The sequence below is a fragment of the Microtus oregoni genome, unplaced genomic scaffold (assembly GCF_018167655.1).
Source record: "Microtus oregoni isolate MIOR12 unplaced genomic scaffold, Mior012 000029F_ref0000214, whole genome shotgun sequence".
NCBI lineage: Eukaryota > Metazoa > Chordata > Mammalia > Rodentia > Cricetidae > Microtus > Microtus oregoni.
In genome coordinates, this window is record NW_024543088.1 from 15,395,940 (window position 1) to 15,518,451 (window position 122,512).

At 49.2% G+C, this 122,512-nt stretch overlaps 9 protein-coding genes across 26 annotated transcripts; 6 read left to right on the plus strand and 3 right to left on the minus strand.

Annotated features, from left to right (window-relative positions):
• The first annotated feature begins 11,931 nt into the window (after nucleotides 1–11,931).
• On the plus strand, nucleotides 11,932–32,639 carry Camsap3 (calmodulin regulated spectrin associated protein family member 3). Of its 5 annotated transcripts, none has more exons than XM_041678002.1 (19): nucleotides 11,932–12,234; nucleotides 21,075–21,328; nucleotides 21,928–22,050; nucleotides 22,133–22,228; nucleotides 22,443–22,475; nucleotides 23,730–23,777; nucleotides 24,049–24,187; nucleotides 25,726–25,865; nucleotides 25,962–26,055; nucleotides 26,147–26,201; nucleotides 26,327–26,400; nucleotides 27,183–27,252; nucleotides 27,358–28,831; nucleotides 29,965–30,104; nucleotides 30,209–30,507; nucleotides 31,285–31,384; nucleotides 31,712–31,824; nucleotides 31,902–32,020; nucleotides 32,114–32,639. In XM_041678002.1, the coding sequence occupies exons 1-19, from the start codon at nucleotides 12,087–12,089 to the stop codon at nucleotides 32,417–32,419; spliced, it is 3,825 nt and encodes a 1,274-aa protein (XP_041533936.1). In that variant the 5' UTR covers nucleotides 11,932–12,086; the 3' UTR covers nucleotides 32,420–32,639. The 5 variants fall into 5 exon arrangements, with proteins under 5 accessions (XP_041533936.1, XP_041533939.1, XP_041533938.1 ...); XM_041678005.1 differs by having other exon boundaries at nucleotides 27,409–28,831; XM_041678004.1 differs by lacking the exon at nucleotides 23,730–23,777.
• Nucleotides 32,640–33,704: 1,065 nt separating this feature from the next.
• On the minus strand, nucleotides 33,705–44,863 carry Xab2 (XPA binding protein 2). Its single transcript, XM_041678051.1, has 19 exons — nucleotides 44,749–44,863; nucleotides 41,404–41,552; nucleotides 41,037–41,160; nucleotides 40,559–40,756; nucleotides 39,036–39,170; nucleotides 38,782–38,946; nucleotides 37,777–37,921; nucleotides 37,402–37,553; nucleotides 37,191–37,310; nucleotides 36,952–37,083; nucleotides 36,731–36,862; nucleotides 36,533–36,646; nucleotides 35,211–35,373; nucleotides 34,932–35,122; nucleotides 34,666–34,788; nucleotides 34,401–34,572; nucleotides 34,138–34,267; nucleotides 33,937–34,046; nucleotides 33,705–33,839 (listed from the first exon to the last, which is right to left on the minus strand). Exons 1-19 carry the CDS (start codon nucleotides 44,797–44,799, stop codon nucleotides 33,778–33,780), a joined length of 2,568 nt encoding a protein of 855 aa, XP_041533985.1. The 5' UTR covers nucleotides 44,800–44,863; the 3' UTR covers nucleotides 33,705–33,777.
• A 128-nt stretch (nucleotides 44,864–44,991) lies between these two features.
• On the plus strand, nucleotides 44,992–46,819 carry LOC121464973 (protein PET100 homolog, mitochondrial). Of its 2 annotated transcripts, none has more exons than XM_041678114.1 (4): nucleotides 44,992–45,130; nucleotides 45,812–45,898; nucleotides 46,068–46,100; nucleotides 46,676–46,819. In XM_041678114.1, the coding sequence occupies exons 1-4, from the start codon at nucleotides 45,104–45,106 to the stop codon at nucleotides 46,757–46,759; spliced, it is 231 nt and encodes a 76-aa protein (XP_041534048.1). In that variant the 5' UTR covers nucleotides 44,992–45,103; the 3' UTR covers nucleotides 46,760–46,819. The 2 variants fall into 2 exon arrangements, with proteins under 2 accessions (XP_041534048.1, XP_041534047.1); XM_041678113.1 differs by lacking the exon at nucleotides 44,992–45,130 and adding an exon at nucleotides 45,137–45,474.
• Nucleotides 46,820–46,829: 10 nt separating this feature from the next.
• Pcp2 (Purkinje cell protein 2) lies at nucleotides 46,830–49,513 on the minus strand. Of its 6 annotated transcripts, none has more exons than XM_041678108.1 (4): nucleotides 49,437–49,513; nucleotides 48,421–48,535; nucleotides 48,123–48,247; nucleotides 46,830–47,008 (listed from the first exon to the last, which is right to left on the minus strand). In XM_041678108.1, the coding sequence occupies exons 2-4, from the start codon at nucleotides 48,473–48,475 to the stop codon at nucleotides 46,889–46,891; spliced, it is 300 nt and encodes a 99-aa protein (XP_041534042.1). In that variant the 5' UTR covers nucleotides 48,476–48,535; nucleotides 49,437–49,513; the 3' UTR covers nucleotides 46,830–46,888. The 6 variants fall into 6 exon arrangements, with proteins under 6 accessions (XP_041534042.1, XP_041534043.1, XP_041534041.1 ...); XM_041678109.1 differs by lacking the exon at nucleotides 49,437–49,513 and adding an exon at nucleotides 49,115–49,182; XM_041678107.1 differs by lacking the exon at nucleotides 49,437–49,513 and adding an exon at nucleotides 48,848–48,946.
• A 7,618-nt stretch (nucleotides 49,514–57,131) lies between these two features.
• Nucleotides 57,132–69,472, plus strand: Stxbp2 (syntaxin binding protein 2). 3 transcript variants are annotated; one of them, XM_041677952.1, is made up of 20 exons: nucleotides 57,177–57,200; nucleotides 58,044–58,101; nucleotides 58,248–58,297; nucleotides 58,497–58,578; nucleotides 59,491–59,567; nucleotides 60,187–60,265; nucleotides 60,359–60,462; nucleotides 60,817–60,965; nucleotides 61,808–61,892; nucleotides 61,972–62,102; nucleotides 62,187–62,294; nucleotides 62,536–62,593; nucleotides 62,719–62,784; nucleotides 62,866–62,946; nucleotides 63,454–63,592; nucleotides 65,472–65,581; nucleotides 66,907–67,002; nucleotides 67,476–67,561; nucleotides 67,635–67,792; nucleotides 68,307–69,472. In XM_041677952.1, exons 4-20 carry the CDS (start codon nucleotides 58,506–58,508, stop codon nucleotides 68,390–68,392), a joined length of 1,686 nt encoding a protein of 561 aa, XP_041533886.1. In that variant the 5' UTR covers nucleotides 57,177–57,200; nucleotides 58,044–58,101; nucleotides 58,248–58,297; nucleotides 58,497–58,505; the 3' UTR covers nucleotides 68,393–69,472. The 3 variants fall into 3 exon arrangements, with proteins under 3 accessions (XP_041533884.1, XP_041533885.1, XP_041533886.1); XM_041677950.1 differs by lacking the exon at nucleotides 58,044–58,101 and having other exon boundaries at nucleotides 57,132–57,200; nucleotides 68,307–69,471; XM_041677951.1 differs by lacking the exon at nucleotides 58,044–58,101 and having other exon boundaries at nucleotides 57,132–57,200; nucleotides 67,638–67,792; nucleotides 68,307–69,471.
• A 623-nt stretch (nucleotides 69,473–70,095) lies between these two features.
• On the plus strand, nucleotides 70,096–78,790 carry Retn (resistin). The gene is made up of 4 exons (XM_041678302.1): nucleotides 70,096–70,224; nucleotides 77,302–77,441; nucleotides 78,240–78,317; nucleotides 78,581–78,790. Exons 2-4 carry the CDS (start codon nucleotides 77,312–77,314, stop codon nucleotides 78,715–78,717), a joined length of 345 nt encoding a protein of 114 aa, XP_041534236.1. The 5' UTR covers nucleotides 70,096–70,224; nucleotides 77,302–77,311; the 3' UTR covers nucleotides 78,718–78,790.
• A 5,903-nt stretch (nucleotides 78,791–84,693) lies between these two features.
• On the plus strand, nucleotides 84,694–87,198 carry Mcemp1 (mast cell expressed membrane protein 1). The gene is made up of 7 exons (XM_041677716.1): nucleotides 84,694–84,757; nucleotides 84,987–85,076; nucleotides 85,943–86,074; nucleotides 86,215–86,265; nucleotides 86,356–86,502; nucleotides 87,046–87,118; nucleotides 87,186–87,198. Exons 1-7 carry the CDS (start codon nucleotides 84,703–84,705, stop codon nucleotides 87,196–87,198), a joined length of 561 nt encoding a protein of 186 aa, XP_041533650.1. The 5' UTR covers nucleotides 84,694–84,702.
• A 7,309-nt stretch (nucleotides 87,199–94,507) lies between these two features.
• On the plus strand, nucleotides 94,508–98,990 carry Trappc5 (trafficking protein particle complex subunit 5). Its single transcript, XM_041678252.1, has 2 exons — nucleotides 94,508–94,632; nucleotides 96,941–98,990. The coding sequence occupies exon 2, from the start codon at nucleotides 96,950–96,952 to the stop codon at nucleotides 97,514–97,516; it is 567 nt and encodes a 188-aa protein (XP_041534186.1). The 5' UTR covers nucleotides 94,508–94,632; nucleotides 96,941–96,949; the 3' UTR covers nucleotides 97,517–98,990.
• A 734-nt stretch (nucleotides 98,991–99,724) lies between these two features.
• Nucleotides 99,725–108,102, minus strand: Fcer2 (Fc fragment of IgE receptor II). Of its 6 annotated transcripts, none has more exons than XM_041678250.1 (11): nucleotides 108,081–108,102; nucleotides 107,049–107,087; nucleotides 106,773–106,826; nucleotides 105,784–105,846; nucleotides 105,530–105,592; nucleotides 105,286–105,348; nucleotides 105,121–105,183; nucleotides 104,923–105,012; nucleotides 100,996–101,147; nucleotides 100,779–100,882; nucleotides 99,725–100,384 (listed from the first exon to the last, which is right to left on the minus strand). In XM_041678250.1, exons 1-11 carry the CDS (start codon nucleotides 108,100–108,102, stop codon nucleotides 100,183–100,185), a joined length of 915 nt encoding a protein of 304 aa, XP_041534184.1. In that variant the 3' UTR covers nucleotides 99,725–100,182. The 6 variants fall into 6 exon arrangements, with proteins under 6 accessions (XP_041534184.1, XP_041534180.1, XP_041534181.1 ...); XM_041678246.1 differs by having other exon boundaries at nucleotides 107,049–107,168; XM_041678247.1 differs by lacking the exon at nucleotides 108,081–108,102 and adding an exon at nucleotides 107,804–107,822 and having other exon boundaries at nucleotides 107,049–107,168.
• Nucleotides 108,103–122,512: the final 14,410 nt, after the last annotated feature.

Genomic DNA, 122,512 nt, shown 5'->3' on the forward strand with positions numbered 1-122,512 from the left:
TGGAACTCTGTATATAGCTCTGGTGGTGGAACCCAGGGCTTCGTGTGGGGCTAGACAGTGCTCCTCTAACTGAGCCGCATCCACGGCCCTTGACCTTGCTTTTCATAGTTGCTAAATCACTGCTTGCTTCGGTGTGCCCAGGCACCTCCTCCCACCAGAGGAATGGAGAAAGCGATGGAGTGGACAAAATGTTTCTTCTCATCAAGGACATACAAAGGACCAAGGACACACCAGGGGAGTGCTGTACCCTGAGCTGCTCCAATGCTGACAGTGTATACGAGCATGACACATGACGTACAGTATACATGTGTGTGAGTGTGATTGTGTGCAAGCATATGTGTGTGCCCGGGGGCACATAGGTATATATACCCATGAAAGAAACCAAGTGAAATTATTGGGCATATTGATAAATAAGGATGTGTTGATAGACAGTATTTCAATAGTATGCCCACAGCATGCATGCTTATTTTGTGTATTTGTGTATGTAAGTGTGTGTGTGTGCATACACACGTGGATGAAGGCAACTTTGTCAGCACTCCATCTTCCTTGTTTTTAATCTTTGTATTACAATTTATTGATTTATATGTGTACATGTCTGGAGGTTGGACTACAAGTTGCAAAGGTCGGTTTTCTCCTTCTACCATGTGAGTCCCAGGATCAAACTCAGATTGGCAGTCTTGGTGGCAAGCACCTTTACCCCCCGAGCCACGTTGCCCACCCTGTCTTGTGTTTTGAGATGCTCTCCTACTGGCCTGGAACTTGCCAGTTAGGTTACACAGGCTGACCAACAAGCCCTACCCATCTGCTTGTTTCTGTCTCTGAATACTGAGGTTAGAAGCATATATCATCACACCTGCCTTCTTCATGTGGGCTCTGGGACTCAAACTGAGGTCCTCATGCTTCTATAGCAAGCACTTTTCCCACAAGGCCATCTCTCCAGGTCTTATTATGTCGAGATAGAGTCTTGCATAGCCCCGACTGTTCTAGAATTTCCTGTGTATCTGAGAATGACGTTGAACTCCTAATTCTTCTGCCTCCACTTACTGAGTTTTAGGATGACACACATGCAGCCACCATGCCCTTGTTATATGGTGTTGGACACAGAATCTGGTTCTTTGGGCATGCAGGACAAGGAGTCTGCCAGCTGGGCTCATCCCAACCAGAGAAAGCAGCCCTTTCTACTGCCTTCTTCCCCTTTATGGATGACCCCTGTGTCCATGGATTCCACTGATGCTGTCCTGAGCATGTGCAGATTTTTCTCCTTGTTACCTCTCCTTTCCAAACACAGCTGAACATCCCATTAAAAAATCATCTACAGGGCTGGAGAGATGGCTCAGTGGTTAAGAGCATTGCCTGCTCTTCCAAAGGTCCTGAGTTCAATTCCCAGCAACCACATGGTGGCTCACAACCATCTGTAATGAGGTCTGGTGCCCTCTTCTGGCCTGCAGGCATATACACAGACAGAATATTGTATACATAATAAATAAATAAATATTTTTAAAAAATCATCTACAGCCAGGCAGTAGTGGCACACGCCTTTAATCCTAGCACTTGGAAGGCAGAGCAGGTGGATCTCTGTGAGTTCAAGGCCAGCCTGGTCTACAGAGTTTCAGGACAGACAGGGCTACACAGAGAAACCCTGTCCAAAGAAAGAAATCACCTAGAGTAAGCAGCATCCTTCCGTGGCCTCTGCATCAGCTCAGGCCTCCAGGTCCCTGCCCTGTTTGTGTTCCTGTCCTGGCTTCCTCCAATGATGGACAATGATGTGGAAGTGTAAGGCAGATAAACCCTTTCCTTCCCAACTTGCTTTTTGGTTGGGGTGTTTCATTGCCCAATAGAAACCCTAAGACAAACAGCAAGAGGGAAGAGGGGGCTGGAGAGATGGTTCAACAATTAAGAGCACTGACTGGGAAGCTTACAATCATGCATGTGTAACTCTAGATTCAGGGGATTCAACATCGTCTTCTCACCTCCATAGGCACTGCATGCAAGTGGTGTACAGACATACAGACAAAGCACTCATACACCTAAAAAATTATAATAAATTTTGCTGGGCATGGTGGCACATCCCAGCACCTGGGCAGCAGAAGCAGATGTATCTCTATACATCTGAGGCCAGCCTGCTCTACACAGTGAGTTCTAGGCCAGCAAGAGCTACATTGTAAAACCCTGTCTCAAAAATATATAAATGAGGGGGCTGGAGAGATGGCTCAGAGGTTAAGAGCACTGATTGCTCTTCCAGAGGTCCTGAGTTCAATTCCCAGCAACCACATGGTGGCTCACAACCATCTATAATGAGATCTGGTGCCCTCTTCTGACATACAAACATACATTGCAGGAATGTTGTATACATAATAAATAAATCTTTAAAAAAAAATATAAATGAGCTGAGTGGTAGTGGTACATGCCTTTAATCTCAGCACTCTGGAGGCAGAAGCAGGCAGATCTCTGAGTTCAAGGCCTGTCTGATCTACAGAGAGTGCCAGGATGGCAGGGCTATGTAGAGGGACCCTGTCTTTAAAACACAAACAAACAAATAACAGCAACAAAACAATCCGAACAGGACCCAGCCTCTGGTGGTTTACCAGTCACTGTATCTGTACGTTACAAAATTCTGGCCTCCTTGATATCCCTTGGGGACCTGAAACTGAATCCACGCAAAGCAACACTAGCCATTCTCACCCAGCCCCTCATCAAATGTCCCCATCTTTGTACCTGGGAGCATCAGCTTCCAGGCTGAGAAAGACAGAGAGATCTGAGCATTTTCAAGGCCCCACCCCTACCTTTCCACTCCTGCCCTCCTGTGTAGGATTCCTTGGCAAGTTCTGTCAATTCTATCTCCAAAACATGTTCTGCGTCCCTACATTCTTCCCGGCCCTGAAACCACACCCAAAGGTTGGCCTCCTTAACGGAGCTTGTGTGGTCCACTGGGTACCAGTAGGAATGTCTTAGAGATGGTGGGTCCCTCAGGGCCAATTTGAAGCTCACGTATGTATATGAGCACTCCTGGACTAGATGTTCAGTTAGGCTCTGTTACTTGCATACATACTTCGTCAATCCCCCTCCTGTTCCCTGTCCTCCTCCCTTGTACTAAAGGATTGAACCAAGGGCCTCCTACGTGCTAGGCCAGCTTTCCACCACTGAGGCCCACCTCCGGTATCTCACTGGTGGATTCTGAACTCCTCCCCAGTTCCTCACTGACAGTTTCGAGTATCTCCCAACAAAGCACACCCCTTGCACTATAGACTACCTTTTTTAAGATTTTTATTTCTTGTTAGAGTACTTGTATTCATGAGTGCAGGTGGGTGTGTAAGCTGCCACATAGGTGTGTAGGTCAGAGGAGGTAAGAGGACAGCTTGCAGGACTTGTCCCCAATCCTGATGACTTCTGTTTGATCCCCAGAAAACACATATTGGAAGGAGAGAAGTGACTTCTCCAAGTTGTCCTTTGAGACAGACACATGCTAAACAAATAAAAACAAACATCTTAAAAATTAAGGAAGCAGGGTGCTGGAGAGATGGCTCAGAGGTTAAGAGCATTGCCTGCTCTTCCAAAGGTCCTGAGTTCAATTCCCAGCAACCACATGGTGGCTCACAACCATCTGTAAAGGGGTCTGGTGCCCTCTTCTGGCCTGCAGGCATACACACAAGCAGAATATTGTATACATAATAAATAAATAAATGTTTTAAAAAAACAAAAAAACACAAAAAATAAAAATTAAGGAAGCATTTTAATTTTTAACTCAAGTCCCCTCATTGCTTTGATCTCCTCAATTTTCCCAAAATGGCCCCTTTCTACTTCAGTGCCCACCTTGGATGACACTGGTTTTTGTGTTGTTTGGGTGAAACCCAGGGCCACAACAGGCTAGGCCAGTTCTCTGAGCCACACTCACAGGCCCACACGTCACGTAGTTACCCAGTTTCCTCCATTCCTTTCGACTGGGACAGTTTCTCAGACACTTCTTGTGTCTAGTGCTCTCAGTGGTGGATTGGAGGAAGGCTAGGGTGTGTTGCAGAACCCTTCTGTCGTCTTTCTCTCTCTCTCTCTTGCCTCTTTTTCCTCTTCCTCCTTCCTCTTGACAGGATATTATTTCTCAAAAGTTGCCCTCCAGTCTACTATGTAACCAAGGATGCCCTTGAACTCCAGACCTTCTTGCCTCTATTCCACCACCACACCCCAGGTTTGGTGGTGGCTGGGATGGGATCCAGGGATTCCCTAATGGCAGGCAAATTCTCTCTCCTCTTCCTCTTTCTTCCATATATATCATCCTTTACATCTCTCTCTTTCTCCCCACCTCTCTCTTTTTCTTGAGACAGAATATCAGTATGCTCCTCAGACTAGTTTCCAATTCTTAGCAATCCTCCTGCCTCAACTACCCTAGGTTGGAATTACTGGTGTATACCACACCTAGTCACCTAGATTTTTTTTTTTACTTTTTTTTTTTTCAGACAGGTGTCATTCTGTTGCCCAAGCTTGTCTGGAACTCTTGCCTCAAATGATCCCCTACCGTCCCTGGCAGACATTTTATGGGTTGGAGAGAGACTGAGTCAGGCACCAAGACAGTGAGATTATCACAGAGAGAGAGCGCGAGCAAATGCAGGATCCCCTGTTTGGGGAAGGGGGAGTTTGAATCAGGCTTACTCTGCGTAGCCCCTGGCTGTCCTGGAACTCACTCTGTAGACCAGGTTGGTCTCAGTCTCAGAGATCCACCTACCTCTCCCTCCCAAGTTCTGGGATTAGAGGCAAGCACCTGGTGTTGGAGCGCCTTTCAAATTCCTTATTCCACAGGGCGCTTGCCTCTCTGCTCATTCCTGCCCCGGGGCTCGGCCCTTATAGGTCCCTCTGTTTGGAATGTCTTTGTGAAGAGATCTCCTACCATCCTACATTCCAACATCGACTCTACCCCCATTCCTCCAGGAAGCCTTCCCCTGACAGTGTCCCAGCAGAGGTAGCCTTCTCCAGTCAGTATATACCCTTTCTTCCAGAGGACCTGTGTTCTAGTCCTGTAGGCACCTGCATGCGTGCACATATACATAATTAAAAATAAAGAAAACAAGAAGTGTTTTAAACTACATTTTGTTTACTGGTTGTGTTACACACTTGTGCCATTTCGTGTATAGAGATGGGAAGACAGCTTTACTATGTGGGTTCTGGGTACCAAGCCCAAGCTGTCAGACTTGGTGACAACCTCATTCTAGGCACTGGGTCACCTTAGCAGCTCCACGTTTAGTTTAGTTTAGTTTTGATTTGGAGATAGGGTCTTGTTATTGACTGGTCTGGAACTCTCTGTTTTGTTGACCAGGCTAGCCTGGAACTCACAGAAATCTATCTGCCTTTGCCTGCAGAGCCTGAGTACTGGGATTAAAGGTATGCACCACCACCTGGCGTGGTTTTGTTTGTGAGGCAGGGTTTCACAGGGTTTCACAGAGTCCAAGCTGGCTATATTTATTAATTTTTTTTAATGTACTTTCGTGTTCTGCCCGCATGTATGGCTGTGTAAGGGTGTCAGATCCCCTGGAACTGGAATTACAGACAATTGTGAACTGCCTCAAGGGTACTGGGAATCGAATCAGGTCCTTTTGTAAGACCGGCCAATGCTCTCAACTGCTGAGCCATCTCTCTAGCTCCCCACAAATTTATATAGCCAAAGATGACCTTGAACTTGTGACCCTCCTGTCTCTACCTCCCAAGATCTGGGATGACAGGTGTGCCCCACCAGGCCCAGTTTATGGGGTACTGAGGAGAGAATGCAGGGCTTCCTGCATGCTAGGCAAGTCCTCCACCCACTGAGCTATATTCCTCGGCCAGAGACCCTGCATCTCAAGGGGGGAAATCTTCCCAGTAGCTTGATTCAAGGGTTAAATTATTTTTTTTAAATACTTATTTATTTATTATGTATACAATATCCTGTCTGTGTGTATGTCTGCAAGCCAGAAGAAGGCACCAGACCTCATTACAGATGGTTGTGAGTCACCATGTGGTTGCCGGGAATTGAACTCAGGACCTTTGGAAGTGCAGGCAATGCTCTTAACCACTGAGCCATCTCTCCAGCCCCAAGGGTTAAATTATTATGCTAAGATTTTGAGGGAGGATTAAATGAGAAAAAAATACACACTCTAGCAAAAACCTTGCAGATGACTTTTATGGGAATTTTCTGGCACCCCCAAACTTAATCCTGAACACCCCTGACCTATAAACCTTCTAAGTCATCTCCACCCCCAAGCTTAATAACCAGGGCCTTTCTGTCTCATGAGACAGGAGGCGTGAGAGAGAATAAGGATGCAGGTGAGGGAGGAGGAAGGAGGCAGGAATTTGCTGGGAGCGGGAGGGAGGCTGCGAGTTGGGGGCTGCCTGCTTACACAGAAGAACCAGTGTGTCTGAGGCTGCCCTGGCTGCAGGAACAGGCCCCCAGGGGCAGGTGGGCCCTCCATTCCAGCCTGCCTGGCCAGTGTGTGGGTGGGGCAGTCTAGCCCAGCCAGGCTTACAGGTCTGCCAGGTGTGGGGGCTGGGCCCCATGAGGGCCCCCAAGGCCCTGGGGTTAGGGCATTTAGCCTGGCTTCTGTTAGGACATTTTTAGATGCCCCCTGCCCTTCCAGACCAGTGTGAATGAGAGCCTGCAGCTTTCTCCTGGGATGGAAAACAAGTGCCTCCACGTTCACCCGGTGTCTCTCGAGTATTTGCAGCAGGCTGTAGGTTCTCTGGCTCACCTGAGCTTGTCCTTAGAGGTCCACAGAGGTCATGAGAACCGTCTCAGGGAAAGCAAACAAGTGGGTGGCATGTTCTACCCGGCTCATAGTAGTGTAGGGTAGTAAAGGGAACACCCTTCCTTGCCGGGGAGTCTCTTCCAGTGTTCCCAACCCCGCGAATACAGCAGATAAGGAAACCGAGGCTCAGTGCAGAAGTCACCTGGTATGCATGCTTTAAGAGCCTGGGCCGGGAGCCAAGGCGGGAGACGTAGTGACGCAAAGGTGCACGTGCGTGCCAACACACTACGCACACTGGCCGCTTTGTGTACCCACACCCACTCCTGCTTAGGCACATCCAGACAGGAGGACACATGCCCCAGCTCCCCTCCCTCGGGCACACCCATCCCCCTGCCCAGTCACATGCTCTGCTCTCCACCGTGAGACCTATGCCTAAGTAGGTGTGTGTGATGTGCATTAGGACACTGAACTTTTAACAAAGAGTCAGCCCTGGGGTTGGGGAGCTTGAGGACCTGCATATAATAATAATAAGAAGAAGAACAAGAATATTCCAGATCCAGGTGATTCAATGCCCCTTTTCAGTTTCTACTGGCTCCAGGCAAGAATGTGGTGCACACACATACATGCAGTTAAAACACTCATACACATGCAAATAAAAATAAATAAATCTAACTGGGCAGTAGTAGCATATGCCTTTAATTCCAGCACTTGGGAGGCAGAGTTCGGAGTTTGAGGCCAGCTTAGTCTACAGAGTCAGTTCCAAGACAGCCAGAGCTGTTACACAGAGAAACCCTGTCTCAAAAAACCAACCAACCAACCAAACAAACAAACAAAACAAACAAACAGACAAATAAATTGTCTTAAAATAAAAAAATAGCAGAATATTTGTATTAAACTTACACAATATTTTCACAAACTCTATTGTATGCATGTGTGCACACGAGTGTGTGGTGCATGCACATGGATATGTGTGTGTTCCAGCATTTGGAAGATGTTGGATGTCTTTCCCCACCAAGGATGTCTTTTCTTTGTCTTGTTCCCTTAAGACATGATCGCTTGTCTAAATGGAAAGTTCACCATTTCAGCTAGGCTGGACAGCTAAGGGGCTCCCTGGATCTGCCTGGCTCTGACTCTTGATGCTGGGATTATAGGTACACAAAGTCATACCTGTCTTTTCAGGAGGGCTCTGGGGATTTGAACTCAGATCTTACTGCATGCACAGCAAAATTTTTATTTATTTATTTATTGTGGCTAGAGAGATAGCCATGGGTGCTGGGAACCGAACTCTTATATTTTTGGTTGTGAGCCTAGCCTTTAATGGCTGAGCCATCTCTCCAGCCCACAGCAAATGTTTTTATCCTACTGAACCATCTCTCCAGAGACAGAGAGAGACACAGAGACATAGAGAGGGTTCCATCATGAAGTCCAAATAGGCTTTGCCTTAAACTCGAAGCAATTCTCCTGTTTCAGATTTCTGAGTATGAGGATTTCAAGTCTACATGTACTGTCTCTTTTTTTTTAATGAAGCAGAGTTGGTGTTTAATAAGGATATTTTAGTATAGGCTTAAGCAAAGAGTTAAGAGAAAGAAAGGAGTTCAGAAGAAGACACACATGAGGGCATGGGTGTGGACTTCTTGAAGAGTTGTAGAAAGTAAGGCATGCCCAAGTGCCAAGTGTGGGCACAGACTCTTCAGATGAGTTCCATGTAGCTCAGGCTGGCTCTAAACTACTGATCCTCCTATCACCGCCTCCTAAGTACTGGGATTAGAAGTGTGTACCAGCATGTATGATGCTAAGGATTAAACTCACGTCTCTGTACATGATAGGAAAGAGCTCAGTCAACAGAGCTACAACCCTAGCCCTCATATACTTCCAATTATCTCTACATGACATGATTCATACTCATTATATATATGCTATGTATATTGTCATGTTATTGTTTGTTTTGCTTATTTATTTGTTAGCTTATTTATTTTGAGATAGGATCTCACTGTGTCACCCAGGCTGGCCTGGAACTTGATATGTAGATCAGGCTAGACCTTGAACTTACAGAGATCTGCCTGACTCTTCCTTTTTGAGTGATGGCATTAAATGCTCCACTGCCAAGCCCAGTTCTGTCAGCATATTGTATTACTTGGAGAATAATTTTTTTAAAGTTTATATTTATTGTTTAGTTATGACTCTAATCTGAGAGCTTGAGAGATGACTCAGAAGAGTTTGTGTTGCTCTTGTAGAGGACTGAAATTCAATTCCCATCGTTCATATTGAAAAGCTCACAAACACCAAAGATTCAAGATCCAGAGGATTTGATGCCGTCTTCTGGCTTCCCTGTGCACACGCACACATGTGTGCACACACAATTCAAACTCAAACACACAAACTCAAACTCACATGCAAACACACACACACACACACACACACACACAAAATAAATTGTTAAAAAACACTTTTGTATGCCGGGCAGTGGTGGCACATGCCTTTAATCCTAGCACTCAGAGGAAAGAGGCAGGTGGATCTCTGTGAGTTCGAGGTCAGCCTGGTCTACAGAGCAAGTCCAGGACAGACTCCAAAGCTACACAGAGAAACCCTGTCTCAAAAAACAAAAAAAGGAAAAGAAAAAAAAGGAAAGAAAAAAACAAACAGGGGCTGGAGAGATGGCTCAGAGGGTAAGAGCATTGCCTGCTCTTCCAAAGGTCCTGAGTTCAATTCCCAGCAACCACATGATGGCTCACAACCGTCTGTAATGAGGTCTGGTGCCCTCTTCTAGCCTGAAGGCATACACAGAGACAGAATATTGTATATATAATAAATAAATATAAAAAAGAAAAAACAAACAAAAAACAAAAACCCAAAACCAAAAAGCCTTTTGTAACCTTAAATTCCTGGTCCTCCGGACTCCACTCCTGAGTGGTGACAGGGTGTGATGCAACACCTGGGTTTTAGACATCACCTGTTTTGTTTTTTGTTGGTTGGTTGGTCTTTTGATGTTATTTTGAGACAGTTTCACAGTATAGCACTGGCTGGCTTAGAACTCACCTGCCTCTACCTCCAGAGCACTGGGATTCAAGGCATACACGACCACACCCATCTGTTGCTTTATTTTTGAGACAGAGACTTATTCTATAATCAAGGCTGGTCTTGAACTCATGGGCTATACTTCTGCCTCAGCTTCCTGAATGCTGAAACGATAGAAGGAAGCCACCATACACAGCTGGACTCCATGACTTTTCTAAATACTTTATCTTTTATTCTTTCTTTTGAATCATTTATTCTTTGACAAGTTCATACATATATGAAATGTGTTTGATCATGTCCCCTCCAGTGCCTCCACCATTCACCTGGAACGCCCCCAAAAACATGTCCCCCTTTCATTCCACTTTTTTTTTTTTCAGCCCACTGAGTTTAATTAGTCCTGCCTGCTGGAATACTGACTGACCGTGATGCCTTGGTCTTGCGCAGGTCTAATGTGAGTAACCACAGCTGCCGTGAGTTCCTGAGTCCATCAGCCATGTCCTGTCCAGAGACTGTTTTCATGGTGCTCCTTCCCACCCTCCAGCTCTTACTGTCTTTCCGTCTCTTATTCCATGATGGTCCCCAAATTTTGGTGCATGTGTGTGAGACACAGACAGATGGATGGTCTATTATTTAGGGCTGAGCACTTAACAGTCACCGATCCTCAGCGTGCTGACCAGTTATTTCCAATCTGCAATTAATTGCAACCACAGCTGCTGAAACTGAAAGCACAAAAGACAGACTGTGTGTGCAAAAATTATACACCGAGGAATCATTACTCATATGTACAAAGCCCCATGTATACAACCACACCCACAGACTCACATACGAACCCATTCAGACCCAGCCTATCCTTACCTACGTCCAGTAGAGCCCTCTCTCAACAAATACTGCAGATATCAAAAGTATACATTAGGACATTGCAAAAACACCCAGTAACAAACACAGAACCACTCTTACACACGCAGCCTTTCTCCTGCCTAAATACACCCACTCACTATCTCCACCATCTTCCTGCCTTGACAGAATCAATAATCACACCCTTTTATGATAGATAAACATGTTTGGAATCTCTCTCTCTCTCTCTCTCTCTCTCTCTCTCCACACACACACACACACACCAGTTTCAATCTTTGAAAACAGAAATGTGAATCTTTGATATTACTCATTTACTGATCTCACGCAGCCCAGGCTGACCTTGAACTCACAAAAATTCTCTTCTCTTCACCTCCCAAGTGCGTTGACTACCATGCCTAGTTTATGTGGTGCTGGGGAAGAATCCAGGGCTTTGTGCATGCTAGGCAAGCACTGGAGTATAGACGCAGCCCTGTATTACATATCTTGAATATACAACATGTGTGCAACAGGCACCTTTACACACAGATGACATCACATAGCTAGATACCTATGAACGGAGACTGTCGCTTGAATCCATTCACAGGTGCTCTCAGGCACATGGAGACAAAGACATTCTTTTTCTTTTTAAACGGAGACAGGGTCTTGCTCTGTAGCCCTGGTTGGCCTAGAGCTCACTATATAGACCAGGGAAGGCTCAGACTCATGGAGACCCACCTGCTTATGTGAGGGATCAACAACACGTGGCACCATTATTTTTCTTATACGGTCTTTAATATCAAATTTTATTCAGTTTAAAAATCATTATTAACGGAAGAGGTGGTGTGGAGGTCATAGGACAACTTACTGGAGCCGGTTTTTGCGTCCCACCACGAGGGCACCAGGGATTGAATTCAAGTCTTCAGACTTGTTAGCAAGTTTATTTACCTACTGAACCATGCCTTCATCACTCCCAATCACCATTCCTATACCCACACAATGAGAAACAGAACAGGTGCATACACACACTGGGTTCCTGACTGGGTCAAGAAGAATAAATCCACATAGGTGCTCACTCAGCGACCTGAATGTGGACACAAGCCTGCATGGACATCCACAATAAAGGCTACCTAAGCCCTCCAGGGTCCAGGCGTGAGCAAAACACACACACACACACACGCACATGCGTTCTTCTGCAGCCCTTCCCTCCTCCGCCATCACCGCAGCCCTTTGCAGCAGGACGATACACAGTAGTGTTGGTGGTGTCCGTGGGCACCCTTGGGGACCTAGGGTACCCGAGAGGACTGAGTCCAACCCAGGAGGCGGGGTGCACCTGGGCTCCGCCCCGGGGCGGGGTCGACGCAGCGTCGCCAGCGCGATCGGCCGCACCTGGTTCAGCGGCGCCTCAGCAGCGTTAGCAGCAACAGCACCAGCAGCCGCCGCGGCAGCGGGGACCGTAGCGGCGGCGGCCCCGCAGCAGCGCAGCCCAGCCCATCGGAGCGCGCCGACCCGGGCGGCTGTAGCCCCGGCCTCGCCATGGTGGAAGCGGCGCCCGCGGGGTCCGGGCCACTGCGGAGGACTTTCCTCGTCCCCGAGATCAAGTCATTGGACCAGTACGATTTCTCTCGGGCCAAGGCGGCGGCGAGTCTGGCGTGGGTGCTGCGGGCCGCATTCGGGGGAGCAGGTAACCCGAAGGCCTTTGGGGAAGGGACAGGGGCGCCAGGCTGGGGCGCGGCAGGTGCGGGGGGCGGGGCGCCAAGCCGGGGCCGTGGGAACAATAGCATCGGGGCTGCTCAGGGTCCCCCGAGCTCTCGGTCTCTGCTAAGCTGGGCCTCCAAGCTTCCTGCTCGGCCCGGGCCCTTGGACTTTGCCCGCCCGGGTCGCTGGAACGCAGTGGGGGGTGGGGCCCGCCAAGCAGCTGTGCGCAGGGGGAGCCTGGGATTAGAGCCCCCAGGTGAGCAGGGGCGGGGTCTGCAGACAAATTTTGGGTGTGTGGGGGAAGGGGCTCCTGCTACAGTCCTCTGCTTCCCGCCTCCACCCCACTTCTCAGACCCCAGGGCCTGACTGCATGGCCAACTCCCCTTTTACACACATCAGAAACATATAAGGATTTCCCCTACCCCACCCTAATACCCACCCCACAACACACACCGTGGCTTGGACTCCCCAAGGAGCGTTTTAAGAGCTCAGATCTACAGATCTACAGCTCTGTGACTGGGACACACACCCTGCATTAGCTCTGTCTGCGTTGCGGGTGGCCAGTGTTGGGGGACTCTGGGAAATCCCCCCCTTTCGTCTCGATGACTCTTGCCACAGGATGGCAGCTGTGACTTATGGCCCCATTTTCCTGAGGATTCAGGCGGGCATAAATGGCTTATCCACCAGGTGTCCTGGGGTGGCAGCCCCAGCTGGCAGTCCTTCTCTTATTGAAGCTGACCCTTCTCTGCCCTCTTCTTCATGCTCACAGACCTGAGGGACTAGGGCATCCTACTGGGGAGAATGAGGGTGGATTGTTAGACCTGGGAAGGCTCTCCAAGTCCTGGCTTTGGGCACCTTCAGCCACCGCAGGCCAGAGCTGGGAGGCCAAGCCTGCTCTTAGGAAAAACAGGGGTTAATTAAGGTCTAGGCCTTCCTGGGAGCAGCAACAACTCTGTGTGTGTGTGTGGTGGGTGATGCCCTGCCCTCCTACTGATTTTGGCACCAACTGGGTGCAGCCCCTCCCCCGACTCTGTTGCCTTCCCAGATCAACCTGTTCTGGGTGTGGGTCTCCTGTGACAGTTGTCAGTCAGTTGCTTCTGCCCAGTCCTGTCTTTCCCACTTTCTCTTAGTCTCTCTTTCTGCACCCTTCCCTGTGTGGCCAGCTAGCTCCGACACCTGCCCACCGCCAGGGATTTGCTAGATAAAGAAAAGATTTGGGAGTTGGGACCTGTGTCCCAGTCAGTCCCTCACATGCTGAAATAATTAGATTAGAAAGACTCGCTTTGTAGGCTTTTCATTTTGATTTTTTACTATGTGTGTCTAGAAGTGTGGGTGTGCACCCCAGTGTGTAGTTCTGGACACCTGACTGAGGTCAGCTGGCTTTGGCACTAGGCATCTCTCCCCACTGAGCAGTTCTGCCAGCCCAAGAGCACAGCTTGGCTAAGTTGTAATTGAGTTTGAGTCCCAGCCCTTCTACAATGTGGAGAAATAATTCAGATTCTTTGAACTTTGGTTTTTCTTTTTTCTTTTCTTTTTTTTTTTTAAAGGTGTTTGTCCACTTATGTATCCATGCCTGAGAACACATAGAAGCTCCTTCCGTGTAAGGCATGCCATGGTTTTCCACCCCAGTACTTTTTTTTTCTTCTCAAGACAGGGTTTCTTTGTGTATTCCTGGCTGTCTTGGAGCTCACTCTATAGACCAAACTGGCCTTGAGCTCACAGTGATCCTCCTGCCTCTGCCTCCCTAGTGCTGGGATTAAAAGCACGCACCACCACAGCCCATTGACCCCAGTCCTTTTTTTTTTTAAATTACATTTATTATTTGTGTGTGGGGGGCACATATGTTGTCAGAGAATAACATGGGTCCTGGGGATCAAACCCAGATCGTCAGACTTGGTGGCAAGAACCTTTATGTGCTGAGCTGTCTTGCTAGCTTAAGACTCCCAATACTTTTGGGGCCAATTTGCTGAGAGGTGAATTCCTTGTCTTATGTGACACCCAGCTTGATGGGTGCTCCCAGTGGCTACTGCTGTGACTGGTGAGAATACTGTCCCTTAGCCAGAGGATAGTGCAAAAATTACTGTATCATTTTACACAAGGGAAGAAAAGCCCCTTGAGGGAAACCCTCAAGCTCAGATTAACCATCTCTTCCTGTTGATCCAGCCCCTTCCATGGCTGCAGCTGCCCTGGGGATCAAATTCAAGTTGTCATCTACCTGTCTCCCAAACAAGAAGGGGGTGTGGGACTGGAGGAAATGATGAGGAACAGAACTATATCAATTTTTAAAAATACTTCATTTATTTATTTGTTTGTTTATTGGGTGCCACAGGATGTATATGAAGGTCAGAAGACGATTTGGGGGTGTAGATGTCTGGGATTGAACTCAGACTGTCAGGCAAGCGTCTTTACCAGCCGAACCATCTCTCTCTTCCTGTTTTTTTTTTTTTTTTTTTTTTTACCAGCACTTGGGTTGAAACCTACGGCCAGCATGCTAGCAAGGGCTCTCTAGCTGAACTATGACCCCAGCCCCTCATTGGGGGATTCTGCGGAGGCCCTGTACCTCTGAGCCACACTTTCAGCTCCCCCCTGGTGACCTCTAGGCTTGTGTTTTTTGCTAAGCCACAGTCTCAGGCTTCTTTTTACTTCTTTTGAGATAGAGTCTCACTAAGTTGTCCAGGTTGACCTATACTTTCTCACTCTGTAGCCCAGGTAGGCTTTGGACTTTTCTTTTCCGATAAAAGAAATGATTTATTCTTGTGTATGTATACAAGTACACTACAGAAGGACAGCTCTCAGAAGTTGATTCTCTCCTTCCTTTGTGTGGCTTCTGGGCATAGAACTAGAGTCACCAGGCAGGCTTGCAATGTTAGCACCTTTGCCTACTGAGCCATCTCACTGGACCCCAGCTTTGATCCTCCTGCCTCAGCATCCTGGTTTGCTAGAATAGTAGGCTTATGCCACCAGGCTCTACAGACTTGGGATTCTCTACAAATGCCTTTCAAGAGGCAGGCCATTGTTGGGTGCTTGGGGTGTGGAGGAGATGCTGGGAGAGATTAAGGACACTGGGGATAGGCACCGAATTAGATCCTGGATATCAATGGTGGTAAGACCTGGTGTGGGCCAAGCAACTGGGCCTGCAGGAGAAAATTGCCAAGATCTTTCAGAGAGACAGGTGAAGGGATGCTCCCCTGAGAAGCAGTCTTGAAGGCCACCAAGGGCAGGAGCCTGTGTATGCAAAGAACTTCTTAGAGGAGAACTTGGAGCTCTTTGTGGTGGCTGGAGGTCAAGGCAGAAAGATAGTGTGTGTGCTCCAGAAGGAAGGCCTCTCAGACTAAGATCTGAGGGCACTGGGGAGTCAGAGAAGGTGTCTGAAGACCAACAAGATCAGACAGGCAGTGAACTAAGGCTTGGGGAGGGGTAGTTCTGGTGACTTCCAAGGTGTGCTTGTGAGGTATGCAGGCTGTTGGGCTCAGAGGAGACAAACTTGGAGGTAAAAGGTTCCGTGTAAGTCTGAGAAACACTGAATGCCATTCCTGAGGCCTTGAGCGTATGAGAGAGGTCTGTGAGGGAAACTGCTTTCGTCTGAGCTCCCCTGTTTACTGACTGTGTGATCTTGGGCAAGTTAGCTTAGTTCTCTGAACCCCGGTTTTCTTATCTGTATATGGTATTGGAATAAATGCCTCAGGGGCTAGGGATGGAGCTCAGTCATACACAAAACAAGACCTTATTCTCCAAGACAGCAACAAAAGTGTGTTTTAGGATTAAACACACAAAAGGTCATGGAATGGATAATACTTGTTACGTTATGGGAATGTTCTGCCCAGTAGGGGTGGGACTAGCCCCCATGTAGTTTCTGAGCACCTGAAATGTGGCTAGCGTAATCTAGATGTGGTGGCGCATGCCTTTAATCTCAGCAGAGAGGCAGTCCAATCTCTGTGAGTTCGAGGCCAGTCTGGTCTACAGAGGGAGTTCCAGGACAGCTAGTGCTATACAGTGAATCCCTTTCTTGAAAAAACAAAACAAAACAAAAAGCCAACAACAACACCAAAAACAAAACCCAGAATGTAAGGATGTGGCTTAGCTGATAGAATGCTTCACTTAGCGCGCAGGAAACCCTGAGCCCCACGCTCAAATCTGCACAGACTGGGTGTGGTGGAGCAGGCCTGTCCTCCCGGCTTTTGGGAGGTAGAGGCAGAAGGATCACAAGTCCAAGGTCATCTTCAGCTGAGTTTGAGGCCAACCTGGGCTACAAAGACCCTATTTCAAAACCCAAAATCAAATATCCTGTTAGTGTTTTGATACTCAGTATGTATTGAAGTGGTGTTTGAATGTGTATTGGGCTGGCACGAGATTAATGGTCTTTGTTTCGACTTTTTAACTTTCTATTTTTAGTATTTTCTCATTTTCTCTAGTTTTTTAACTAGAATTTTTGGCCATGTTTATTTAGTGTGGGGGGATGTGTGTGTGTGTGTGTGTGTGTGTGTGTGAGTGTGAGTGATGCATGCATGCCATGTGTGTGCCATGGTGTGTGTTGAAGGGTCGGGACAGCTACTTTGGGAGTAGTTGTCAGTTCTCTGCTTCCACCATGTGGAAACCAGAGATTAAACTCAAGTTGTTATGTTTAGCGACAAGTGCCTTTTACCCTCTGAGCCATTTTGCTGGTCCTTTTTGTTTTGTTTTGTTCAGATAGTGTTATACTGTGTAGTTCAGGCACCTCAGCTCACTGTGCTGCCCAACTCGGCCTTGAACTCATCCTCCTGCCTCAACCTTCCAAGTGTTGGGATTGCAGGCTTGAGTGGTAACAAAACATCTGGCGGTTTTGTCTTTTTGAAACAGTTTTGCTATGTAGTCCAGGATGGCCTTGAACTCATGACCCTCTTGTCTCTGTTTCCCAAGTGTAGTACCATGTCCTGCTGGCTATCTCTACATTGGAGGACAAGGGTACAGTCGTGAATATTGACCAGGGATTTTGCTAAACCTTATACAATACTACCATGCATTCCCTCACCCCAAATGGCAGTCAAGTCGAGTGGAAGGACACTAGTGTAGAATAAGTGCTTGATAATACGTCCGAGACGAAGGCTGTAGGTGTAGCCTAGTAGATAGAGTGCTTACCTAGCATGCTCAGGGTCCTGAGTTCAGTCCCCAGCAAGGCATAAAGTAGGCGTGGTGGCACTTGGATAGTTGCATTCCTGGCACTGGTGAGGTGGAAGCAGGAAGATTGGAAGTGGAGTTCCTCCTTGGCTACATAGCAAATTTGTGACTCTGTCTCAAAACAAAATGAAGCAAGAGTCAGTGATAGGCCACTTTTCTTCCTCCGGGAAAGTCTTTACACTTTGCTCTTGGGAACAGGAAGTGCTCAGCGGGGCGGGGGGGGGGGGGTGAAGGGGGCTGGGGAGATGGGGGGTCAGGATTTGTGTGATGTCAGGAGGTACATGTAGCATGGGCAGGTAAAGGCAGGGTGGTGATTTATCACTGGGTAGCCTGGGGGGTGGGGTGGGAGATGCCAGGGTAGAGACACATCCTGGTCTGCAGCAGGTGGCAATCAGATGGCCACACAAGCCTACACAAGATGGGGTGGGGCTTGTCCCTCTGGAATAAGATAGCAGGAGGAAGGGTTCCGGAAGGAGGTACTGGGCACAGAGCCTGGGTGCATTATGGGCCTGTGGGTGTGTGTTTGGCTGGCTGCTGTTGGCCTTGGGGAGACCAGGAACAGGAGAACAGAAGCTGGGTCTAGGATGGAAGCCAGGACAGGGAGGTTGAGGCAAGGCCAGTGATAGAGCAGTAGGGGCAGGGCAGGCGTTGAGCCTTCAAATTCTTCATCTTTCTTTAAAAGTTTAAAAATTATATAAAAAAAATGTGTATGGACGTGCCCTTCCTGTGGCACACGTGAAGGTTAGAGGACAACTTTTGGAAGTTGGTTCTCCCCTTCCATTACGTGCTCCTGGGCATTAGACTCAGGTTTTGAGTCTGGACAAGTACCCCTACCTGCTGGGCCATCTAGCCAATGTGAAGGAGCAAAGCTAAGGACAGGGAGGTGCGCTTGACTCTCCATAGGAGTACAGCCCTCCCTGGGAAGGTCAAGTGTGGTTTTAGGGGGTGTGGAAGGAGATGTGGCAAGACGGGGTTTCTGTCAATGATGCCAGGTCCTTATATCAAGTGGTCTCGTGGGAGCCTGGCTTTGGAGAATGAATGGTCTGGTCTGCTGTATCTCGTTCACATTGTTGATGTATCTTGTTCACTTGTTGTGAAGTACAAAAGGCTTTCAATTTCTTTAAAAAGCTTTCCCCCCCCTTCTGGATGTTGAGCCATGCCCCCAGCCCTTCACTGGGGGATTTCTAGGCAGGAGCTCTACCTTTGAGCCACGCCCCCAGCCCTTCACTGGGGGGTTCTAGGCAGGGCTCTACCCCTGAGCCACCTTTCCAGCCCTTCACTGGGGTTTCTAGGTAGCATATCCCTCACCTATTTTTCTTTTCTTTTCTTTTCTTTCTTTCTTTTTTCTTTTCTTTTCTTCTTCTTCTGTTTTTTGCTATTGTTGGTTTTTGGAGACAGTATTTCTCTGTGTATCCCTGGCTGTCCTGGACCTCACTCTGTAGACCAGGCTGACTTCGAACTCACAGAGATCCACCTACCTCTGCCTCCCCAGTACTGGGATTAAAGCCTGTGCCACCACTGCCCTGCTCTCCTCTTCTTAAAATATACTTTGTTCTTTGATAGTTTCAAAGACATACATATGTATACAGTGTATTTTTATCCTATCCCCTGTCAACTCCCCTTCGTGACTCTCACTGTTTGATATTTATTGTTGTTGTTAAGATAGGGTCTCTCCTTGTAGTCCAGGTTGGCCTGGAAGTTAATGTACCCCATGTTGGCCTAGAGCTTGTAGCAGTTTTCCTGCCTCAGCCTCTTGAGTGCTGAGATTAGAGGTTTGACTTTCCACACCTCACTGGTTTTCCTGCCTTCATTTTATCACAGTGTGTGTGTGTGTTGGGGGGAGGGGAGTGTTGAAGGCTGTGGCTCGTGCATGGAGGTCAGAAGATAACACTGAGGAGTTAGTTCTCTCCACCTTCTCGTGGGATCTGGAGCGTGACCTTATCAGTAAGCACCTTTGCCCGCTTAGCCATCCCTTTGCCCTCCCTTTTGGTTTTTTATTTATGTGGTTATGTTTAGGGGTAGGTATCCATGCTGTGGAGTATACATGAAGGTCAGAGGGCAACTTGTGGGAGTTGGTTCTCTCCTTCCACCATATGGGTCTTATGGATGGAACTTAGGTGACCAGGCTTTGTGGCAATGTTGAGCCATATTACTGACTTTTTTTTTTTTTTTTTTAAAGACAGGGTCTCACTTTGGCTCCAACTGGCCTTGATCTCAATCTGCTTGCCTCTCAAGTGCTGCAGTTACAGACATGGGCCACAATACTCGGTGGGCTCTTTGAGGCAGGGTGTCATAGCACAAACTGGCTTGTTACTGTTTCATAGCCTTTCTCAGTTTCCCAAGGCTCAGGGTACAGCTGTGCACACTGGGCCCTAGACTTCCACTCTTTATACCCTCTGCTTTTCAGTGTCCCCAAGGCCAGGCGTACCCAGCTTTTACCCTTGCCTGTTGTCTTACCCGTTTCTGTTCCCTGTCTGGTCATCTTCCCCTCTCTCCTCTTTTTCTTTAGTTACCCAATTTAATGCCTGCTGTTTCCTCAAGGAACCTGCTCTCTGCCTGCCTTTGGCATGTATATTCTGTAGGCAGCCTCACAACCATCCCAGCCACCAAGATGGCATAGGGTATAAGGTTTGCTTAATTTTAAGGCTTGAGTTTGAGTCTCAGTCCTGGCACTGGAGACCCATGTAACCTGAGGCCAGTCACTTTCCTTCCCTGAGCCTTCTGTAAAGCTGTTGCCGTCTATGAAGTTCCCAGGGCTGTGGATGGAAGTTTGCAGGGCTACCCGCTGGGTAGAGTGCTTGAGGGGTATGTGGGAAACCCTTCGTTCCGTCCCCAGCAGGGCATAGACTGGGCGTGGTGGTGCATGCCTGTAATCATAGGACTTTGGGGAGAAGATGGGAAGATCAGAAGTTCCAGTCATTCTTAGCCACATGGCAGGTTTGAAGCCAGCGTGGGGCACATGAGATTCAACCTCTAAAATCTAGACAAATAAGGACTGAGGAGATGGCTTAGTGGGGAAAGTGTCTTGCTGAGAACTTGAGTGCAGATCCCCAGCAGCCAGAGGAAAAAGAGCTGGGCAGACTGTAACTTCAGCTCTGGAGAGATGGAGACAGTGGGTCGTGGAGTGCCCACTGGCCAGCTAGTTCAGCTGGAATGGCCAGGCCCGGGTTCAGTGAGACTCCAGGTTCAAGGAGAGACTCTGTTGAGGATGGAGATACGCTCAGCTGTCAAGAGTTCTCGCTGCTGTCCTAGAGGACACTAACCCTAGTTCATTCTCCAGCTTCCACGTCAGGTGGCTCACGACTACCTGTATCTAGCTTCTGAGGGTCTGACTGACATCACCCTCTTCTGGCTTCTGAGAGCACTTTTGTATAGGGCATGCGTACACACACACACACACACACACACACACACACACACAAAGAGGGAAAAAAGGAGTGTCATGGTGCCTTGACTCCTTCCTAGATTTGAAGCCTTAAAATGAATTCAACACTTGGAATTCTTCCCAGCTCAGGTGGCCTGGAACCCCCTGTGGTTGCCCAGGCAAATGACTTGTACCTGTGGATCTGGCCCCATAGATAATCCCTCCCTTCCTGGGGATCATGTCTTTGAAAGGGGGTGAGTAGGTGGGTTATGTGTTGATCTGACCCGCCATGCCCCTCCCCACTGCAGAGCACGTGCCCCCGGAGCTGTGGGAACCGTTCTACACGGACCAGTACGCACAGGAGCACGTGAAGCCCCCGGTGACACGCCTGCTGCTCTCTGCCGAGCTCTACTGCCGGGCCTGGCACCAGGCACTACCGCAGCTCGAGCCACCCCCCAGCCCCTCTGCGCTGCTGGCCTTGCTGGCGAGGAGGGGCACTGTGCCGTCCCTGCCCGAGCACCCGGTGCGCGAGGCTGACCTCAGACACCAGCCGATTCTCATGGTAGGCTCTGCTCCTGGCCTGTGAGGCCCCGCCTACCAGGCTTGGCTCCTCCCCTTAGCCACCCTAACAGTCCTGAGTTCACCTTCCTTCAAAGTTTCCAGTGTCTTTCCTGAACCTCCTTTCAAGTTCTGCCCACTAATCCTGGTTTCTAGATGCCAAACTTTTTCTTCTCTAGCCACACCCCCACGCTCAACCCATTAGATAGGGCTTCTCCCACAAACTTAGCTCCTGTCAAACCTATCTCCCTTTTCCAAGCCTAGTTCTCTGACCAAGCTAAGGGCATCACACTCAGTTCTGCCTTTCATGCATGGCTCCTCCCTCAAGTTTCTATAGCCTTCCACTCCTCAATCTCCTCCAACCCAGGCTGGTTCTGCCCTTGCTTTCCCTACATGGGCCACTCTATTGTAAATGTCTAGCTTCAAAGCCTAGCCCCCGCCCTGTGTGCCTCTTCTGTAACTAGCCCTCAAGGTCCCACCTGCCTACCCATACCCCCATCACCAATCCTACTTTTAGGTTTTTCCTCTTCTTTGGAACTAGAAGTGGAAAGGTAGCCCCCTGCCCTGCCTTCCGGCCTCATCTTTCAGACTTTGCCCCTACAGGGAGCCCACCTAGCTGTCATCGACGCCCTCATGGTTGCCTTCTCCTTTGAGTGGACAAAGACACTGCCTGGTCCCTTGGCTCTGAGCAGCTTGGAGCACAAACTCCTTTTCTGGGTAGACACAGTAAGTAGGGTCAGGCCAGGCCAGGAATGGAGATAGTGGCATTGGCCAAGTGGTCAGGCACTGACTTCTTTCTGACCCCTAGACCGTTCGGCGACTACAGGAAAAGACAGAACAAGAAGCATCCCAGCGTGCATCTCCTGCAGCTCCTTTGGATGGGGCTGCTCCTACCCAGCCCTCGGTGAGGCTAGGGCGATGGATGCATGCATGGACGGATGGATGGATGAGTGGATGAATGGATGGGTGATTCTGAGGCTGGGTGGGAAGGGATGGGCTGCACCTCCTGGCCGTTGCTGAGGTTGGGGGTGGGCCTGAAGGTGACTCCCTTTTCCTCTTTCTCTCTGCACCTCTTGCACCGGCCCCTGCTGTCCCCTTCTCTGTCCCTCTGGCAATAGTGCCCCACACGCTGGTACTGGAAGCTGGTTCCTGTAAGTGGGGCTATCTGTCGGCCTTGTCTGCCTGTCCTGCTTGTTTCTGTCTTGTCTGTGTTTGTTTCTGCCTGATGGCCTGCATCCTCCTCCACCCCCAGCTGTGAGCAATGGAGGTAGCACCCTGGCCCTGGGGACTGGGAGAACTCTTTGGAACCCAAGACTGGGGGGAATCCCTGTCATTAGCAAAGGTGAAGGTAGGCATGCTTTTGTATGTTTATAATCCCAGCCTCTGGGAAACTGAGGCAGGAGTATTACAAATTTTAGGCCAGCCTAGGATATATCTGGAGACCATGTCTTTAGAAAACCCACAAACAGCCCTGTTTGTGGTGGTGCACACCTTTAATCCCAGCTCTAGGCAGAGGCAGGTGGGTCTCTGTGAGTTCAAGGCCAGCCTGGTCTACAAAGCTAGTTCCAGGACAGCTAGGGCTGCCACACAGAGAAAACCTGTCTTGAAAAACAAAAAACAAAAAGAAAAATTACAGACAGACAGAGGTTGAAACTGGAGAGATGCATGTAACTCCAACTCCCAGGAATCCAACACCCTCTTCTGGCTTCCATGTTCACTACATACACATGTACATACCAATATACAGACACATATATACACACATAAATAAAAATAAATCTAAAACAAAATAAAAAACCCAAAGTGGATGAACTAAGAATGCAAGACTCCCTGCACCTGTCCTCCGCTTGAGGAGCAGGGCCCCTTCGCCTACCAGATACATACACTGACCACAAATTGCAGATGGATACGCAGGGAATCTTCTAGCCAAGGGGAAGATCTTCAGCTTTCCTGGGGGGGGGGGAGCTGAGGTTTAGAAGATTTTAAGTTCTTTCTCTCTTCCACTACTTAGCTGTGTGATCTCGCATGATGGTCTAAACCTTTCCTTGCTTCATATAATTTATTGCAGTATATAAATAACAGGAAAGTGGAGTCTGGATAGGGGTCCCCACCTTTGCTCACTGCTTCTCCCTACCCCGGGGTCTGGGTTGGGGGGTTGATTATTTCTTCTGCCTACCTGCTTCCTCTGCATCTTCTTCCTAAGCCGGGGCCTGGGCTTGTCTTGGGAGGCTGCTTTTGTGGGGTTCCTCAGGGCTGGGAGGAGCTGGGGTCCCCGAAGCTGGCCAGAGTATGATTAGGGAGTTAGATGGCCAAGGCTCAGGACAGGGGTCAGCACTCCTCCTTTCCCCAGAGGAGGCTTTGGGGGCCCAGCAGGCCTTGCTGACGGCCGCTCCTTCCCCCCCCAGCACGCAATTGCCTTCTGTTTGAAGGAGTCGGGGAACAAACCCCCTATGGTAATGTATCCCCCTTCCCCGGGGTCTCAGGAGGCCCTGTCCCTAGCCCCTGCTGCTGGCCTGGCTGCTCGCAGACAAGTCTTCTGCCTCTCGCTGCTGTCCTTCCCTTGCTCCAGGCTGGCCCTCCCTCCCCTCCCATTCTGGCTCTGGGGATCCCGAGCTTCCCACCCCTTCATGGCAGAAATCCCCGTCTTCCCTGTTCCAGCCTGCATGACTGCCAACCTGGGGAGGACCAGACTGACTGCTAACCTCACTCTGCTCCTGTCCACAGATTCGATACCGCAAGGACCGTGCCATTGCCCGACGGGCCCCCTGCTTTCCAAATGTGACCACCCTTCAAGACCTGGCTAGTGGGGCAGCGCTGGCAGCCACCATCCACTGCTATTGTCCCCAGCTATTGCGGCTTGAGGGTGAGTAGTAGATAATGCAGCCCTGATCCTGGGAAGGCTTCTCCAGTCTGCAAGACCAGTATGGTGATTCAGTACTGAGCCTAGGCTAGCCTTGACCTCGCTTTGAACTTCTCATCTTCCTGCCTTCACCTCCTGAGTGCTGGGATGGCAGTGTGCACCACCATGCCCGGTTCATGCAGTGCTGGGGGTGGAATCCAGTGCTTCATGCACACTAGGCAAACACTCTACCAGCTCAGCCACATCCCCAGACCCTAAAGTCTGCTTCTAGAATCAGAACGTTCAGGTTGGCATCTCTCTCTTCCCTTAGCTCTAAACTTCTCAGGCTTTAAGGAGTCCATGCTTGCTGAAGGCCATGTTCCAGACCCCACTTTAGGTACCCCGAAACAGAGGCACACTCTTGACTTCCTGGACGTTCTGATTGGGGAAATGAGATAATAAAGTCATCTAGAAGTATCTTTTGGGTCAAATGTGGTACCTAAAGGGCAATGGTTGGCTAAGAAAAAGAAACTTGTTACTGTTTGGAGACAGAGGTCTCTCTGTAACCCAGGCTGGCCTCAAGCTTCCTCTCTTCCTGCCTGAGGCCTCCCATGTGCTGGGATTACAGGTATGTGCTACTGCATCTCCCTGGGAAAAAGTGATTTGTTTTGTTTTTATTGAAACAAGAGTCCCATATAGCCCATATAGCCCAGACTGGCCTCAAGCTCACTAAATAGTCAAGGATAGCCCTGAACTCCTGATACCCCTGCCTCTACCTCCCAAGTATTAGGATTACAGACATGTATCCCCCAGGTAAAATTTATGGGATGCTGGGGGTGGAAGCCAGGCTTTGTATATTCAAAGCAAGCACTTTTCTAACTGTCCTGTATTCCCAGCCCTTAGGAAGCTGGGTTTTTGTCTTTTAAGATTTATTTTGGTTTTAAATTATATGTATATGTGTGTGGGTCTGTGCACATGTGAATACAGGTGGTTCTGGAGTCTAGAAAAGGGTGTTGGATCTCCTGTAGCTACACCCTTCTGATGGGGTGTTGAGAACTAAAGTCAGGTCCTCTGCAAGAGCAGTACATACTCCTACCTGCAAGCTATCTCTCCAGAAAACATATTTTGAGGAGGGATGGGAGATGGCTCAGTTGGTCAGCTGCAAAAACACGAAGACCTGGGTTTGGGTTCTCAGCACCCACACAAACATCTCTGTATGGTGGTGAGTTCCTATAGTCCAGTGCCAGAGAGGTGGAGATAGGAGGATTCTGGGACTCATTGGCCAACTAGTCTAAGCAGCAAGTTCCTGTTTTAGAATCTTCAAGTAGAGCGTATGTGAAGGGAAGACGCCTGCTGTTAACTTCTAGCCTGCAGACTTGTACACAAGGGTGCAAACACATACAGAGGACAAGAAAAAAAGAGCCCTTGAGTTAATTTTAGGGGGTCAACACTTTATAGTGTGCACTTGCAGAAGGTCTAAGACCTGGCTCATAGGAGGGCTTCCCTGGGGCTCCAGTCTTCCTTCCCCTTGAGTTGGAGACCCAGACATACTGTCCCCACAGAGGTGTGCCTCAAGGACCCCATGTCTGTGGCAGACAGCCTGTACAACCTCCAACTGGTGCAAGACTTCTGTGCCTCCCATCTTCCTCGTGGCTGCCCCCTGTCTCTTGAGGACTTGTTGTATGTCCCACCACCCCTCAAGGTAAGGTCATCTTGGGAGTGTGGGGGTGAGGCTCAGGGCCTGAGGTCCACATCCAGGCCTCTTCCACCAGTCAGCTGACCTCCCTTTGGCCTGCAGGTCAATCTGGTGGTGCTGTTGGCTGAGATGTATATGTGCTTTGAGGTTCAGAAGCCTGATTTTGTGCAGGCAAAAGACTTTCCTGATGGACACGGTGAGCCCTGGGGTATTGGGTTTGCCTTGGGGTCTGGAAGAGGGTAAAGGAGCCCTGCCCTGACTGACCTCTTTCTTTGTGCATCCAATAGCTGTCTCCCCCCGGGGTACTGAGACTTTACCATCTCAGAACAACAGCGGGAGCAGGTATGGGTCCTCATTGGGGTGGACTTTCTCTTCCATGGGGGTTCTTCCTGCCCACCTGGATGCTGGGGCAAGACTGGGGACACCTGTGAGAGGTGACTGAAGGTTGATGTGTATCTGTTTGGCAGTTCTCCTGTGTTCAACTTCCGTCACCCGCTACTGTCACCTGGTGGCCCCCAGTCCCCACTCCGAGGATCCACAGGTGAAGAGAGAATATGGCTTCTATTACTAGGAAACTTCAACCACAAGAATCCCCCAGCTGTCTTCATGTTGAGTCCTCCAATGGCCCTCATTGGGTCTTTCTGGCTTCCTTTGTGGCTAGTTTCAAGACCCTTTGCATCAGCCGGGTGTGGTGACTCATATCTTGAATCCTAGCACTGAGGAGGTAGAGATAGGTGAATCTCTGTGAGTTGGCAGCCAGTCTGGTCTACATAGAGTGTTCCAGTCCAGCCAGGATTACACAGTGAGATCCCATCTCAACAAAACAGAGAAGACTCCTTGCATGACACCAGATAGCCCCAACTGTCAATATTTGGTTGTTTCATTTTAATTTTTAAATTATATTTGTATATGTGTGGGGGTGAACAGGGGCCTCAATACATGTGTCGAGGTTCAGAGAGGACAATTTGCCAAAGTTGATTCTCTCTGGCCACCATGTAGGTCCCCAATATTGAACTCAGTTCATCAGGCTTGGAGGCAAGTGCTCTTAGCTGCTGAGCCATCTCCTCAGCCCCCAAAAAGCTGCTATCTGGACTTTGCAGTACTAGAGATTGTATCCAAGGCCTTATACATGCTAGGCAACTATTGTATCATTGAGCCATGCCAGATGTTTCAGCTGGCCACTAATGGAAACGCAGCACAACCAGACACATAATGACCCATCAGTGACCCACCTGGTGATTCTGCAGAGGTTACCTCATACGCTAGCCAACCCCATATGAGTGACCTCCCTCTCCACAGTGACCGTTCACTCTCCCTCCCCAGGCTCCCTGAAGTCATCTCCGTCCATGTCTCACATGGAGGCTCTTGGCAAGGCCTGGAACCGCCAGCTTAGGTGAGTGCATCTTAAGGGGCCCCGTAGCCTTGGAGGAGGGATTGCGCTAATCAGGGCAGGGAAGAGGCCTGTCCCAAGGGCTGACCCCACCCTCTGGCCACCCAGCCGTCCCCTCTCCCAGGCTGTATCGTTCAGCACTCCCTTTGGCCTGGACAGCGATGTAGACGTGGTCATGGGAGATCCTGTCCTGCTCCGCTCCGTCAGCTCAGACAGTCTGGGTCCCCCACGTCCTGTGTCGTCATCATCCCGGAATCCTGCTCAGCCAACCCCAGAATCTGGAGACCTACCCACAATTGAAGAGGCCCTGCAGATCATCCACAGTGCTGAGCCCCGGCTGCTCCCTGATGGGGCCGCCGACGGCAGCTTCTACCTCCATTCTCCTGAGGGCCTCTCCAAACCACCGCTGGCCTCTCCTTACCCTCCTGAAGGAGCCTCAAAGCCACTGTCCGATGGGCTCAACAAAGCGCCCATCTATATAACCCACCCTGAGACCCCTTCAAAACCATCTCCCTGCCCAACAGGGGAGGTATTGAAACCACCGCCCCCATCTGAGGGGTCCCCAAAAGCTGTGGCTTCATCCCCCGCAGCCAACAACTCAGAAGTGAAGATGACCAGTTTTGCTGAACGCAAGAAACAGCTGGTGAAGGCTGAGGCCGAATCAGGAACGGGGTCTCCAACATCCACTCCCGCAGCACCTGAGGCCTTGAGTTCAGAGATGAGCGAGCTGGGAGCCCGACTGGAGGAAAAGCGCCGAGCCATAGAGGCTCAGAAGCGACGCATTGAGGCCATCTTTGCCAAGCACAGGCAGAGATTGGGCAAGAGTGCTTTCCTGCAGGTGCAGCCTCGGGAGGCTGCAGGGGAGGCTGAGGAGGAGGCTGAGCTGGGCTCAGTTCCTGGTGGGGAACGACCAGCAGGTGAGGGCCAGGGTGAGCCATCCTCACGGCCTAAGTCAGTTACCTTCTCTCCAGATCTGGGCCCAGTGCCCCCAGAGGGACTGGGGGATTACAATCGAGCAGTCAGTAAGCTGAGTGCCGCTCTGAGCTCTCTGCAACGGGACATGCAGAGGCTCACAGACCAGCAACAGCGGCTTCTGGCCCCTCCAGAGGCCCCTGGACCTGCCCCACCACCTGCAGCCTGGGTCATCCCCGGACCCACCACTGGGCCTAAAGCGGCATCCCCTAGTCCTGCCCGTCGAGCCCCAGCTGCCAGGCGCAGCCCAGGGCCAGGCCCCAACCCGACACCCCGTAGTCCAAAACATGCAAGGCCGGCAGAGCTGAAGCTTGCACCCCTAACAAGGGTGCTCACACCACCCCATGATGTAGACAGCCTCCCTCACCTACGCAAGTTCTCACCCAGCCAGGTGCCTGTACAGACTCGCTCTTCTATCCTCCTGTCGGAGGGGACACCTCCTGAGGAGTCCGCCACCAAGCCTGCCCTCATTGAGATCCCCCTAGCCAGCCTGGGAGAGCCTACTGCTGATGAGGAGGGAGATGGGAGCCCCCCTGGGGCTGAGGATTCCTTAGAGGAAGAGGCATCTTCTGAGGGAGAGCCCCGGTCTGGCCTTGGATTCTTTTATAAGGTGAGTCACCTGGGCAGGTGAGAAAGGGAAAAGGTGAGCTAATTGGTGAATGATGGAAGTGGGGATGTGGGGGTGGGGGGGCTACTAAGGAGGATGGGAGGTAGTGGATAGATGTTGGGTGGGAAGTGGAGGTGTCCTAGGGGACTGGTAAGGGGCATGGGAAGTAGTGGATGGGTTAGAGGGAGAATAGATAGGTAGGGGGATAGGTTAGAGGGAGGGTGGGTGGTTAAGTAGGTGGATAGGTTAGAGGGAGGGCGGATGGATAGGTGGGGGAAGGGTGGGTAGGTAGGGGATAGGTTAGAGGGAGGGTGGATGGATAGATAGGTAGCGGATGGGTTAGAGGGAGGGTGGATAGTTAGGTAGATGGATAGAAGGTGAACTGATATGTGGGTAAGCAGACAGAGGGAAGGTTGATTGGTAGACAAATAGTTGCTGGGCAGATGGACTGGGTGAGTGTGAGACAGATGGACAAACAGGGCTAGGGTGATTCTAGAGTTCCTCTTTCCTGCCCTGCCCTGTATAGTTATCCTCTATCTTCATGCCTCCTGAAGCCTGGGCCACCATAGTGTACTAACTGTACGTAACTGTAGAAGGCATACTTAGTTCCTGCTGGTCTAAACCCCCTGCTCCCCTGAGGACAAAAATCCTGTCCACTCTTTGGGCTCTGCTCCCTTCTGACTATAACTTATATCATTCTCCCCAGCTCATGTTCAAACAAACTGGTTTGTTCTGGCCTCAAGGCCTCTCTTTGAACTTTCTATTCCATCTGTCTGGAAAGTTCCCCTTACTTCTCCCCTGTTAAGTAAGTCCCTTTCATTATGCCCCAGGGGTACTTCTGGGAAGGCTCGCTTGGTGCCCCCAGAATAATATAGACTTTAGTCCAGTCTGGCAGCACTCCATAGTTAGAGCATTGTAGGTCTGTGTTATCACTTAATTATCTTCCCCTTTGGGTCAAATGCTTTATGTATGCAGCTCCCTGGTCTGTAAGTCCGTGCATAAAGTAGGCACCAACTAAATATTCTGAAGACTTTTAGAAAGGTCAGATGAGCCACAGATTGGGTCAGTGTAAAAAAAATCAGACTCCAGCTATAGCAGGGAGGAACAGTCACCTGGATTCTGATGTCATCCTACAGGACGAAGACAAACCTGAGGATGAGATGGCTCAAAAGCGAGCCAGCCTGCTTGAGAGACAGCAGAGGCGGGCAGAGGAGGCCCGGCGGCGTAAACAGTGGCAGGAGGCTGAGAAGGAACAGAAACGGGAAGAGGCAGCAAGGTGAGGCTAGAGCTGGAATGAGGGGACCCTCCCTGGCTTTTGATATTGCTGCCTCAGTGCCCCCATATTCTATTCTTTTTGTTCCCCTTCTGTTTAATATGCAGGCTGGCTCAGGAGGAGGTCCTAGGCTTGGCCCCTGCAGCCACTGCAGCCCCTGCAGCCCCTGCTACCAGAGCTGCGGTCGCAGCTGAGGAGGAGGTGGGCCCCCGGAGAGGGGACTTCACCAGGCTTGAGTATGAACGCCGGGCACAACTGAAGCTGATGGATGACCTTGATAAGGTGCTACGGCCCCGGGCCTCAGGGACCGGGGGACCAGGGCGGGGCGGGCGCAGGGCCACCCGGCCACGCTCTGGTTGCTGTGATGACTCAGCCCTGGCAAGAAGCCCAGCCCGCGGCCTGCTGGGTGAGGACCCTGTGGGAAGGGCCTTCCTTGTGTCTGGGAGAGGCTCCACGGTTGTGGAATAAAGGGAGCATCTGCAGTGGTGCCGTATGGGGCAGGTACTCAAGATGAACAGAATTTCCATTGTGGGGAGGGAATGTCTGAAGATGTTACTAAGCAATAATCCCTTCTCTGTAGGTATGTGGATGGGAGTGTGAAGTGCAGGGCTGGAGTGTTCAGACTGTCTGATGCCCTGGGTTCATTCCCTAGCACTAGAAAAAGATTTCCTTGCCATATTAAGCCAGGCATGGTGGCACGTGCCTGTCATTATAAAACTCAGGAGGCTGAAGCAGGAGGATTTTGATTTTGATCCCAGTCTGGGCTAGTGAGCAGGTTCCCGGCCAATTTAGGCTACACATACGCACGTATGTGTGAGGGAAAAGTTCAGAGTAATGGTAGTGGCCCACTTGGTAGAGTGCTTGCCTAGCATACAGGAAGCTCTTGTTTCTTCTCTCCTCAGCATAAACCAGGTATGGGGGTATAGGCCTAACTCAGCACTCAGGAAGTAGACAGGAGAATCGGGAATTCAAGGTCATCCTTACCAAATAGGGAGTTTGAGGCCAACCTGGGCTACAGAAGACCGTTTTTAAAAAAGAAAAAAAGCCAATGAAGCAAACACAAAAATGGAGTTGGGCTGCAGAAGGCTGAAAGGGTTTTGGGAAGGTCAGACCCTGGACCCTTGGGCATTTAATGGAGGTAAAGGGGCCTTAGGTGGGGCTGACTGGTCCTGTCTCATCCTAGGCTCACGACTCAGCAAGATCTATTCCCAGTCCACATTGTCCCTGTCTACTGTGGCCAATGAGGCTACCAATAATCTTGGTGTGAAGAGACCCACATCTCGGTGAGTCCGGGTAGGCAGGACTCTCTCAGAACCCATCGTCATCTATAGACATCTCTGGAATCAAGAGTGGGATCTAGATGGGTTGTATAGATGGAAGGAAACGCATGTATATGCAGATAGGATTTGGACCTGATGGAGGGGTCTGGAAAACACGCCCCCATGCAATGTAGGTGTATCAGAGGGGCTGAGCATATGGAAAGGTATCGCATGGACTTGTAGGAGTATGCACCATATGTGTACCTCTCCTCTGCAGCGTACTGATCTCACTGTACACTGGGGGGCTTCACACACTACTGACCCCACTTCCATCCTTGCCCTCCTCTATAGGGCCCCTTCTCCATCAGGCCTCATGTCTCCAAGCCGCCTGCCTGGCAGTCGAGAGCGTGACTGGGAGAACGGAAGCAATGCTTCTTCGCCAGCATCAGTGCCTGAGTACACAGGTAAGTGAGGCTTTGGATAATGTGAGCAGCCGCAGGTTGTCTACCTGTCCCAACCCTGCTGACTGACTGCTGTCTAGGTCCCCGGCTGTATAAAGAACCCAGCGCCAAGTCTAACAAGTTTATCATCCACAATGCCTTGTCACACTGCTGCCTGGCAGGCAAGGTGAACGAGCCCCAGAAGAACCGAATTCTCGAGGTGAGCCCTGCACCTGCGTGGAAACGTGGGGCTGGCGGGTGGGTCAGTGGTCCAGCCAGACCAGCTGACTGGCTTCTTAACACCATCCCTCAGGAAATCGAGAAGAGCAAGGCCAACCACTTCCTGATTCTCTTCCGGGACTCAAGCTGCCAGTTTCGGGCGCTCTACACTCTTTCTGGGGAGACGGAGGAGCTGTCGAGGCTGGCAGGCTATGGGCCTCGTACTGTCACCCCAGCCATGGTCGAGGGCATCTATAAGTACAACTCAGACCGCAAACGCTTTACCCAGATCCCTGCCAAGACCATGTCTATGAGTGTGGATGCCTTCACTATCCAGGGACACCTTTGGCAAAGCAAGAAGCCTACCACGCCCAAGAAGGGTGGCGGCACCCCCAAATAGCGCCCACCTTGGCCAATGCACAGGCTGGGTCTGTTGTGTTTGGGCCACTGCGCTCTTGGAGGACAGTGTATTGGATATTCCTGGATCCTGTCTGGTCATGCTGTGGGGGGCTGAGCTGGGAGCTTCAGGGACTCAGGGCTCAGTTCAGTCCCCTTGTCTGTCCTCCACTTTCTTGAATAAAATAATTGAAAAGAGAAGCTGAGACATGGTGTCTCCTCCCTGAGCTGGACTGAGTTCACGTCTCGAGTTCTCTCTCACCAGCTTCAGCCTGTCTCATTGCCTCTTGCTGGGCCTGAGGTAACTTCTGCCAAGGTCTGTGGCGACCTTCCTGTTGACACTCCTTCCCCTGAGATGTTCTCAGCCACCTCTGAACTGACCTGGCAGGAGGTTCCAGACCAGCTATCCTCTCCTGGGCCTTCCCCACCCCCACCTGCTAATTTTCCTCCTCCATGTGGCTGTTATTCATCTTTCCTGGCATTTGGTGTGCAGCCAACTTCTAACTCGATCTCCATTTCTTCGTGCCAGCCTGCCTTCATTTCAGGGCTCAGTTACAGTCTCTGAGCTTAGGATTCTGTGTTCCTCTTCAGAGTCCCATATCTAAGGATCCAGTTGCCGCTGTAGGTGCAGGGCTCAGGTGTAAGGCTCACTACAGCCTGGCTTCCCAGACACTGCCGAAATCACATACAGCTCACCTCCTAAAGCCACCCCTGTGACTATCCCATGATCCAAACCAACAGCTGTCTCCACTGCCCCCTGCTCACATGGCAGCCTGCGTGACCTGCTCAGAACTCAAATCTGATTATGTCCCCTGATGCCAAAAGCCCCTTAATGGTCTAGAGGCAACTAATGGCTTCCTTCCCAGAGCTTAAGCAATAAGGCCTCCACCCAGAATGTGGCCTGTGCACAGGGCCTGGTTCCTGGCCTCTAGCCAGTGATTCAAGTGCCTTACTGGTAGGGTCACAGGGCCTGCTGACTACATGGGGCTCGTGGGTTTGTCAAGTCCTGGAGCTATGACACCCACACAAGTGGGGCCAGGTGCCCCTCAGCTTGAGCCCCAAGGAGCCATCTTACTGGGCAAGCCTGACAAGAGGCCTGGGGTGGGGCAGGGGAACTGGCCCTGCAGCGTCCAGAACTGGCTCTACAGGGTGAGGGCAGACTGTCCACCTGCCAGGGCTCCTGACTACCCCACCTCCCATCCCAGCCAATCAGGGCTCAGAGCCAGGCAGCTCTGAGGTAGCATGCCCTGAGGCACCTGGGCAGCAGGAAGGAGGCTGAGACAGTGATGTACAAAGAGGGGCTGTATTACAGAGGTGGGTATGGGGGAGGGACGATGGAGAGAAAAAATAGTGTAGAGGGTGTCAGTCTTCCTTCAGGCTCCCAAATACAGCAGCTGGCACGCTCTGCTGTTCCAGTCGGACTTCTGTGAGGGAGGTAGGGTTGAGGTGGTTACTCCTCTGGGGGTAGGATGGAGAGTAGCCCACCTCTACCCTTGACCCCTGGGCAGGCCGGCCACTGACCATTGGGCTCCAGGTCCATCTCATCCTCGTCCTCTTCCTCGCCCAGCTGGATCTCCTCGGGATTGGCCTGCTGAGCCAGCTCTGCCAGCTCGTCCCTGGATGCATCACTCCTAGAGTTGGGGAGGGAAGGTGGTCTCAGTGGTACTCCCTCCCCCCCAGCCTCCCTAAGAAGGACTGGACCATGCACCCTCCTGTCCTCACCTTACAAAGAAGATCTTGCTCTGGGCCCTAGGGGGCTGGTCCCGCTCTGCCTCAGCTGCTAGCTGCTCTGCCCGCTGTTCTAGCAACTTCATGTCATCCATGCCGCTCTGCCCAGGAGCCAGGTCAGACACTGTGGGGTACAGCAGACCAGTTCAGGCTGACTCCAGGGGCTGCCAGTCCTAGGCAGCCTAGGCTCTGAGATGGGGAAGACACTGCCCCTTGTGGCCTGGTCATGATTAGGAAAGGGAGGTTAAGCAGCTCACCTGTGCCTGTGGCACTGCCGGACACCTTGAGCATCTGTGAGGCCATGAAGTTGACTTGAGTATTATATGTGGCCTGCACACTCCGACGTATCCTCAGCATCTCCCTGATGGTGTCCTCATTGCCATGCCGAACCTCAAAGTCCTTCCATGTTTGCCAGAATGCCCCAGTTGTCTGTGGAGGGGTGCAGGCATGTGGGTGATCCAGGTGCTTGGTGTAGATCCCCATTGCCCACCCGTACCTCCCCGAACCCAGACCCAGCCCTACCCTGGGGTCACAGATCTGGGAGCAGAAACTGTAGATGGCCCGGGCGCGGTCAATTTCACCAAGCTTGCACTCCATGTCTGCAAACCGCAGGCACATCTCCCGGGCATGCTCATCAGACAGCACCTGACACCATGCAGTTAGAGAGAGTGGGGTGGTGGTGGTCAGTACCTGGCTTCAGGAAGGCCTTTTGCCACCCTCTACACAGGCAGGTTTTTGCGATCCTTCTGTCTGCCTGAACCCCAACCCCATACACTAGTGGTAGGTACCTCAATGGCCTTCTGGTAGATGCCACGAGTGTGGGTGACACCATAGATCTCAGCAGCCCGCTTGATGTAGATATTGAACATATCATACTGCTGGGCTGGCTCCACTGCCCTGGTAGCGCGATCATACACGGCCATGGCATGACGGGCAAGGCCCCACTCCTCCTCCAGCTGTGCATACAGCAGGTATAGTGCTGCACAGGACAAGAGGGTCCAGTTAGCAGTTCAAAGCTCAGCACACACCACCCACCCCAATGTCCCGTGACAGCCCAGATTTCTCACTCTTGGCATATTTGGGCGGGCAGCCATCTAGTGCCTGCTCGAAGAGGTCCCGTGCACGTTCCAGCTTGCGGCCCCCGTAGCGGGCAATGAATTTGGTCAGGTAGGTGCTCCAGATGTCTGACACGTTGGGCCATTTGAACAGTGATATGCCACGCTCGTATGCCTGTTTCCAAGGGAGATATAGAGGTGTCAGCACCCAGATGCCCTTGGTTCATGTCTTCCATAAGCCTGCACTGGACCCCTTCTCCCTCACCAACTACAAGGGCCTAAGGTATAGGTACAACAGGGATTTTCTAAACTTCATGGATGAGGTAGCTCCTAACCTCTACAGACACGGGCACCCAATATTCTAAGAAAGGGTTCACATTCCTAGGCAGGATCGGGGACATGTGAATAAATGCAGTCTCCTACCTGTGTATCTGCCTATGGCCCTCACAAACACAAACACACCCACCACTGTATCCACCTACACCCTATCACTTGAATAAAAACCAATGGGAGCTGCACACATGGCGCCCACATTTATTCTATTTCACACAAGAACCTGGAGAAAGACTCAGAACCAGGCTGTGGGGGAAGTGTCCATACCCCACAGCATCCATGCACTGAGGCCCCGATGCCCAGTGTTTTACCATGCAAGTATTTTATTTGAAAAAGGGGAAACAGACTTAAATGATATTAGGGTAGGCCTAACCAGTAATGACTGGTGGCTTTACAAGAGATCAAGGACCAAGATGTTGCTCAGTGGTAAGAGCCCCTGCTTCAAATTCCCAAAGTCCTACTAAAAGGAATAAAAACAGCCCCATGATAGTTACTGTTGTCAGCTTACCAGCATTCTAGAGTCAGATTAACAGGATTCTAGAATGACCTAAGGACAGGTTTAAAAGTCTTACTTATGTTAACTGAGGTAGGAAGATCCATCTTAAATGTGTGTGGGGGGCGGGGGGGAGGTACCATCCCATGGGCTGCGATCCTAGACTACATAAAAGGAGAAACTGAGCCAATCGCCAGCATTCGCCCCTCTCTGCTTCCTGACTGCAGGTGCATCGGGAATAGCCATAGGATGTTTCCATTGCCATGCCTGCCATGATGCAATAAATCCTCTAAATGGGAGCCAGAATAAACTCTTCCTGCCTTATCTTGCCTTTGTCAGACGTTCTGTCCCGACAAAAGCGAGAATAACTAAGCCAAGCCCCTATCCCGTGGTCCTGATGTGTCTAAACACAGACGCACAGACAGTGCTAGAGAGAGGACATCTGCAGACCACGAGGAACCCCTTACTGTGCCTTGGCCTTGACTTGCAGCCTTAGTGCACGCCTCACCTTAAAGCTCTCCTCAAAGTACTTGTGCTCCTCTAGGAACATGGCATAGTTGATGACGATCTGCGGTGTGGCTATGCGCAGGTCCAGGATTCGGTCATACACGGCTTTGGTTGACTGTGGGGACAGAAATAGGTCAGGGAATGCTCCACTCTAGGGCTGGCAACCAGCTCTGCCTCACCCCTCTCCATGGCAGCTGACCTGGAAGGTGCCCAGACTTTCCTCCAAGTCGGCAAGCATGGACCACACCTTCAGCGACTTGTATACACGGTTCTGCACTGGCTCTGAACCATCAAAGTACTCAGCCCTGCGGGCAGGCAATGCTGTAGCTTTCTGTGGAGAGACAGTGGCAGAGGCAATGAGACGCTGAGAGGTTGTCCTGGGCCCCAGTACCCACCTCTGGTTGGTCTTCACAGCCTTACCCGCAGCAGCTTCAAGGCCTCATCATAATTCTCATGCCGGAGCTCCAGCTCCCCACACTGGCACCACACGCTTGCCAAGTCATCCACTTGCTTGAAGTTTACCTTGGTGGCCTTCTCTAGGATGACACGGGCCTGTGGTGATGGGCAGAGACTGAGTGAGACCCTGCCACTTGGCCACCCCTAAGTCCCATGGTGAAAAGACCTGTACACAGATGCATGCATAAATGTAACTCACTTACATCATCCAGCTGTCCATTATCTTCATAAAACTTGGCAAATGCAACCCACAGCGTGTGGGGCTTGCCTGTGGCCTTGAAAGGGTCCACTGTCTGCACAGCCTCTGTGTATGTGTTGATAATCTGGAAGAGGAGGATCAGATAGGTGAGGACAGAGTTTGGCAATGGCAGATCTAAGAGGCAGGGCAACATGGGCTGGGGGACCATCACGTACCTCACGGGGGTGGCCCTGATGCAGGGCCACACGCTTGTGCCACTCATGGACATGGTGTGGGTTCTGGCGCAGCAGGACACTGTTGAGGAGTAGGGGCCGCCGGCTAATGAGCTGCTCGAAGCGGGCCAGGCGCAACTCCAGGTCCACGTCATCTGGGAGCCAAACACGTTCATGAAGCTAGGAAGGTTGGAGGTAACAGCACAGGCCCTTGGCTACCTCTGTCTTTATGCTTCCTTTCCTCTAAGCCCAGTGTATATACCCTAAAGAGCCAGGCTGACCACCCTGTACCTAGCCCCAGCCCTCCTGCCATGCCTGTACACAATTATGGCTACTCCAGGATACCCTGACCTCGATGTCCACCATCGCACACCGTACCCTGCTCCTCACGCCCCAGTTCAGAGGAAGTCTCCATCTTTGCTGCAATCATGCTCTCCTCGAACTGGGCGTAGCTGTCGAACACCTGGCTGAAGTCCCGCACAGTCATCACAGTGCGCACAGCCTCCTCGTACACGTCCCGAGCCTGTGGGGCTCAGACACAGGGTGAGGAAAAGTACAGAGGGGAGGCATGAGAGTCCACCCACAAGGACCAGCAACCGAGGGCTACCAAGTGCTGAGCACAGAGTGGAGCCCTGCTGGCCCGTGCCTGCCCTGCACTACGTGACAGCCTGGAACTGCAGGGCCTCCTCTGTAAGCTAGGTAGCCCCCTGTGCAGCACCATCTCAAGACTTACGTGAGACACCTCAATAAAGCACTGGCCCTGAAAGAACAGATGAGTGCCAGGCAGTGGTGGCACACACCTTTAATCCTAGTACTCATGAGGCAGGGGCAGGTGGATCTCTATGAGTTTGAGGCCAGCCTGGTCTACAAAGCGAGTTCTAGGATAGCCAGAGCTACACAGAGAAACCCTGTCCTGAAAACCAACCAACCAACCAACCAACCAACCAACCAACCAATTGATCAGCGACGCTTTAGCTCCCACAGAACTCTGAGCTCAGCTTGCTGAAGCTATCTTTTCCTAAGTGCAACACTCCCTTCTGGAGGAAGGAGGAGGCTCCTAAGGCTCAGAAAATAAATGAAACTTGCAAGATTCACAAGACCCCTCCAAACAAGACTCACAAGACCCCTCCAAACAAGCTCTCAAACAGGACACTCACACTTACGAGGTCCCAGACCACATGGCGAGGAGGTAAGAGAAGCAGACCCCAAGTCAGCCCGTCCTGAAGTTAGCCTCTCTCCAGGGCTCTGCACCCATCCTTACTGCTGGGGTGGAAACGTGGGCTATGTGATGTGTCACACACAGTATGTGCTTGTTGCCTGGCCGTGCACTCTGAGTGTCCTCCAGAGACCCACCTCACAGCGGAGGCCTAGGTACCCACATACCTTCTCGAAGTGGCCACTGCGGATGTAGTAGTCAGCCAGCGAGCACCATAGCTTGCCCAGCTGGTCGGTGAAGCGGGTGAGTCCACCACGGATTATGGCATCTACATTGAGGGACTGTACCTTGTCCGGGTTCTGGGAGATAAGGTCGCAGAGCTCATGCCACAGCTGCAGGACACAGGGAGTTGGGGACATCTCAGTCTTGGTCCAGGATGGAGGACACCTCTCACCCAGCCTCCATATTCCACCAGACCCACCTGGTAGTTGGACTTGCCCGCCTTGGACACAAAGCGCTCGTCGTTCACCACGGTGGCCAGGCGTTGTGCAGCCTCATCCAGCCGGTCACTGGATTTCAGGTACTCGATGTATTCCTCAGCACTCTCAGGACTGAGCTGGAGAAGACCCACCCCACTGGTGAACGGGGCTGCAGGAGATGACGTTTCTCAAGGCCTCCCAACCCCATTTACATGTCTTTTAGCAAACAGCCAGCTCAACTCAGCCAGCCTCAGCTCTCTGGTGGTGCAGCCTGGGCTCAACGGTTCAGTCTCGGACCTTGGTCTTGATACCATGGGTCTAGCTTGGCTACAGCACTTCTGCTGGTCAATGTTAACTATGAACCCGGCAGACTCTAGAATCACCTCAGAGATGGGTCTGTAGTTACATGTGTGAAAGATTATCTGGACTATGTTCATTTATATGAGAACGCTCACGTTCCTTATGGATAGGATCACTTCCCGGGCAGGGATGCTGTATAACACAGACACATTGGGCAGCACACAAGCGTGCATGCATGGCTGTTTTCTGATCTTGGATGTGATGTGACTACGAGCTTCTTCTCGTCTATGCACCCCTGAACTGTGAGCCAAAGCAAACCCTTCTCCCTTACATTGATTTAGGGTGTTTTGTCACTGCCACAGGAAGAGGAATTGAGACAGTAATCTAGCCTGGGCCTTCAGCCTCAGCCCTGAGTGGTCCAGCCTTGACACCTCCCCCAGCCACCACCCTGTCCAATTACTTCTAAGCAGTCCAACTTAGACTCAGATGGTCAGGAAAGGACCTGCTTCTGTCACAAGCTGCTGCCCAAGCTGTAGCGTGCTAGGGAACTGACGACAACAGTTATCACAAGCCCGAGCACACATGCTCCGCCTGCCATGCTGCCCACTGCCCTCTCCCCTCTTCCCAAGGCCGGGTTTCCTTCTGTTTCACATAACTGGTTCATGTATGTGTCTACCAGTTAGTCTGAAAGTCCGGTGCAGGTGCTGGTGACTGCTTTATGCACGCTCTCCCTAGCTCTCATCTCTACGCCTGCTGTGGAGCAGGTACAAGCTAAAAGCTAACTACTTAAGAACCAAACATAGTAAACCACAGGGGCTGGCAAGAAGGCTCAGTGTATAAAGCATTTGCCTTGCAAACATGAGGAATCCTTAGAACCCACATAAACATTGGGTAGCCATGGCAACACTGGAGCGGATCCCTGGGGCTAGAGGTTCTAGCTGGTACGCTCTCGGCTCAGTAAGAGATCCTTCCTCAATATGCAGAGTAATTGAAGATATCCAAGGTCAACTTTGAGCCTCTACATGCCACACACCCATGCACGCGCGCGCGCGCGCGCGCACACACACACACACACACACACACACACACACACACAAAATCACAAATAAACTGTTTCTATCCATAGGAGCCTCTTCCTGCAGCCTCTCTGTTGCATGAGGGCCCTTATCCCAGTGAGCCAAGGTTTGGAAGCCGACCCGGCAAATGGACTGTTCAGTGGTCTTACCTTGAGGAAGCGACGGTAGCCTCTCACAGCAGTCTCAGGCAGTGGGTGGGAGCGTAGGAAGCGGAGGTACAGGGGCCAGATGCGAGAGTGCTGTGTGATGGGTAAGGCCCGGAGGGCACGATCAAAGGTGCGGCGGGTGTGTGTTACTCGTCCCTGGTCCATGAGGAACTGGCAGTAGTCTAGCCACAGACGTGGCATCTGGAAATAATGGAGAGCAATGGGCCAGGTCTGAGCTACAGGCTCCATGGCCTGCTTGCTATCCATATCTAGGGCATAAGGGCAGCAGGGAGACAAGAGGCCTCATTACCCCTCACTGAGCTCTGTAAATGGGCCCAGTAAACTTGTTAGTTCCTCGAGTCAGTGGAACATTTGGGTGGACCTATACTGTTTTGTTGGAGCACTGTAAGGAAGGGGTAGACATCTGTTTACATATCCCTGGAGAAACAGCTCCCACTCACAGCCCCTCTCCAGCTCCTACCTTGTGCATGAACACAAAGGCCCTCTCATGGCAGTTGTTGACATCTTCATAGGCAGGATCAGTCACGCAGCGATGCTTCACCTGTGCCCGGCGTGCCTTCAGATAGCGGTACCAGAGTTTGTAGCTATAGAGTGGGAAAGACAGACACAATGGCTCATGAAACCCCGAATCCTTCCTTTGCTCTGAGGAGGGGTAAGAGAGCTCACGAGGAAGGGAAAGACTGGGACACGAGAGGTGTGACCCACGGGGGCTGTGCTTCAGGAAGGGAGGCCACAGCAGTCACCTGGGACACAGTGCCGTTTGGGCTGTGCCGCATGCGGAGGGGTGGGGCTGGTGAGGAGGGTAGCACAGGAAGGGCCATTTTCACCTGCAGGGAAGCAGTTTGAGTGCCCGCTCGTACAACTGATTGAGCCGGGGCTTGGGGGCCCCCTGTTTGAACTCGATGTAGCGGAGCCAGCATTTGACGGAGAACTGATTCCTCATGATTTCTTCCTCATAGGGAAGGTCCTCCTCCTCCTGCCAGGGGAAGGGAGAAGAGGCCTGTCCTTAGTCTCGGTGGACTCACATCCTATAATGGGTCTTAGCATCAAACTCTAGGCTTCGACTAAAATTCCATGCCCCAACAAAAGGCGGTGGCGCAAGCCTGCACTCCCACCACTTCAGAACAGAAAGGCCTCAAAGAATAAAACAAATGCGAGGTTGGTGAGAAGCCCAGTGGGAAGAGGCACCTGCCACCGAGCCTGAGATCTGAGTTTGATCCACATCGTAGGAGAGACTCAGTTCCTTAAGATGTCCTCTACTTTCCACATGCACACACGACTTACCTCTTGCACATGCTAAGATAAAAAAAAAAAAAGAATAAGAGAAACCAAAATGTAATAGAAAAATGGCCCAGTCAGTATGTACACGCATGACTCCCTGAGTTCAGATCCCCAACGCTCATATAAATGCCAGGCATGGCAGTGTCTACCTATAATCCCAATGCGGGGCAACCAGACAGGGGTAGATCCCTGGAGCTCATTAGCCAGGCATTTAGTTAGCCAGCGAGCTTCAGGTTCAGAGAGAAGACTTTGTCTCAAAAAGATGGAGAGCAACTGAGGAATACATCTAACATCTATTCCTGGCCAATACACATTCACACACACTCAAGCACTACATACACACCATACTTAAAAACAAACAGGGCTAGAGACACGGCTCAGCAAGCAGTTAAAAGCATGTACTGCTCTTGCAGAGGACTCGAACTCAGCTCCCTGCACTCACCTCAGGCAGCTCATAACCACCTATAACTCCCGTCTCTGGCCTCTATGGACACCTGATTGACAGGCATATACCCATACAAAGATACATACACAAACATGATTTTAAAAATACATCTTTAAGCCAGGCGGTGGTGGCGCACGCCTTTAATCCCAGCACTCGGAAGGCAGAGGCAGGCGGATCTCTGTGAGTTCGAGACCAGCCTGGTCTACAAGAGCTAGTTCCAGGACAGGCTCCAAAACCACAGAGAAACCCTGTCTCACAAAACCAAAAAAAAAATAAAAAAAATAAAATACATCTTTAACAAGCAAACAAACACAACACAACAAGGTCCCAGGCACGGTTTCTTCCTCTGTTGAAACAGGATTACGAGTCACTCGGATGCTACAGCAGTAGTTCTCAGCCTGTAGGTCACATCTCCTTTGGGGGATGAAAAACCTTTTCACAGGTGTCAACTAAGACCACCGGAAGACACAGATATTTACACTGTGGTTCATTACAGTAGCAAAACTACAGTTATGTAAGTATGGCCAGCCGGTGGTGGCGCACGCCTTTTTTAAAAAATATTTATTTATTTATTTATTTATTTATTATGTATACAATATTCTGTCTGCATGTATGCCTGCAGGCCAGAAGAGAGCACCAGACCTCATTACAGATGGTTGTGAGCCACCATGTGGTTGCTGGGAATTGAACTCAGGACCTCTGGAAGAGCAGGCAATGCTCCTAACCGCTGAACCATCTTTCCAGCCCAAAACTACAGTTATGAAGTAGCAATGAAAATAATCTTATGGTTGGGGACACTACAACATGCGGAAGTGTATTAAAGAGGCACAGCGTTGGGAAGGTTGAGAACCGCTGGGCTAGAGTGTCAGTGCAGATCTCTGACCCTCGGAGCTCAACTGCCCAAGGACACTTCTCAGCTGCTAGTGGTTAAGGAGACCCCTGCCCAAGTATCAGCTTTGGCCAGTAAATCCCACTGCCCACTCCCTGGTCCCAATTCCCCCACTCTAAAAATTTTTTGGCAATTCCATACATATATACAGTGATTTTTGGACATTTTCACCATCCATTTTCCACTCCCATGTCTTCCCTATAATCTCTAGACTTTTGTGACACAGGCGCACAGGTCCGGGCGCCAGACCTCCACCACTGTCAACAGGAGGCATCTACTCACAACACTTCTCCCCAGACATAAGGCTTTGCTCCCCCATGCTCATACTGTCAGCACCAGGCCTATCTTCATGCCAGGCCCAGACAATGAAAGTTTAAAGATTTCCCCACCTAAGACAGGGTCTCACTATTTGCTCTGGCTGTCCTGGAACTCACTATGTAGACCGCATTGACTTCAAACTCACAGAGATCTACCTGCTTCTGCTTCCCAAGTACTGGACTCAAAGGTATGTGCTACCAAACCTGCCTCAAAATTTTAAAGTTTTTCATTTATTTATTTTTTCTTCCAGCCTCTTCTACGGAGGCAGATACAGATGGATTTCTATGAGTTCAAGGGCAGGCTGGTCTACAGTAAGTTCCAGGCCAGTCAGAGTTACATAGTGAGATCTTATCTCCAACAAAACAAAAATACTTTTTTGTAGGTGTATACATTCATATATGCACATGTGAAAGCCGATGCTGGAAGAAGCCAGAGGTCCTCCTCAATTGCTCTCTGCCTTTTGAGACAGGGTCTCTCACTAGCATTTTATGGGTGCTAGGGTTCTGAACTGAGGGCCTATGCTTCTACAGCAAGCACTTTATCAACTGAGCCACCTCCGCAGCCCCAGGTCCATCAAATTTCTGGCCCTTCAGGATCTCATTACCTTGTACTTTAGCTCAACGCTACCCCAGAAATTGCAAGCTAAAGGGTTTTTATCTCCGGAGCTGGGGTACACACACATATTTGTGGGGGGATATAGATCAATTGTAGAGTGCTTGCTTAGCACGCTCAAGACCCTTGGTTAAACCCCAGAAACCCACATACCAGTTATGGCCCTTAACCCAAAACACTATAAACGCAATTTAAATATGGAGCCTCTGTTTCAGCCACCAAAATTTCACCTTTTTAGGATCCCAGGGGCCATCCACATCACTAGTCTTTTCTTCATCCTTCAAGGTTCTTGTAGCCCCAGAAGTCAGAACTCTAACCCGGTCACTATGTCTATCAAGATCCATACCTTTTCCCTACTATCCCCTTCCGCTCTTGACATCAAGACCTTAACTTCAAAAGCAGCTCCTCGCTTCACTCAGGCATTGAAAGACCCGGTTCTTCATTCCCGGCCTGGTCAGTGTTTTGACATGTCGCCTTTGGCTCGTTAGGATCCCCATGGACTGCTGGGCTTACACAATCTGGATCTAACCCCCCCCCCCCCCCCGCCATAGCCAGATTCCGAGCCGGGGAGGAATCTAGCTTCGGATCTTCCCTCACGGATCACTCTTGGGCTCGTCGCAGACTTACAAAAACAAGATCCGGCCGCTCGGGACGCGGAACCCGCGCCATCACCACCATCTTCCTGGATCCCAGGTACAGACGAGAGTCGTGCTCTGGTGGCGTCACTCACAGAAGGCCCGCCCTCTCGGGCCAGAGTTTCTCTATTGGCTGCACGTCACTTTCTCTGCAGGGCCTGCTCTGTCGAATTTTGTATCGTCAAGGCTGTGACCGGAAGCAGAAAATCGGCGCCGGAAGATGACGCCACCATGCGCGTTATTGGCCACTTAGCTTTAATATCGCGTCTCAGATACCCCAATGAGATTTTGTATTGCTGGAGAGTCGCCTTTGGGCGGAAGTGGCTTCATAGAACACGAGAAGCGAGATGGGGGTGAAGCTGGAGGTGTTTCGGGTCAGTGAGCTCAGGAGTGGGTTGGCCGTTTGAAAATCTTTCAGAATTTGAGAATAGTTATTGGAAGCGAGAGAAGGGCAGAGCGGGGAGTTCCACGGAGAAAGTATCTGAGATTTGTATTGAAACTCAGCGGAATGAGCTCTAGCTGTGGGGGCTTAAAATGGAGAGGCTGGGTTTGGTCTGAGGAAGCGTCTCAGAGAAGAATGAAAAGGAGGCTTCAGATCCAGAAGGGGAGCCCCGGGCTCCTAATAGGTCTGTCTCAGTAGGTCGACTTCTATATGTAGAAGAGGATAATTGAAAAAATGAGGCCTCTATTTAAAATGCTACGGGGATCAGATTGGGAGGTAATAACATCTCAAGAATATATCTTTGTAGTAAGAGCTGTTGGACTGCCCCCCCCCCACCGCCGTGCGCCTTGGTGTGTATGTGTGTGTGTGTGTTTGAGAGTGAGGCTTGGACAGGACTGTTACGTATAAAGCCTACTGGATCAGGAAGACCAGGCTTTAAGGTGCCGAATTTCTATTCTCCTGGTAGGATTTCTGGAGTTCCTTGGGGAGGCCTCGAGGCCAGGCTCCTGGCCTGTGTAGAAGGATAGATCTGTCTTCTGGACTTTCCTACAATCTCCCTGTACTAGGGTGGTGATAGTTCTGGGCTCTGTCTATCCACCCCTTGCTTTTGCAGATGTCACTCTACCTCACTTTCCCCGTGGTTATGTTTTGGATCTCCAATCAGGCAGAGTGGTTTGAGGACTATGTTGTCCAGCGCAAGGTGGGTACCAGGAGAGTTTGCTGGGTCATTCCTGGAGATGGGGAAGGCAGGATATGAGGCACTGACTTGTTGCTGGGGACCATTACCTGCCTCTCATGTGCAACTCTGCTTTGAATGAGGGACTCTGGCTTCTCCTGGCTGTGTTCTCACCTGTGACCTTGTTCCACAGAGGGAGCTGTGGCCACCAGAGAAGGAGGCTCAGGTAAGGAGCCCATTCTTCCAAGGGGCTGGGTCACCTTACCCTGGGTGGACTTGGAATAAATTCCATCATCAGCCATAGATAGGAAATTGGAAACAAAAAATCGAATAGGAGTTCCAGGCTATCCTGGGCTAGAGACCTTGTTTCCATACAAGTTTCTTACTGTTAGAGATGGGTTATATCCGTGATTACTTGGAAGTAGCGGTAGGAGGATTATCAGATTGAGTCAGCCTGGACTGCAAAAGGTTAGAGAGAGGGAGCAGGGAGAGAGGGCTGTAATTGCAGCATTCTAGTGCTTAGGAGTGGATGCAGGAGGATCGAGAATTCTGGGTATTCTCTCCTGCATAATGAGCTCAAGACTAGCCTGTCTTAAAAAGTGGGAAGGGCACAAATGGTCTCATATATTACCATCTCCCTGAAGGCTCAGGCTGAACTCACTGATATGGTGGTTGTGATTTGCATGGGGTCCCAGGATGAATACTGAACTGTCAAGCCAAAGGAAGGGTAGTGGGAGTAAGTCCAGGCCCTGCAGTGTGTGCCCCTCCTTCCTTTCCATCACACCCTTTTCTTCATTCCAGCGCCAGGAGCTAGAAGAATTCAAACAGAAGGTCCGGAAGCAGAGGGAAGAAAGACTTCTTCAGGCTGCTCAGCAGAGCTCCTGAGACCTTCAAGTATTCAAGTCCCGGCGCCTCTACCCAGGAAATAACACACACTCAATGCTTTGTTACTAGTGCCAAGCGTTTTATTGTTGTTTTCAGGGGCCAGTGGGGGGCCCAGGATGGCTAGAACTCTCAAGGAGCTTGTGTCTGGGGTTGGGGGCTGCTGTTCCTGCGGAAGCTGAGTGCAGCAGGGTCCTGAGGGGTGAGCAGGGGTTGAGGGCTGAGGGTCCCGGGTCGTTTCTGCATTCCATCCTGCGGATGAAGAAGGGTCAGACAGAGGGAGGAGACCAAGGAAAGTGCAAGCCAGAGGAGCCTTTAGACAACACTTCTTTTTGTCTGCCTTCATCTGCCAATCAGTGTGGTATTTGGTATGAGACAGTCAACTCTCAGTGGGATCTTGGTTAGGACCTGAGCTGTTGGTTTACATCTTTAATCCTAGCACTCAAGAAGCAGAGGCAGGAGAATTATCTCAAGTTCAAAACCAACCTGGTCTATGTAAAAAGTTCCAGGCTCACAACCCTGTCTCAAAACCAAACAAACAAATGGGCTGAGAAGATAACGTAGTCATTAAAATCCTTGCTGTGTGCACTTGAAGACCTGAGTTTAATCCCCAACTTCAAAATGAAAAGCCAGATGTGGTCTTATTCACTTGTAATTTCAGGGCTTGAGTAGAGTCAGGAGGAGCCCTAAGGCTTCCTGGCCAGCGAGCCTGGTCTACTTGGTGAGTTCCAGGGCAGTGAAAGATCCTGTTTCAAATGGTGATGGCGATTGGGGAACAATATCCGAAGTTAACTTCTGGCTCCGGCCTGCATGTGTGCACATGGTGTACTCAGACACAGAGCTGGGGGTGTAGCCCAGTTGACAGAGTGCACCAAAGCTCCGGATTCCATCCCTAACCACACAGACCACTCCTGGTGGGTCACCTGTAATCCCAGCACTAAGGAGGTACATGTAGGAAAATTAGAAGTCTAAAGTCATCATTGGCTGGTGGGTTTGAGGCCAACTGGAGCTACATAAAACACTATCTCAAAAACAAAAATACCCTCAAACAGAACCCATGCTCTTTGTTAATACATGCGTGTGTGAGCTCATCTGCCCTTCTCCCAGGAGCATCACCATAGGAAAACTGTTTTCTCCCTGAGGCCCCTCCCAGGTACACAGATGTTGTGGCAGGAGTTGTAACATCTAGCCATCATTCTGATACCAGCACGAGTCTTGCATGATCTTAAGCCCCCTGACATCCACATCCATCTGCACTTTCCTCTTCTAGAGTTAGAGACAGGGTCCCGTCCTATCTTGGCTAGAGATGGGCATAATCTAGAGAGCTGTACTGCTTCACTCCACAGGCTATCTAGACATCACCTACCTTGGGACCGATAGGTTGGAAGCCAGGCAGGGAATTGACTGTTACACGCTGGTCATCCATGCGGCGGCCCTGGGTGTCGGCCAGCATATCCATGAGATTGTCCATCTCGGGAGCAGGGCCACCCTCTGGATCAGAGACAGGTGGTCATGAATACAAATCCAAAGGAGGTCACATGGTGCTTTCCAGCCTGAGTCCAAAGAGCCACAAGACCCCAGGACCCCTGCACCTCTGCCGCATTTGCTTCTTAGGCAGTACCCACCCCAGCCCTGACCCCAGCCCAGCATCATGCCCAACTCACGGCTTTCTGGGGTCTGGCCTGGACCAGCCTGCAAGGAACAGCGCTGCTCCTCCATCCGATCGCCCTGCACGTGGCTCAGCAAGTTGAAGAAGCCTTCTTGGTCTGGTGAACCTGCCTTGGGAACAGACATGCTTGGTTTAGCTGGGTACTGTACCGTCCCTGCCTTCCATCCAGCGCCCACCCGAGCCAGCGCCTGCTTTCCCATCTCTGCTCTCACCATAGTCCTCACAGCTCTGTAGAGTTTCTCAAAATGAAACGTAAGTCTCCTTCCCTGAACTGCCCCCCCCCCAACCCCCACCTCCCACCTCCCAGCCTGGGGCCCCAGCCTGCAGCACAATTTCACAAGGTACCGCCTCTAGGGACAGTATTCCACCACTGTCCTAGATCAAGACCATACTGGGATTGGTTTGGGGGCTGGGACACTTACCAGAGAAATGGGGCTCAGAAGTGCCCCTAAATCATAGCACCTATCATCTCTTGAGGGGAACAGTACTAGGAATCCAACCATTTGCCCTGGGCAGGGGGAGGGGCACTTATACCCTCCTAATATACCCCCCATGTGTTATGGTAACTGGGTCAGGGGACCCCAGAGACTTGCTTGCTAATTAGATGCCCTACAAATGAGTTAATCCTGTCAGTCATGGGTACTGAGACCTCAAGAAGCTGGTGGTGGAGTCAGGCAGAGCCCTCTTACCTTGTTCAGACGGCCTGAGCCCCCCTCGCCCCTTTCTTCTTCCTGATCCATCATTTGTCTTTCCCACACTTTCCTCCTGGCCTGTGACAGGGTCCCCACACCTGAGAGGGCCTTTTAAAGGTCCAGGATGTGGGGGAAGGGGAACAGATACCTTTCCCCATCCCCAAATCCCCAGCTCATATCCCATCTGCTCCCACCCACGCTTAAGCTCCAGAAAGATGATCTCTAGGTAATTGTTCATCCAGACTGATGCTGAGGTGGGTGTGGGTGGAGGGGGCAGGGAAGTCCAGGTTTGGACCTCACTGGACCGAGTCATACTCACGGGGCCCTGAGGACTCTCAGTTGGGGACAAGAAAAAGCCAGTGCAAAACAGGAGGGTGGAGGATGTCCCCAGGCATGCCATCCAGTTCCTGTCTACAGGTTTATCCCTCTGCAGGGCAGATGACATCTGCAGGGGGATAGCCAAGGAGGGAGCTGGGGTCCGGTACTCTTCAAATCCCTGCACCCTCCACAGACACACAAGCCAACCTGGTGCCCGCTACTCACCACTCCTGAGGTTCTGTAGTCCCTACCCTGGGGCTACCCTGAAAGAAACATCAGATCTCCTGTCTATCTGCCCCTCAAAGGCCAAGCTGAGTGTCTTCAGTCTGTCATTCCCACATGGAACAGGAGAGGAAGTTCCTGTCCACCCCAGCAAACAGGGGCTCTGAGAGCCTGGTCCTGTCTTTAAGATGCCTTTCAGGAAACCAGATAAGCTTCTTTTCCAGGGCTGGAGAGACGGTTCCTGGGTAGGAGCACTGGCTGCTTTGCCAGAGTACTAGGTTCAATTCCTAGCACCCACATGGCAGCTAACAAACATCTGTAACTCCAGTTCTAGGGGAATCTAATGTTCTCTTCTGGCCTTCTGGGCACCAGGCACACTCACAGTGTACAGAGATACATACAGGCAAAACATCCATACACATAAAATAAACATTTTTAAAAGTTCAAATAAATAAAGTTAAAAGTTTACATTTTTTTTCTTTGGGGGTGTGTGGGGTGGGGGTTGTGTATAGTGTATATGTGCACGTGTGGTACCTGCATGCTCGTGTGAAGACCAGAGGTCAGCATCAGGTATCTATCTCCCTCTACTGCTCTTTACCTTCCTTTGAGACACAGTCTGAAAAATTAAACCTCAAGCTGCTGGGTTTGGCTGGGCTGGCTGGGCATTGAGCATCCTGGCTTTAAATTTATTTTTATATTTATTTTATGTGTATGGGTGTTTTGCCTGAATGTATGTTGTTGCACCACATATATGATGTGCCCATGGAGGTCAGAAGAGGACACTGGATCCCTTGGAACTTGAACTATGAATGGTTACGAGACACCATGTGGGTGCTGGCAATTGAACCTGGTTCTGTAGAAGAGGAACAAGTACTCTTAACCACTGAGCCATCTCTCCAGCCCTCAGCTATCTTTCATTCTCTCCCTCCCTCCCTTCCTCCCTCCTTCCCTCTCTCTCCCTCCACCCCCCTCCTTTTTGAAATGTTAAAACATGGTCCTGGCTGTCCTGGAACTCGTTGTGTAGACCAGGCTGCCGTAAATTCACAACTGTCTTCCTTCTGATGCTACCAAAGCCTGGCTTCTTTTACAGTCCAGGTCCACCTGCTCAAGGATAGCACCTCCCAGAGTGAGCAGAACACTCCACATCCATCAGTAATCAAGAAAATGGCCCCATAGACATGCCCACAGCCAATCTGATGGAAGGCAATTCTCAACCAAAGTTTCCTTTCCCCACGTGTGTCAACGACCAAGACTAGTCCTCACACCCTCCTGAAGTTATTGAACCAGCACTCTTACCACCTGCCCCAGCTCTCATGTGGCCATCAGGGCCCCAATACTCAGAACACAGTATGGTGTCCTATTCTCTGTAGGATGTATGCATTTCCTAAGGGCTGCTGGGTCAGTGTCTCTCATAAGGTGGTTTAAAGCTGCAGGAATTTAGCGTATCAATAAAGGTGTCAGGGAGGCCATATTTCTTTTGAAACCCAGGAGTCTGGGCATTCTGCCTTGCCTCTCTGTACCTTCAGTCTTGGGATTCCTTAGCTGGCAGCTTCTATACTGGGTCCCTGCCTGTGGAGACACACAGCACTCTTTCTGTTTCTATAAACTACCAGCTTGGGTTTTTGTTTGTTTGAGATAGGATAGGATAGGTAGATAGATAGATGATAGATAGATAGATAGCCTAGAACTTGTTGATCAGGCTGACCTTGAGCCTCCACTGACACTCCAGTCTCTGCTTCCTGAATGTGCCACCATGTCCAGTGGCTATAAGGCCATCTAAAGTTTTATTTATTTATTGCTTTGTGGGGGTGAATGTGTACGCCAGAGGACAACTTCCTAGTATCAGTTCTCTTCTTCCACCTTCATGGGGATTTTTTTTTTTTTTTATTTTCGAGACAGGGTTTCTCCGTAGCTTTTTGATTCCTGTCCTGGAACTAGCTCTTGTAGACCAGGCTGGCCTCGAACTCACAGAGATCCGCCTGCCTCTGCCTCCCGAGTGCTGGGATTAAAGGCGTGCGCCACCATCGCCCGACCCTTCATGGGGATTTTAAGGAGCTCACACAGGTTTTTAGAATTAGTCCTGGCTGTCCTGGAACTCACTCTGTAGACTAGGCTGTCCCCAAACTCAGAGACCAGTGTGGTGATATTTTGTTTGTGCTTTAACAACTAAAACTTGCCTAAAGATCAGAGTGTGGAGCTAGCCACACTATTTAGCCATAGAGGTCAGGCAGTGGTGGCACACACCTTTAATCCTAGCACTCAGGAGGCAGAGACAGGCAGATCTGTAGCACAAAGTCTAATTGGTCTTAATAATAAAAACCTGGAGTCTGATATCGGGGAAATGCTGTAAGATCAGAAAATTAAAGGAGTCAGCCACTAGAGAGATTTTTTTTCCTCTACCTAATCCTCTGACTGAAGGGGGTCTGACTAAGGTCATTTTAAAACACCGTGTGTGTACATATTCATATGTCTGCAGGTGCAGGCCAGAGGACAACCCCTGGTCATTCTCACAAACACTGTCCACTTCCTTTGAGACACACATTTGTAAAACCAGCACTTAGGAAGCCAAGTCAGGAAGATCTCAATTTCAAGGCCAATTTGGACTACATAGGAAGCTCCAGGTCAGCTGGAGTTACAGGAGGACACCCAGTCTCAACTGCAAGACCGGAACAGGAATATACCTCCAAAGTTAATGTGAAACCAAAACAGGGAACATATATCCTGCAGGTGAAGGGTTCTGTTTGCAGTTAAGACAATTAAGAATGAGTTTGTCCTGTGCAGGTTAAGGTTTCTGTTCGTAGTTAAAGGATAAGTGCTTGTTTGTCCTGTGTTTAAGTCCTTGAAAGTTAGTTCCCATTTATAATTAAGAATAAGTTCCTGTTTCTGCAGAACATGTTTTCTACACCTACACTCAACTTGTGACCCCATTCACATGATGTACATCCTTGCCAAATTCCTTCCCTTTCATAGTATCTTTCTAACAATGTGGAACAGCTAACTCTCTCGCCCTTGTGAATACCTTATCTCTCCTGTAAAAGGGATTTGCTTTCTCAAATCCCAATTTAGGGAGAAGCAGCCAGATGGGCCAGTCCCTGGTGCACCCCAAAATATAGCTTGCTTTAATCAGACTGAATAAAAAAAGAAATAAAAAGGAAAAGAAGGGAAACATGACTGCTCCTATGTATGATGGAGGTTTATTGGAGATATGGGGGACAGCATAGCCAGGGACAGGGACATCTAGGAGAGTCCAGAGTGGACATGACCAGACTGAGCTCTGCCATTTGAGGAGATGGTGGAGAGGAAGGGGAGAGGAGAGAAGAGAACCAGTTGCAGTAGTCAGGAGGCCCAAAGGTCCAAAGAGGGCAGGTAACTGAAATGGTTGATTATATAGGCAAGGGCAGTCTGGCTGGAGAGTTCAGGGTAGGGGGTGGGGTACGCCATCCGGAAGGGCCCAGTAACAGGTAGGGGCTGAAGGATGCAGGGAGAACCTGATGGCCAGGTCCACTTTGATTTGCGAAATAGGCACCTCAGTCATTTGTCACAGGGTTGAAACCTAACACAGGCAACTGTGGACTTGTTTTTTCTCCTCTTAATTCTCAGGTTTAACACAATAACAAACAAATGGATTGTGGCAGTAGATGTATACCCTTTAATATGCCAAAAGCCATTCATTTGTATACATGGCACATATGCGGAGGTCAGAGGACAACTTTCAGATCTCTCCTTCCAGCATGTGGGGCCCTGGGCTAAACTGAGGTTGTCAGCCTTGGTAGAAAGAGGTTTCCTTGACAAACCATCTCACTGGTCCAGTGAATGACTTCGGCAAAGCTGTTAAAAAGGAGACAGGAGGAAGAAAAAGAAAGAAGGAATGGCCCCAAGTCCCACAAAGGTGGCTGACCGTCCTTGTTCATCTGTACATGTCAGATCTTGTGGGTTGGTCCTGGGCATGCAGGTTTGTAATCCCAGTCACTCAGAAGGCTACAGCAGGATTTCAAATTCAAGGTCAGCCTGGTGATTAAATAAGACCCTGTTTTAAATGAAAAAGAGGACTGGAGATATTGCTGAGTCCTTTAGGGGAGGGAGAGAGAGAGAGAGAGAGAGAGAGAGAGAGAGAGAGAGACGAGAGAGAGAGAGAGAGAGAGAGAGAGAGAGAGATAGAGAGAGAGAGAGAGAGATATTTTTCTCACTGTAAATCTTGGCTTGTGACCTGAGAAATCCACTAAAGAGGGATGGCTTAGTTTGTTTGGTCTCAAAGAAACTCAATGTTTGGTCCCAAACCGGTTAATTGAGAGGTGCCTGGTAGCACACCAAAGCACACTCTGGCTGCCAAACTTACTCAGTATCCTTGAATCCTCTCTGCGATTCTCACTTCACCCCCTACCCTAAACCTCTACAGCCCAGGGGCTTCACTTCCCTCCCCCAGCTTTGGAGTCCTAAGCTCTCTCTCTTGGTCTGATTGCTTCTGTCTCTCTCTTCTCTTCCTCTTTTGCTCTTCCTGTCTCTCATCTCATGGCCTGGTTCAGTCTACTGGTCAGGTCTACTCTACTACTTTCTCTTTCTGCCCTGGGCTCTTCTAGAGGCTTCTGGCTATACTCTCACTCATATCTACAATAAAATCCTTCTCAGCCATACCTTGGAGCGATCATGTCCTCATTTTCACTCAAGTTTGACCCAAGAAGTCTGGCCACTGCCCTTTGCTGCTTCTATAAGCACTTCTGGCCTCTATTGGTCATCTCCCACTCCTGCTACCCACTATCCACTCCTGCCAGCCACTTCCGGCTCCTGTCACTTCCCATTCCTGTCAGTCATTCTCACACTTACTTACAGCTCACACCCTTACCCTCCTTCGTTCCCTATAGGATTATTTATTTATTTTGATACAGGATGTCATGTTTCCCAGCCTGTTCACTAACCAGCTATGTAGCCAAGTATGGACTTGAATTCCTGATCCTCCTGCCTCTAGACGTTGCTGGGATTACATGTGTGGGCCACCATGCTTGGTTTAGGTGGTGCTGGGGTCGGAAACCTGAACTTTGTGCATGATAGGCAAGTGCTCGACCAACCGAGCTCCATTTGCAGCCCCACCTGGAAGATTTATTTTCAGACTGGCAAGTCCGCATCCACAGCTATCACTTGTTACATTTGCAACCTCATGCCTATGGGTGACGCACCCTCCGTCACAGGGTGTCAGCTCCTCTCTAGAGAAACGACGGAAGCAGGCTCGGCTCTGACATTCTGAGATTAATTTGATCCCCACCCCCGTGTGTGTGTGTGTATATGTGTGTAGCGTTGAATCTGCACATGGACATATCAGCACAGAGATACAATTGTCACCCTGTGTGTGTGGTTCTTGAGATAACACTGTGACAAACATCTGGAGCTGTTGCTCAGTGGTAAAGTGCTTGCTGAGTACATATGAGATCCGGGGTTTGATCCTCTGTCACCGTGACCCCCAACCCCCTCCCCCATTTTTTTAAGAACTAGGAACCTCCTCAAAGCTCAGGAAGTATTGTGGAAGAGGGGGTGCTGAGAAATGATGCTTCCAGACTTCTTTCCCCCAAAGAGATGACCAGGGAACCGGGACGTGGATGCAAAAGCAAGGTTTCTAAAACTGTTACGATCCATCCTTGCAACTGTTCTTTCTTTGGGACTCTGGTTTCAGCTCTTCCCTGTGATCCCTTTAGTCTTTTATCTGGGTGACTCTTGAATTACAAGGTTTAACTGACAGAGCAAGATAGATGTGAAAGGAAGAGTTCGTGTGTAGGCTTGTTTGGAATAAACTTCGCTTTTGCATCCAAGTTCCGGTTCCCTGGTGGTCTCTTTGGGGGGGGGGGGCAAGAAGTCTGGGCACAACACAGACACGACATGGTTGTTACCTTCGTGCACTCTCTGCGCTTACGGTGTTCCCTGCACACGATCACGCCAACACGATCAGTCAAAATTCCAGTAAGCAGCACTAACTAGACACAGTGGGTTACAAAACAAACAAGCAAGAGAAGACATCAAGTGGGGAGGGTTACATATTGGGAGGTATCTGGGGGAGTAGAAGGAGGAATTTGGGGTGGATATGATTGTTACAGGCTCAGAAAGCCTCATTCTTTTCTGACCTATTGGAACTGAAGGGGAGTGAGACTTTTTTTTCAGTGATGTAGCCACTGGTAAGTTGCTGATGCTGCTGTAAGCAACCCCAGTTAAAACCCATCAGGACACACAAACACAGCAGGTAGAGGTGACTGAAGGGACGCTAGCCCACTTGAGCATGTAACTCTGTCTGGCCTTTCCCTTCTCCCTCTTTCCCCCTGCCTTGCTAAAAATCATTAGATTGTGTCCCTAAAGCTAGCCACCAAGGTCTATCTCCTTATTTGGACACTTTCCTGTGCCAGACTCTTTGCTGAGGACAAGTACCAAAGTCCAACAATCAAAAGCCCCCCTTGGTTCACCTAATTAACACGTCCAATCAAAATATGCCACTGCATTCTAGCAGATCCTAACAGACCTCCCTCTTTTCTCCTCTGAAAAGTTACACCCGCAAGGTCATTTGCTGCCGTTTTTTCTGCCTGAGTCTGAAAGTAGCCACTCTAACTTTTTCTTCCCTGCTTAATAAAGGATCTCTCTGTGAAAGCAGGTGTTTGGACCTGGCTTGTGCCTAATCCAGGGCCTGGGAGGGAGCCCCTACTGTGCAGCGGGGGCGGGGTGTGTGTCTCCTTCAGGGACTAGTTAGGAAGAGGAAGGGATCATCCAGAATGGGGCATAAGAAGGAATGAAGGTAACTATGACCAACAGAGATTATATGCATGTATGAAAATATCGTAGTGAAACTCACTATCATGTGCAATTAATATATGCCAATAAAAAGACTGGGAGGCATTTCTTCATGAGCAGGCACAGATATAAGGTCACAGACCCTACGTCTATGTTCCTGTTTCAACACGGGTCTCCCACAGAATGTTAAGGCTGTGAGAAAACTGGAGAAAAAGTATCTAGTACGCGGTGGGGTCTCCAGGCCTCCGGAGTCTACCGACTGTTATCCGATCTTTGCTACTAGTCTTTGGATTACAGCGGCAGTTGTTCTAATGGTTCCAGATCTAGAAGGCCGCATTGTCCTTTCAGTGGGCACACTATATCACAGACGGAGGAGCTTCTGGACCGGGTGGTAGTGGTACCCAGGTGAGATGGGTATTTGTACTGCTCTGCCATCACGCTGAGCAAACGGATCTCAATGTGTGTGAACAAGAGAGCACTTAAAGAGTCCCATGAAGGACTCCTCGAGGGAGCACACAAACTGGGGATTGTCCGTCTGAGCCCCAGTCAGTGCACCCGCCCTCAAACTGTTGCTGCGGGGACCCAACTTCCTGGAGGCAAGGAGAGACCAGATGACCACGGGGCGGGACCAGGTGCGCAGGGGGCGTGACCCGAACCCGCGGGGTGGGGCCCACATGGATGACGGGCGGGGCCACGCCCCCACCTTGGGACCGACCCGGAAGCGGCCGTACTCCTTGGGGGAAGATGGCGCCCTTGGGGCTGAAGGCGGTGGTGGGGGAAAGTGAGTGTCACCCCAGGGCGGGGCTCTGGTGTTCCCTCGGCTGTCCCTGGGGGGGAGGGGGGGCTGGAGGCCTCGGGAGAGGGGCGGTGCACGGATTCTGGGATCCCAGGACCCTGACGGTGGGGAGAGCACCTGACTCTTGAGGGACGGGCGGGGGACTTGGGCCCAGCTGGGCTGCCCACCCCTCAAATGCAGCCGGAGGAGCAAAGTTGGGACGCGAAGGACTCAAAGGATCAAGGAAAGAGAGACACAGGCTCGAGTCTAGACCTCTGGGTCTGCCCCAGCTATAGGCTGTAGAGTGTCTTAACCCGGAAAGTTCAGGGACTGGACTCCGGAGGTCCTACAGTGCCTTGGTCAGCGACCCCAAGTAGTGTATGAGTTCACAGGTGGTGTGCACATTCCCCATGGGGGTGGAGAAGGGGACGCTCCCCCTTTTGCATCGTGCCTAGGAGCTCCTTGCAATTTGAGGATAGGCTTCTTCGCCTTTCAGGCTCAGGTTCTTGGTGGGGAGAAAGAGGGTTTGAGGATCCCCTCCCCCACCTCCAGTAGTTCCGGCCTCAGCTGCTTCTTCCGTCCTGATAAGAGTGGACTGACACTCTGGTGCACTGGCCAGGCTCTGGGCAAGGCTACCTTTCTTTCCCCTTTCCCTTACTTCTGCCTCTGGGCAGAACAGGTTTCGTGGAAAGGCCCAGTAGTACCTCAGTGCTAGAGAGGAACCTCCCCTACAGAAGCGTTAGTGGGAGATGGGGAAAAGAGGCTTGGAGGTCGATAAGAACCCGCAGAGCTGGGAACCAAGCGTTCTAGTCTAAGGGAACCAGGAGACCCTCACTTCCATTCGCTCAGTTCTCTAAGATGGACCTGTGTTCCGAGCATTATACCGCCTAGACGTGAGGGTGCTTGGGTAAGTTACCCGACCTCACAGAACCTCAATGTGCCTATCTGTAAATTGGGGGTGATGCTAGGAGCTGCTGCTCAGGATCTGGGTTGGGGTCCAGCCCAGAAGATGAGTGTCGCAAACCCTCTTCTCCCCTTCCTCCTTCCCTGTAGAGATTCTAAGTGGAGTCATCCGGAGCGTTAAGAAGGATGGCGAGTGGAAGGTAGGGGCCAAGGCAGAACGTCCCCTCAAGAATTCCTCGAAAAAGATGTTGATCCCCAGGGGTTGGGCTGGGTGGATGGGTGCTCCATTGCCTCTGATATTGCCTCTGATCCTCGTAGGACCAGCTACAGGCTTTTTTTTTTTTGCCTGCCTTACCCTTCTGTGTCTTTCTATGTCTGTGTGTCCATCCATCTGGACAGGTGCTCATCATGGACCATCCAAGCATGAGGATCTTGTCATCCTGTTGTAAAATGTCAGACATCCTGGCGGAGGGCATCACCAGTGAGTGGATGCCTGCCCTTGTGTTCCCCAGATAGAACCTGAGCCCTTGAATGTGGGACCTCTGGGTGTAGCCCTTGAGTATGGGATCCTTTTAGATTGGTTCAGCTCATAGTTCTCCCTACATAACCCAGAGTATATGACCAAGTGCCTCCTCCAAGCACAGAAGTCCACGTTGGACTTCCTGATTGCAACCCTTACGGGTCAGCCTCATTGACTGTAACCAGCTCAATCCCCTAGGTGAGAATGTAGCTCCACTGGCAGAGTGCTTGCCTAGAATGAACAAAACCCTGAGTTCGGTCTCCAGCACCATATAAAATGGGCATGGTATCAAATGTCTATAATCCCAGCACTCAGGAGGTGGAAGCAGGAGGATCAGAAGTTAAGTTAGCTAGTGAATTCAAGACCACCCTGGGCTACGTGAGACCCTGCCGCAAATAAACAAACAATGATTGTGCACCTCCTATAGATGTTCTTGTAAGAAGTGTGGGTGGACTCTGGGCTCTCACTCTCTCTCTCTCTCTCTTTATTTATTTATTTATTTATTTCTATTTTGTTTTGAGACATGGTTTCCTTATGTAGCCCTGGCTTTCCCAGAACTCACAGAGATCCACCTGCCTCTGCCTCCTGATTGCTGAGATTAAAGGTGTGCACCAGCACTGCTCAGCAACTCTGGGTTCTCAAGTGTATATAGACTCCAAGAGTATGGCTATGTTATTCCAGATATGCAGAAAGAGCCCCGACTCTTAGCTCTTTAAGTGGGGGAACCTTAGGTCTTTATTTCTGTTTAGGGATCCAAGGGAGTAGTATAACCCTTTAAAGCACCCCACCATGGGTCCAGTTCCCCAAACCTGAGACTCCCTCTGTCTCTTTCCCCATACCACCCGTGTGTGTCTTTTCCTCTGTTGCTTTTAGTTGTGGAAGACATCAACAAACGGCGAGAACCCATTCCCAGCTTGGAGGCCATTTATTTACTGAGCCCCACGGAGAAGGTGCCTATAGGAGATAGCCTCCATGTGCATGGGTTTGTGTGTGCTTGCAAGGTGCACATGTCAATGCATGTATCTGAGTGTGATACCCATGCCATTATGCATGTGTGTGCATATATGATGCATGCATACACACATGTCACAATGCATGTGTATTCAATTCATATGCCAATGTATGTGTTTATATGTGTGTATACCTGTGCCCAGTGCGCACACACACACACACACACACACACACACATATATATATATATATATATATGGTGCATATGGATATGTACATGTCAGAATGCATATGTGCATGTATGCACATGTCAGTGTGTACACATAATAATGTATGTATTTGTGCATATATGTGTCTGCACATGCCAGAATTTATGTGTTTATATGTATATACATATCAGATTGTAGGCGTTTGTGTATTCACATGTCAGAATGTATATGTGTGTATGTGTGCATGAGTGTACATGTCAGAAGGCATGCATGTGTCAATGTATGTGTGTATGTGAGCCCCCCTCTCCACAATTGTACATAGTGGGAGATGAGCATCAGTTGAGGACTCCCTGCAGAAGATAGGTCTGGGGTGCAGGGTCTGATTCCAACAGAAATCTGCATTCCTCAGTCGGTTCAGGCCCTGATTGCAGACTTCCGGGGGACACCGACCTTCACCTATAAAGCAGCCCATGTCTTCTTCACTGACAGTGAGTGAGGAGAACCAGGGGTGTTGGGTACTGTGATGAGGTGGGGGTTATGGTGACGGAACATTGGTCTGATGGTCCCTCTCTCAATCCCAGCATGCCCTGAGCCCTTGTTCAGTGAACTGGGCCGCTCTCGCCTGGCAAAGGTGGTGAAGACACTGAAAGAGATCCACCTGGCCTTCCTCCCCTATGAGGCCCAGGTACAGCCCCAGCTTGTGGTGGGGAAGGGATGGACTGTCCTCGACCAAATGGCCCAGCTCCCTCCAGAACAGACAGCACCAACAAGGAGTGAACAATTAGCAGGCCCTTGCCTGGAGTGTTAACCCTCTGGTCATTCCAAACAGGCGGCCTGGAGTACAGGGCAGAATTGTCTCATTCCCCAAAGTGGGAGGGAACAAAGAGCTGTCTTTGTTCCCTTTCAACATAGCTGCTACCCTAGCCTGCTTCAAAGCTGATGAAACAGGTTCCATAAGATAGCGAAGGCCCCTGGCAGGTGCAGGGACGGCAGCTGGAAGTTGGGTTGGGGGTATCCATGACACTTCTGTCCTCCCCAGGTGTTCTCTCTGGATGCCCCACACAGCACCTACAACCTTTACTGCCCATTCCGGGCAGGGGAGCGGGCACGGCAGCTTGATGCATTGGCCCAGCAGATAGCCACACTCTGTGCCACCCTTCAGGAATACCCATCCATTCGCTACCGCAAGTGGGGACCCATCCCCTCCCCAACCCCAGTGCTACCTTTTTACCTTCACTCTCATTCTGTGTCCATTTTTCTCTGTGTGTATGCATGTTTTCATGTGTGTGCACATGTGTGTATGTATGGAGGTCAGAATCAACCTCAGGTGTCTTCCTCAGTCACCATCCACCTTTATTTTTTTAAAAGATTTAAAAAAAAAACTGAGTGGTGGTAGCACACGCCTTTAATCCCAGCACTCAGGAGGCAGAGGCAGTTCAAGGATAGCCTGGTCTACAGAGCTAGTTCCAGGACAGCTAGGGCTGTTATACAGAGAAACCCTGTCTCACAACAAACAACAAACAAACAAAATTTTGTATGGTTATGTATGTGAGGTGTTGTTACATAGTCCAGAAGAGGGTGCCCGACCTCTTGGGCTATCGTTATAGGTGGCTGTAAGTCTCTGGGTGTGGGTGCTGAGAGCAGAGCTCAGGTTCTCTGGAAGAGCAGTTTGAGCCTTTAACCACTTAACCATGTTTTTGAGACAAGGTTCCTCCCTGGGCCCAGGGCTTCTGCATTTGCCTGGACTAGCAGGAGAGACCCAAGGACCCCCTGTCTCCACCTCCCCAGAGCTGCAAATTCAAGCACAATTTTAAAACGTGGGTCCTGGGGGATTGAAATTGACCCTCATGCTAGCATGACAGTCATTTTTACCAACTTAGCTATCTCCCTGACTCCTGTGTCCAGTCTTTAACTTGATCCTCACCCAGTCCCCTACCTTCCGTCCTCATTCCTACCCTTGATGTCTCCTATCTGTGCCCAGTCGTCCCAGCCCCCATATCCTGATGCCCCTATCTATGTCTGACCTCCAGGGGTCCAGAAGACACAGCCCAGCTGGCCCATGCTGTCCTGGCCAAGCTGAATGCCTTCAAGGCAGACACTCCCAGTCTGGGCGAGGTAAGAGGGATGCTGAGGGGGGTGCCAGGGAGGCTTTGTAGGGTCACAGCGAGTGCCTTCATCCTCTCTCCTTGCCCAGGGTCCAGAGAAAACCCGCTCACAACTACTCATAATGGACCGGGCAGCAGACCCCGTGTCTCCGCTCTTACATGAACTCACATTCCAGGCCATGGCCTATGATCTTCTGGACATTGAACAGGACACATACAGGTAGACAAATCCAGGAAGATGCCTTCCACCTCTTCCTCTGTCAGCTTAGGCCCTCCCGTCCTCCAGCATGTCCTATCCCTCCAGGTATGAGACCACAGGACTGAGTGAGTCCCGGGAGAAGGCGGTGCTCCTGGATGAAGATGATGACCTGTGGGTGGAGCTTCGACACATGCACATAGCGGATGTTTCCAAGTGAGAGTATAGCACGGGTACTAGAGGGAGGGCTCCAGGCGTCCAGCCCTCCTTTGTCATGATTATCCGCCTATGAGTTACATTCTTCAGGGGGATCCCTGCCCTGCTTCTAACTGCACTTCACCCTAGTGCACACCCACGGCTGGAACTGGTACAGGCATCTAGGTGTCCTCCATCAGAAAGAGGCCCTCCTCCACTATCTCAGCACCCTTTTTCTTCCCCTGCCCTTGCTCATGGCTAGGAAGGTCACGGAGCTCCTGAAGACATTCTGCGAGAGCAAGCGTCTGACCACAGACAAGGTAGCGGTCCATGGTGGGACAGAGCCTCAGCCTGTGTCCTCAGACCAGAGTGGAACCTCCCCAGATGTAGGGCAGGGGTTTGGCATCACCCCTACCCTCTCTACCTTCTCCTACCCCTACTTCAGGCCAATATCAAAGACCTGTCTCACATCCTGAAAAAGATGCCTCAGTATCAGAAGGAACTGAACAAGGTAAGGTTGGACGGTTGAGCCCCGGGCTCAGTCTGGATGTCTGACTCGATTGTGTCTCTTAACCCAGTCTCTACCCTGCAGTATTCTACACACCTGCACTTAGCAGACGACTGCATGAAGCGTTTCAAAGGCTCCGTGGAGAAGCTGTGCAGTGTGGAACAGGTGGGGCCTCAGAGGAGTGCCCTCCAGCAGGCAGAACCAAGGGAGGAGTGGGGCTCCCCACAAGGTAGAGCTTGGGGAGGAGTGAAGCCTGAAAGGGGTGGCCAGGGCCCTCCATGGGGCAAATCTGGGGTAGCAAGGGGGTGCTCACACAAGGCCTGGGGCCCCTGGGAGGGAGAACTTAGGGAAGGGCAGGGCCTCAGATAGAGGGTTTACAGTCAGCTTGCGGAGGGGCGGGGGTTGGGAAGGAGGCAACTTGGTGAGGTGTGGGCCTTGGCGAAGGTCTTGGACAGGTGAGTAGAGTTGTGCTTAGAGATAAGACATGGGTGAGAGTTGGAGATGATGAGGAGGGCATGGCCTGTGCTCAGTTAGATGAGCTTTAGGAGACCCGCTTCTAGGAGGAGACGGGGTGGGAACATCTTATCAAAGTCCCTGATTTGCCCCTGCTCTGCCGCCCTCCCACCGCCTCCCCTAGAAGCTGGCTAGACAGTTGACTCTCATGCCATGCAGGACCTGGCCATGGGCTCTGATGCCGAGGGTGAGAAGATCAAGGATGCCATGAAGCTGATTGTCCCGGTGCTGCTGGACGCCTCGGTGCCACCCTACGACAAGATCCGGGTGCTGTTGCTCTACATCCTTCTTCGGAACGGTGGGTAAGGGGACGGCCAAGGACAGTCGCAAGTCCTAGAAACATTGCAGTCCCAAGGTCCTCATTCCTTAGCACGCTGTCTTAGTTTCTGGTGCTGTTGCTGTGATAACATACCCTGACCAGCTTAAGAGAGACATCGCCATCGAGAGGAGGTCTGGGTGGTGGGAGCTCAAAGCAGTTGTTCATATCCACAGTTGAACTGAGAGTAATGGATGCATGCATGCTTGTGCTCGGCCCTATTTCTCTACCCCTGCATAGTTCAGGATCCCCTCCGCAGGGAATAGTGCCACTAATAGTGGGCAGGGCTTCCCACTTCAGCTGTGACATTAGGAAAATCCCCCACAGTCATGTCCCTAGCCAACCTGTTCCAATTAATCATTTTTTAAAAGATTTGTTTATTTATATGAGTGAGTGCTTCACCTACATGTATGTTTGTGTACCATGTGTGTACCTAGTACATACGGAGACCAGAAGATGGCATCAGATCCCCTGGAACTGGAGTTGTGATCCAGGTTGTGAGTCACTACATGGCTACTGGGAACTGAACCCTTTTGAAAGGACAACCAGTGTTTTTAACTGCTGAGCCATGTCTCTAGTCCATGCGATGCCCACTTGTAATCCAGGGTCTAGGGAGGCGGAGACAGGTGGACCCCTGGAGCTTGCTGGTTAGCTAGTCTAGTTAAATGAGCAGGCTCCAAGCTAATGAGAGAGTAAAACAAGGTGAAGAGCCATGGTCTTCAGTGTTCAGCTTCCATGTTTACATAAATCCACATGCACACGCACACGCACGGATAAACACCCACATGCACACACATACGTGTACAAATACAAAAAGAAGGAAAGTCAGCCAAGAAAAGACTCCCCATCTGTGGCCTCCATGGAGCTCGTGTCCCTGTACTCATTCTGTGTAGGGGCGTGCGTGTCCATTGTATGTGCTGTGTGCTCGTGGGGGAGACCAGAGCAGGACCTTGCTCTATCAGCCTCTCTCGTACTCCTCTGTGACAGGGTCTCTCCCTGAATATTGTGTTGGGCTGGAGTCAAGTAGGTCTGTGACCACCTGGTCCCCATCCCTGAAGCACTGGGTTACAGGTGCATATGACTACTGGGTGTTGAATTCATGTCTTTTTGCACGCATGTGGGAAGACCAGAGTATGACACTGGGAGTCCTGCTGAATACCAGTATCATTCTCTGCCTTATTCCCTTGAGACAGGGTGTGAGGAAGCTGTGAGTGGATGTGTAATGTTGATATGGGCACAGCCATGTCAAGGACCCAATGCTTCAGATCCACGGGGTGGCAAAACCTTCCTTGGGTCAGGTTTGGAATGGCAAAGCCTTCCTCTGATCCAAGTATAACGTTTTCAAACGATTGACCAATGTGGACAAAAACTTGCAGCTGTGCCACTCCATATGGGTGTCCACAGTCCATCTGACCTGTACATGTGCCCGATTTCTTTAGTGTTTCGGTTTCTTCATTCCCTCACCGCCCCTCGTCAGGTCAGGCCTCAAGTCTCAAGTCTCGGCAACAGGGTCTCTCCCTGAACCTGACCTAGGCCTGGGTCTAGAAGTACCCAGTGATCTTCCTGCTTCTGTGGCCACACCCAGCTTTTTACGTGGGCATTATGGATTTGAACTCAGGATCTCATGCTTGTGCTGCGGACACTCTAACCCACTCAACCATTTCTCCAGCTTTCTTCAACTAATTCTGGAAGATTCGCCCATTCTACCTTTTCAGAGATAGCTATCTACAACTCTTCGTTTCTATGAACACTAGAAGCTTCTGGATTCTGGAGATGTCCTACCTGTGAGATCTCTTTACAGATCTCTTCACACAGGATGCCACCAGTCACTTACTATTTATTACCCTGTTGCTCTCCCCAGGTGTGACTGAGGAAAACCTGGCCAAGCTGATTCAGCATGCCAACGTGCAGGACCACAGCAACCTCATCCGGAATCTGGAGCAGCTGGGGGGCACCGTCACCAACTCTGCGGTATGTAGGGAGCTTGCTGATGAGCCGTGGAGCTTGGCCCTTGTAGGATAGGGATAATGCATGTCCAGCCTGGCTGTATAGCATGGTGTGGCTTTTTGGGGACCAAGAGTACCAAGGCCCTCCCCAGTTCCCTAACATGATGGGCAGCAGAGCTGAAATGAACCCCCTAGGTGCTGGTACAGTAGGGGTGTGTGATCTGAGCCTTCCAGGGCAAGTGGGAGAGTGAGTCAACATTAATGGGAGTCAGGGTCAAACTGGGCTTTTGGAGGCCACAGTAAGCCTCTTCCCCCACTCAACACACATGATGGTTTCCTGTGTTCTACTCTGAGGTCTGTCTTTCCCTGACCTACATGTCCAACTTTGCTTGATTCTGCTGTGCCACAGGCCTGTGACATTGTCCCTTGTCCTTCCCCCTGTCTCTTGTCTGTCTGTCTCTCACGCATTCTTTTTATTCTGAGGCAGCTTTTACTATGTAGCTCAGGTTGGCCTTGAATTCACTCTGCAACTAAACTAAGGCTGATTTTTTTCCCTCCCAAGACAGGGTTTCTCTGTGTACACAGGTTGTCCTAGAACTCATGTTGTAGTCCAGGCTGGCCTCGAACTCATAGACATCCACCTGCCTCTGCCTCCTTAGTGCTGGGATTAAAGGCGTGAGTTACCACCACTTGGATGCTAAGGCTGATCTTAAACTCACTCCATAACTCAGACTGGCCTCAGATTCATGGCCATCCCCTGCATTAACCTCCGAAGTTCCTGGGATTGTAGATGTGACCTGCCATGCCTGGCTCGTCCTTTGCCTCTTGCTGTTTCTGTATCCTTCACCTGACTTCCATCTTCCTTATTTTTCTTTGTTCTGTTTCTCCCTTCCCATTTCTGTTTTTTTTTCTCTCCCTTTGCATTCCTACTCTGTCTCTCTCCCTCTGTGTCCATCTCTATATCTCCATGTCTGCATGCCTCTTTCTTTATCTGTCTCTTTCTTTCTTTGTCTTTTTTATCTGTCTCTTGTATTTGTGTCTTTCTGTATCCATCTCCCATCTCTCTCTATCTTCCCATCTTTCTCTCTGTATCTTGTCTCTGTCTACCTCTGTTTCTGCCTCTGCCTGTTTATATCTCTCAAATTCTCTCTTCTCTCTGCTTTTTTGTGTCTCTGTCTCTCTGTCTCTGTTTTTTTTTTTTTTTTTTTTTTTTTTTTGTCTTTTTGCTACTGCTTCTCTGTCTTTCTGATTCATGCCTCCATCTTTCTGTGCACCTGTAGTCCCTTCCCATCTGTGATGGGCTCCTTCCCTTCCCAACCCCATTCCATCCCCACCTGGCCCCATCTGTAGGGTTCGGGGACCTCCAGCCGGCTGGAGAGAAGGGAGCGCATGGAGCCCACCTACCAGCTGTCCCGTTGGTCCCCGGTCATCAAAGATGTGATGGAGGTACACATGCTGGGGGCCCCTGTTCCTCTCTACTGATCCCATTACCCACTAAGCCTTCCACTCCGCCCACCCAGGCTCTCAGTGCTAAGCCTTGGGGCTTAGTGGAAAATCCTTCACTATTTAGCATACCTCTGGCACCCTATCTGCTCTGTGGGCATGTAAAACTGCACCCCAGCAATTGGGACCTCAATGGAATGCCTTACTAGAAAAGCCTTTCTTATGCTGGCCTCTGGCCACCCTGGTACCCCTAAGCATCAACATCAAATAGTAGTATATTGGGGCCTCTGTTCCCAGTCTTTGGAAGGTCCTGGTACCTCCTGCTTGGGGGCCTAGCATCCTTGAACCTTGGCTTCCTGGACTCCTGGGTCGCCGAGAGACAAGGAAGTATAGACAGTGGTGCTGTGGCCCAGGCCATTTCAGTTCCTGGGCTCCACTGGCTGGGATTCTTTAACCCTTCCTGTCTGGCCTCCCAGGATGTGGTGGAGGACCGGCTGGACCGAAAGCTGTGGCCCTTCGTGTCTGACCCTACCCCTGTGCCTAGCTCCCAGGCAGCTGTCAGGTGAGGATCCTGGAGAGGCCTGGGGTGGGGACTGGGAATACCAGCCTGGACTGACCTCTGCCCATCACCCCAGCAGTGCCCGCTTTGGCCACTGGCATAAAAAGGCTGGCATCGAGGCTCGGGCTGGGCCCAGGCTCATCGTGTACATTGTGGGTGGTGTGGCCATGTCTGAAATGAGGGCTGCCTATGAAGTGACCAGGGCTACTGAAGGCAAGTGGGAAGTTCTTATAGGTGAGTAGCCAGAACTGGGGTCCTTGGGAGCTTGACTCTGGGGACTCTTAGTGTCCAGGGCTGTACTTGGGGGTCCCTTGGAGTCTTCAGTTAGATTTGGTATCCCAAAAGGCCTAAGACTCTTAAGACTTGGGGATGGATTTGAGCTTTCTTGGACCCTGGGGCTCGATTCTGGGTCCCTAAAAGCCCGGGGCTGGATTCTGGAGTCTTTTGGAATCTAGGACTGGACTCTGAGGCCCCTTGGGCTCTGGGGCTGAACTCAAGAGTCCCTAAAGGCCTAGGATTAGACTCTGACGTTTTTGGGTTTGGGACAGGAAGCTGGGGTCTCTAAGGAGCTGGGGCTTGGGTCCCCAGGGGAGTAAGCACCTGGGACCGGGACACCCATGTTCCTAAGCTTCAGGACTCCTAAATCATTGAGAAGACAGGGCATTGCTCTCACCAGCCAGGACACTAGCCAGGAGTAACAGACTCCCAGGCGGGACTTGTACCTCCCCATCCTTGCCCTCCTGCCCAGGCTCTTCTCACATCCTTACTCCAACCCGCTTCCTTGATGACCTCAAGACCCTGGATCAGAAGCTGGAGGACATGGCCCTGCCTTGACTCAGCCCCTGCCTCTGTGCTCTCCGGTTCCAGAGAAATAAACTCCTCCCTTGGTCTTTCCCTCAGGGCTTACCTCATTTGCTTCCCAGAGGGGGCTATACTGAGCCAGTCCTGCGCTGCAAACCTCCCATTCTTTACTGCCCTGCTCAGAACATTTCCCTGGCCCCCAGCCACATTGTCAGCTGTTGTGAAATTTGAGAACCTGGGCTGTAGGTTCTGTATTGGCTGCAAGTTTATAAGGCCCTGGCTATCTTGCTGGGAACCATCCAATACCCAAGGTCCTATTTTAGCAGACAGATTGCAGAGGAGAGAGCAGAAAGCTGCAGATCAGGGGGTGGCAGGGCTGGGACCCCATTGTAACTAGAGTGCTTTAGACTTATATAACAGTTTCTAACGTTTCTATTTATTTTATGTGTATGAATGTTTTTGCTTGCGTGTATGTTTGTGCATATGCATGCAATGCCTGCAGAGGTCAGAGTAGGGTGTTGGATCCCAGGGACCAGAGTTATAGACGGTTGTAGTTGCCATGTGGGCTCTTAAGAATCAAACCTGGTTCTTCTACATGAGTAGCAGTGCTCTTGACCACAGGCCTCTCTCCAGCCCCAGAAATAGAAGGTAGAGTAAGCCTGAATCCTGACTTCCCTGCAACCTTCCAGAAGCTATTGCAAGTTTAACTTGCAGCCACAATTCCAGGAATTGGACCAAGCATTTAAAACACACAGCAAACATATCCCCACTGGCCCAACCCCAAGGTATGCCTGTAGACTTGAATTGCAGGTCTTCTCAGAGCTTTTAGTAGAGATATATTTGTTTCTTAGGGTCAACTTAAAAAGTATCCCCAGGGTCTGGACAGCTCAGAAGTTAAGAGTGCTTGCTGCTTACAGAGGACTAGAATTTGGTTCCCAACACCTGCACTGGGTGGCTCACAACTGTCTGTAGCTCCAGCTCCAAGGATTCAGTGCTCTCTCATGGCTTCAGTGTGAACCCAGACACGTGCACACGAGCGCGCGCACACATGCACAATACAAATAAATAAAAGCACGTCACTCTGCATGACTTAACAGGAATTTATTGTCCCATGGCTCTGGGAGCTTGGTCTTTACCCAGGGTGTTGGCTTGTTTGGTTTCTAGATGACCATCTTTTGTTTCAAGGAAGGGTATCCTGTAGCCCCAGGCTGGCCTTGTTAAATAGCCAAGGATGTCTTTGAATTCCTGGTTCTTCTGCCTTACTGTTGGGGTTACAGCTGAGCACCACCATGTAGTTTATGCAGTGCTGGGGATGAACACAGTTCTTCAAGCGTGCTAGGCAAGCTCTCTTCCAGCTGAGCCACATCTCCAGCTCTGAGGTCGGCTATTTCCCTGTGTCCTCGCGTAGCTCCTTACAGGTGTCCTAGTTTCCTCTTACGACATCGCATATTGGATTAGAGCCCACCCTCTGGCCTCATTTTGTTTTTTGTAATTATCTTTTAAAAGACCTTGTTTCTAAATATAGATAAAATAATCAGTCATCTTGAGATACTAAGGGTTGGGACATGAGCATCTAACTCTGGGGAACAGATACAATTTAGCCCACAACATTTGGGTGACAGAAGACGTGTTTCACTGTGAATAATTCAGAGAAGGGTCCATCCCTCTGGGGACACAACCAGACAGGTGTGGACAGGATGGAAGGCACCCCAACGTGTTTCATCTGGAGGGGATGATGTGAGTAGAAGGGCATGGGGAGCTCAAGGCTGCAAAGCTGAAAACGTGGAAGTAGAGTGTTGACCATTGATGCTGGGACTCTAGAGCTTGCCGGAAGTCCCGGGTTCCATCCCTGACCTTAGAATAAGGTGAGAAGTACAGGGCCCGTCAAGATTTTTGGTTACTGATAAATGGACACCATGGTTGTGGGCTGGGCTGGAGCCAAACGTAGCGCCCCTTGGCGGTGCGATGTTTACTTCTCTTGGGTCCCCTTCTGGGCTTGTGAACTATGCTTTATGAAGAGTTGCAGCCAGCAAGAAGGCTCCTTTTGATTGCGAGTTCATTTAAGTCGAGGGAATCTAAAGACAATTCCCAGAACGGTTGAGAACACGAGCCCCTGGTATTCTAACCGGATTGTTCTGAGCGCCCCAACTCGGGACAGAAAGATCATGAAATCTGTGGGATGAATAATAATTGTGTGGGAGGAAGTGGGTCGTCGCAGACTTATCCCGCCCCCACCCCGGAGACCAGCTGTCCTAGATTCAGTGCGGAAGGGGTCGGTGTTAAGTGGAGGGAGATGAAGGGTGTTTTTCCTGCTCTGTAGCTCAGGCTGCCCGGGAACTCGCTATCCCCTTGCCTCAGGCTCGGAAGTGCTGGGGTGTTCTGGCATGGGAGGTAATTCTAAAGGTAAAAATGTAAGCTCTACGATCCCTGGTGGAAAACTGCGGTTTCTTTCCCAGAATCTGTGTAGTTAAGCAAGACGAGCGCCAGGGGATGCTGCAGCTCAACTTTCCAGTTTCTTTGCTCATTCCAGATTGTAATCAGGGTTTAAGCGACTTTACGTGGACTAAGGATTAGTCCTTGGTGCTCAACAGAAGCAAAACTCTGTTGCTCAAGCTACTCTCACTTTTTTATTAAAAAAAAAAATCTCATCACACTATGTTGTCTTGACTGTGAGACGATGTGGACCAGGGTGGGGGTGGGGGCAGTGCTGGGATTAAAAGGCAGGGGTAGATCCACTGTCCCTGCCTACTTTTCTTTCTTTTTTTTTTTTTTTTTTGCCCCAAGACAGGGTTTCTCTGTGTAGCTTTGGAGCCTTTCCTGGAACGTGCTCTTTACACCAGTCTGGCTTCATATTCACAGAGACCTACCTTCCTCTGCCTCTCGAGTGCTCAGATTAAAGTCATGTGCCACCACCACCACCAGGCAGCCACCTTAACTTCTAATGATACTCGAAGCGATGTGTGTGTCTTAGGGTTACTACTGCTGTGATGAAATATGACCAAAAGCAATTTGGGGAGGAAAGGGTTTATTTCACTCACAGTTCCATATATCAGTTCATCATCAAAAGCAGTGAGGGCAGGGACTCACACAGGGCAGGAACCCGGAGGCAGCAGCTGATGGAGAGGCCATGGAGGGGTGCTGCTTACTGGCTTGCTCAGCCTGCTTTCTTATAGAACCCAATACGACCAACCCAGGGGTGACACCACCCACAATGAATGGGATGGGCCCTTCCATATTAATCTCTGATTAATACAGCCCAAAGGAAGTATTTCCTCTCATGATTCTAGCTTGTATCAATGTGACATAAAACTAGCCAGTACAGTGTCTGTACCAGACACAAATCTTGATTGGCAAGTATTAATTGTCCCCCATAGTAAATGTCATCATCTGATATCTTGGCACACCTTCCACAATACAAAGAATCTCTATGAGAATAAAATGTCCGCTCTTGCTTCCTGTGTTACGTGGGTAAACCCCTCGGGGGAACTCGCTGACCTTCCTCTAACCAGTGACACTTTGTTCCTGTCCCAGGGGCTTTTGCGCCTGCAGCTCTCCTGCTACCTCCCCTTAGCTCAAGTGTCACCGCATTAGCATTACTTGCTACATGTTGTTTTCCCGGACTGTGGAGTGTCCCACACTCCGGGTTTGATTGCTGGCTTCCTTGGCACCTTCCATAATGGGTCTCCCAGCATCTATGGGCTCCCACCCCTGCCTTCCTGTCTTCCGTAAACAAACAGCATCCATTTTAATTTGATTCAGTGATCAGTAGCCAGGAAAATGCTGCGCTTGCTGGATCCTTCCTGTTGCCTCATAACAAGGGGCCTATGCTGTCCTCTCAGGGCATGTCCCTAGCCCTCAGTAACTCTCCAGGTAAGGTGTTAGGTGGGGCTCTAGGCATGACTTAGCAGTGGAGTGCTTGCCTGAAGTTTCCCGGAAAGGAACTGGGGACATGGCTCAGAGGTACAGCCCCTGCTTGGAACCCAATAGTGAGGGTGGAGCGTGCCTCAGCAGTATGGCACTGGTTCAGCGTGGTTAAGGCCCTAGATTCAGTCCTCACTGCTGCACAAATTAAAAAAAGAAAAAAGAAAGAAACAATAGCCATCAAATTCTCCGTCCAGAACATTTTTGTGTTGTTGAAGTTGCTCAAATCTGGCAACACAAGTTGACTGACGACTCCTTGCTGCCAAGAACATTGTGAAAATGTGTCTGGGGTGAGGGAATGGCCTGGTAGGGGAAAGGATGTCCTTTCTGAGGCAAGGGTGATGTCCTCTGGGTCTAAGGTTAGCAGCACATGGTAATTGGCTGTACACAGTTCTATCTTGTGTTTGTGCACGGTGCGTGGGATAGAACCTGAGGTCTTGGCATACCCTTGAGCCAAGCTCCAGCCCTTCATTGAGGGATTCTAGGTCGGAGCTCTTCCCCTGAGCCACACCCCAGCCCCTCCCTGGGGAATTCTAGGCAGGGGCTCTTCCCCTGAGCCATACCCCAATCCCTTACAGAAGGATTCTAGGCAGGGACTCTTCCCATGAGCCATGCCCTAGCCCCTAATGGGGTATTCTAGGTAGCTGCTTTTCCCCTGAGTTACACACCAGCCCCTCAATGGGGAATTCTAGGCAGGGGCTCTTTCCCTGAACCACAACCTAACTCTCCACCTTTATTTTTTGAGGCAGGGTGATATTTTAAAAATTGAACTTGAAGTTTGCTGATTCAAGCTAGACTCTGGCTGTCCAGCCCTAGGGATCCTCCTGTTTCTGCCTCCCCATCACTGGGATTATAAGTATAGTTTTGTTTTTATTGTGGATGCTGAGGAGTTAAGTTTAGATCCTTATGCTTACAGAACAAGCACTTTCCTGACTGAGCCACCTCCCCAGCTGTCCCAGTAGCCTTTTGAATGTGCGTCCACCTCACGTGACATCAGTTGTGCCATCTGTAAAATTGCACACAACTCTTGCAAGAGTTGAGAGGGAGCGTTGCGGTACATGTGTAGTCATCGGGGTTAATGGCAGAGGCTGAAGAGATGGGAGGAGGGAGTTGGAAGGAGGATGGCTCAACTTCATTTCAGGAAACGGTAACCAGATGGTCCTGGCCCCACTCCTTCCCTCCCTCAAGACTTCTTCTTTTGGAGGAAGTTTTAAGTTGCTCCATAAATCCACGACCCATTACTTTAGTTACTCCTGGCAGTAGAAACGCAAGGACTGTAGCTGGGGAGATGGCCCAGTGGGTGAGAGCTCTGGCTGCTCAAGGATGAGGACCTGAGTGTGCATCTCTCACACCCATGGGAAAAGCTACAGTTAGTTGTGTGCTTGCCTCTAGCCCCAGCCATAAGTGTGGCTGAGACAGAAGGACTGCAAGGCTCTCTGACTATTGGTCTAGGCCCAGGTTCAGTAAGAGATCACGCGTCATGGGAATCAGGCCAGGAGTGATGGATCTGGGCACCTGGCATGCTTCTCTGTCTTCTGCATCTTTGTGCCTGCATATGCACACAGGCACATACATCACACACAGTCCTGCACATACAACACACACACAAGATCAATTTAAGGAAGTTTTTTTTTGTAAAGTTGTGTGTTTAGGGGTTCCTTTTAACATGGGGACACTTTGTTAAGTCAAGGAGAAGAGGAAGTGGAGATGTAGCTTGGAGAAAACAAGGTGTCAGGCTTAACACAGTCCAACATAGATGGAGCTTGGCAAAAGGAGACTGGAATCCTAGCATTGGAGAGGTTAAAGCAGCAAGATCACAAGTTCAAGGTTGGGGCTGGAGAGATGGCTCAGTGGTTAAGAATGCTTGCGGTTCTCAAAGATCTATGTTTGGGTCCCAGTACCCATGTCTGACACCCACTTCTGGCTCTTTGAGGGTCACAACCCCCTATACACATAAATAAAATATAAATACACGTAACAAAAATATAAAGAAAATTAGTTCAAGGCAAGGTTACTCTTTTCGTACCCTTGGCCACATGAGGAGTTCAAGGACAGATTTGGATACTTGAGACCTGTGAAAACAAACAAGCAAACACAAACAATCCAAAAACCAACACGGACACTGGCTGCTCTTGCAGAAGACCCAAGTTTGGTTCCCAATACCTACATGGTGGCTCACAACCACCTGTAACTCCAGTTCGAAGGAACCCAGTGCTCTCTTCTGGCTCCCATGGGCATGGCGCTCATGTAGCAGATACATACACACAACTAGAAGTTTAGAAGTACAAACAAAAGTAGAAACGACACTGGTCACATTGGGGAAATCTTTCTTTTTGCCTTTCATTATTAAAGATGATTCTTTAAAACCAACAGCAACCTGAGGCTATAGGTAATAATACAGATGCGAGGGGAGCACAAGCTTTTTTGTTTTATTTTGTTTTTTTGAGACAATTTCTGTGTGTAGCTTTGAAGCCTGTCCTGGCACTCACTCTGTGGAGTGGCCTCGAACTCACAGAGATCTGCCTGCCTCTGCCTCCCAAGTGCTGGGATTAAAAGGGCGTGCGTCACCACTGCCTGGCAAGTACAAGCTGTTTATTTCAAGTATAACAAATGAAACTTGTCAAATACTTAAAAGAGGGAAAAAGAAGGTACCCTCCCTCCAGGCCAGAGGACTGTCTGGGTGTATTGAGAATGATGTGTCCATCTTTCTGCCCTTTTATGAGCTCAATGGTATTACTGGGCTCCCCCTCCAGAGTGATGGGCTTTACAAGAATATGCACCCCGCCTCTGAGATGAAGCAGGCACAGGGCAGATTCCCCTGGGCGTGGCCATCTTGGCCATCTTCTAGCTTCTTGCTGACAAAGATCAACTTGTGCTGATTTGGGCTGGGGAGATGCTGTTCTTGCCTTGGATCTTTGCCTTTGACACGATGGTGTCACTGGGCTCAGCCTCTAGGCTTACCAGTTGAGGATTTTTCTTTTCCATCTATGTCTATGTGTGCATATATGTGCATGTGAGTGTAGGTGCCCACAGAGGCCAGAAGGGGGCGTTAGATCTCCTGGTACTGGAGTTTATAGGTGTTTGTGATCTACCTGATGTGGATGCTGGAACTAAATTCCACCAGAGCAGCAGTAGACACTCTTAATGGCTGAGCCAGCTCTCTGACTCCAGTTAAAGGTTTTTTCTTTCCCCCCTGAGCTGCATCGTAGTGATGGTGGTAGCACTCCTCACCAAAACCCAGCTATGGTCATAATATCAGGCCTTTGAGACAGGGTCTCATGTAGTTCAGGCAGGCCAGGGACGCACTATGTTGCCAAGGATGATCTTAAACTCCCAAACCTCGGACCTCTAACTCTCTCTCAAGTGTTATGGTTATAAGCACTGCTGCCTTGCCCTTCTTGATAATACTGCACTGGGACTGATGAGATGGCTGATGAAGGAACCTGCATCTAGGCCTGAGGATCTGAGTTTAATCCCTGGGACCCACATGGTAGGAGATAACCAACTCCTGAATATTGCTCATCACAGCCAGCATATTAAAGTCTTTTCATTCGTCTGATTTATAATTTCCTCTGCCGATCTCAATTTCGCATCAGTCGCCGTCTCATTAAAGATGGAGAGCTGGGTGGTGGTGGCGCACTCCTTTAATTCCAGCACTTGGGAGGCAGAGGTGGGTGGATCTCTGTGAGTTCAAGTCCAATTTGATCTACCAGTCAAGTTCCAGGACAGTAGGGCTGTACACAGAGAAACCCTGTGTGTGTGTGTGGGGGGGGGAGGATGGAGAGAGGTCAGTGCAACAAGTCCAAGTCCAACAGTTTGCAAACCTGACAACCTGAGTTCAGTCGTCCTCTGACCTCCACCAAGGCATGGTGCGCGCGCGTGTGCACACACATACACACAATCACACAATACAATAACAACTAAATATTTTTTTCTAAATAATATTTTTAAAGTGAGAAAATAAACCAGTCCCACTGAGTCATTTATATACATGAATATTCTGTATTCGGACCAGAACTATGACCACCCAGTGGTTATCATTTAAGTTACGTGTGAGAAAGAGGGATTTCCAAAGGACCCAGAGGGTTGGCCCCTTGCTCCCTGAACCAGAACGTAGAGCTCTTGCCTAGAATCCCCCAGTGACGAGCTTCAGGTGATGGCTGACAGCTAGAGTGACTTTTGGAACCTTCCAAGAAGGGCTGGGGGCTTAAATTCATGGTAAAGCTCCTGCTTACACTCCTATGGTGTGGGGCTGGAAGCTCCATGGTAGACTATCTGCATAGAGTACAGCCCTGAGGGGTTGGAGGTGTAGCCCAGGCAGAAAGCACCTGCGGAGACTCTTCAGCTAAGTGGCTGGGGACATAGTTCAGAGTTAGGGGCCTGCCTAGAATCCCCTAGTGAGGAGCTGGGGATGTGACTCAGCAACTGAGCACTTGTCTAGATTTTAGGTGGTAGGACTCGATTACAGAGTATGTCTACAACCAAACAAAGAAACATACACGACAGCTGTGGTCACACAGGGACATTGTCTCAGTTTGAATGTCCAGCCCCTCCCTGAAGGTAAAGCCTTGACTCCTACCCCTGCCTCTCCCACTCTGGTCCCTGGAGTTATCCGCAGATATCACCTCCTGAGCAGTACCTGATGCAGGAGGGGCTGTGCAGGAGGGAAGTACCTCCTCTGGGGTCTCTAGAGTCTGCTTCTCTTGGCCCAGATGTGGCAATGGAGGGCAAGGGCCAAGGGGCCAAGGGACTTATTACCCAAGGCAGGATGGGCTCCGTCCAGAGGTCTACAAAAAGGAGCTGTGGGACAGGAGCTCATGGCCAGACCTGATTTGTGTCCCGCTGAGTCCACTGCCACAGTAAGTGACAGCCCTTCCCTAGTCGGAGCTCTGATGTGGGGTACCTAGGGTCACTGAATGTCCATTCCTGTGTTCCACAGGTACCAAAGGCCATTGTGGTCTGGCTCTCTCCAGCGTGGGAAGGGTCTGATCTAAGGTGGGGCTCTTGGTTGTCTCTTGCAGTACTTACAGGATGAAAAACCTCTCGCTTCTCCTCCTCTTCCTCCTCTTCCCTGTCCCGGGGTTGCTGGACTCCAGCAGGTCACTCTGTTCCATGGATAAAGCCATTGACAAGAAGATCAAGCAAAGCTTCAGCTCCCTATGTGAGGAGCCCCCCACCCAACCTTGCTGAGGGCCTCACAGGCTTATCTCATCCCCGTGGAGTCTCATCACAGACCCACCCAGCTGCAAGGCTAAACTCACCCAGTCTGCAGCTTCCAACCCAACCCCACCCTGCCCTACCTTGAATCACAGCTCCAACCCACAACCTAACTCCTTCCCATCATCACCCCCAAACCTCCCCTCACCCCCAAAAGGCTTCAATTTGCAGTTCAAGAAGTCTTCCAGCCCCTGTTCCTTTTGCCTCAGTCTCCTGAGTGTTTGGAGTACAGGTGTGAGCCACCATTCTATCCTCTCGGGGGACAAATTATTTTACTATACACAAGTGTGCTGCACATGTGTGTGTGTATGTGTATATATGTGGTACACATGTGTGAAGGTGCATGTGTGTGCATCGGCATGGGGATGCCTGAAGCTGACGTAGAGCCATCATCCCTGATTTCTCTCTACTTTGTTGAGGCGGAGTCCCTCAGTTGAACCCAGGGCTTGTGGGCTTGGGAGAGTCTAGGCAGCTTGTTCTGGGGACCCCATGTCTGTCTGTCTCCTGGACGCCGGGTTTATAGGTGGCCCTACGCATGCCTGCCTGGCTTTTAGGTGGGTTCAGGGAATCTGAGCTCTGGTCCTCGCACTTGTGAGTCAAACTCTTTACCCACTGAGCCATCTCCCCACTCTAATGGGAAGGGTTTGACTCCTTTGCTAGTGTCAAACCCGGAGGTCTCCCCGCGCAAGGATGCAGTTGGGACAGCCTCGTTTTACCACCCCTTCCGCCCTCCTTTCTGCAGGGTCAGAAGCAGTAATCAGCGGTGGCATCCGATGCCGGACAGTCTCTTCCAGAGGGGACTTGGCCTCTTGCCCAGAAGGTGAGTGCAAACTGTTGCTCAGACTTTCTGGACGTCCCCTGAGACTCCTCTGCTTCCTCAACTCGGTCCCCAATATCTACTTCCTTAGGACTCTGTCCCACCCTCCAGTCTTCTTGCTCCCAGCCCAGCTCCAGGTCTCCATCAGCCCTCCACCCCGTCATTTTACCCTCTACTTCCCAGGCAACAGCCTCCAGCCTCCTCAGCCCATCTCCCCCGCCCACTCCTGCAGTTTCTCAGCTTCTCAGGGGCTTCTCTCTTTGCAGGCTTAGCAGTCACCAGCTGCTCCTGTGGCTCTGCCTGTGGCTCGTGGGATGTTCGAGAGGGAACAACGTGTCACTGCCAGTGTGCAGGCATAGATTGGACAGCAGCCCGTTGCTGTACCCTGGGGGTTGGTGCCTGAGGTCTTGAGAGTTGAGCTGGTCTGCCATGTGCTGGGGCAGAGGGATGGGGCTGGCGAGAGGGCAGGGGGCAAGTCCAAGATGAGGGGCTGGAAACAGGGAATGAGGTGATAGTGATGTTGCTGCTGATGGTGATGATAAAAGTGAATGGTGAAGTGGACACGAGCCTCGTGTGGTTTCTTTAGTGGAGAAGGAGGTGTGTGGGAAGTGTACCACATGGAAGTTTTTTTCTCTCTATCCCCTTTTCTGTTTCTTTTTTTCTTTTCCTTCCTCCTATCCCACCTTTTCAACAGGGTCTCATGTAATCCAGGCTAGCCTTAAGCAATACTCGCCATCACAGATGAGACTGGACCTTGGCAGGACGGGGGATCCATAGTTCTCAAGTCCGTTTTTCACTTCTGTGGATGCACTGTCAAATACATACTTACAATCAGAGGCATCCAGGGCACCTACTCTGTCCATCCCCGCCCCAGGAATCCTAGAATAGAAAAGCCCAGGGCAGAGGATAATTTTTTCCTTGTATCTTGAGCTCAGAATAAAGCACAGCGTGCGGGTGCTAGTGAGTGTCTATTGAATGAGGGGCAGTGAGACAACTCAGTGGGGAGTGTGTTTGCTGCTGAGGCTGGTGATCTGAGATAGATTCCTGGAACCTGCGTGGTGGAGGGAGAGCGCTGACTCCTGCAAGTTGTCCTCTCACTTCCACGTGCACTGAGGTACCTGTGCACCATGTGCACACACGCAGTAGACAAATAATAAATAAATGCAATAAAATGTTTGTCGAATTCATAACTCTGTGATGGTTAATCTTGATTGTCAGCTTGACAGGATGGAGGGTTACCTAGAAGACACACATCTGGGCATGCCTGTGAGGGGGTTGGTAGATTGGGTTAATCGATGGGGAAAACCCTGAATGAAGGTGGTAACATTTCACTGTTGGACATCCTGATTACGTAGAGAGGAGAAAGTGGGAGCTGGAGAGAGTTCAGAGGTTAAGAGCACTTGCTGCTCCCTCAGAGGACCCCAGTCAGTTTCCCAGCACCTGTGATGGGCAGCTAACAACCACCTCTAATTCCTGTGCCCAGACACATGCATTCACCACACACATGCACGAGCGCGCGCGCACACACACACACACACGCCGAAACAAAAACAAAAACAAAGAACAAAAAAATCATAAACCCCAAATCCATGAAAACACAAAATTGAAAAGAATAATGTACAAGCAAAAGGCCCATAAGATAAGAAATATAAAACAAAAAGCCTGCAAAAACACCATTGAGTTCTTCCTGTGCCTGGTGTCTTCCCCTAAGTATGGTTCATAAGCCTGTGAGACTCCATTTGAGAGAAATTTTCCTTTGCAAGCAGTTGTCAGGTGAAGATGGCTTCTTGGTCAGGAGTGGGAGGCCATGTCCACTTCCCCCTCTCTGTTTTGGGACGCCATCTGACTTGACCTGCATACAGGTTCATATGTACATTAGTCCTATTGGTCTGGAAGACACTGTTCCTTTGTTGTCGTCCATTCCCTCTGGTTCTTACAGTCTTTTCTCTCCTCTCCTGCAGAGCTCCCTGAGTCCTGAGGGGGAAGGATTTGATGAACACAATGTAGTGTTATTTCATGTGTATTTTAATAAATAAAGCTTGCCTGAAGATCAGAAAGTAAAACAGCCACCCTGGTCAGATTTACAGACCACACAGTGGTGACACACATCTTTATTCCCAGTGGTCACAGTAGTTTGCCATAGAAACCAGGCAGTAGTGGTGCACGCCTTTAATCCCAGCACCAGAGAAGAATATAAGACTGGAGTTTTATGGCTGTTTTGCTTTTCTGACCTTCAGATTGAACCCCAATATCTGTCTCTGGGTTTTTATTAATCATGCTACAATTTAGGACCGAGTGTTCCCAATTTTCTCACTCTGCACACTGTCCAGTTTGGGGTCTCTTTGTTAGCTCCTATCTACTACAAGAAGAAGCTTCTCTGATAACGGCTGAGCGAGATACTGATCTCTGGGTATTGCAGAATGTTGTTTGGAGACATTTTTTTTGCTATGTTCCTTTAGCATAACAATAGTATTTGGTTTTCCCCTAGACCCATGGCCAATCCAATCTCAGGTTCTTGGCCACTGTGGCATTGTCAGACAAGGCTACCATCTCATGGAGTGGCCCTCAAATCCAGCCAGAGAGTGCTTGGTTACTCACACAATGCTTGTGACACTATTGCATCAGCATTTCTTTCAGGAAAGTCACTGTTGTGGGCCACAGGGCTTGTAGCTACCTTAGAGATTACCCCTCTCCTTTGGTAGCAGGCAGAGTACCTTTCAGTACCATGAACACTAGTCAGTAGGGGTGAGGATTCTAGGTAGACACCAATTCTACTTCTTCATGTTCTATGAGTTATGTAGGTGCTGTCTTCAACAAATAGGGCCTTACTATCAGTTTATACTAATAGTTGGGACTCCATCTGCCTTGGAGGCACACAGGTTCATATGTACACGAGTAGCTGGAGTTGTTTGGGGGTTTGCACGGGGGCCCTTTTGGCCAATTCAAGTAAATATAACCTATTCCTGGCACTGGAGGGTTCACTTGGTGGGGAAAGATGTCTAGTCTAGTTGGGGCATTGTTGCCCTGTTATTTTGTGACTTCATTTACATTTCTTTCATTCACACACATACATATATATGCACATATATACACACACATATGGAAACATCAACAGGAATAGGTTTGCATATGGCCCTCAAACGGCACTTATTGTTAGCTGCTCCTCCCTGTCTTCCCTCTCTTACCCCCTCTTCCCTCTGCCTTCCCATTTAATCCTCCCACTCCAATATCCCCATAACTATTTATTCTATTTCTCCTTTCTTGAAGATTGTCTCCACACCCAGTCTCTTACCCTATACCTAACCTCTGTGGTTTTGCAGATTGTAGTATATATACTGAAGGCTAAAAAGCTAACATCTACACATAGGAGAATACATATTGTATCTGTCTTTTGTGGGCTGGGTTATACCTCCTTCAGGAGGATGTTTTTCTAGCTCCCTCCATTTACTTGAAAATTTCATGATTTCACTTTTTTTTAAAAAAAATGATTTTTCAAGACATTGTTTCTCTGTGTAGCCCTTGCTGTCCTGGGATTCTCTCTGTACACCAGGCTGGCCTCAAACTCACAGAGATCTGCCTGCCTCTGCCTCCGAAGTGCTGGGATTAAAGGCTTTTGCCACCACGACCTGGCATAATTTTTTTTCTTTTCTCCACCCTTAGTACCTGCCATCCACCTATTCAGTAGGCACAAAGGGGGCATCTTTTGTTTTGTTTTGGTTTGGTTTTTAAAGACAGGGTTTCTCTGTAGCTTTGGAGCCTGTCCTGGAACTACCTCTTGTAGACCAGGCTGGCCTTGAACTCACAGAAATGTGCCTGCCTCTGCCCCCACCCCAGTGCTGGGATTAAAGGCGTGTGCACCACCATCACCTGACTATCTAATTTTTTAAATAATATTCCATGGTGTGAATGTACCAGATATTGGTTATTCATTGGTTGATGGACATCTAGGCTCTAGTGGTCCTTTGGTTACATGATCAAGTGTGGTATAGCTGGTCCTTTGGTAGATCTAGTCCTAGTTTCCCAAGGAACTGCCACACTGATTCCCATAGTGGTTTCATGAGCTTGCAGTCCCACCAGCAATGAATGAGTGTTCCCCTTTCCCAGCAAGAGCTGTCATTTGTTTCATTGATCTTGATTGTTCTGATAGGTGTAAAATGAAATATCAAAGTGGTTTTAATTTACATTTCCCTGATGGCTAAGGGTGTTGAACATTTCTTTAAATGTTGTGTTTTTTGTCAAGAGAATTCTTTTTTTAGTATTTTTTTAATTTTATGAACATTGATGTTTTTCCTGATTTTATGTCTGTATGAGAGTGTCAAATCACTTGCAGCTGGATTGCAGACATTTATGAGTTGCTATATGGGTGCTGGGAATTGAACTCAGGACCTCTGGAAGAGCAGCCAGTGCTCTTAATCACTGAGCTTTCTCTCCAGCCCACTCTTTTGAGAATTCTATGTCAGTTCCATATCCCATTTTAAATTGGGTCATTTGTTTTCTTGATGTCCAGCTTTTTCAAGTTTTTTAAAAATATATTTTAGATATTAGCCCCTCTGTTGGATGTGTAGTTGGTAAAAATCTTTCCCCACTCTGTAGGCTGCTGCTTTGTCTGAATGATAGTGACATTTGCCTTACGGAAGCTTTTCAGTTTCATGAGGTCCCATTTATTAATTATTGATCTTAGTGCCTGTGTTATCAATGTTCTGTTCAGAAAGCCTTTTCCTGGCCCATGAGTTCAAGGCTATTCCCACTTTCATTTTCTATCAGATTCAGTATATCCAACCTTATGTTGAGGTTCTCGTTCCATTTGTAGTTCACTTTTATTCTGGGTGATGAATATGGATCTATTTGCATTCTACTTCATGCAACCATCCAGTCTGACCAGCACTCCTTGTTGAAGGTGTTATTTTTTTCCCCAGTGTGTATTTTTCACTTCTCTGTCAAAGATCAGGTATCCATAGACATGAGGATTTATGTCTGGGTCTTCAATTAATTTCTATTGAGCAACACACTGGTTTTTGTGTCAATATCATCCTGTCTTTATTACTATAGCTCTGTAGAGCAATTTGAGGCCAATGATGGTGATATCTCCAGCAGTTCTTTAAATAAATAAAGTCTTAAAAATTTTAAGACATCACTTAGACGATAGACACTCAAAATATGCAAATACACATGCATATTCATGTGGATATGTCATAGTTACAAAGGTATGCAAATAAGCGTGTGGCGTACATACATGAGCTGTGACTGAAGGCATTTGGAGGTTTGAATGTGCATGTATGTGAATGTATGTGTGTGAACCAGGAAGGGGAACAGATAGATGGAGTGAGTGCCTTTTTTCCTTCTGGTGTGTCCATGTTGGGGGAGAGAATACCTTGAGGACGCCACCAGGGCAATTGTTACGGACTTGGGTCTGCCCTCAGTTTAGATGTAGGTGTGGTGTCAAAGTGGTTTTCTCTTCTTGCCTCACATCCGTTTTGCTCCCATGGTGCAATCGGTTAACATGTGATACTCATATGAAAAGTAGAACTTGGATGGGGCGGGGTTGAGCTATGGAGTGGGGCTGGAGGAGGAAGGTGTTTTGGGGAGAGGGAACTCAGTCAGATTCTGAGTTGATACAGCCTTTCTTGTGGAAACAGAGAGCATAGAAGAAAAGCTGGTCATGCGGGGCACAACTGTAATCCCAGCTGGGGAGGTGGAAAGAGGGAGCTTTAGGACTTGTTGCCCAGCTAGCCTTGCGTACTTGGTGAGCTCCAGGCTACTGAGAGAGGCTGCCTTAAACACAAGGTGCCATTGCCTGAGGATCAAAAGCTGGGGTTGTCCTCTGCCCTCCCCCAAAAAAGTCAGGGAGATGCAGTCAGGCCCATTCCATCTGTCTGTTCCATGTGTGTGTCTTCCGGGTGGTGGTGGCGCACACCTTTAATCCCAGCACTTGGGAGGCAGAGGCAGGCGGATCTCTGTGAGTTCAAGACCAGCCTGGTCTACAAGAGCTAGTTCTGGGACAGCCTCCAAAGCCACAGAGAGATCCTGTCTTGGGGAAAAAAACAAAACAAAACAACAGCAACAACAAACCATGTGTGTGTTTTCCACCCAGACCCTCTGGCTTCCTCAAAATCTCTCTTCGGTCCTAATATCTAGGATCCCCTCTTGGCCACCCATGAGACTTCTGTCACTCTAAAGGAGTCATTTAGAGTGTTGCGGAAACTGGAGATGCCTCTGAGCAGGAGATCTGGTGTGGATCCCTGAAAGCAGGAGATGAAGCCTTCTTCCCTCCTGTCCACCCTCAGATTTCCTCATCTGTCTTGAGGCCTTCCGGTAGGTGGGGATATGAGAACACTTGGGAGGTCCAGGGCCCAAGGCTGTGGTAATCTCTTTCAACCAACCAAGCAGAATGCAGGCATCAGCCTCCCAGGACAAGACCCGGAGGAAACCAGGCCATAATGAAGGTCAGGACACTTGGGATGGGAAGGGAAAATGAGGAAGCCTGAGGTAAGAGCAGTCAGGACAGAGGAGCTCCTTTCTTCGAGGGGCTCATGACATCTGCACTGCTTAATCACAAGGCTGATTTTGGTCCTTCATGCCTGCTTTAGTATAATCCCCTAGATTGAACTCCCCCACCAACGCCCCAAATATCTGGATGAGTCTCAGCATCTCCTCTCATCAAACCATACACAGGTACTCAACATCCTGACTATGAGAATATAACCTTGGCCTTCAGAAACAAGGAAGAGCTCAAACTCAAACAATCAGCACCCAAGAAACAAGGTGAGCAGACACCTGCTTGCCCACCCCCACGCTAACCTTAAGGAGTACGTGGAAGGGTGAGTGCTGGAGAGTGTGGAGTTGGTGGCATTAAAGATGGCGATGCAGTTGTGGTTGTGGCTCAGCTGGAGACAACTTGCCCAGCATGCACAATGCCCTGGTTCAATCCCCAGTTCTGTATAAACTGGGTGTGGGTGTTAGAACCCAGTTTCTAACATTTGGGGGCTTTGTTAGAAAGGTCATTGTAGGCTACACAGAGAGTTGGAGGCTTGCTTGGGATATAAGAAACCTTAACTAACTAACTAGTTAGCTAACTAACTAGATCATGGGACTGGGGATGTGGATAACTCAGTGGTTAAAAGTGATGCTGCTCAAGGATGAGGGCCAGAGTTCAGATTCCAGCACCCACAGAATAAACCAAGTGTCCTGTGTATGCCTGTAACCCCAGCACCAAGGGTGGAGACAAGAGGGTCACGCTAATTCCCAGCTTTGCTGAATAAACAAGAGAGTCTCTGCCTCAGAGAAACAGGCAGAGAGTGACAGAGGAGGATACCCAGTGCCCCCCCCCCAAACACTATTGTTACGTACTCTGGTGGGGGTAGCTTTGTAGCTGAGTCGATGGAAGCGGGGTTTCTGAAAATGCTTCAGGCAGTGCTGTTGGCTGTGCCTTTAGTCTTTGAGTGACAGAATTTGTTGAGAGGAATGTGAGGGTCACAGTGTAAGGAATACAAGGTAGTAGTACTGATGCTCACTGAGTGGGGATGTCCTCGGTGGTCCTCGGTGTTGAAGATAGATGCTACAGATAGTAATGGTGGCCTGGTTGGTGGGGCTGGGCTCTGCAAGTCACGTGCCCTGTGTTTTCGTCCCAGCCCAGGTCAAGCCATCACCGGACACACCCCAGATCCCCCCCTGGTTTCACAGAACCATCATGATCTTATACGTTCTCCTCGCTCTCATCTTTTCATTTTGCATCATCTTGTCGGCCTTGGTCCTGGTCAAAAGCAAGTGATCTTGGGAGCTGGGAGAGGGGCGGGATTGTGGAATTTCCTCTGCTACCTCTCCCTTCCCCCAACTCCATTTCCAAGAAGGCTAAAAGGAGGGTGGGGGGGTCTTAAAAGCTTTTCTATCCTCTCCTAAACAGATTCTGAAATGTCCAGGGAGCTGTGGAGCTTGAGAGTGGAGCTTCTGAATGGTGAGTGGGAGGAGCAGAGGAGGCCCACAGTGGTGCTGGTGGGACAGGAGAGGGGTGGCCATCTGAACATCTCAAACGCTGTGCCCTTAGTTTCAAGCCTGGTGCAGCAGTGCCAGGATCAGCAAGACAATCATTGGAAAGCTGTCCAGACGGGCATCCGGGAGGCCAAGAGTAACATTGCTACAGTCTCGAGCAAAGTGCAGAGCGGAAATGACAAGCTGAAGACGGTGCCAGCAGGTATTCCTTCACAGGCCTGCTCTCTTTGGGTGGATTTGTTTGGGTGCTTGGAACACTGGTGGGGCTGTGAAGGTGACACAGTCAGTAAGGTACAACATGAGGACCTGAGTTTATATCCCCAGGGCTCACGTAAGAACTGGGCATGGTGGCACAGCTCTGTAACCCCAGCAGTTGGGCAAGGGTGGTGGTGGTAGAGATAGGCAGATACATGTGGCTTACTGGTCGACCAGTCTAGCCAAATCCCCATGATCAATGAGAGACCATGTTTCCAAAAATAAGGTCATAAAGGAAAACAGCTAGTTGGTGACAGCTTCTGACTTCTTTACACATTTGCACACACAAGTGCAAATACTGTGAACATATACACATGCACAAATCACACACACACACACACACACACACACACACACACACACACACCATTTCACTACTGCGAACCACCAACATCTGAATTTCCTTCACTCAAACTGAAAACTGCTAATGATATTGGGGCTTTATTTGAGGCCCTACTCCAGATTTGCCTGTCTCTTCTCCTCCCACCAGATATAACTGACATCAAGAAAACCCTTCAGGAGCTAGAGAAGAAAGTCCTCACTCGTAAGCCGGGGCTAGGGAGGTGCGTTGGGGTAGAGTTCCAGACCTAGTGCCGGTCTGCCTGACCTCAGCTTTCTCCTCTCTGACAGCGCCCACTTCTAAGTAAATAAGAGGACATCACAGCCATAACTGGAAGGACTTGGGGTTGCACCTGCTAGTGAAGATGGCAAATGGGGGTACCCGGCTTGAGTGTGAGTCTGCCATTCATCCTCGTAGAGAAAATTATCCGTCTGGGGGAATGACTGTTGAAGAGTGTGCCCGTAAGGGGACATTTTTGTGGCATATGGAGTTTCCATGCATCCAAGGAGAGGGTGTTACGGTGGAAAGAGAACATGGAAGTCACAGCATGTGTTACTCTTTATGGGCCACACAAAGAGGCCATGTATGGCCTGACGTATAGGAGAATAGGCATGTCCTGCTGGATAGCTGTTTCTGTGAAGCCCTCAAAGTGTGTCATTGCGAGTGTGGGTGTAGGTGATATGTGGGATATGCCTCCCCATTAGCTTGAGCGTGTATGTGTGCATGTGGCTATTTTGTGTGTGTCACCGCAGTGGTGAGCAATGTACACTCTGGGGATGTACTGTGTTGTGTGTCATTCCTAGTGTGCTTGGCTGTGTCATCTTGTGGGTTCAGAGCGTGTACACAAATGCACCCATTAATATCTGTGCTTGTATTTTCTGACTCATGACCATAAATGCCAAGAGGAATGATAACGGCTCTTGAGCTGTTATTGGGTTGTCTGTGGGACAGGAGTTCAGGGCTGGTGGGGAGACTAGATGTAGGGCTTGGATTTGGGGATGGGACAGATCACTCATTGCTGTAATCTAGGCACGATGCAGCTGAACTGTAAGTCCATCACTTGGGGGGCTGATGTAGGAGGATCATGAGTCCAAGGCCAGCTCTGGCTATAAAAGACGAGTTTGGGTGGGTAGTGAGCTGGCTCAGAATGTAAAAGGTACTTGGCATCGTCTTACCTGAGTTCCATCCCTGGGATCCACACAGTGGGGCAAGAAAGCCACTTCTGACCATTCATGCATACCGTAGCACATGCACACACAAATACTAAAATAAAAATAAAATTTAAAAATACCCACAGGAATCTACACCCTACCACAGAGACACTTGCTCATCCATGCAATGGATGATGTAATAGAGCTTATTGCTGCTCTGTTCATAATAGCCAGGAAATGGAAACAGCATAGACGTCCATCAACTGATGGCCATGAAGATGTGGTGCACATATACACGATGGAATTTATTCAGCACAAAAGAAAAATTAAATCTGCAGGAAGATGGATGGAACTAGAAATCACTCTGTTAAGTGAAATCAGCCAGACTGAGAAAGGCAAAATGTTGCCTCTTATACGTGGAGTCCAACTTCATACACACATATGCATATATGTATATATATATGTATACACACAACATATATATATATATATACACACACATACATATATGTTGAAAGAAAGTGGAAAGGATACTGGGGAGGTAGGGTCCTAGTGGGATTGGGGGCCAGGAAGATGGAAGAGCGGAGATTTAAGGGAAGAGTCAACCCAAACTAGATACGTATGAAAATGTCGTTAAGTAGCTAATTCAAAATAGAAAAATGCTCAGGGTAGGCTGCTGAGTCAGGTAGACATGCGCGCCCCCTTGCGGCTGCTCTCTCGCACAACCTGGGTGTGCATTTGTCCTCCCCTCCCCGTACTTGAGCCCGCATGGTACCCTTTTAATGACTCAAAGCGCTTGCAAACAGCCCGGTGCAGTTTCGGTGAGACCCCAGCTCTTCCTGCATCGGCCTCGTCCTTTCTTTGTGGATCTCAGCTGCGTCTCCCACTCCATCTGCTTTGGATTGTTCTTGGGGCGGAGTGTGGTGGGGGAGTTGACTGGGAGGTCTTGAGACACCAGTCTGGAGCAGCTCAGCTCAGCCTCTCAGAGCATACAGGTAGAGGGGTCTCCCACGTATTCTGCACAATCCCCTTCCCGGCTGGCGTGCAGTACCGCCCAACCCCATCCCTACAAACCCGGGTCCTGGTGCATGCATAGTGGGGTAGGGCTCTTGACTTCTACCCCATTCCACAAGAGTGTCTGTCGTTGCTTTATCGGGAGAAGCACTCGAGGCTCCACTTCGCCTCCGAGATCCTTTTCTGGAACCTTGCGCTACCCAACGCCGGCTTCTTGATCTGCTGTGGCGACAATATTCTCCAGGGCCCTTGTCTCCTCTCCAAAGGGTTAATGCAATGGGGTGGGTCAGGGTCCTGATAAGGACCACCCGTTGGGAGGCGGCTTCAGTTTCAGATGATGTAATTCTCCTTCCTCAGTACAGATTGGACTAATTAGGTTTAGCTGAGTCTATAAGCACCGCCCCTCGCCCTTTTTCTTTTCTTTTAGGACGATGGCCTCTGTCTGAGTACGGTTTTAAGCTCCGTAACGATTTGGCTTGGGCTTCCTTAGTCTTTTTTTCTAAAGCTCCAGTCCCCATCACGTGTGATTAACTAACCTCCATGACTGTTTATTGTCTTCGTTCTCCTTTGGGCACCTTGCTTGCCTTGCCCTCACCTACAGTTTGCTTGCCCTGGGCTTTTCATTTTAAAGTCGGATAATTTTTTTTTTAATTTTTTTATTTTTCGAGACAGGGTTTCTCCGTAGCTTTTGGTAAAGTCGGATAAATTGTCCTAACGATTCCATTTGGGTCAGCTCTTCCCGCCCGAGTGTGCTGATTTCTTTTTGTTCTGGCGCTAGGAAGACTTCATAGACTTTTATCACAGCATAGCATAGAATTTGGGAGTGATATAAATCTGTGTTCCCTGGGCCACAGCCATTGATAATTTACCTCCAGAATAAACTTATCTCTTATTACTATTGAAGTGAGAGTTGTGTGTTTGCATTGATAGGGCAGAGGCAGGAGGATCGCTGCAAGTTCAGAACCATCCTGGGAGATATATATCCAGACTTAAAAAATGTAATTATGGTTATTTTGGGGGGTTATTAGATAGTGGTGATTATATATGGTTATAGATAGTGGCGGATGCAAAATGCTTGTCAAATACATTGGCAGAAACATCAACTAGGCAGGCAACAAAGTGGAGAAATCTCTGCTACTGGTCTTAGATATTATCTCCTGGACTTTAGTGTTCAGCTAGTAGATACATTCCAATAGGTCAGACAATGAGAACCAAGCAGACATTGTAATTAGGTTCCGGACCTGCAACATCCCAGCCTCTCCACCACCACCGAATCTCTAAGCGGTGGTTCAGTCTTGCAGAAGGGTCCATATAAGGAACAATTCCTTCGTTCACAGCCTCCAGTGTGCAGCGGCTATAGGCACGCAGCACCTTGAAAAGAAAGTGAAACTCGTCCCTTGCAATGCTGAAGCATGGGCAGCCCGTTTACATTGGGTTTCATGGTCTCAGTTGATGAGGACGACTGACCAGGTCTCTTCCTCAAGGAACAGGTTCCACCAAGATACGAACTCAGATCGCTGGATACAGAGTCCAGAGCGTTAACCATTACACCACAGGAGCTGGTGCGTTCAGCACCATACTCAGTTGTATTTACTGTTTTTGTTGTTTTGTTTTTTATTTGTCTTTTTAGACCAATAGAAACGTTCGCTGATAGAAATTGGGCAAATGAAAAACATATTAATATTCATTTACTTCCAAGATTGACCTGTGAGGCCAAGGATGATCTTGAACTCCTGATGCTCCTGCCTCTACCTCCCAGATGCTGGAGGCATTTTCTCAAATTGACAAAAGCCCACCAGGACAATATGGGAGGTATTATACTAATTAAAAGCAGTATTGGGGCTGTCAGCCCCAAGGACTCAAATGGTGGAAGAAGAGAATTGGCTCACAAAATTGGTCCTCTGATCTCTACTCATGCTATGGGACACACACAAGCAAGCATACACACATGCACACAAAATTAATAAAAATGTAATAAATCTATTAAAAATTAAAAATTAGACTTGTCCATTTTATGGTATGGGTGCTTTGACTGCATATACGACTACATGAATCTGCACCACATGCTGCCTCACGCTTGTGGGGGTCAGAAGAGAGCATCGAATCCCTGGAATGGTTCTGAACCACCATATGTGACTACATGAATCTGTACCACATGCTGCCTCACGCTTGTGGAGGTCAGAAGAGAGCATCGAATCCGTGGAATGGTTCTGAATCACCATATGTGACTACATGAATCTGTACCACATGCTGCCTCACGCTTGTGGAGGTCAGAAGAGAGCATCGAATCCCTGGAATGGTTCTGAACCACCAGGTGGGTGCTGGTGTTTTGAACCGTGGTCCTCTGCAAGGGCAACTAGTACTCTCTGAAGGGACACTAGCCCACTTGAGCATGTGGCTCAGGCAGGCCTTGTCCCCTCTGCCTTGCTAAAAACCATTAGATTACATTCCTAAGCTATCCACCAAGGTCTACTCCCTTATTTGGCCACTTCCTCCTTCTGAGGAAATCAGAAATCAGAAGCCCCCTTTGGTTCACCAAATTAAAACTGAACACCTCATCCTAACAGGGAATTTTCCCCCATATATATATATATATATATATATATATATATATATATATATGTATATATATATTCAATTTGCCTGTTGTCCTGTGTCTGTCTCCCTTCTATGCAGAGGCAGTCAGTCCATTGTCCCTCTGAGACAAATTCCCTTCCCCCTTTCCCTCGTCCCCTTCCCCTTCTCCCTCATCCTCTCTTTTATCACTGCATCCTAGCCCATTCTAACACAGACTCCCCTTTCTTAAGAATCACACCCACAAGGCCATTGGCTGCTGCTTTCCTGCCTGTCAGAAAGCAGCCACTTTAACTTTTCTTCCCCGCTTGAAGGATCTCTGTGGTGTGGTTTGTGCCTAATTGGGGTCTGGAAAAGAGCCCCCTTCACTCTTAGCAACTGAGCCATTTCCCTAGTTCTCAAAACAAAGCAAAACATTTAAAAAATAGTGTTTTGGGCCAGGGGATTGAAGGGCTTTAGCAGGCCCGAGCACGGCCGACACAGGCCCGAGCACAGCAAACAGAGGCTTGAGCATGGCAAACATGGCACCGGCAGATTTTGCTCTTTCCCCTTTCCTCACCCTTGCTAAACCATTAGATTATACCCCTGAAGCCAGCCCTCAATGTCTATTCTCTTATTGGCCACTGACTCATTCCCGAGGCTGATCACCAAGGTCCAGCTATCAGAACATCAAGGTCCAGCAATCAAAATTATTATTTTGACTAACCAAATTAAGTACCCAATCAGAATTCACCAACACACCCTGCCTCATTCAAACACAAACCTCCCTTCTTCTCTCTTGAAACTAACGCTTGCAAAGCCGTTTGCTGCTGTTTCTGCTTGGTTAAGATTCAGTCACCTGGTCTTTTCGCCTTACTTAATAAAGGATCTCTTTGTGTTTGATTTGTGCTTGGAAATTGGTGTTTGGGTGTGGTCTGTACCTAATCCGGGGTCCTAGGGGAGCACCCAGCAGTACAAGGGTCCCTCCAGGAATAATCTACTCTTTAGAGCCCTCGCTACATTGCCAGAACCCACGTGAACGGTCACATATGTTGGTGCACAGCTGTAATCCCGGTGCCGAGGAGACAGAGCTGGGGGATCCATGGGGCTCATGGTCAGCCACCCCAGCTGACTGGGGAACTCTAAGTCCCAGCCAGAGACCCTGTTTCAAAAAGGAAACCAAAGCCAGGTGTGATGCTGTGTGCCCTTAATCCCAGCATTCAAGAGGCAGAGGCAAACAGAGCTCTGTGTTTGATGCCAGCCTGGTCTACACACCCAAGGTTGACCTCTGGCCTCCACAGGCACAGGGCCTCCTCTTCTTCCCTCTCCTCCTCTTCCCATTTGGGACAGGATCTCATTAAGTAGCTAGCCCTGACTGGTCTGGAACTCCCTGTGTAGATCAGGCTGCCCTCAACTCATAGAGATCTACCTGCCTCTGCCTATAGAGCTGGTATTTATTAAGGGTGTGTGCTCCCCTGTGCCTGGTGACACGCACATTTCTGCACGCATGAGCACGCACACACACAAGCACACCACACACACAATATTAAAATGAGCTTAGAGTTGAGGATGCCGCTTATCAGCAGAACACCTGCTCAGCACATGTGTGGCCCCCAGTTCCACACTTAGCACAGAAAAACCAAACAATTCAGGTTACTGTTTCATACCATTTCAAATGTGGCTGCTAGGATGTTTTAACTAAAGATGTGGTGTCAGGGCATGGCTTGGCTGGAAAGCACTTGCTAGGTTTCACTTCCAGCGCTGTGAAATAAATCAATTCATCATGCAGCTGCCATATGCCTGTTGGAAATATGAATGGACCTCAGGAAAAAATGACCACGTTCTCTGCCTTTTGCATTTCCTCTTATCAAGGTCAGCTAAATACAGGAAGAGCTGGGCACATATGTCATCCCAGTGTCCAGGAAGCCAAGGCATCTTGATTTTGTGACCAGCGTGGGCTACATAGCAAGCCTCTTTCAAACAACCAACAACCAACCAATGAACAGCACAAAAATGATTAAGGGGCTGGGGAGGCGTCTCCATGGGTAAAGTACAAGCATGAAGACTTGAGTTTGATTCCCAGTTCCAGAGAGAGAGAGAGAGAGAGAGAGAGAGAGAGAGAGAGAGAGGAAGATGTGTGTTGGTGCACACCTATGGCCCCAGAACAGCTGGCAGCAATGTGTTTGTAGGGCAGATAGGATTTCCTGAGATGCCGCCAGCTAGCAGAAATGGTTACCCAGGTTCAGTAAGATAGACCCTGTCTTAAAAATAAGTCCCAGAGCAATAGAAATATCCACGCAGTGTCAATCTCTGGCCCCTCCTCACAGGAATATGGGCACACTGGACACAGACACACAGAGGAAATATTAGTGGTCAGAGGGCTCCGCAGGTAAAACCACCTGCTGCTCAGGATGATGGCCTGGGTTTGATCCTGATGGAAGGGGAGAACTCATTTCTGCAAGTTGTCCTATCACTTTCTCTCCTGACCCATAGAAATACACAACAAATAAATACAGGTAATCCTACGACTGTTACTAAAGCATTGGAGCCACACCTTTTGTGGAAGAGGGAAAAACACCCCCGGATTAAGTGTCCTTCATCCATAGTGTCCTTCATCAGACGTCTGGGTAAACCGTGAGAAAATGCAGCACACCTACACCTCACAGGTATTCATAAGAAAACATGTGCCCCAGGGCATGTCTGTGCTCCTGCTCAAAGGCCAAGCCGGCTCTCCTAGTCCCCAGCAGGCTGGAGTTCTGGGCCGCTGACCTGGGAAGGACGCGCGCGCCCCCTAGCGCCCTTCTTGGTCACCGCCTCACCCCGCCCCTGCGTGAGCTCAGTTTAGCCCATACGCGCCTGCGCACTCGGGCTTTTTTTTTTTTTTACGACGCCGTCAAGAAGTTCCGCTGAACTTACGGCAGCCCAGTTCCGGTTCAGACCTTTCCCGGTCCAACACTCCACTCCTGCACGCACACAAGGGGCTCGTCTTTTCTCTGTGCGTCCCGAGCAGCGTTCCCGGGTCAGTCTGTTTTGGGTTTTGGGAGGTAATGCGGGTTTTGGGGTCCCGGCCCTTGAACAGCTCAGCGGAACAGCCTTGTGGCGCGCTCTGCACTGTCTGCTCCCCAGATGGGTGGCAGGATGGTCCGTACTGGTCTCCCAGGACCGGGTCCCTAGGACGTGCTTTGTAGGGGCGGGCCGTCGGCTCCGATGCATCCCCCCAGAAGTGACGAGGGTTTTCTGGAGACGCGTCGAGGTCCAGCTCCGGGGGAGAGTCTCCATTCACTGCTGGGGCCCCTGCTGAAGGCACGGGAGGCCCCGAGGCTCCCAGTGCCTCCTCCTGGCTCCTCCACTAGTTTCCCCACCATCCGTGCAACCTTCTAGAGAGTTTGTGCGATGCGACCTCCCAATGGGAAATCTATAGTTAAGGGTCACCGTGGAGACGCCTAGACACCTTCGGTGCCGCCCCCCCGCCCCGGATATAGGGTTGGGGATTTTCTACACACTCTCCTGGCTTGGCCCTGACTCACCCTCTTTCTGTCAGTCACTTGCTTTCCTGGAGGGGTTGAGCAGGAAGGTCTCCAGGGTAGTCTGGGCTGGAGCACCCGCCAGCTAGGGAAAACATATTTGACCGTCCTCTGTCTCCTCACCGTTCCTCAACCGTCCGCTTTAAAGGCAGGGTGTATTAGAGCCTTTCTCGTTGTTGCTGTGGTCAGATCTCTGACAGAGCGACTAAAAGAAGGACAGGTCTCTTTCTGTGACCATCCACAAGACATGGCAGGGGCCTGAGGCAGCTGGTCGCCTTGCACCCATGGGCAGAAAGCAGAGAGATGAATGATGCGCTCAGGTGACTTCATCCTTTTTATTCAGCCCTAGGGGGCGATGTCCACATTCAGAGCAGATCTTCCCTGAGTTAAAACTTACCTGGAAATCCAGAGGTGTGTTTTCATGGTGATTCTAAATCCAGGTAGTGAAGGAGAACCATCATGCAGGGTCTCACTGTGGAACTGACTCGGGCTGACCTCTTTCAGCCGTCATACTGCCTCAGGCCCTGAGTGCTGGGGTTACAGGTGTGCGCCTCTGCACCCAGTGTCCTGTCCTGTCTATGTTACTTTCAGTTTCAGCCATTCTCTTGCCATGTGCTAACTTCTTGAGAGTTACGCTTTTATTCAGTGCGTCTTTGTGAGCGTGCATGGGCGTAAGAGGACAGCTTTTGAGAGTGAGTTCTCACCTACTATGTGAGTTCTGGGGGCTAAACCTGGGTTATCAGGCAAGTGTCTTTACTCCTGAGCCATCTTGTCGGTCCCGGTGATAGTTCTTTAGGAAGGCTATCTGTTTGAAGTTTGTTTTGTGTATTTGGGTGTTCTATCTGCACACACACACGCATGCACGTCTGGTGCCTTCAGCAGCAGAATAGCTCCTGGAACTAGTTACGGAAGGTCCACATGATTCACCATGTGGGTGCTGGAATTCAAACCCAGCCCTTCTACAAAGCAACAAATATTCTTAACTGCTCAGCCCCCCCCCCCCCCTTTTGAGACAAGGTCTCATATAGCCCAGGTTGGTCTCAAACTCCATATGTAGCAGATGATGACCTCTGACACCTGATCCTCCTGCCTCTGCCTCCACCTCCCGAGTCCTGGGATTGCAGAAGTGTGTCACTGTACCTGGCTTGATACAGTGCTGGGTATTGGACCTAGGATTTCATGCATACTAGGCGAGCTCTGAACCAGCTGAGCTGGGTCCCCAGCTGCAAGTGCTTTTCATGAATAAGAAACCTCTTGGGTCTCCAGCTTTCGGGTCGTTTCCGTTGCTCCCGTTAATCCTCTTTAAAGATTTCTTTTTAATTATTTTTCATTATGTATATGCGTGTGTGTCTGAGTGTGGGTTTGTGCATGTGAGCGCAGTGCCAGCAGAGGCCAGAGGCACCGATTCTCCCTGGAGCTAGGGTTACAGGTGGGTGTGAGCCACCTGAAGTGGGTGCTGGGGGAACTGAACTCTGAACTCAAGTGCTTACAAGAGCAAGATGTGCTCGGAAGTGCTGAGTCATCTCTGCATCTTCTCTACTTCTCATCTGTCTTCTTTTCCCCACTGGCTGGCAGGATTATAGAGCTCTCCTCCACTGTGTATGCTTTGCTTGCTAAAGCTTATGGGGTGCGGTTTACCAGGAGTTTGAATGTCGGGTTTCCTTCTTATCTGTTTGGCACCGTAGTGCCCAACGCTGGTGCAGCTGGGTTGTGTGGCTATCCTAGAGCCTCTCCAGGCTCTCCCTCTGGCGCTTGGTGCCAGGCCTCATCCATCCATCACCCTGACTTTTGGTCTCCCTGCAGGGCGGCGGCATGGAAGCGCGTTTCACGCGCGGGAAATCGGCGCTGCTGGAGCGTGCACTGGTGCGGCCACGCACCGAGGTGAGCCTGAGCGCCTTTGCCCTTCTCTTCTCCGAGCTGGTGCAGCACTGTCAGAGCCGCGTCTTTTCTGTGGCCGAGCTTCAGGCACGCCTGGCTGCCCTAGGCCGCCAGGTGGGCGCCCGAGTCCTGGATGCCCTGGTAGCCCGGGAAAAGGGTGCCCGGCGTGAGACCAAAGTGCTGGGTGCGCTGTTGTTCGTCAAGGGTGCAGTGTGGAAGGCACTCTTCGGCAAGGAGGCCGACAAGCTGGAGCAGGCCAATGACGACGCTCGCACTTTCTACATCATTGAGAGGGAGCCGCTCATTAACACCTACATCTCGGTCCCGAAGGAGAACAGCACACTCAACTGTGCCAGCTTCACGGCGGGCATCGTGGAGGCTGTGCTCACACACAGTGGCTTCCCTGCCAAGGTTACAGCGCACTGGCACAAGGGGACCACACTCATGATCAAGTTTGAAGAGGCGGTTATTGCCCGAGATCGGGCCCTGGAGGGACGCTGACCCCACAGGAGATAAAGGATGAGCAGATCCCGTTCCTAAGCTTGTGTTGTGTCTTGTGTAGGGGCGCCAGATCTGCCCACACCCTGATCCGGGTCCTGAGTCTCAGGCTGAGGGAGTCCAGAGGCAAGTGTGTCAGGCATAGGTAGTGATAAGTTGACAGTGGACTGACCTAGCTTCTGACTTTAAGATGAGGTTGGAGGGTTGGGTGTACTGGGGAGATGGGGCACCTGTGGAATTATCTTTGGGGCCTGTAGGCTGGAGAGATGGGGACAGGGATATGAGGTTAAGAGGGACCAGGTCCTGGCAAACTGCCAGTGCTATCACCCAGTTGGTCCAGTGCCTTGGGTTTGATTCCTTATGCCACATAAACTGGGCATAGTGGTGCAGATTGTCTCATCCCAGCACTAGGAAGGTAGAGGGAGAAGGATCAGAAGTTCAAGACCATCCTCCGCTACTTAGCAAGTTTGAGACCAGCTTTTGGCAGCACAGGACTCTTTCTTAAACAAGTTTCAGGCAGGGGGATTTTCCCCTTGAAACTCACGTTTCCTTAATCTACGTTTGCTCTTTTAAAAAAGTAGATAAAGGAGAGGGCATGGCCGTATGACTAAAATATATATGGAGAGTGACTGTTCTCCCTTTAGACCTTTGCTGCTTCAGAGTGGCCTGTGGACCATCAGCATCAGCACCAATAGCATCAGTGTCTTTGTCCCACATGCAGAATCCCTGGTCCATCCTAGACTTACTGGACCAACATTTGTATTCTAGCCCCATTGCCACAGGTATCCCTGGGTTGCTTATTTTGAGAAGCAGAGCTTCAGAGCATCAGAGTCACATAGAGGAGTTTCTAAAACTCAGGTGGTCGGACCCTGCCCTTTCAGTCAGATTCTGCAGTTTTGGGGTGTGCCTAAGAACTTGTTTCTGGTACATTCTGGAGAGCTGCTGGGTGCCCCAGGGATCCCACTGAGAACAATGGCACACTGACCTCTTGAAAGGGGAAGAGCCAGAATCGTCTGAGAATTTAAAGGCTTTAAAGGTAATATATATAATTGAGTTTTTCAAGATAGGGTTTCTCTGTGTAATAGTCCTGGCTGTCTTGGAACTCTTTGTAGATCAGGCTGGCCTTGAACTCAGAGATCCACCTACCTCTGCCGCCCAAGTACTGGGATTAAAGGCGTGCACCACCACTACCTGGTTTAAGGTTAAATATTTTTAATTTTTTTTCTGAGACAGGTTGCTGTCAGCCTAGGCTGGCTTTGAGTTTGCTACGTACCAGGATGACCATGAGTTCCCCACCCTTTTGACTCTATCTAAGGTTGGGTGTTTATCTTAGTGCCTCCTTAGATTATTACTGTTTTAGGTAGTCTCAACTATGTTGTCCTGGCTGGCCTGGAACTCACTATGTAGACCAGGCTGGCCTCAAACTCAGAGATCTGCCTACCTCCCTAGTGCTGAGATTAAAAGTTGTGCGCCACCACCCCTGGCTATTTTTTTTTTTTTAAGACTTTTTATTTGTGTGTGTTTGTATGTAGGTTTGTGAGCATGAATGCAGGTGACTGGAGGCCAGAAGGGGGCATCGGGTCCCCTAGAGCTGTTGTAGGTGGTTGTGAGTCATCTGATGTGAGTGTCCCAGTCTGAACTCCCGTCCTTAGGAAGAGCGATGTGTCTGGATCCGCTGAGGCATGTCTCTAGCCCTCCACCTTGTTTTTAAAATTACATTTATTTTGTGTGTGCCTGTAGAGTCAGAGATGTGAGATGCCTTCCTCTGTTGCTCCACCTTAAACATCTTAAAATACGTGTGTGTATGTGTGTGGGGCTGCACACGCCACGGGGTACTGTGGAGGGCAGCTTTCAGGACGTGTTTCTTTCCTTCCGCTACACGAGACTCAGGAGACTCAGGCTCTGAACTTAAGTTATTGCTGACCCTCGTCTCAGCTTTATTTGGGGCTCACTGATTTGGCCAGGCTAGCCCAAAGCCAGAGTTTCAAGCTTACTTGGATTATAAGAAAGTAACCAGTGCACCTGGCTAAGGATCGTGTGCTTCTGAGCCACACTCCCACCTCTCCCTACCCTGTCACTTTAGTCACGTAAGAAAAGAAATAACCAAGATACACAAGGTGTAAATTCCATGTCAGTTGCACTACATTCTCAAAGAGGCTCGTGGGCACCAAGTCTCTGAAACTGTCAGCTTCTACCTGCCACACCTGGACACACTGGACACAGCCTCCAAGGAGGGGAGGAATGCTGGGGACCAGCCATGATCTTTTTCACTGATGATTCAAGCTTGGTGGGAGCATTCACTCCCAGACCCTGGGGAGAGGGACCTCCGGTCTGTGTCGCAGAGAGTGGGAAGAAGGGGAAAACGTGATAGGAGGGGTAGGAAGCCTCCTGAGAAATCTGTCCTCAGCTCCCTGGATAGTTCAGCCACCCACATACATGCTGCATGGCTGGGCTGTGGTCGAGGAAGGCAGAGGGAATGGGATGGTCAGCTTAGGTCAGCAGTAGAAGCTTTGTGGGGAGCTGGCATCTACCAGTTGCTTCAGTATGGATGGGAGCATAATCATGAAGGCCTCCAGTCACATAGAGGGGTCCAGGCCTTGACAGGGGGTCCCCAGGGCCTGGCGCTTTCCATGATGGGAGAGACATCCAGAAGAGTGGGCAGAGGTTTGTCAGGGTTCGGTTTTTGGAGTAGTGGGTCCTGTTGGACGCTCAGAGGCTAAAGGGGCAGAATCCTCGCATGTGGCCAGCTGCTCACACACCCAGCCTTCCAGGAAGCTGTGACAGAAGGCATCGTTCCACTGGCCGGATCCCCGCATCATTACGCAGTCCTCACCCTGCCCTGCGTTGTTGGGCTCCCCGGGACTCCAGTTGCTGGAACAAGAGACACCTCCAGTCACAGGATGTGATGAGGGAGGTGTCCCCTTCTCTGCAGGTCCTCTGAGGTTGAGCCCTCTCCCATTACACCCCCTTCATAGGAAAGGTTCTCCTGTTTGGGGCATCTGTACGTGGACCTCCCTTATTTCTGTATTCCCTCTATGCATGCAGCTCAACACCCACCTTTCCAATCTACGCCTGCTCCTCACTTCCTCAAGCCCTACATCCTTTACTTGTGGCTAAGAAAGCTAAGAAGTCCAGACCCCAGGGCTCGCTCTCCTTCACCTGTAGCCTGTGGGACCCTGAGCCCTGGACTCCTGCATGAGGTCCCATCCAGGGGCCGCTCCCTCCTTGGTGTTTCTCCCATCTTACTTCCCACAGGCCCCCTTACCTGTAGCCCACTGGGCTTCCATCCATCCATATGAACTCTCCCTCCACATTGAGATCCCGGAGGCCAATCCAGGAATCCTTGTTGGTGTGTTTCATCAGGAAGTCCTAGGGGGAGATGGATATGGTCCTTCTCATCCGTTCCAGAAGGCCATGGTGGGATCCTACCCCGACCCCGGCTGCCATCCAGCTGCCCATAGTCTCCACAGAGCCCAAGCCACCTGCTCCTCTTGGCTGTGAATGCTGACTAGCCGCCCTTTTAGGTCACTGCAGGTGAATCGGGCCTGGATCCATCGCTTGGAGTCATTGCCAAAATAGTAGCACTTCTGTTGGAAATGGAGCCAGTTTTTGGGACACGTGCTGCATGTAACTCCTGGGGTCACACAGAAGAGAAGAGGCTCAGGAGCATTGTGGGGGGCCACCCCTGACCCCCACGGGCAGAGTGTGCGTGTGCATAGTTTCTCTTCTGCAGTCACCCAGGGGTCTTTTTTTTCCATTCCTAGATTTTTTTTAATAAATTTATTTATTAAAAATTTCCGCCTCCCATTTCCCTCCCCCTCTCCCCACTCCCTTCCCCCTCCCTCTCCAGTCCAAAGAGCAGTCAGGGTTCCCTGCCCTGTGGGAAGTTCAAGGTCCTCCCCCCTCCATCCAGGTATAGGAAGGTGAGCATCCAAACAGACTAGGCTCCCACAAAGCCAGTACATGCAGTAGGATCAAAACCCTGTGCCATTGTCCTTGGCTTCTCAGCAGCCCTTATTGTCCGCCATGTTCAGAGAATCCGGTTTTATCCCATGCTTTTTCAGTCCCAGTCCAGCTGGCTTTGGTGAGCTCCCATTAGATCAGCCCCACCGTCTGTCTCAGTGGGTGAGTGCACCCCTTGCGGTCCTGACTTCCTTGCTCATGTTCTCCACCCAGGGGTCTTGACTGGAAGAACTGTCCTGTCCCTCCAAGCTTAGAACCTAACAGCCTGTCTGCAGATTGCTTTCTTCATGGGATCCCCGAAACTGGCTAGTTCTTTGATGAGGCAATCTCAGCCACCAACACTATTACTGAAGACACCTCAGTGGTTAGCAGAATGGCAATTGTCACTAACCTCATAAATACCTCAACCACTGGGACCAGCAACAAGCAGCCAAAGCTAACCACAACTCAGCTACCAGCATTATGAAACATTTCCAGTTCCAAAGTTACTAACGCCTCCATGGTTAGTAATACTTTAATTACCAGAACCATAACCACAGACACCTCAGCCACCCACACGTCAGCCACAGCATCACCCTTATAGACACCTCAGTCGAAACAGAGATGGCTGAGTGATTAAGAACGTGTATAGCTCTTGCAGAGGACCTAAGTTCTGTTCCTAGCACCCACATTAGATAGCAGCTCACAACTACCTGTAACTCCAGCTCTCTGGGTCTGGCCTCTGCGGGCACCTTAAACTTACGTGCATGTTACCTCTCCTGTAACTAAGAATAAAATATTAAAAGAATATTTAAAAGGAAATAAAAAGTAAGGGAAGTAAAGATTGAGAGAGAGATTAAAACTGGAAAAAGTTTCATGACTGTCACACCTAGGGACAGACAGTACCAGAGCTGAGCTCAGGCCCCAGGAAGTAGAACCATTTGCACGTGGGAGCTCTCAGTTGGCAAAGCACTGAACAAATTTGAGGTCTGAGTGTGGGGCTTATGGATGGGTGCACCTGTAATTCTAGTGTTCCTGTGGTGAGGTGGGAAGCTGTGTGTGTGTGTGTGTGTGTGTGTGTGTGAGAGAGAGAGAGAGAGAGAGAGATCGAGATCTGTGTATGTGGTTTGTGTGTGGTGTGTGTGTATGAGACCTGTGTATGTGCAATGCATATTTGTTGTGTGTGTATGTGGTCAGTATTTGTGTGTGTGTGTAAGGTTTGTGTGTGGTGTGTATAGGTTGTGTATGAGGTATGTGTGTATGTGACCTGTGTATGTGATATGTATATGTGGTGTGTATCTGTGTAGGTGTGTGTATGTGGTGAGTGTATATGGTATGTGTGTATGTGAGGTACGTATGTGTAGTGTGATGAGTGTTTGTGTATGTGTGAAGTGTGCTTTGTGTTTGTGTGTTGTGTATGTGTGTTGTGCATGTGGTATATATGTGTGAGGTGTGTGGTGTGTATGATGTGTGTACTCAGAGAAAGGGTAAGAGGTAAGAAATCTGTGAACAGTGAACATAATCTTCTACCACAGAAAACCACAGGGGTTTTCTGCCGGGATCCCCAGAGTCACTGTCCCAAGGGATGGGAACTCCTTCCAACCAAGCAAAGTTCCTTCCTCTTGTCTTGTTCTTTGGGGCAGCTGGGACTTTCCAGAAGGAAAAGGGAAAAAGTCAAGGGCAATGAAGTGAAGGGGCCAGGAGTGCAGCACCGCGACCTCATTCTTAGCCCGTGTTGCAGGCTCTTCAATGGCTCTTGGGCAAGCTTGGTGGCCTCCAGGGGCCAGTGTTTTCCCGATCTGAGGCATCCCTGGTGGAGGTGTCAAGTCCCTTAGCGCTGAGTGGGTCAGTTTATGGCGGCTGCTATGGTGAGGGTGAGGTGGGACAGGGGGAGGGAACATTATAGGGACATGAAAAAGGAAAGCAGCTCCTCATGCTGAAGTCTCGCAGGAGCCTCTGAACAGCGGGAATTTCAGCACAGTTAGCATTTGCTTTGAAGGCTGACCGAGTAGCAGCAAGGACTTGTATATCTCTATATTCTTTCCATATAGGGATATTTTATATTAAAACGAGGAACTAAGCTCAAGGTCTGATCATGGTATATAATCTCAGGTTGGACTTCATTCCTCCACCAGCTAAATTCTAGGACTCTCAAACGAGACTATTGATTCTGTTTACAATAAGAATGTCCCATCCTCCTGCACCCCTGTGGCCTTTCACCTCATCAATAGTAACCATGTTGGGAACTGCCCTGGAATCTCATTTAAATTCTCTGGGCTGAGCAAGCATGAGGACCGCAGTTTTGATCCCCAGAACTGATTAAAGCTGGACCTGGCAGCATGCACCCGTAATCCCAGCGCCCCTATTTAGAGCTGGGAGGGGGCAGAGACAAGAAAAGCCCTGGATGCCTCTGAGCCAGCTAGCCTGGCTTATGCAGTGGCTAACAAGAGATCCTGTCTCAGATGAGATGGAAGGTGAGGACTGACACCTGAGGTTGTCCTCTGACTCCCACAGTACACCACGGCACATGCGCACACCCCCTGTGCCTCACACACACATACCACACACACACACACACACACACACACACACACACACACACACACAGAGTCTTCAGCAGGCCTTTGAGGATAACCTCAAAACCTACTCCCATCTGAGATTATTGGAGAGACCAAGATGCAGCTGCCTGAGAAGCCCACACCCAGCTCCTCCCCCACAAGGACACATCCTTTCTCTTTCATGCTTAAATCCCTATTAGGGCTAATGAGATGGCTCTGTGGGCAAAGGGGCTTGCTGCCAGGTCTGAAGACCTCAGTCAGTTCTCAGAACCCTTGTGGTAGGAGAGAACCATCTCCTGAAAGTTGTCCCCTGACCTCCAAATGTGTGCCCTAGCATGCATTTCCTCCACCTTTACGTACACACACATAAAATAAATAAAATGTAGAAATAATTAAAAAAATAATCCATGTTGAAATCTCTCTGGATAAACTCCAGTCCTACTTCACACTGGCTTGTCCTGCATTCTCTGAATCAAAGACAAAGAGCCCTGTTTTACCTGAGTTGAGGTCCCGAGAGGGTTAAGGAAACTCCGCAGGCTATGGAACTGTCCTTCTGTCCCTGCCACCTGGGTAGGGCTGCTGCTGATCACATCCCCCTCTAAGCCTGGCTGGGCAGACTCCAGGAATGGAAGAAAGCTAGTGGTGGTTAGCCTTACCCAGGAAGAGGAAAACAGCGTGGACTCCGCCCCAGCAGCAGAAGGTGTTCTTCTACGTCCCCATCTGTCCTGGTCCGTGCCCATCACACAGACCCCTCAGTCACATCATGCCACACAATCGCATCTGCACAGTCTCCTTGTATGACACACATGCACGCACACACACGCACACGCACACGCACGCACGCACGCACACGCAGGATGTCCCAGGGTGTGGTTACAGGCCACCACTGTGGTGGTAAGTCAGACTCACCCTTTGATAGTAGCATCTCTATCCTCAGCTTTGCCACCTCTTCCTGGAGTTTCTCCAGAGAATCTGAGGCTGTACGCTTCTCATTCAAGCCTTGGGGGACCAGGGATGAGGGCAGCGTTCAGAGACTGACCGGCAGCTCCCAGCACCACCCGCTTCCCACTCAGTTTGCTCCTTTCCCCTGGCCGTTCCAAGACTCACTCTGGGATTTGATGTTGATTAGATCCTCTAGGAGTCTGTTCAGGTTCTGGGAGAGCTCAGAGTCTGAAAGGCATAGGGATGGGTGCAGGTTTCAGAGATTGACTGGCAGCTCCCAGCACCACCCGCTTCCCACTGCCCCTTTCCCCTGGCCGTCCCAAGTCTCACTCTGGGATTTGATATTGGTTAGATCCTCCTGGAGTCTGTTCAGGTTCTGGGAGAGTTCAGAATCTGAAAGGAGTAAGGCTGGCCTCAGAGATGCTGCGTATGGATCATCTGCCCTTTCCTCCGCCCTCTTTTCCTTCCTTTCGTCCACCATTCCCCACCCTGAGCCTGGCCTCCAGTCTCCTGTGCCCCTGTGGTTCTCAGGGTAGTGGTGGTGGTGGTGGGGCTTCCTCTCATCCTGTCTTACCCTGAGTTTTCATTTGCTTCTGTTCTGTTTGGAGCTCTTGCATGCTTTGTGACATCCGAGCAGCTGCCCACAGAGAAGAAGAACTCAGTGATGAAAAGGTTCCCTTATCCCAACCCTGCCTTTTCCTCCATGGGCCATAGGGCTGCCTGTTCCTTGTGTGGTTTGGAGCAGCATTTGGCTGATCACACTGATTCCAAGGCCATCCCAGCCTTCCCCCTTTCCCATCTCAGTCTGACAGGAAGAGGCTGGCTCACCCTGGGATTTCTGGGCCAACTGATTACTCTGGTATCTTTGTAAGTCCTGGGAAACATGAGAGACTGGGACAAAGGGAAGAAGAAGAGAGGTGTTGTTAAGAACCACAAAGACCCACCTTCCATCCATCCATCCATCCATCCATCCCTTCCCATCCCTCTTTTCTTTCCTCCCTCCCTTTCTCCTTTCTCCCTGTGCAGCTCATATTGCTCTCTCACTTGCGGTCCTCCTGCCTCAACCTTCTGACGTCACAGGCAAACATGCCTCCACACCCAGTTAAGGCGGAACACTGCACTTCAGCCCAGTCCTCCGTGCAGGGGCCTCTTTCACATCCTCACAATGACCACAGCTTTTTTTGTAGTTTAGATGGAGCAAGTAGAACATACAAGGGACAGACAGGCTAGAACTAGAACACAGCTAGTAGTCAGCTGTGCCCTCCTTTCGCTCTAGTATTAAATATGAAGTCAGCAGCCACATTTTCTGAGGGCTTTCCTCCCCCTCCCTTTCTCTTTATTTATTTTTATTTATATATATTTATTTTATTTGAGACAGGGTCTCGTCGCTCAGGATGCTCTGGAACTCAGTATGTAGCCAAGGATGAGCTTGAACTTCTGATTCTCCTGCCTCCATTTGTCAAGTGCTAGGATGGCGGGCAGCCCCGTGGTGCTCAGCTAATGCAGCAGGGCAAACACTCCATCAGCTGAACTACATCCTCAGCCCTGGAGGCCTTGATCTTTCTGCACTTGTTATTTCGCTATTTCACACCTGTGTTCCAGAAGGGCACTGGGAGGCACAAGTGTTTTTGTGGATATCAGGTAACAAGACAACCGGGCTTCTCCAGAGACTGGAGAAGTTTCCTCCTGGGATAGAAAAGGTATTCTAGGGAAAAGGTGACAATGACGCAGCCCCCGCAGTGATCACTGGCAGGGAAATGGTAATCCCTGGTTATCCCAACCGTCACTTCTGCTAGCCCACCTTGACCCCCTCATACCATTCTGTACGGCGGCAGCTCCCAGCTGTTTCAGATTCTTCTCCGTTTCCCAGTCTAAGGGGGTCAGTGGAAAGAGGAGCAGGTAAGAAGGATAGTCGTCTCCCCACACCTGGCAGCTGTGGTTGGGGGTACAAGCAGAACCAGGGGTGCTGGGCGACTGGGAGGGGGACATGGAGCTGGAGCAGAAGATGGGGGGATCAGGTTCCAAAGAGGGTGTTGGGCTCCCCAGGCATTGGGATGGGAGTAGAATGTCTCAGTTATTGGGGATGTCCTTACGCCACAGAAGAAGCAGGGTCAGCACGGCAGCCCACATTGCTGTACTCAGCAACCCCACCAGCACGAGCTGTGTCCCCCTTCTTGCACAGCAGGAACGCTTATGAGAAGGCTCCCAATATCCTGTTGGTTCTGCAGAGAGTGTCGAAGGGTGCAGGGAAGTGTGGGCTCCACCTCTGTCTCCCAGAGTCTCAATAGCCAAAGTTTTTATCTAGAGCCTCACCTGAAGCAGAGGGTCTCAATTTTCTCCACGTGCAAACTGCCCACCACTGTGTCTATCTGTATGGCTCATGTCCATCAGTCCTCCTGAACTTGGTCTGTCTATCTCTCCTCTGTGTGTCTCTGAGTCTGCCCGTCTGGGTTTTGGCTTGCCTAGTCAGAGTCTGTCCACACTCCAGCAGGCAACAAGTCTGACTTCAGTCCAGGTCATTTCCAGGGAGGCAGAAAGACCCAGGAGCTTCTAAGCCTCCCCACTTGCAATGCTGGGGTCCCCAGTCTCACTTCTAAAGGACAGAGCATTCTTTTTCTAGTTTGTTCTGACCCCCGACTCTCCAAGCTTATACCTTGATCCTCAAGTCCTAAATACTTTTGTGTTTGTCCCAAATCTTGAGCCCCTTGCTAGTTACAAGACACCACATCCCAATTCTTGCCCCATATGGAAGTCCAATCCCCAGATAGCACACTCTGCAGGCTTCACCTTGATACTTGAGTTCCCCTACTCTGTCTTGATGTCCCCCACACAGGCCCCCGGCTCTTACCCTGGTTTTGAGAACTCATTCTGAATTCCAAGTTCCTGTTGAAATTGGCCTTCAACTCTATGCAACCCTGAGCTGCCCAGCTGGGACTGAGTTTTGTTGGGAAGGGGTTGAGTCATAGGAGGAGGGGCCCCAAGTTTCCCAGTACTCATCTTCCCACTTTACCCTGCCTCCTGGCCTTTCTTGGAAATGCACCCTCTTGGGTGAAGAGGGACTGAAGAGGCCCCCACCTCGCCCGGGCAGAATGAATGCCAGCTTTGGCCCCTGGGAACTGCCTTACCTGAATATTCATTGTCCTCCATGGTAGTCCTGCTGAGATCCTTTCAGTGATGGTGCGGGCACTGCCTGCCGAGGTGGCTCTCACTGAGCAGTTCGTCAGAGCTCTGGAAGCAACTTGGTTTCAGTGGACATTAGGATAAGTGTCATACTCTCTATGAGTGTAGGACAGCACCTGGGACGTGGAGATCTCAGGGGCGTTGGCTGATTTTGTTTAGTCCAGAAGTTGAATGTTGTGGTGAGCTTGGGAGATATGGCTAATGTAGTCTCAGAAGTCTCACAAGTCGAGCACCCAGAATGTATCACACAAGAGACGCGCGTGCGCACGCGCGCGCGCACACACACACACACACACACACACACACACACAGAGCAGGTGCTCGAGACATGTGGCATGTCTTTTTTATCTGTAAAAGGGGATGTTTAGCATATGTGTATATGTCTGTATGCATTCAGGTATGTGTGTGTGCAGGTGGGCTTGCATGCATGTACATGTGTCTCGTGTGTGCTGTAAGCTTGTGCATGTGTGTTAGTGTACACACCTGTGCACACGTGTGCAGAGGCCAGAGGAAGACATCATGGGCCAGCTCTATCACATTCTACTTTATTCCCTTGCTACAGCCTTGCTACAGGTCTCTTACTGAGCCTGGAGCAGCCAGTAAGCTCCATTGATCCTCTTGTCTCCACTCCCTGACTCCAGTGCTGAAATTACAGGCATGCTTTCATGCTTGTATATGACTGTGCCTGGGTCGGACGGTTGGTCAGTCTGTCTGTCTATCTAATGTATTATCTATCTATCTATCTATCTATCTCCTATCTATCTATCTCCTATCTATCTATCTATCTATCTATCTATCTATCTATCTATCTACCTATCACTTATCTATCATCTATCTATCTATCTATCTATCTATCTATCTCTATCATCTCTCTCTCTCTTTCTTTCTTTCCTTCTCTCTCTCTCTCTCTCTCTCTCTCTCTCTCTCTTTCTTTCTTGATGCTGCTTGCCCAGCAAGAGAGCTTATGCGCTGAACCTTGTCTCCTGAGTTTTTTTTGAGACAGGATCTCTCTGTGGCCTGGAGTTTGTGGATTGGGTGAGGCGGGAAAGCCAATGAGTCCCACGGTCCCTTTTGTGTTCATCTTCCTGGCCTTGGGACGCCAGGCCTGGACTGATGTGGGAGCCAGGGGTCTGAACTCGGGTTCTCATGCTGGCAGGGCAAGCTCTTTACCCACGGAGCCATCCTCCTGGCCCTGCCTCGCACACTTAGCAATGCTGTGGGGTTGTGGCAGGCCCATTTGGATGTGTACAACTTTCATCGTGATCACTCTGAATGCTGCTGGATCTGATTATAGTCTTGGTTAAGGGCTCCATTTGTGTCAGGCTCAGAGATAGCATTTTCAGCTCTTCTCCCTATTTTTTTTTTGGCTCTTACATTTAAAACGTACTTCTATGCAAGCCTGCCTGTCAACAACTGTTCTCTTGTTGCTGTGTGATTATGTGCAGATTGCACGCCCTCTCTGAGCCTTAGGAGCATGATGGTGTGGGTCAGCTATCCTCTGCCTAACAGCACTGTAAACTGATTCTGCCATCAGGGGAAGAGGCCAGAGGTATCCCTACTCCCGGCAGCTGGATCAGGGGCAGGACCTGGGCCTGAACCAGGCTTCTCCCTGGGAGAGTGGCTTGGTTTATTCATTTACCAAAAAAGTGAGCAGCAATTTGACTCTATTTATATGCAAAACACAAATGAGGTGTTTAGTACCCCACTGATTGATACTTGGGGAGTTTAACGTCATTCACGGAATGAAGTGCCAAATGGGGAATCATCTGTCCACTCCACACAGTGATGAGACAGGAACATTGTAGCCCAGCTGCTCCCCTAGCTGGCAACTTGGCCTTATTAGGGAGCTGGCTTCTAACAGAGTAGCAGACTCTCACTTTCTGATCTGAGAAGTCTTGCCCCCTCCAATACCACTTTCTCTGGCTTCCCATAGCTTTTCCTGATCAGCCTCTAGTTGAGCCACCAACCAGTATTCTCAACCCAACTGTGTTAGATTTCAGTATCTAACCCCTGCCCCCCTGCATCAGTCAGTGGTGTGCTGAGCACCTGATACGTTTCTTCCCCCTCATACGAATAGAGTCAAATTGCTGCTCACTCCTTTTGTAAATGAATAAACCCAGTCTCCCAGGGAGAAGCCAGCATCTCCTAAGCTGAGGCCTCTTTATTCTGTCTACGCTGTTGCCCCTGATTGCCAATTGGGTCTCTTGTGGTTTACTCTTGACTTAGTTCAAGGTAGTCTCTTTCAACGAGACTTTGCTGTCCAGTACCCATAGCTAGTTCCTGATACAAAGAGACAGACCTCCCCACCACAGACATACACACACACACACACACACTCGTAACCCACACATAGACACAAACTCACTTGAACTTGGAGTCCGTTGTCCTCTTGGTGTGTGTGGGCCACTTGGAGAAGGCTGCAGATCCAGTGTGCTGGGGACACTTCTCTTTTGTCAGCAGCTCACTAATGGCTTCTATTTTCACAGACTTAATTATGGGCTTGCCACTTGGGCAACCACAGCACGCACAATGCCTTTTTTGGTACTCTGCAGAACCTGGGGAAGTCCGGGCTATTATTACCTTTATTTCTCAGGTAAGTGAACTGTAGGAGACTCAGTGGTGCCAACCAGCACTCTTGAAATTCAGAAGAAAGTGGCATAGCCTAGATCTGAACCAAAGCTATGGTGGACTGAGTCACTGTGTGAGGAAGAGGAGAGAGACGGAGAGAGGGGGAAGAGGGAAGAGGGAAAGAGACAGAGGAAGAGGGATAAGAGAGGGAGGGGAGAGGAGTAGGTGAGAGAGAGAAAGGGAGGAGATGGAGAGAGGGAGAGAGAGAGAAAGAGAGAGAGGAGTGTGTGTGTGTGATGCAGGAGTGACAAAGCAAGAAAGAGGAGAAAGAGAGGAAGAGAGGAGCATGAGAGGCGGAAAGCTACGAAGGAGACATAAAGAGAAAGCAGACAGGGAGGAGAGGGAGAGGACGCAGGTGAGAAATATACAGGACAGAGAGAGGAGTGAGACAGAAGAAAGGGAGAAGAGAAGGGACAAGGACAGAGGAGGGGCATGCGATAGAAAGACAGCCAGAGAAAGGATAGGAGTGCGTGGGGCAGGGATGGGGTGGGGTGGACATTGAGACAAGAGGAGGAGACGTGATTCTCTCTCTCTCTCTCTCTCTCTCACTCACACACACACACACACACACACACACACAGGTGTGTTTATGCAGGTCTGTAATCCAAGCACTTGGAGGTTGAGGCAGAAACACTGAATTCATGGCTAGCCTGGGCTACACAGTGAGTCTGAGGCCAGCTTGAGCTACATAGAAAGAAGTTATCATAGAGCAAATGAAAACTCCAAGTTAAAAGAATAAAACACTCAAATATTGACAGCCATTCACCACCTCTTAATTTAGAAGCATTCTAAATTCTGAAAAATTCTTCGTGTCATATATATATGTATATACATACACATACACACACACACACATATATATATTAATTTTCACGACTACCCCAGAAGCTCAATGCTTTGGAAATCAGGGCTGTCTTATGGAAGTCCAGAGATAAGTAACTTGCCTGAGATTCACAGCTCCTAGATGGTAGTGCTGGCATTTAAATTTAGGCAGTGTGGGCGGAATACCTATGTCCCTAACCTTGGCAGTTTCTACTGAGTCTCCCACTAACATACACTTCTCATACTCCATCCGGTCTGTTGTTCTTGCTGTGATTGTTTGTTTGCTTGTTTGTTTTTTCCACAATCTAGAATCAACTGGGAAGAGAGTCTTAATGAAGAATAATTTAGATCAGATTGGCCCGTGGGAATTTCTCTGGGGGACTGTCTTGATTATTACTTGGTGTGGGAAGAATCAGCTCTAGGTAGAGTCTTGAGCAGTGGAACAGTGGAGAGAGGTGGCTGACAGTGAGCAAACCTGAATGCATTTTAATTTCTCTCTGCTCGTGGCTGTGTCATGTGACCAGAAGCTCCTGCCTTGATGGACTTTTCCTGCAGTGATGAATTTATGATTCCTTTCGTTCCTAATTTGATCCCTTTCTTTTCTTTTTGAGAAAGGGTCTTTCTTTGTAGCCCTGGCTATCCTGGAATTTGCTACATAGACCAGCACAACTTTAAACACACAGAGATCTGCCTGCCGTTGCCTAAGAGCTGGGATTAAAGGTGTGTGTCACAGTGCTCAGCCCTATTTTATTTTTGTCAACATACTTTTTAAATTGAAAATGTTGCAATCATGGTTTTCACATCCTCTAGCTTTTCCCAGATCCTCCTCACCCACCTAACTCCACGCCTTTTCTTTCTTTCTCCTGAAACACACCACCCCTCACACACTTGCAAGCCATATCCCACAAAACCACAAAAATGGGAAACATGCAAGCAAACCTAATAAGACAGAAAGTGTCCCACCAAGGCAATATGAGATGAAAGTATACAGGAATACCATTGGATTTGTTGTGTGTTGGTCAGTTGGGTATGGGGCCTGCCCTGAAGTGTGGGTTATATACTCAGTGAGACTCCATTGGAGAAAACAAAGTTTTTCTTTGCCAGTAAGTATCAAAGTAGTTTCTTTGTTAGGGGTGGGTGCCCATGTAGATTTCCCACTCTCAGTTCTGAGACCCCCATCTGCTTGAACCTGCACAGGCCCTGTGTGTGCTGCCACAGTCTCCGCGAATTCTTATGTGCATCTGTCCTGTTGTGTATTACAATTTTAGGTTGTTTGGGGGTTTCCATGGGGCCCCTTTGGCTAATAACTCAACTGGATGTAACCTCTTCCCAATCCGGGAAGCTTCATTTGTTGATGAGAGATGTTCATTTGGGGCTCTGTCTGCCCCATTACCTGGTGTCTCCATTTTAGATCTCTTTTGTATACATAACCTTCTATTGTAGGCTTCGAAATGATCCTTAGTGTCAGTCGTCTCTTTCCATAATCCCTCTCTCACCTCCTTTCCCATCCTCCTCCCGATTCAATCCTTCCACCGAGGTCTCCTCTGCTGTCTCTCCATAACAATATATTCGATTTTCCTTTCTTTGGGAAACCCTCCCTGCCTTTCTATTCCCTTTCTCTATGTCTAACTTCTGTGATTACCCAAAGCGTGACGTGCTAATCCAAGACTTAGCAGCTAGCATCCACATATAAGAGAATACACACAGTATTTGTCTTCTGGGACCTGGGTTACCTCACTCAGGATGATTTCTCTTTCTAGCTTCATCCATTTATCTGTGAATTTCACGTAAAAAAAAAGAGATTTATTTATTTATTTGTTTGTTTGTTATGTGTTCTGTATGTATGCCCACATGCCAGAAGAAGCCACCAGATCTCTTATAGATGGTTGTGAGCTACCATGGGGTTGCTGGGAATTGAACTTAGAACCTCTGGAAGAGCATCCAGCTAGTGTTCTTAACCTCTGAACCATCTCTCTGACTCATGAATTTCACTATTTTTTTTTAAATTGTATTTTATTTTTATTTTATATGCATTGGTGTTTGTCCTCCATGTCTGTCTGTGTCAGAACTTGGAGTTACAGACAGTTGTGAGCTGCAGTGTGGGTGCTGGGAATTGAACCTGGGTCCTCTGGAAGAACAGACAGTGCTCTTAACCACTGAGTCATCTCTCCAGCCCCGTAAATTTCACTTTTTAACAGCTGAATAATATTCTATTGTGTAAATGTAGCACATTTTCATTATTCATACATTTGTTGATGGGCATTTAGGTTGTTTCCAATTTCTGCAGTTTTTAAAAATTATTCAGAATTGTTTTAGTGATACTGTGGGGTTTTTTGGTGCATGTGTGTGTTATTAAGCTGAAAATGGTACTTTCAAGATCTGTAAAGAATTGTGTTGGGATTTTGATGGGCATTACTTTAAATCTGTAGACTGCTTTTGGTAAAAATGGCCATTTTCACATTACTAATCTTACTGATCCATGAGCATGGGAGATCTTTCCATTTTCTGATATCTTCTTCAGTCTATTTATTAATTTCTTAAAGTTTTTACCATACAAGTCTATACTTGCTTGGTTAGAGTTACCCCATTATAGTTTATATTGCTTTAGGCTACTATGAAAGATATTATTTTCATTATTTCTTTCTCAGTCCATTTGCCATTATAAGAGGGCTACTGATTTTTATGTTTTAATTTTGCCTTCTGCTACTTTGCTAAAAGTGCCTCTCAATTGCATAGGTTCCCTTCCCTGATGGAGTTTTTTGAGTCTTTTATGAGTAAAAATATATCATCTGCTAATAAAAATACTTCAACCTCTTCCCTTCCTCTATGTATCACCTTGATCTTTTTCAGTTGTCTTATTGCTATAGTTAAGACTTGAAGTACTATATTGAATATTGAATAGGTATGGAGCAAGTGGACAACATTGTCTTACCCTTATTTTAGTGGAATTGCTTTGAATTTCTCTCTATTTAAGTTGATGTTGGCTATGGGCTTGCTTTATATTGCTGTTATTAAGTTGAAGCATGTCCCTTGTATCCCAACTATCTCCAGGACTTTTATCATGAAGGGGTATTGGATTTTGCCAAAGGCGTTTTGTGCATGCAGCGAGATGATCATGTGTTCAGTCTGTTTATTCAATGGATTATGTTTACTGTTCTATATATGTTGCATCATCCTGCTTTTTAAAAAATATTTATTTATTATGTACACAGTGTTCTGCCTGCTTGTATGCCTGCATAACAGAAGTGGGTACCAGATTTCATTACAGATGGTTGTGAGCCACCATTTGGTTGCTGGAAATTGAACTCAGGACCTCTGGAAGAGCAGCCAGTGCTCTTAATCTCTGAGTCGTCTCTGCATCCCATCCCTGCATTTTTCATTCAGTAGTGCATTGTTCAGTTTCCATGAGTTCATAAACTTTCTGTTGTCTCTGTTGTTGATATCCAGCTTTACTCCATGGTAGTCCGAAAAGATTCAGGGTATTATCTCAGTTTTCTTGTGTCTGTTGAGACTTGTTCTGTGTCCAAATATGTAGTTAACTTTGGAGAAAGTCCATGCATGCATAGCTGAGAAGAAGGTATATTGGGTTATTGTTGTTGTTTTGAGACAAGGTTTCTCTGTAGCTTTGGAGCCTGTCCTGGAACTAGCTCTTGTAGACCAGGTTGGCCTTGAACTCACAGAGATCTGCCTGCCTCTGCCTCCCAAGTGCTGGGATTAAAGGTGTGCACCACCACTGCCTTGCTAAATAAGATATATTGTAAGTGGAGGCTGCTCTTTTGTTCCCAGGCCCAGACCCAAATAATCACACAGAAACTATATTAGTTACAACACCGTTTGGACTATCAGCTCAGTTTCTTTATTAAGTAACTCTTACACCTCAAATTAACCCATTTCTATTAATCTATGTATCACCATGAGGCTGTGACATACTGGTAAGTTTCCAGTGTCTTTCTCCTTTGGCAGCTGTATGTTGTCTCTCTGACTCCACCTATTCTCTCTTTCTGTATCTCTGATTGGATTTCCTGCCTGACTTTACTCTGTTAAGCCATTGGCCAAAGCAGCTTCTTTATTAACCAATGGTAATAAAACATATTTACAGCATACAGAGGGGAATCCCACATCAATATATCATTTGTGTTTGGGTGACATTTTCTGTAGTTATTTGCTAGGTCCCTTTGATTTATGGCATAATTTAATTCCAGTATTTCTTTGCTTAGATCTTGTCTGGATGACCTGTACATTAGCGAGGGTGGGATACTGAAGTCACACACTGTTACAGTGTGAGGGTCAATATATGATTTTAGCTGAAGTAGTGTTTCTTTTATGAACTTAGGTGTCCTTGTGTTGGGGGCATAAATGTTTAGAATTTCAATATCCTCTTGATGGATTTTTCATTTGATGAGTATCCTTCCCTATCGTGATTAGTTTTGTTTCGAATCTATTTTGTCAGATATTAAAATGGCTACTCTGGTTTGTTTACTTGGTGTCTTTGCTTGGGATATATTTTCCATTCTTTTACCCTGAGATGATGTCTATCCTTAATTTTAAGGTATATTTACTGGGTGTAAAAGAAGGATGGATCCTGTTTTCATATCCAATCTATTAGTCTGTATTTTTTGGCTTGTTTTTTGAGATAGGGTTTCTCTGTGTAACCCTGGCTGTCCTTGAAATCCCTCAGTAGGTCAGGCTAGCCTTGAATTCAGAGATTGGCTTGCCTTTGCCTTCCAAGTGCTGGGACATGTACCACCATTGCCTGACTTAGTCTTTTGTAGGTGGAGACTGCTTGTTCATTTCCTCTCTGCCTAGACCTGAATAATCACATAGGAACTATATTTATTACAATACTGCTTAGCCTATTATCTCAGGCTTCTTATTAACTAACTCTTATGTAGTAATAAGGGCGGCGGGGCTGCTTCCCCGGCACCCGGCCGCCCCCATGGCTAGCTTATGCCCGAAATAACAACACACAAACTGTATTCATTTAAACACTGCTTGGCCCATTCTCTTCTAGGCTAATTATCACATATTAATTTAGCCCATTTCTAATCATCTATGTATGGCACCCCAAGATGCGCTTACCAGGAAGATTCTAGCCTATGTCCATCCTGGGTTGGAGCTTCATTCCGGGAGTGGGGCATGGCGTCTCTCTCAGGCGTCTGCTCCCGAGAGGAGAGCTGTCGAGTCTGAGCTCACTTCCTCTTCCTCCCAGCGTCCTGTTCTGCCTACTCCTCCCACCTATCTTCCAACCAATAAAATGGGCCAAGGCAGTTCCTTTATTAGCCAATGACCTTCCTCCATCACTCTTACATCTTAAATTAACCCCATTTCTATTAATAAGTGTATCAGCACAAGGCTGTGGCTTGCTGGCAAGGATCAGGTGTCTGTCTCCTTTGGCAGCTACGTGGCATCTCCTTGACTCTGCCCACTTTCTCTCTGTATCTCCTCCAGCCTGGCTGTAGTCTGCCCTGCCATAGGCTAAAGCAGGTTTATTCATCAACAAATAAAAGCAACACATATACAGAAGGACCTCCCACATCAATCTCTGTCTTTTCATTGGGAAATTAAAACCAATAATGTTGACATATTGACAGTTATTAATGAGCAGTACTTATTGATTCCTGTTGTTTTGTTATGATGTGGCCTCCCCTTTTGATTTACTGTTTGGTGACTATTTATTCCTTGTGTCTTCTTGGGTGTGGTTAACTTCTTCAAGCTAAAGGTTCCTTTTAATGCCTTCTGTAAAGCTTAATTGGTAGGTAGAACTTCCTTCCTTCCTTCCTTCCTTCCTCTTTCCTTTCTCCCTCCCTTTCTCCCTTTCTCCCTCCCTCCATCCCTTCTTTCTTCCTCTAATTATATAATTTGTAGATTTAATATTTTCATAGTGTCCCAGATTTCCTGGATGCTTTATGCATGGATTTTCTTTTGTTTTAGATGTAACATTTTCTTTGACTGAGGTAGCTTTTCTTCTATCTTGTCTTCAGAGCCTGATATTCTCTCTTGCATGTCTTGTACTCCATTGAGGTTTTTTTTTTGTTTGAATTCCTAAATTTTCCACTTTTCTCTCAGCTTGAGTTTATTTTTGTGATTTTATTCTTACTTTCATGTGTTTAACTGTTTTTTTTTGTTACTTCATTCAACTGTTATTGTGTTTTCATTAAGGGACGTATTAATATCTGCTCTAAGAGCCTTGAACACATTTATTATTGCTGTTTTGGAGTTCTTATCTTGTTTTTCATCTGGATTGCATTATTCAAGAGCTCCTGGAATAGGGCTATTGGCTTCTGGTAGAGGCTTGTTATTTAGCCTGTTAATGTTGGTCTTTTTACATTGGTGTCTAGGCATTTGAAATTATGATGATTGAGGTGTTTCTGGTGTTGATATCTGGATTTTTGACTTTGTCAGGGGCATGTTCCTTTCTTTGCTATTACTATCTCTGAATCTTAAGCAAGTATGGAGGCTATGAGGACCCTGGTGGAGAGTGTATCTTCAGGTTGGTGGGTGGCAGAAAAGAATGGAGGATTGGCTGGGAGAAAAGACTTTGAGGGGTAATGGATGACTGGGGCCTATATCAGGTGGCAGAGTTCCCAGAGAGTGGGGGTGTGGCAGGGCAGTGGCGAGGAAGAGGCTCTTGCAAGTAGGTTGCAGTGGAACAATAAGTCTGGAGAGAGAGGGATGAAAGGGGGACCCTGGGTCACACCAAGAGTTAGAGTGTCAAGTGAATGGAGCTGGGTGGGTGGAGAGCTCCTGTAAGCAGGCTGCGTCAGGACTAAGAGTGAGTGTTGACACAGTGTAATGGGGGACAGGAAGCATCATGAGAGTCTCTTACCCGAGTCCCACTGGGAATCCTAAGTAGAAAATATTTCTGGGACCAGCAGCTGGCACAAAGGAGTGGTGATGGGCAGGATCCTCACACAGAGAAGTTCTCAGGGCTTGTCAAGGTGTTTTGTTACAGCAGCAGAAATGAAGCCAGAGGACTTGTCCAGAACATGTCCCCTAGGGCTGGAGAGACAGCTCAGCACTGAAGAAGGCTTGCTATTCTTGAGAACCCAGGTTTGGTTTCCAGCACCCCTATGGTAGCCCACAACCACCTGTAAGTCCAATTCTAGGGACTCATGTGCAGGCGGGACACTACTGTTGGCGATCCAGGAAAGAAAAAGAAGCTTATGAATAAGTTCATGGGTCTTTGTGGGGAGGTGACACAAAATGAAATCCTGACCAAGGATGGACCAAGAGGGAGTTTAGTATCTTAGCTTCTCCAAACTCTTTGGGACCAGGTATCCTAACCCAAGGCCACTCTTGTGTTCATTGACTCCCTAGTGTCCTTTATCAGATAATCAGGTGTGTTCCTACCAAGACTTATATCAGAGAAGAGAAAACCTTGGAAGGGGACCCAGTCGCATGATAGTCCTCACCTCTTCCTTTCTGATTTTACTCAATCTCTCAAATAGTATTGGAAAATAACAGGAAGTTGTACAGACATCCGCTCCAGATCAGGGAGTTTTGGTTCTCCTTTTCTGTTTGGAATTACAGAAGGGAGGCCTCACTCATCATGTCCTGGATCCTGACTTGTCCTAAATGTTTTGTGTCACCATAGGTCCCCCTCAGGGGTTCATTAACATTGTCCCTCCCACCTCCATGAACATGGGATCACCCACTTCCGTGAACAGGACATCCACCTCTATAAACATGGAACCTCTCAGTGCCATGGATATGAAGTTTCCATTCCCAACAAACATGGTATCTCCCATTCCATGACCAAGGTATGCTGGCTGGCTTTATGCCACTTGACATAACCTAGAGTCATTGTGGAGGAGGGATTCTCAACTGCGGAAATGCCTTCATAAGACTAGCCTGTAGGCAAGTTTGTCAGGGATTTTCTTGATTAATGATAGATGTGGGAAGGCACTGTGGGTGGAACCATCCCTAAGCAGGGGGGTCCTGACTTATATTCTTATATAAGTCTGAACATGCCATGAGGAGCAAGCCAATAAGCAGCCTCCTTCACAGCTTCTGTTCCAGCTTCCTCCTCAGTGAAGAAGTGTGACCCAAGAGTTGTAAACTGAAATAAGTCCTTTTGGTTGCTTTTGATTATGGTGTTTATCACAGTAATAGAAACCCCAACAAAGACACGTGGTATGGTCAATCTCCACAAGCAAGGTATCTTCCACCTCCACCGACACCATATATTCTACATCAAAAGCTACTTGCTGTGTAGTCTGTTCCAAACTTACAGGTGTGGTTCAAGCATTATCTGTGCCCCTAAGACTGTGTCTCCACACAGAGGAGAGCACTGGAGTTCTTCCTGTAGATATACAAGAATGGCACCCAATGTGGGACGTAGATCCACAGAAGACCTAAAAAAAAGTTTAAATAAAAACAAAAAAGAGGGCTTTTAGATCCACAGAATGGGAGCCAAGCACAGCTTTTTGGTAGCTGCAAATTTTTTTTGGATGGGCTCCATTTGCTGGCAACAAGCAGGAGCACTGTGGCTACTTTAAGAGAAGTCTTCCTGACTCAGTATTAGTGACAAAAATTGCACAGCTTTTTTAAGATCTGGCTTCTTGGTTCATGCTGGCAGAATGAATTCTGGCTCTTTCGGGAGGTCCTGTACTTAAATAGGGTTTGTGAGCAGAGTGCTACAGCTTGCTTAATGGCAACACAGACCTACTGTGTGCCTGAAAATGGGGCCGTGAGCATGGCTCACAGAGCTGGAACTGAACAGACCTCTGCCATGTTGGACTGGGCAGAACCAAAGGCAAAGCAGCCTTAGTCCTAGCCATGCCATGTAGCATTTTAAGAAGTGATCATGGTCAGATAAAGGTTACAGATATGCAATAAAGACAGATTCAGATGAAAAAGACCTCTAAATGGGTCACAGTGATGGATGGATAATGTATATAGTCTTGAGAGAGAGAGAGGAAAAAGAGTATAGACATTTATAATATAAAAGAGTACAAATAGTTATAGATTAAAGGAGTAAATATAATAAAATAAATATTAAACTTGTAAAAAAGGTAATAGAGTAAAAAATCTAAGCCGTGTAAAGATGGAATATATGCAGAGAGTCTGGATTATGTATATTATTGTGTTTTCTTTGAATTTTTGTCTATGAATGAGCTAAGTACACAGAGACATTTTATTGTATGGGCTGCTAAGATAAACCAACATATATATTTTAAAGATATCTTGACTTCAAAATTTTGGTCTAAGGATATGTTTCTTTGGGAAAGAGGTTCTGCTTTTGTTTCCACAGAGGATGAGATCCTGTGGATTCTTTCCAGACTAATGTGGTTTGATAGACAAAACCCCCCTGAAAGGTCACTGTGAACACCCCCCCAAAATTACTTTGCCCAACAAAAAGCAGGAAGCAGTTTGGAGAGAACTATGCTCCAAATCCCAAATATTGCCTATAAATGTTTGTTTACATTTAAAGGGGGGATATGCTATAGAGATGAATACTTTGCATTGGTATGAATCTTGGTTTATTGATACAAATTTGAGGTCAATTTTGTTTTTTTAATATTTTATTTATTTATCATGCATACAATATTCTGTCTGTGTGTATGTCTGCAGGCCAGAAGAGGGCACCAGACCTCATTACAGATGGTTGTGAGCCACCATGTGGTTGCCAGGAATTGAACTCAGGACCTTTGGAAGAGCAGGCAATGCTCTTAACCACTGAGCCATCTCTCTAGCCCCAATTTTGTTTTATGTATATTTCTGCTCTTGATTAAGGTATTGTGTTTGCCCAGCTCATTTAAAGATGTATGTATAATTAAGAAATACAGGTTAATAGAAGCCATCTATAATAATCAAGCTTGAAGTAATGTTAGTTAGGTTTTCTAGATGTACTATGGAAGGGCAGAATAGAGCTAGTTGGGAGAACTAAACTGAATGCTGGGAGAAAGTAGGCAGAGTCAGAGAGATGCCATGTAGCCGCTGAAGGTGAAAGACATGAGCTGCCAGCCAGAACCTTACTGGTAAACCACAAGCCTTGCGGTAAATTACAAAATAATAGAAATGGGTTAATTTAAGATGTAAGAGCTAGCTAGCAATATGTCTAAATGATTGGCCAAGCAGTGTTGTAATTAATACAATTTCTGTGTGATTATTTTGGGTCTGGGCAGCCAGGAATGAATGAGCTCCTCCATTTACACAAGTGTGCTAGTTGGCTTATGACCTCTTAGAGAAGTCAGTTCCCAGGGGAAAATACAAAATCTGAAGAGTTAGTGTGGGGTCCACATGAGAGATGCTATGATCCAGCAGGGCAAGAAACATGGGACGTGAAGTGTAGAGTCTCCAAAACACACACACACACACACACACACACACACACACACACTTGCAGAAACCACAACATATTACCAAACCACAGACATATTTGACAATCACAGCCATCACACAATAAAAGCACGAAGGGACCATAGACACATTACATGTATACAAGGATACAGACGAATAATCTAATTCAACCATACATTTGAAACAACGCAATAAGACCTCAAAGAGAGGCACATGCCCTGTTTATGCGACATATACATGAAGACAGAGGCCACACAACACAAATCACAGACATCACACAATAAAAAATCTACACACAGGAGCCTGGAGATAAAGAACTCGTACATACAGACACAGAGAAAGGCAAATCCACAGAAACAACCCAACCAAGCCAAGCACGTCACACATTAAAAAAGGTGTGTGTGTGTGTGTGTGTGTGTTTTTTTTGAGACAGGGTTTCCCTAGCTATCTTAACAGTCCTAGCTGTCCTGAAACTAGCTCCTGTAGACCAGGCTTGCCTCGAACTCACAGGGATTAACCTGCCTCTGTCTCCTGAGTGCTGGGATTAAAGGCATGTGCCACTACCGCCCGGCCAAAAGAGGTATTTTTTTTTCTCACAGGGAAAATAAATGCACATTAACAGATT

What these genes read in the sequence shown, in the direction of transcription:
- Camsap3 (XM_041678002.1), top strand. Translation starts at nt 12,087, where the DNA reads ATGGTGGAAGCGGCGCCCGCGGGGTCCGGGCCACTGCGGAGGACTTTC. An exon ending in CAGAACAACAGCGGGAGCAG is followed by an intron (nt 26,202 to 26,326) that starts GTATGGGTCCTC and finishes TCTGTTTGGCAG; the next exon opens with TTCTCCTGTGTTCAACTTCC. An exon ending in GTGAAGAGACCCACATCTCG is followed by an intron (nt 31,385 to 31,711) that starts GTGAGTCCGGGT and finishes CCTCCTCTATAG; the next exon opens with GGCCCCTTCTCCATCAGGCC.
- Xab2 (XM_041678051.1), bottom strand. Translation starts at nt 44,799, where the DNA reads ATGGTGGTGATGGCGCGGGTTCCGCGTCCCGAGCGGCCGGATCTTGTT. An exon ending in CGGGCAAGTCCAACTACCAG is followed by an intron (nt 38,947 to 39,035) that starts GTGGGTCTGGTG and finishes TGTGTCCTGCAG; the next exon opens with CTGTGGCATGAGCTCTGCGA. An exon ending in ATCAGGGCCACCCCCGTGAG is followed by an intron (nt 37,311 to 37,401) that starts GTACGTGATGGT and finishes CTCCTCTTCCAG; the next exon opens with ATTATCAACACATACACAGA.
- LOC121464973 (XM_041678113.1), top strand. Translation starts at nt 45,433, where the DNA reads ATGAGGCCTCTATTTAAAATGCTACGGGGATCAGATTGGGAG. An exon ending in ACTATGTTGTCCAGCGCAAG is followed by an intron (nt 45,899 to 46,067) that starts GTGGGTACCAGG and finishes CTTGTTCCACAG; the next exon opens with AGGGAGCTGTGGCCACCAGA. An exon ending in CACCAGAGAAGGAGGCTCAG is followed by an intron (nt 46,101 to 46,675) that starts GTAAGGAGCCCA and finishes TCTTCATTCCAG; the next exon opens with CGCCAGGAGCTAGAAGAATT.
- Pcp2 (XM_041678107.1), bottom strand. Translation starts at nt 48,928, where the DNA reads ATGGTTGGATTCCTAGTACTGTTCCCCTCAAGAGATGATAGGTGCTAT. An exon ending in TTCTGAGCCCCATTTCTCTG is followed by an intron (nt 48,536 to 48,847) that starts GTAAGTGTCCCA and finishes TCTGTTCCCAAG; the next exon opens with GCAGGTTCACCAGACCAAGA. An exon ending in AGGCCAGACCCCAGAAAGCC is followed by an intron (nt 48,248 to 48,420) that starts GTGAGTTGGGCA and finishes TCTCTGATCCAG; the next exon opens with AGGGTGGCCCTGCTCCCGAG.
- Stxbp2 (XM_041677950.1), top strand. Translation starts at nt 57,164, where the DNA reads ATGGCGCCCTTGGGGCTGAAGGCGGTGGTGGGGGAAA. An exon ending in CACATAGCGGATGTTTCCAA is followed by an intron (nt 62,295 to 62,535) that starts GTGAGAGTATAG and finishes GCTCATGGCTAG; the next exon opens with GAAGGTCACGGAGCTCCTGA. An exon ending in TCATCAAAGATGTGATGGAG is followed by an intron (nt 67,003 to 67,475) that starts GTACACATGCTG and finishes CTGGCCTCCCAG; the next exon opens with GATGTGGTGGAGGACCGGCT.
- Retn (XM_041678302.1), top strand. Translation starts at nt 77,312, where the DNA reads ATGAAAAACCTCTCGCTTCTCCTCCTCTTCCTCCTCTTCCCTGTCCCG. An exon ending in GCAAAGCTTCAGCTCCCTAT is followed by an intron (nt 77,442 to 78,239) that starts GTGAGGAGCCCC and finishes TCCTTTCTGCAG; the next exon opens with GGTCAGAAGCAGTAATCAGC. An exon ending in CTTGGCCTCTTGCCCAGAAG is followed by an intron (nt 78,318 to 78,580) that starts GTGAGTGCAAAC and finishes CTCTCTTTGCAG; the next exon opens with GCTTAGCAGTCACCAGCTGC.
- Mcemp1 (XM_041677716.1), top strand. Translation starts at nt 84,703, where the DNA reads ATGCAGGCATCAGCCTCCCAGGACAAGACCCGGAGGAAACCAGGCCAT. An exon ending in ATCAGCACCCAAGAAACAAG is followed by an intron (nt 85,077 to 85,942) that starts GTGAGCAGACAC and finishes TTTTCGTCCCAG; the next exon opens with CCCAGGTCAAGCCATCACCG. An exon ending in GGCCTTGGTCCTGGTCAAAA is followed by an intron (nt 86,075 to 86,214) that starts GCAAGTGATCTT and finishes TCTCCTAAACAG; the next exon opens with ATTCTGAAATGTCCAGGGAG.
- Trappc5 (XM_041678252.1), top strand. Translation starts at nt 96,950, where the DNA reads ATGGAAGCGCGTTTCACGCGCGGGAAATCGGCGCTGCTGGAGCGTGCA.
- Fcer2 (XM_041678246.1), bottom strand. Translation starts at nt 108,102, where the DNA reads ATGGAGGACAATGAATATTCAG. An exon ending in GACCCTGCTTCTTCTGTGGC is followed by an intron (nt 106,827 to 107,048) that starts GTAAGGACATCC and finishes TGACCCCCTTAG; the next exon opens with ACTGGGAAACGGAGAAGAAT. An exon ending in AGAGATGCTACTATCAAAGG is followed by an intron (nt 101,148 to 104,922) that starts GTGAGTCTGACT and finishes GTGTGACCCCAG; the next exon opens with GAGTTACATGCAGCACGTGT.